General features: G+C 37.5%; 1 protein-coding gene across 17 annotated transcripts; it reads left to right on the plus strand.

The window, feature by feature from the left end:
• Window positions 1-8,462: 8,462 nt before the first annotated feature.
• Window positions 8,463-121,568, plus strand: BAZ2B (bromodomain adjacent to zinc finger domain 2B). 17 transcript variants are annotated; one of them, XM_050976940.1, is made up of 36 exons: window positions 8,463-8,557; window positions 61,716-61,871; window positions 67,457-67,618; window positions 67,977-68,170; window positions 70,912-71,124; window positions 71,807-72,205; window positions 74,484-75,090; window positions 76,256-76,552; window positions 78,905-78,965; window positions 79,500-79,608; window positions 79,874-79,975; window positions 84,768-84,978; window positions 85,846-85,938; window positions 86,054-86,115; window positions 91,371-91,436; window positions 92,144-92,209; window positions 92,830-92,874; window positions 93,125-93,157; window positions 94,353-94,418; window positions 96,822-96,962; window positions 97,712-97,966; window positions 98,728-98,942; window positions 100,357-100,431; window positions 105,259-105,502; window positions 107,100-107,162; window positions 108,376-108,520; window positions 111,129-111,793; window positions 112,301-112,577; window positions 112,733-112,888; window positions 113,353-113,513; window positions 114,415-114,725; window positions 115,111-115,246; window positions 117,040-117,186; window positions 117,896-118,158; window positions 118,801-118,944; window positions 120,107-121,568. In XM_050976940.1, exons 2-36 carry the CDS (start codon window positions 61,718-61,720, stop codon window positions 120,258-120,260), a joined length of 6,492 nt encoding a protein of 2,163 aa, XP_050832897.1. In that variant the 5' UTR covers window positions 8,463-8,557; window positions 61,716-61,717; the 3' UTR covers window positions 120,261-121,568. The 17 variants fall into 17 exon arrangements, with proteins under 17 accessions (XP_050832897.1, XP_018766744.2, XP_050832898.1 ...); XM_018911199.3 differs by lacking the exon at window positions 8,463-8,557 and adding an exon at window positions 46,949-47,259; XM_050976941.1 differs by lacking the exon at window positions 8,463-8,557 and adding an exon at window positions 46,949-47,259 and having other exon boundaries at window positions 112,304-112,577.
• The last annotated feature ends 1,552 nt before the right edge of the window (window positions 121,569-123,120 follow it).

Below are 123,120 nucleotides of genomic sequence, written 5' to 3' on the forward strand. Positions count from 1 at the left end.
TGAAACCGGGCTGTGAGGCCACGGCTGCCCTCGTAGCTGTGCCCCAGCGCAGGCCATTTCTGCTCACCTGCAGGCCGGGCCCCAGTGCAGGCCATCACTGCATGCCATCGTCACTTCCCTCACGGGCCCGCTGCGGGCTTCGGCGGCCCGAGGGCGTGCGGAACGGCGCCGGGGAGTCGAGGGGCCGGGCCGTCTGTGGGTCCCCTCAGGGTGGCGGGCGGTGACACTCCCGCCGCGCTGCCCCGGCCGGCAGAGGCCTGGCCCTCAGAGCCGTGAGGGCCAGCGGACAGTGCCAGGTGGGCAGCCCTGGGCCCGGCGGGCGTGGGGGCCCGGAGGCGCTCTCCGGCGGGCTGCTTCTCCTCTGAGGTGTAACACTGTCGGCGGACGGGTCGGCTCCAATGTGTGCACTGTCTTCAGCAGATGGAAATTACAGCCACAGCTGAGTGAGGGCCAAGGGCCATTAATATGCCGAAGCCAGAGAAAAGATGCAGGGTCTTGTCATGTAGGAATACCTCTAGAGGTATTCCACTATTTGCCCTTAAAAAAAAAAAAAAAATAGCTGTTTAAAGTTTTTCCTAAACTGTTAAAGTACTACAGAAAATGAGATCGAATTAAGTATATATCATCTGCTAAAAATACTGGGAAAAACATAGAGGTTATTTTTAACTCTTGCACTTCATGAACATACACAATCTTTTGTGAGATACATAAAATGCAGCTGTATTTATATTTGCTGAGTATGAGTTAATGTAGACATTAGACACTTGTCATGTTTTTGACTTTTTTTTTATTTCTCTGTTAATAAAGACACAAGAAGCATCAAAGTGATCTTTATTGATTTCTATGATCAAAATGTGATGAGAAACCTGAATTTTAGAAGCTAACATTTAGATGACATAATTTGAGAATGCTACCTGTTATAGTCATAAAAATTTCAACCACGATACACCTTTTCCACTTATGATAATTCTTATGAGCTTTCACAAAAGCACAAATCAGTCATTTTACCATGCCAGGAAGTGATTTAGGTAAGGCTTTGTCATAGAGGTCTTTGTAGTGGATAGTAATAAATTTATGCATTTTTAGCTTTCAACAAAGGAAGTTAATATAATCTGGAGGGAGAGAAGGGAAAAGGTACAGAAAAGGCCAAGACTGGGAGTTTTGTGTGATCAGCACACGAATGCCCAGTTTCAAGTATTCTAGTTAAATTAAGTAGCTTTTTGTTACTTTTTTTTTTTTTTGACCTAAGATATCCCCAAATATATAACAGTAAATGTAGGGTGTTTAGAATTCTCAGTAGTATGGAAAAGGTACGTTTCATGCTTGCTTCCCTGCAAGGAAATGTTAGTTACTTATGTAAAAAACAGTTTAAAATTTCCATACTACATGGAGCATATTATATGGTACATACTACATTTCCATACTACATTTTTAGTCTTTCTTTTCAGAAAGACTAAAAAATATTCAGGTTCATATTCAGACTGGTGCAATAATAATCTCTAGATCTATAGTTCAGCTTTCTGTAGTCCCGAAAGAAGCCTGATCTTTTTTTGGGTTATATTGTGGCATGCATGGTTATAATGTTCTGAGGGTTCTAAGACAGTGCAAATAGATGTGACATCAAATGGATCATGCAGAAAATGTGCTCAGATTAAAAAATAACAGATTAGCAAGAGATTCTGAAGACATGGCCATAAGATAATCACTTTTTATTTTTTAATGGCAGTAGTATTGCACTAAGGAATATGATTTCTGAGCTCTCTGGCAAATTGTATTATTATAAATTCCTAGAAAACTTGTTTAGGGAATGTATATTTCTTTATCAACATATGCAACTAATCATGGTACAAAACTTGTTTAGGGAATGTGTATTTCTTTATCAACATATGCAACTAATCATGGTACAAAACTATTTCTAAGAAGCTCTTTTCTAATATTTGGAAAGTGGAACTTCCCAGGATTTAGAATCACAAGCTTATGATTTCAGCTCTTAGTTCTGTCTACCTCAATTCTTGTCTATAAAAAGGACATAATCATTAGTATTTTTTAAATTTAAGAGTTACTGTTCATGAGACAATGTATGAATATAACTTTTAAGAGCATTTGTATATTTTACCTTTCAATATAGCTCTTATTTAGAATATAATTTATGATGTTGGTGGGGGAAAATTTAATTTACTAATGGGTTGATTCTCTTGTGCTAAGGACATTTGTGGACATTAGACCCATGTCCTCTGTATTTCCTTCAATTAGTGGCGTTGTTGAAAAAGTCATTAACTCACTGGTTGAAGAGAAGTGTCAGTGCATTTATTCTCCAGCTTAGGTTTTTTGCAGTTAATCCTTGCTCCATTTTACATATTTTCTGGTTATGGATGCATCACTAAGGTCTTAAAATATAGAAATGTGTTCATAATGTCTTTAGCAACATGGCAGAAAGAATAAGGATAAACTAAGAGAAGAGCTAGAAGCTGAAGAATCTGAACTGTGTAAACAAAGCCAGGTTCTGCCTTGAAACAATAGGTTTTGCAGGCATACTAGACCTTAATTAAATAAAACTTAAACAGCTTGTGTCTCTTAATAAAAAAGAAAAAGTCAGAAACCCAACCACCCAACCAACTAAAAAAATCTTTGTTCTGTCACAGTATTGATGTTCTGCATTATTCTGTTTTAATATACAAAAATCATTTAGACAATATGCATACATTTGATGTAGCCTTAAAGGTAGCCAACTGGATGGTGTTTTATGGATAAAATTGTTAAAAGTAAGCTAAAGACAACATCATTAGTAGCCTAAGTGCAACTTGAAAGTGTATATACTGACAAAACAATTTGCCACAGGTCTTTTTGGTGCATACAGCACTATATATGCAGTAGTAATATGCTGTATTTTACATTAAGTTCATGGGCAATTAACTAAGGCTGTGCTGAATTTTTTGCAAGAGTTTTTAATCCTTGTGACCTGGCTAGGTTCCAAGTTGGCTAATCACATAAAATTACTTCCTGCTTAAATATAGTTTGATAAGAGATGCCATCACTTCCTGCCCTAAACTATTGTGTCGTCTTGTCTGCTATGTAACAGCTGTTGTGTTCCACCCTGAAAGAGCTTCTTTTCACTTGTGGGTGCAATTACTACAGATCTACACTAAATTTTGAGGTAGGCCTTTCTGCATCCTTGTGGTTAAAGAGGCAACAGGAAAAAGAAAGCCCCACACTACATCCTTTGATCAAACTAACTGTAGTTTTGGTCCAGAAGAAGAGAGCTGTGTAGGCATAAGAAAATTAACCAAATTGTTATGTAAGGTATTTTGTAGACTTACATAGGGAAGGGAAAATGTCAAATATATCTAAATAGCAAAAAGCATAAATTTTTTGGAAGAAGATAAAAATTAACTGAATTTGTAAGTTAGTGTGTCCTTGCTTTAGTTTTTCTAAAGCACCTAGTAAAAAAATTATACAAAAGTAGTTCCTGATTCTTTTGTTTTTATTGTCTTTTAGACACTTTAGTTTGCAAAGATTTTGACAGAGCAATGTGAACTGTCATGGTAATCAAATATTTTCAATACCTTATTTGCTAACAGTGCTGTTGGTGAGGTTGGTGCTTTTCCAGTCAAACAGAAAAACCTAAGCATTTTCTCATATGGAGGTAATTTATTGCCTGACTGTAACATTTAAAATGACCTTGTTTTTCATTCATTCCAAGGGTAAATATAACATCCTGGATATATGTCCCAAACAACTTGCAGTTGAAAGCACCCTTGTACTTAAAATCCAACATTGGTTCTGAGTACAAGTCAGACCCAGATATTTTGAGTGTAAAATTTGACAGGAATATCAGTACAGAAGGCACCTAGTGAAGAACTTTTTTTTTATCTCTCTACTTCCAAAGGGTTAATTTTCCTAAGTGTTTTGATTGAACTGGCATTTCTCACTTTTAGAGATTTAATTGGTTAATAAAAATACTATTTTTGATCATGGACATGAAAGAGATGCTGGAGGAGCTATGGAAGGCAAGGTTGGGGTATGAGAGACTCCTGAAATGGGATTGGCAGAATAGATCATAGATTTCTCTATCTTCTAAGATGAGCAGAAGTATCTTTTAACAATTTATGAATGATGGGGAAATAACACATAGCTGCTTTCACCTTTCTCCCAGTGAGGTGTGTTGTAAGAAGAGTGCACTTCCTATGCAGTGTATTTGGTAAGTTGTCTGTAACCTAGGCTGATGCAGAAACTCCTTAAGGAAGATTTCTAGGCTTTTATAGAATGTGTGAAGTCTAGATTCTTGCAGTCTAGATTCTTTTCCATCCTTCACAAGTTCTTGTTTTGGTTCTTCAAATCTGTGTTTTCTGCACACCAGTTATGACTGCTCTGTGGATTAATTTGGTTCAGCACCTCTGCTAAACTTCAAAACAAAATTTCCCTACATACTGATTTTCAACAATTACACAGCATTTCTTAATGAAAGCATCTTAGTGGCTAACATATTGATCCAGCTGCAAAACTATTAAATTAGTTTTATACTTTTTACAAACTTATTTATGTTTTTAAAGATTCCTTGGACTTTTGTACTTCGACTCTCATTCATTGTAGTGAAGAAGACACTCATTTGACCATTCCAGGACAGCATAATAAAACCATGTGCATAAGAGCATAACGCCAGGGATACTTAGACATGCTAAATTGTTTAAATAGCTGTTAGAGAGGGATAGCATAATCTCTGCAAATGCTTACAAGTATCTGTGATGACAATAAACCTCCTAAACACAGAGCAAAATCAGCAAAAAGGCTTTGCAATATTTTTGAATATAATGTTATAAAAACAAATTGCACATCACAATTGAATGATATATTCAGTTTTTTTAAAAAATCAACCGTTTAATTTTTTTAATAATACTATTCATTAAATGCTAACTATTTCAACTCTTCACTGGGGATGGACTAGCCCAACTAGCCTTGTAAAAATCTTGTTATTTTTGATTGATGGTAACTTTCTGCTGGTCCTTACAGTGTGACCAATGGTTTTAATATATTTTATGATAATAAAATGCATGCTTCCCAAAGAGTGCACAGGACACCTGTTGGAAGAATTTCATAGTATAGTTTCTAGTCCTTAGTGAATACTGCATCTCTCTTTAAAGTACTTTCAAAGACATTTTGTTTGTTTAGGTGTGTAAGAAGGTCTTTCTAGAACAGATCCTGTTACAAGATCAGAGTTTGGAAATGTTGTGTGAGTTTTACCTTTAGTGTAGCCTCACAAACATCTGGATTGCTACAAATGAAGGGCTGTAAACCTGTGCTGCTGGCCTGTGCATAGAAGTGCAGAAGACAGAAACCTTTTGAACTGTCTGTGCCTCTGGAGGGATCATTACACTGAACTCTACCTCTGTGGTCCCACAGGAATTTTGGATTTGACCTTCCAGACATTTATGCATGGTATGTAAATGGCCCTTGTGACATCAGTGTAATTATTCAAATGTGAGGTTACATGTCTGTAAATACGGCGCTTATTTTATTCTTTTTTCTTCTGATTCAGCAGGTAAGATTAGGAATCCATTGATGCGTGCAGCTAGTTAAAAAAAATATAATCATAGAGTCAAAAAGCATAGCAGAAAATACTAAGGGAACTACAAAACTCTGGCATGGTGTATTTTTTTTAATGGCATTTACACTGGAAGCCTGAAAATGCAAAGGCTAACTGTATTTGTAATTAATTCATCATGAAAAGGAAGCAAAAGAAAAAAGAATTCCGTTTTTGTAGTATATGTGCTGCAGTTTGAATTTGCATTTTTTTTTAATTGAGAATTCCATCTTTCATACTGCCTGAGGGAGAACAGCCAAATATGAAAGCTAGGGACCTTTCTGATGTAATAGTTAATCACTTTAAATTCATCAGTAATGTCCACTAACAATGGCTTCCATTGAATAAGCATATTAAAAGGAATTATAATATGTTTTTTTAAAAACCTTAGTATGTTTTGCAGTTGTAAAACTGATTTGTTTGTGACTACTGGAAAAACTGTAACTTTTTAAACATATTTTGATGTAGACTGTAAAATATTATATAGCTACCTAAGACTACATTAAATAGTTAACCAAAAACCAAATTAATATTCAGCACAATGAGAAAGATATTTTTCATATTTTGATGACAAATATAACCCAGTGGTGTAAATTTGGATAGTTGACTGAACTTTGTGAAGAGAAATATGTGTTGGGACCTGTCATTCTGTGCTCACAGATTAAATTCTGTCCTGCTGAGCATTACAGAAAATAAAGATTACATAATATTGTCCAGACATGCACACATTTTTATTTGTCACAAGATACTATAATTCCTCTTAGCAACAACAACAAAAATATATTTAGAGAGGTTGTAATAATAGATTTTCTATTATTACTAGAATTTCTTTTAAATGTTACAAACAGCAATATTATATATGCACCAAACATCCAGTAAATTTGCTAGTGAATTATCTAAATCCATTGTTTGCTTTCCCTTACAAAACTCTGTAATCTCATGACTGACTGTGTTGTTGTATTGCAAAATGTGTGAGCTTTTGATGGGTAACGTTCTGAGCAAAGCAGCTGTTTATTGTATCTGTACTAGTTCTTACCCCACACTGGTTTTTAGACCATTATTAGTAAGTTTTGAGGTTAGAGAGGTACTGACCCAATCAAACATGTACAGAGCTCAGCCTCTGAGTTAATTAAATGTGGGTTAATAGTATATTATAAGGAAATCATTGTCCTTTTTACAGTTATTAGGTAGTTAGTCAAATTATAGCTTCAAAGCAATGCGGAGCATGGAGAATTTGGGACTAAATTATGCATTTGAACCTTAGGCCAGCTTTTACTGTTGAGACAGTTTGCTGCTAAAAGAAATTGTGTGTCATTGAAATTAAATGCCTTTCTGGGGATGGAAGCTTCCATTTTTTAATGAAATTACTGAGTGTGGTGTAGTGAAATGATTAAAATCTGTATTCCGGGAATGTGGTGGACAAAAAAAAAAAATCAATATATGCTAGGAAACCTTTGCAGCTGGATGTGAATCCTTGAAATGAAATAGCCTGGTACAAAAATAATAATTAAAAACATATCAGCACATGACTGTATTTAGCATGAGTCTCACAAGACATCATCTTCACTAATTTTTTAGCAGAAATTTTAGTCTGTAATGAGAAGCTTTTTTTTCCTCATATCCATGTTAGGCAGTGTTTTTGCCCTTCCCCCAATGCTCCTGCAATGCAATCATTGTGCTTGCACTTATTATGTTACAAATGACCGAGGTAAGGCTGACATTCTCGTTGCATGCAAAAAGAGCTAGTCTGCCAGGCTTTTTTTCCTTTTCCCTAATGAAGCAGCTTTGTGAAATCTCCCCATGTGTTAATACTAATGAAGATCCTCCAGCACAATTAAAATCGCAGCCAGTGGCTGAAGAGGAAAAAGAAGACAATGGCATCTTTCTACATGTGCATATTTCTTTATGCGTAGATTGACTTTATTTAGAAAAATTGTTGATTTTTAAAATAGTTATATGTAGTAATTAATAAGGTTAACAAGCTGTAGATACTATCGAATTCTGCAAGTATGTTTTTACCAACTCATACTGAAATTAGATTTTTTTCATTGCACTGTGGTTTAACTTGATGGTGTTACGGTTTGTAGGGAGCAGTCTTTGGGCTCTAGCTGTGTACTTTAACCCTACTCGAGTTTGAGACTATGCCAAAGAAGGGAAAAAAAAAAAAAAAAAAAAAAGGAGGATACCATGTGTGTAGTGTGAAGGGTTGGTGTAGGGAAGCGCAGCTTTTAATTTTCTACAAACAACCTCTATGCACCTCAGGCAAGACGAGAAGATTTGTATTTAAAATATGTACTTTTAATTTTAATTCTTGTGTCAATAGCTGGTGAGTGTTAATACTTCCCTTTGATTTTAATTTAATTCTGCCACCCTTATTGCTTTCTTTACTTGAATGAATCGAGTACTTCAAGAACTCAAAAGTTGAACGTTGCTTCGTTAAAATGTCTCCTTTTAGAAGTGGATCACCTCTGTTTTTGTTTCGTAGACGTCAGTTGTTTACACCACAGATTCTTTTGTTGATTTATTAATTTTTTTAACCTGAACTTAATCTGTAGGTGGGCAACTTTGTCTCTCCCCCGACCGATAAAGTCATCCTTAAAAAATGACCCAGGGCGGATTGGAACTTTCGGCCGCTGTGTGAAGAACGCTGTGTGGGCTGTTCAGAACTTTTCCCAGCCCGAGGGCGGCCGCGGGTGCCCCAGCGAGATCCGCGATCCCGCCACCCGCTCCCGGCCACGCCGCCAGCCCTGCGGGAGCGCCGGCGGTGACGTCACCGGGGGCGCGGGGTCCGCGACCCCCTCCAGGGTCCCGCCGGCTGGGGGCGGCCGCCGTGCGCGCCGCCGCCCGCGCGCGCCCCCGCCCGGCTCCGGGGAGCGCCGGGAAGGGCCGGCCCGGCGCGCGCCGCCCGCACAGCGCAGGGAGAGAGCGGGAGAGTGAGAGCCGCGCGCCCCGCGCACCGAGCGGCGGAGCTTCTCCTAGGTGAGTGGCTGGAGTAGGATGGTGTTCTACCGCGCCACGGCTCCCCAACCCGAGTAGCGCTCGCCTCGCTGGCCGCGTCCCCGCCGGTGCGTATCGCCCCTTTGTTGTGTGGGCCGAGCGCGAGTCCCGCTGCGGGGCCCTGCCCGGGCAGGGCTGCGGGCGGGAGGCAGAGTGGCTTCGTGGAGGTGAGCCCCGGGAAAGGGCCGGGACCGGGGTGTCTGCAGACGGGACGGCCGTGTTCCGAGCAATTTTAAACTTTGCTCGTGGCTGCACGCCTATGCCTTGGCCGGGCGGTGCCGGTCACGTCTCTGCCGACGGACGCCCGCAGCCTCCGGGGCGGCGCGGCGCGGCGGCTGCTAGCGGCCACCGGGCGGCTCTTTTGTGTGGCGCTGTGTGGTACGCACCGCTCCCGGCGGCCCTCCCGCCCCGTTCCCCTCTTGGCGGCGGGCGCTGTCCCGCTCCCCTCGGTCGGGTCCGTCAGGGCGGGCGCGAGGCGGGGCCGCGCGGAGCGGTCGCGGGGCAGCGGCCGGAGCAGGCGATTCCCCTCCGCGGGCGACCCTCGGCCCCGCGCAGCCCCCGCTCCCGCGCGCGGTGAGTGGGCGCTCCCTCCCTCCCTTCCGCGGGGCGCGGCGCGGGCTGGGAGCGGGCGCCGCTCCACACACCGGGCTCGCTCCGGGCCCCTCTGTCCGCGGCTTTGTGCGTGTCCCGTCCTTGTGAAGAGAAAGAAGCAGCTGCAGCGCTGGGCCGAGTTGTTGAAATTTATCCCTTTGTGTATATTACAATATCCTCCATTTTTCTGCCCTCTAAACAACAAGCCTTTCGCCATCTTGGGCAAATTTTTATTCCAAAGTCTGACCGTCTCTTTTAGGAGGGAATGAGTAGAAAACCTGAAAGCACTTCAGGTTAAGCTTTAAAGTTTAGGGAATGTTACAGGGACAGATAGTGACGTCATGTAAAGTTTAAGGGGATTTTTGTCCAAGACTCTGTGCTTTCCCCTGGAATCCCTGATCTAACGTGTTGTAAACTGCACTTTAAAGAGAAAGGTTCCTAGTTGTGCGCGCACGTACTGGGGACACCGAGAATACGCTTTTATCTGGTGTCTGGTTTCATATAAGGAAAAGAATCGTGCCCCCCCCCCTTTTTTTTCCCTGGCCTTAGTATTTAATGTGCAATGCTTAACTGTTGGGTTATTTAAAAAAACGTTCTGAAGTTACTATGTGAAATAACAAATTATCTGAAGATCTGCATTGGTTTGTTTATGGAAAGTATGAATCTGTTGTGAAGTTTACATGAAACACTTGGTACAGAATCTTCCCTGAGAAATAAACAGAGTCTTCTTGGCATGAGGAACATGGCTAAACAGACCTCCATTTTTAAATTACAGACTTGGAGGTATGTTTGGAAGCAACGAACTTATTAAGGTATATTATTAAAAGGTTCCATCTGGAAAGTACCTATAAATATTACATGTAGTTTGGGTTATGTTCCAGGTACTGTATAATGTGTGTGGCTAAATGTAGTAACTATACTGAACTCATTGAAAGAACCGACCCTACAAAAACTCCTTACCCGAAACCCAACAACAAATATCTTTTCCTCTGACTAAAAGTTTTGCATCAGCTGTTGTGAAAGGGAGAACAATAAAAGGTATTGTTCGGCATGTTAATTTGGTTCTCAATTGCCCCTTTTTTTAATCTCATGAACGTTTTTCTGGTCACATGACCTAGTGAAACATGTAATTGGTAAGGAGTAATAGTTGTAGGTAAAGTTTTGTTTTTCCATTCTTTTTTCTATGCTTTTTAGACTTGCTCCATATTTAAAGTCACACTATGGAGAACATGAAACTGCTTGTATTTAATTCACATTTTCTTAGTCTTCAGGATTAGGGAAAATATTGACAACAGTTAACAAACAAAGTAATAGGAATAGCTGTTTGTACGTCAAGACTTTCTGTCTAAGTCAGTATTGAATGTTGTACTTAAAGTAGCCCTAAGGTTATGTTAGAACAAATGTCAGATGCTTACTTGATTTTTCTTTCCTAAATGCATCAGAAAGTGTGGTGGGATTTGCTATTTCCTGTATGTGTGAATACGGAGTAAATGAAAATGTTTAAACAGCTGAAAGCATGTACAGCAGGTGGTTCTAGATTAGAAATGTAGTGAAGGTCTACAAGATTGGATTGGTTATTAATGGTGAGCAACAGAGGATAAGTAGTTTCCGAAAATGGCGATATAGCTTTGACATCTCATAATAAACCACATACAATTTTTGTCAAAATGCTGCAAAATCAGTAAACTGCATAATGTTAACAAAATGGTAGCCAAGGAAATTTTTGTAAAGTATATGTAGAGAAGGGAATAGGAATCGTTAGGGAATCTTCAGTATTCAAGAAATTCTATATTTCACTTCAGGCAGGTGATGCTGGTTTAATCATAGGTTGTACCAATTCCTGTAAGCGAGGGGAGTATTCATATCAGGTTGTGATGAAGTTATTCATAAACAGAACTCTCTGGAAAGTAAAAAAAAAAAATATTCTTTAGAGGATTAGGTATTGTGTCCTTTTCATTCCTGATCCAAAGTCTGTTCTGGATGGCACAGTATAAGGTTTTGTGACTATTCTGTATTGAAAATAAATTGGAATTGTGGTACCGTGTTCTAGTTCCAGCCAGGACAGAGTTCATTTTTGCAGCATCCAGGAGGGGCTGGCTAGGACCCAGTAGTTCTGACCACCTTTCCTCTGTTCATTGGGGATGGGAAGGGCACGCAAGGCACTCTGTTCCTCTTGGGGAGAGAAGGGCTTTCTTCCAAGTGAAACTAGGGTGTTGTTGTTTCCGTGTGAATCTTTGGACGCTTTTTTGTAGTCTCTGTCATTGGTATTGTTGCTATTACTATTCGTTTTCTTATCTCATTGCTGTTTCCGGTAAATTGTTCTTATCTCAATCTGAGACTTTTACCTTTTGTGCCTCCATACTGAAGAAGGGGAGGGAGCGAATGAGCAGCACATGGTTTCACTGGGAGCACTGAATTGGAGATGACATGACTAAAACATGACATACTGGTATTTCTCATACAAATTATTTTCTCGAACTAAATTCCACAGCGCTGGGTTCCTTACAGGTCTGTGTTCCCACAAAAAGGTAACTGTTTTTAAGATTTTTGTAGGTTGTCAATGCCATTGTAAAATTCTTTTAGTAGTGTGAGAGGAAAAAAACTAAATACATACTTCATACCTTTTGGTAAAAAATTCTTGATTTTCTTGAATATGTAATAAAGTGTTTTGCATTTTCAAAAGGTAAATTAACAATATCCTAATGTCATGGAGGGAAAGAGCATTGGTTGACCGCTGTAGTATATTTGTTTCATCTTTATGTTGACCTTATGTTAAGAAGAAAGTTTTACGAGACTTTTTTGGTCTTTTTTGGGAGACACTTAAAATGCAAATAGGAAGGTAATGAAAGCCTTTCCTTATAGGTCCTGTTGGTTGCCCTTTTTAATGTTTTCTTTGTTTGCGCGTTTATTGTAGAACTGCATTGTAACGGAGCAGATGTTTTGCAAAACATCCTGATGCGTTTCTTTTTTCTTCTGGGAGTGCATAACTGTTCCTTCTGATGCATCGATTTGACAGCTGGTTGATTTCATGAAACTGCTAAGAACCCATTAGTGGTGTCATTGAATTCAAGTAGAACAGTCCCTCCCAGCTTGAACTGCAATTGTTAAGGTCTTTGTTGCTACTTTTCTGTTCCTGTGCAAGACGTAGAATATCAGAGCTGCAAATAAAATGAAACTTGTGCAGCCGGTCTCATATCCCAGAGTCAGGGGAAGGAATACCTCACTGCTCTTAGTTCTATAATTTTCTTATAATGGCATATTTGGGAATAGAAGATCTTGACTGTTGGGAGATATAACCAACAATGCAGTTTCTTACACCCTTCCTCCCTCCTTTCCCTCTGGCACATGAAGGGTCTCACTGTGTGAACATTCTGTGTTCAAATCCCTTTACTGTGATCTGTCTCTGAGATGCTAATGTATAGGTATCTTTAAATAAAACTTAGAAGTGTAAATAATGGTGGAATGGGGTTTTTTTGTTTGTTTGATTTTTTTATTTTTATTTAATAAATAGACTACTCCAATAGAGTACTAAGAATGATGCTTAGTGTTTTCATCACATAGATAATTTGGCCCCAGGAAGATTCCAGTCTACCAGTTTTCTCCCAAGTGCGGATCAACTTCTGAGTTAATACTGTGGTTTTACTACAGTACATTCAGTGAATTATGTCATGCTACATTATAATCTAGATTGTGATTGTTAATTGCCACCACAAGGAACACTGAAGGAATTGTCAAGGTTAGAAGTGATTTTTGTGATTGTTTGATAGTTTACAACATTCTGAATGTAGACAAAATGTAGTAAGTATATGTTGGTCAACATATGTTATAGAAATGGGAAGTTTGTGTTGAAGAACATTATGCACTGTTGGGAATCTAGGTACAGATGATCTTTCCTGCTGCATCAAAGAAGGAAATGAAATATCCTTTTTTAAATGGACATCTATGCTTTTAAAGATTTTTTTTGTTATGCTACTTCATTTTTACTTTAAAACCAATTTTACTGTAAATAGCAACAAACAAACCAGCATGGAATCACCAGAAGATTTGTGTGAGGAAAACAGTAGGTTCTCATTAGTTTCTTAGTTTGCCTTTCTTAGGGCTTTATGAGAGCAAGACAGTATTAGTTTCAGTGTTACAGAGATAAACCCTCTTGAAAGGTTTAGTCTTTTACCAACATCACAAGTAGTTGGTGGTAGAGGATGAAGAAAGAGCTGTCTTCACTGACTTTAATCTGTAGTGTGCTGGGTAGCTGTTTCCTTGAAAACGGAAATGCGTGGTTTGTTAGCCCACAGAGTAATTGTTATAGGTAGGTAAGCAGAATGCAGCAGATAGTCACTAAACAAAACTGGGACCGTGTATTAATTCAGCCTCTGCAGAAGGGCCAGGCAAGATGCAGCATTCTGCCATTATTTTGTTTCTTAATCATACAATTTTAAGTGGAAAAGAGGTATGTAGAGCATATAATCCAGTTAGCAAAGAGTTTCAGCTATTAGCTGTGTTAAGTTCTTATCCAAGAACTTAACAATATCTAAGCTATTTACTGTCCTAAATTTGCCATTATATAGTGCCCATGACTCGAGCCATTCCTTAAAAAGAAAAAAACAAGTATACTTTGTTAAAGTCCAATACAACAATTCTGCTCAAATTTAAATGGAATTAAATAATAAAAGTAGTAATTTTTATGGTATAAAATAGATTATTGTTTCTTTTTGGGAAGCAGAAATTGTGTTTTATTTTGTGGTGTTAGCATTTCATGAGACCCCAGGTCTTGAGATGCCAGAAAGAAACTCTTGGAGTGTGAGGAGGTCTTAATGGTTGTTTCACTTTTTTTAATGTAGCAATAAGGAAGAAAGGATACAAGGGTTTTCCCAGCTTAGTTTAAGAGAATTGATTTATGTATTTGACACAATTCCTAATACCAGTTCCTTCTCTTTTTATAGCCTGTCTTTCAGATCATTGGAAAAAAGACCAATATTAAAACAAGTATGCATTTTAAAGCTTTACTTAGTGACAGATGATCTTTCAAACATAGTCTGTGAAACGCTGGGCTTGTCAGAGTCTGTCTGATGCCTGTTGTCTTTAATGTGAATTCTCTCCTTTTACCTTGCTACCCAAGCCCTTCAGGGCCTCCTGATGTCTTGTTTTCTGTGTGTAAAGGAAATAAGACTCCTTTCACTTGATGTAGGTCAGGCATTGTAAAGAGCTGAATGGGTTAAGCCTTGGTAGTTTGCAAAAAGAGATCGCAGAGATTTTTCTAGCTGCTGAGGGAGGACTCACCCAAAACCTTAAAATTCAAACTGCTAAAAACGTTAAGAAAAAACTACTTGAAAAATTGTTCTGCCTGATGGACTCTTCACATTAGCAAATAATGGCACTGCTGAATTTAAGTGTTGTCACTGGTAATGTACCGTGTAAAGCCTTTGGAAAGATGGTAGGCTTAAAAATTATACAGTGACTGTCTGATAATGCTGTTGTCTTTTTGGAGCCTCACAGAACTTAGTTCTGCTCTGGAATTGTTGGAAAGGATAATAAAAAATTTTCATTTTTTGAGTAATGATGAACCCTACCAGTATATTCTTATTCCTGTAAATTACAGGAAGTATAAGGTAGATTTTCTTTAGAATACTTAATACAGTAATTTAAAGGCACAAAATAATCTGCCTGGCTATTCTTGAACTTGAATCTCAGCCCTGAGTCTTTTGGATTAGAAGCTAAAACCTTGAAATCTTCCTGAGAGTAGTTTTTTCTTCACTGAGTACAAAGATGATGTGTGTTAATGAGTTAATGTTTTTCTAATGCTGAAAGATTCTTTCATACACAATGCAGTGCATTTTACCAGTTATCTATTTTAGAATAGTGGTATGTAGTATCCAAGTATAATCAGCAAAATAATTCCACAACCCTCTCCTCAGCCCTCAGTCTTTCTACAACAGGAAGCCAATTGGACAAAAATGATTGCAGTGGTCCATTGGTGCACAGGGACATAATTGTGTGGATTTTGCCCCATTTTTGTTCTTGCACTTTTCCACAAGCATGCGCTCATTAATCAAAGACACTGTACTGCTGAGGGCAGAGAGGTTCATCAAATTGGCAGCTAGTTTGGTGTAAAGAACAGTGTGCTAAAGCTCTTAACGTGCTAAGACATAAATAAATCTTACATCTTTGTATGCAAACCCTGGAGGTTAATACTGTATAATTCAGTGTCCTGTCTTTGTTTTTATGATGGATGTTTTTAAGTGTTTGAAGCTTGATGCAAGCCTTCAAACAGGTCAGGGTAGACAGGCTGATTGGCTGAAGCAAAAACTTGGCAAAGGGGCTTGTGTGTCGGCTGTGGAGGTGTTTTTTTGCTTGGAGATCATTGTTGTATTGCCTGTGCTGTTGTAAGGGTGTTCTAAAGATTGACAACCCTTGCTGTGCTAAAGGACTTAGTAATGAAATGCAAATAGTTTGGTCCTATTTGTTCCAAAGTTACTGCTGTTTGTATGTAGCCTTAACAGAACCTACGTGTGGTACAAGCAAAAATCTACTAGGATTTCCCTGTAAAAATGGTGCTGGGATTTGGCTTTAACATGAATTGGTTGCATATTTGTAGTTTAAGAACAGCTGGTTACAGCAAGTGCATAGTCGTTTGCAAGCTATTATAAACCATTCTACTCACACATGGTGACTGTGCTGGGGCATTCTTTTTTATTGATCTACCTGCATTTGAAATCTGGTCGCTGCAGTCACAGAGGCGCTTCATTTTAGCTGTGCTTGCATTGTAGAACAACCTCTGTATTAAATATTTATTTTTAACTAAATGCTGAATAAAATGTTAAACTCTGTGCTTTGAAGAAACAAGGTGTAAGGGTGAACAGTGACATACATCTTAAACATGAAATCTTGTTATGTAAAGACTAAAAAAGTGACATCAGCCAAGCTTTGTAGTCGTTTTGTAACATTTGTTGTTCTGAATAAGAAATCCTTGTTAGATTTACCTAGTGTTACCTTGCTAACACTGTAGTTGCTGATTTTTATTTTTTTTTTCATGCATTTGTATACCCAATGGTTTTGGGGGAAAGCCAAGAAGTATAACATGTGATTGTATTACACAAAATGAAGGTACAGTAAAATAGAAGCAGTCCTGTTGCGTATCCCGTGGAGGAAATAATGGATGTATAAGAAATGACTGTACTCTTATAAAGGTATGCTTATCTATTATTATGATGTGAAAAGTACATACTTAGAAATATTAGTTATTAATATATATATAAGCTGTGATGTAAAGTTCATCTCCCCGCATTAAGTTTTGCTTTTCAGTGAGAAATCAAGCTTATGCAGAATAGTTTGATGTTTTTTCTGTATTTTTGTTTGACCTAGTGACTGGAACTTTTATAAGGAGTAATATAATTTTGACAATAAAAGTCAGTATTTTTAACATCCTTAGTTCTTCTAGGAATAAAAGGGAGCCCAGAACTCCTGCTCTCCATACATCTTTTGATCCAATATGTTGTAAGTTGTTAATTTGTTACTAATTTATAAGCTGGCATGTAAAGAAAGTATTGCTGAGGAAAGTTGTAAATAAATTCTTACTTCATATGTATGGATCCAAGAAAATGGGAAGTCATTAAGGAAGGTTTCTTACTGTGTTAGTCAGCAAGACAAAAATATCAAACAAACATGCCTGAAAGAGTCTAGTTTTTCAAGCTGTATCAGTTGATTTAATGAAAGATGTTATCACTCCTTACAGCTCTGGTCTTGTCTGAGTAGTTGCAGCAATTGAAAAAAGGATAAACTGAGAAATGCAAACCAGTAGTTTTCCGTCGCATCTCTGATAATTTTTCTTTCTTGGAGTTACCCTTAGCACCTCACTGCTTCTTTTCAACGTTGAAGAAAGCTAGATCAGAGGTAACTGAGACTGCAACTGTGTGGTTTAGGAGAGAAGTGGGGTGGAGGGGTGCTCAGTAGGTTCCCAGGTGGATCCAACCTCTACAGCAGTTGTAATGCCAGAAACAGTTTCTTCATAGCACGATTGTAGGAGTTTTCAGAGCAGCAAGGAAAATTGCTGTTTGGGTTTTTGGATGGTTTTAGTTACCGAGTCTAATACTAGAAACAATAGATGCTCCCATTTTGGCTCTTTCATTGAAATTACCTTACACAGGAGTCTAAAGAAGTAAATTGTTAAGGGTTTGGAAGGAAAGCCATGTGAAAAATGGCTGAGGTCTCTTGGTTTGTTTTGTCTGGAGAAAAGGAGACTGAGGTCGGACCTCATTGGGGTCTACAGCTTCCTCATGAGGGGAAGTGAAGGGGCAGCTCTGACTTCTGCTTGCTGTGATCAGGGACAGGACCTGAGGGAACAGTTGTAGCTGTGTCAGGAATGGGTTCAGGTTGGATATCAGGAGAAGATTCTGTCCTCAGAGGGTTGTTGGGCACTGGACAGACTCCCCAGGGAATGGTCACAGCCCTAAGGCTGCCAGAGCTCCAGGAGAGTTTGGACAGTGCTCTCAAGGACAGGGTGGGATTGTTGGGGTATCCTGGGCAGGGTCGGGATTGAATTCAATGATCTTTGTGGGTGTCCAATGCAGAATATTCTGATATTAGGTGTTTACACACCCACCCTCCTCTTAGTAATCACTGACACTTAACCAGCTGATTTTTTTTTCACTGCATTGTCAACAGAGACCATGTTAAAAAGCTGCTGTCCCAAAGAAAGTGTGAGAAATGGGAAGAAAGTTAAGATCCCAAGTCTTGACTAAAAGGAGTGAAATACTGTGGATTATTGAAAAAAAAATCACAGAAATACATCCCAACAATTATCATCTTTCTGGCAGCTTGATGAGAGTGCAGTTGGATTTAGTCATACCTTAAATGTAACGGAGGATTTAGAGGTTAGGGTTTTAGAATGGGTGTATATTTGAACACAAAATGGGTATGCCCCATTTTGATGACATACTGAAGTGCTTCTGTTAGGTGTTTTTCATGTCTTTTTTTGTTTGTGTTAACTTGTCAACAACTTGCCAAATAAAAAATATCTAAAGGATTTTTATAGTTGTGTACTTGCCACTTGATGCATGTAAGAGTGTTTGGAGCAGTAAATTTCAGAAAAGAGAAAAGAACACACATGGTAAGAATATATTACTAAAATGACAAAAAACTTAGTAAGGGTCCTTTATTGTTCAGCCTTTAACTGTGCTATTAGCAGTATATTTTTCTGCAGTTCTCTTTTCTTCTTTTCTAGAAGTGCTTCTCAGGCCTGATTTTCCCCCTTTAAGGCTTAGAGGGTATAGCAAGTTGTTGTTTTCATGGTACCAAATGTATTTTTGAACAAGAATGGGAAGTACTGGTTCCATGGTAAAGCCTTATCCAGAAGGGTTGTTTTGAACTATTTTTTTATGATTTGCAAAAAATAGTGTGTTCATTATACAAAGAAACAGTCAAAGGGCATGCGGGGAAGGAAGGAACTCACTCTCACTTACTTTAGGTTAAACTAATGTTAAGTGCAGTCAGTTGTAAAATGCTGGTTTTTGCCAGGTATTAGGAACTGAAAGGAAAAGATTATGCTATGACATTTTCCTTTTATTTAAATGTGAGAAAGATACAGAGCAGCTTGAAATGCTTGCCTGTTTTTTGGGAGATGTTTTTCTATGTCAACCTGTTTCTGGTTATGATCAAGGTAAATCTATAATCTTTTGACTCCTGCAGATGCCAGTAAATTTTCAGTGTTAGCAGTTAAGATGTTATAGATATACAGCATATTGGAGAGTTTATTGTATTGATGTACGTAGTTTATACAGAGCAGTGTTCAAATGTAGCCTGCAGTCTTTTTGCGGTCATGGAAATGAATTACGTGTTCTGAGAGATCCGTGAATAGTGTAAGGACTTTATGTTAAAACAAGTGTGGGCAATCACTTTAAATCGATTTCTTGGCCTCTAAATGCTTAATTTTTATAATTGTGTTTTTTTTAATGCCTTACAAGGTGTTTAAAATAAATAGATAAGCAGTTGTCTTAAGGAATGATTTGTGTTACATGTTCTGGGAGACATTTGAAATGCATGTAAGTGGGATCTTTTTGTAAAGCCAAGTTACTTTTCTTGCTCCATGTGTTTCTTTCCCTTCAAGTACCTATTGTCAACATGTAAAGTTTTATGTCTGTGCTTCATGCTCACCTGTTTGTCCATGTTCCTGTCCATTCCATGCTGTAACTTTTATTTGTCATTTCTTTTCAGACATATTTGAAGTAGGCTAGATATTCAACAGTAAAGTTCTGCAATTTTCTGAAAATCAATCACTATGTTGAAGAAGATGGACTTCCTCACCTGCCAGCTGAGGAAGTGGTAGGGCCAGTATTAATGTTACTTCACCGATGCCCCAGGCAGTTCTCTGATTCCTCAGTGTGTGTCCACTGTCCAACAAGTATATGTGCTGTCAGCACTCTCCTTGCCAAGTGGGTTGTTGGAGTGGACTTGTATTTCCTTATGCGGTCTGGTTTGTGGCAGTAGAAAAGTGCAGAGGACCATCATAGGAACACTGCTCACAGGAGAATTTTTTCAGCCACCTCAAAACTAGCACATGAGGAGACCTGTACTAAAAAGCTTTTGCATGGTGCCTTGTACATGGGTTTTGTGCACAGTAGAATGCAGATAGTGGATACTGAATTTTACTTTCTTTGGATCAAAATTTTTTTCTCAGAATAAATTCAATATGTTTTCAATTAGAAAATGTTGGTCACTTTTAAGTAACATGACTAGAATGATGTTTACATCCGTAACTATGAGCAATAAGTACTCCAGTAATTTCTGTGGTACCTTAGAATCATTCCCATGTGCGCATTATTTCTTGGCGCACAGATAGTCTAGCACAAGTTGTACTGACTTGTTATCTCTCCAGTGCAGTATTACTTGAGAGAACAGGCATTTGCATTTATGAAATGCATGCACATAATAATACACAGTTTTCCAGAGCTTTCATTTTCGTTGAGGGTTTTTCAGAACCGCAGTCTGTGAACGTACCGGTGCCCTGTGAAATGGAATTTGTGCGTGTGTCATATGGATGGCTTACAGACAGCTGATTGCTGTTTCATTAATAAAAGCAGGACCTGCTTTTATTGCTTCCTTTTTTAACGACTGCTACTTATATAGTCAAATGTAAATGAAAAATACAAGGTTTTAAAAGATATAGTCATAGTTATTTTTTAAGGCAGGTGAAGTGTCTGCCCTCCTCCACCACTTGCCCCCCCACACACACCCTGACACATATTGTGGACTGAATTTCAGTGATGAAGAAGATCTGCTGCCATCCTGTAAATTGTAAACTAGGCTAACAAGAGTCAGACTTGTTTGTCAGATATTAAAAAGCCTGCATAGATAGCTACTCTTGTAGTATAAATTGTACTGGTTCATGCATGTGGCAGTAATTAATTTCTGTGGATGCTAGAAAATAAGTTATCATAGAATTGCTGAAAAACTGATTTCAGTATGTTTTCACTTGTGGAACAGAAGTCAGGTGCTGTTAGATCAGTATAAATTTAATTTGGAAAATCAGAAGTTTAAGACTACAATTTCTACAGGACTTGAAGAGAAGCTTAGTTTCCTAAACAAGACATTTAAGTTCCTTTTTTTAATATTCTTTCCTTGTAAATAGATTATTATATATATAAAAATCAATGAAATAATCAGAAGTTGCATTTTTAAAAGTGTATGGCCTCAGGATGATTAATTTTCAACTTGCCTGTTGCTTCTTTTCTGTTCTGGTTTTTTTTTTTTTTTTTTTTTTTTTTTTTTTTTTTTAAAGAGCCATAAAGAAAAAGGCAGAGGTCAAATGATCAGTGATCTGTAGATATCAAACAGAAAGTGAGTTTTAGAACAAGCTTATATCTTGACCATCCTTCCTTCTAAATAAATGTAGTTTGTTAAAAACAAAAAACTATTCCATGGTGGATTCTTACTAATGTGATTCAATGTTTCTTTACTGAGATACTCAGGCACTGGTTGATACTTAGGGCAATATTTTAAAAATGTGTAGCATTTCTCTTGATGTTTTTCTTAGATGTACTTTGAATTCCATTAGTAGCAGAGTTTAATTAGTGCTAAGCAGGGGTGGAAGTTTCATTTTTCAGCTCAAGCTCCAGCCTTTAGGAGCTGAAAAGTCAGGGATATTCTTCTAAGAAACAATTAATTCAGACTTGCTAGCTTGTGGCCTCTTATCATGTCATACACTGTAGTGGTCCTTTCCACACAGTTTTAAGGCTTTTTTTTTTCTTTTTTTTTTTTTTTTTTTCAATATTTTGTCTTTAATCAGCAGCCAATCAACTTCCTTTTGCAGATTCCTAAAAAACTGTGTTCTTATCCTGAACTTGAAATCTCACAGAGCAGAAGAAAATACTTGCAAGCTTATTTTTGCCCAGAAAGAGTAGGGAAGCAGAAGAAAAATAGTTTAAAACACAAGTTCTAGATTTTCAATTAGGTACCTATTATAGCATCTTCAGCCTGCTGTTAGCTTCCCAACTTGCAGAAACCTAGTAGAATGTCTACTACATTGCTTTTCTACTAGAATGATGCTAGTGTAATGAATGTAATACATGTGAATGGCTTGAAGTAAAAAATTATGACTACCAGTACTTCCTTATTTTTACACTCTATTTTCTGAGTACAATTCACAGGGTTATTTGGGTTTTCTTTCCCCCTTCTGTATGCTGCCAAGATTCATACGATTGCTTCAGCAAGACCGAAGGAATAGGGGGAGTGGAGAATCCTGATAGTAGAGCCCATTGCTCGCACCTAATTATCAATTTTATTTTAAACTAGGTGAGATTGCTAGCTTGCATTACACTTTCAACTTCCAGTGATATCTTGTAGTCTATTGTTTTGCTGGCACAACACTATCTCAATGTTTTTTGTTCATTAATACCATGGAACTGATATGCAAATTTTGTTTCTTTGAACTAGTTGTTACCATAAATCTTTTTGCCAGAAGAATTACTGTTCTAGGCATACAGTTTGTGGTATTTGGGAGTGGGGCTGTGGCCGAATGTCATCCCTAATGGGATACAGCTGTGCTGGACAGGTGATCAGTATTGAAGGCAGTGAGACATGGAACGCCGAGGTGTGCTGACCAATGACAAAAGGGTACAGAGAGCACGCAGATTGGAATGCATGTAAGATAAAGGGTGTGCAAGGTTGGACTGAAGAACAATAAAAGGCAGATGCTTGAAGCTGTTTTTGGTGTTGGTTGTGGCTCTGCCATTGTTCCAATAAATTACTACAATTCATAGGTTGTTACCAAAATTCTTTATGGAATTTCAGTGTTCAAAATACAGTTAAATACATGCTGAAGGACAGAGGTGAGGTTTGTAGAGTTGTGTGTGTAGCTCTGAGCTCGTCAGCATGGGACTACTGAAGTGCATCTGATAAATGGCCCTTAAGGAAGGGTCTTGAGCATTTTACCTGCAAGGGAAGAGAGCTTGAACTCCTCAGCTCAGAGAAAAGGTTCAGGGGAATCTCATCACTGTTTAGAAATCCCTGTCTGAAAGGTGCAAAGAGGACAGAACCAGGCTCTTTTCAGTGGGTCAGGACAAAGATGGGCACAGACTGAAACACAGGAGGTTCCATGCCATGTGCTCTGGGATTACCCTGCTTGAGCAGGGAGGCAGGACCACATGACCCTCTGCTGTCCCTTTCAAACTGACCCATTCTGTGAGGTTGCCCTCAAACATCAGGAAACACTTTTTGTTTGTGAGGATGGCTGCGCCCTGACATAGGTTGTCCTGAGAGGTTACAAAGTCTTCACCCTTGGGAATACTCCGAAGTCATCTGGACGCAGTCCCGGGCAGCTGATCCTAAGTGACTACTTGGGCAAAGGCTTTGACAAGATGGTCTCCCTTTCAGTCTCAACCACTCTGTGCTCCTGTGTGTCACTTGTTCTATATTTTAGGATGTTTTGGTGAACTGTTTAAACTTACTTTGTGTCAGAATGGTACTAGAAGAGCATGCAGAGTCATGAGTTTCGACCAGAAGTGTAGAGTATTGCTACCATCTTGAATTAAGACCCAAATTCTGGGGTCTTCAGGATTCATTGAAATAGAATGTGTGAGGATTAAATTACACTCTATCCAGTGTGATCTTTAAAAAGATAACCTTTTGTTGTTCTATAATTTCTTAGTTTATACTGCTTTGACATTTAATGCACAATGTCCTGAGACAGGAGGACTCCATAAAAGTGTGCCTGAAGAATATCAACAAATATGTCAAGTACAAAATGGGGTTTTTTGTGCTGCTTTTATATCATGTTAGGAGAGAATGTTGACGCAGATGTTTTTAGTAACTTCATGCTGAACTGTGTGAGCACAGGGAACCCAGAGTTTTATATAGGTTAAACTTCCATTCTCTTTGCTTCTTTTCCTCAGAATAATAAAAAGGGTTGTTTTTTAGAGATTGTTTATTATAAACTTAGTAGGAAGTTCTTCAGTTCTGTCTTTGATTGATTACCTCATATATTTACACTGTCAAATTCTCCCTTACCCAAAATCTCAGGGGAAAGGGAGAAGGGTTGATTTTTCCTTAAGTAAAATTTGCTCCTTTGTTTTTTCCCTGAAAACCAACAGTAATTTCCTTTCAAATTTATCCATGCCTGAACAGAATACTCAGTATTTGGTGTATGTCTCTATTTTGTCAACTATGTTTTGCATGCTAGCAGGGAGCAACATAATTTCTCTTCCAGAATTTTTAGTGGCTGTCTTTGTTGCAGGATTTGCTTTGCCTTTTTGTTTCAGAGAAACGAACCTTTTGTAGCAGGACTCTGTATTTAGAAAAGTCTGTGGAATAGACTTTATCACTGGTGTGGATTATTTTTTCAGGTAACATGTTGGTACTTACCATGTGATCTGATAAATCAACTATATATGCCTGGTAGGTGGCTCATGTCATGCCCTGATGACTTAGGGATAAGCAACAGAAGATGTCCATTAGTACTGTTGGGTTTTTGTTGTGATACAGGCTTTTTTTATAGCCTTTGATATACATGGATTAATTTAAAGCCTTTTGTTGTTCCAGAGGAGTGATATATTAGATTTACGGTATTAATTTGATTAAATCTGTTCACTGGGTTTTTTTAATTGTTGTGATTCCACCTTCTAATACATAAAGTATGTGTGTGTGTGTATGTATATAAATAAACATACTGTGATTTTTGAAATTAAGAAAACCTCTGTTTCCCTTTGGTCTTTGCAATGCTAAAGTTAGCTTATCAGCTGCACTGCCTTATTTTGGAAGGCAGTAAACTTAAATATAACAAATGTTAAAAAACAAACAGAAAATCCCCAGCAAACCTCTGTTTGTAATGAAACCCCCCATTTTTTCATTTTTAGCGGTTGTTTTGGAAAGCAATGCTGCCTAGTACTAGACGTGTAACTAGGAAACATACTCTATGATTCATTAGCTTGTAATTTTTATTGTGATTAATAAGAGAAGTGTTTCAATATAAATGTAGTGGTTATGTAAACTGATAAAGATGACAAGATTTTTAATGTAAATAAAGTATTTTACTGAACACTGTAAAATGAAGATATAATATTTGAATGAGATATGAGGTATTTTATTATCCCAGCTGCTCTGAATCCTGATCTATTTTCCTTATTGTGCTAGTTATATTACTAGATATTTGATGTTGGCATCTTTCAATACAAGGCTGTCCAAGTCAGATGTGAATATGTGCTTCTTCTGTCAAAGCATGAAGTCAGACTCTGGTTCTCAAGAGCAGAATAGAGGCGTATGCAATGGGAAATGCAGAAGAAGGAATGTGGTATTGCTAAGGACTGTGTGATATGTGAAGTAAGTGTTACTCTGGTTGTTTTGTATGACAACTGCCGGTGCAGGAGCCTGATTGTTTTCTTAGAAGAAGGAGTGATAGTCTAAAATTGTAAGGGTTTGCCCTACTGAAAGGGAGTGGTGCATTTGAATATTGTATTATGTTGACTTGGTTTGTGGATAGATGGAAACTGTAGATCCCTGTGAGAATATTCAAGTGGCTAAAAGTCTTATATATGTGCCTAAGGAAGGTACTACTATCTTGGGCAAGAGTGAATTAGAATTGCAAGAGATTATTGTTCTTCCTTAATGTGTATTTATAGGTAAAAGCCATCTCTATTGCTAAAATGCTCTTAATTGTTAAATATGTTCCTGTTTTATCTGATGCAACTATAAAATACAAGTAATGATATGTAGTAAATGGTTAGATCCTGGCATTATCCAAGTTATTTTTTCTGGAAATGGATTTGTTCTTGTCTTCCAGTACTTCTTTGCCAAATAAGCCTTCCAATACATTACTTAGGATTATTTTCCCCCAGATTTTAATTTGTGAATTCTTCTTTATGAAAATCCGTTATGTCCTACCTGCTTCGGGTTATATGGTTTCTTGTGTACTTACCTGGAAAAATTATTTTATGTGTGTATAGTCCATCAAGAGAATAATTACAAGAAACTGTAACCAGTACCTATGTTTCTGCCTCAAAAATGCTGCTTCTGCATTAGGTTTAAATTAACTCTTCAGTGTCACACAATATGGAGAATCTTTTTCCATCATGGTATCTTGGGCTCTAAACGCCAGGTGATTGGTAGGGCAGGTTTAGCCAAGATATTGGGAAGGAATTCTTCCTCATGAGTGTGCTGAGGCCTTGGCACAGGGTGCCCAGAGAAGCTGTAGCTGCCTCATCCCTGGAAGTATCTAAGGCCAGGTTGGACAGGGCTTGGAGCAACCTGGGATAGTGGAAGGTGTCCCTATATACATACATCTTTGAAAATTTATTTTTACAAGTTGGATTAGTGGTTTTGTAGACAGGCAGGGCAATGTTTCTGTGACTGATGCAGAAGTATAAAGACAGAAGATCTGATACAAAGGATGTTTAAATGTAGCTGTGCTTGATAACCAAATAATTTCCAATTTCATTTGGTTGAAATGCTTTAGCATGCAGCTGGTAATTCCTTTTATTGTAGAAGAGACAAAATGTTTACTGTTTGTCACATCACAGCATCTCAGTTTTGGAGATCAAACTTTGTTTTTTAAGAACCTGGAAATAATATCTTTGCATGGAAAGAGTTATCTTCTTCTTGTAGTTTTCAGAGTAAGACTCTTATATTAGCTCATGTACTCGACATAATCTAATTGTGAATCAAACCTATATTTCATACCTTTTCTAACCATTTCTTACTGGATTTCAGTGGTGGGAAACTTAATAAAAGTGGCTTACTGACATTTTAGATATGTCTCAACTATGTGCTGCCTGTGTGATAAACACGTGCCTAATAAAGGTACCTGTACCTTCATCATCATCCTCTTCATCCTAATAGTCTCACTTAATTCCTGTGAGACTTTACGGTTGCATTGCATTTTTGTTCTTAAGTAACTTAATCTATTAATTAAAAAAAAAAAAGGCTTTTGAAACTTTCTAATAGCTTTAGTTTTTTTCTTATTTTCTTCCTTTGTCTGTTTTTTTCATTCCTGCTTTCTCTGTCCTTTCCTCAGCTGTGTTTGTGTCTGTGTAATTATTGCCTTTATAATACTGTCTAGGAGTCTCTGAATCATGTGTGATGCAGTGAAGCTTTGTCTGTGACTGGGCCACTATGCAAAATAATAACTGTGTCTTTTTGGCAGACTGGAGCAGCTAGCTATGTGAATAATGAAGCCATGTCTTGCTGCTCCCCTCTTGTTTGCAAGAGCTTCTAGCATTGCAGAGCAAATATCCAGTCTCAAGGTAGCAGTCAGTCTTCAAAGAGAGGATCAAGTCCAGCCAGTGCAGGAATTCTTAGACTTTCTCTTGTTCTTTAGCTTAAAATGGATGTTAAAGGCTGAAATGGCACGTTGCTAGAAGAAAAAAATATTTTCAAGTTTTTTTATCTTCTACTGAAGGTGACGACAGAAAGAGGAACAGTTTTGAATTTTTACCAATGTTTTGTTCTTCACTTTCTGCTGGCGTTATAGAGTTGTTAACCAACATGTCCTCCCTTGTTAGAGAATAGCCTTGACATAATTTTTGTTTCTCAAATGTACAGAAGTGACACTTAGGGATGTTTTATAGAATGGCCATGCTTTTTAGTCCTAAGTGTGCTTGCTGATCCTTGGAAGTGCTGAGTCAGAGAAAAATTCTGTCATGTCTGTAGAATGTGAGAGTCGATGAAAACTAATTAAAATTATGCAAAAGCCTTTCAGCACTTTTGGGCAAGCTTTGCTAAAAGATCATTTTTTCACAAGTGTTGAATCTAGATGAAAATACCTAATTATGGTATAGGCCATGTCAGAGCTGACATTTTTGCTTTCAGCTACCATAACAGTGAGAAGTCCTGATCTGGAAAGGTTCATGGCATAAGTGTGTCCAATGTGCTGACAGAACTTTGACATTCCATGCAGCTTTTGTTTCTTCCACAACGCCTTCTTTTTATGAGTAGCCAAGTGTTGGAGTCTCACCTTGTGGAGCTGCACAAAATGGTCAACAATGTGAATAAACCCCCATAGCTCAGCTTTCTGAACTTTCTTGCTTTTTAGCTTGATCTAGAGAATAATTATGAAAAAAAGTGGCATGTTTTGCAGACATACTTTATCTGAAAAATGCAAAAAAAGACTTTAAAAGGTTGGATTTGTTTTTTAATACGACTGAACTAAATAAAGCCTCCAATTGATGGTTATGCATTTGTGGTCTGTTACACTGAAACAGAAATAAGTTCAAAGGAGGGGTGTCTTTGTTCTTCACATAGTGTATACAGAGATTTTTCAGCATTTGGAGGTCAAATAATGAACAATTGCTTTAGTATGAGAATTAGTAATATTTTTCAAGTGTTTGAAAATGGTCAAACAAACAAGTTTAAATTAATAGAGGCTTAAAGAAATATGACAGTTCAGAGGATAATAAGGATTCTGTGTAGAAGGTATTTGGTATGATTGTACAGTCTTGTGCCAGGGAAAGCTTAGATTGGATATTAGGTACAATTTCTGCTTTGGAAAGGGTTGTCAAACTCTGGCACAGGCTACTCAGGGCAGTAGTGAAGTCCCTATCCCTGAGGGCATTTAAAAGCCATGTGGGTGTGGCACTTGGAGACATGGATTAGCAGTGGCCTTGGCAGTGATGGGGGAACACTTGGACTCAATGGTCTTGGAGGGCTTTTCCAACCTAAGCAATTCTGTGTAAATGGATCTCTGTACACAGTGATTAAATATGAGAGATGTCTCCAGCTGCATTGATCAAATTACTTGGATAAAACATACACAGTGAAACTATGTGTGAGCCTCAGTCAGGCATTTTGGGGCCAGTTCATAGTTCCTGTGTGCACCATTCTAGCAGCTAACTAACTTCCATATTTCCTCTACAGCAGAGGGGTATAGTCTGCCCATTGCAGAATCAAGTACTAACCTAAGGCTAGGTTAGTACTTGAAGCTGTGTGGCTTCTGCTTTCAAAAAGCAGTGCTACCATACTCACTGTAAAAGTACGATTTCTTACACTTACAACTCCCATTTGCTGCTTAAAAGATGATTTCTTAGTACAGTGAAATTGATTTAATATTTCTAATCTTCATTCTGTTTGTACAAAGTTAAAATGTGGGTAAAGGCCTTAGTTTTCCTCCCACTTCTAGAATTTTGTCTAAGGTAGGTGAAGAATGGGTAGTTTTTTGAGGACTGATAAAATAATAGTATGAGAAAACATGGTATTTGGGGGGAGTGGAAGTTATGCTTGTGGTTCTACACATCATAATCTGAGTAACGTTCAATTGCAAATGACTGGAAGAAACAAGAAGATCTTGAAGAAATGAAGCTGAATCTTAACTAGATCATACTGAAGATGGCTTAGAGTGTGGGGGGTTTTTTTTGGTGGATCCCCACTTCCTGTCCCCTCAGTTGCATTGTTTCTGATTAGAAGGTGCAGCAAGAGCTGTAAAGAGCTTATCCACTGAAAGGTTCTGCCCAGTGGGGAAGCCTGTGACAACTGAGTCTTCATGGGCCAGTGCTTGAGAGAGTCACTGAGGTAAGTGTGTCTCTAGATGGGAGGCTTTTGTGCAGTGACTTTAGTGATTCTCTTAGGTGATTGTTGCATTGGGAACGTCTTGGTAAGGCCTCATCTGGAATGTAATTTATTTCTGTTCTGTTCCAGAAGGATTGTTCATATTCAAGAAGCATATTTTTAAAATAGGTGAAGAGAACATACACTGGGATTTTGAGGGTAATCTGGAGATTTGTACAAGGATTTGAAAGAATTTAAACTGTTTTAGTTTAGCAAAATTTAAACCTTGCATCCCCCGTGCATACTTGTGCCCCATGGTGCACAAGCTCCCAAAAAAAAAGTGTAAAGAACATAGAAATTGCTGGATTCAAGCAAATAGAGTCAAGCTGATGATGAACAATTTTAAGATGAACAATTTTAAGGTGAAAACCTGAAACATGTAAAGATTGGAGAAGGAAACCAAATTTGAAGCTGATATTTTATCTATTATGAGAAGAATTGTGTGATGTGGGATAGGAAGGAAATAAATTTGACCCAGAAGTTATTTTCAGTTCTGTGCTATTTCCATATTGATTTACTGGTTTGTTGAAGATGGCAGGGGGGGAATTGCAAGCAGTCAAAACCCAACTACATAAATCTTTTAAACGAAATTAAACCCAGAACCGAAAGTCTTAGAGAAAGCAATTGATTTCTGTTACTTAAATGTTCTTCATACCGACTGATGCATAAATATGATGCAATACTGAACTCCTTTTGTACTATCAGTTTTCGAAGTCATAAGGGATAATTCTGCTTTGGCAATTTCAACATTTTCTGAGATTTTTTTTCATTGATCTTTTGCTCTAAATTTTTTTTTGAATGATTGGTTCTCCAACATTAGTTCACTAGAGGAGATGATTCTTAAAAAAACCTGTAAAAATATGTGTGTAGGGTTTTTTAAATCAGGTACTTTTCTAAAACTGTATCTAGGCCCATGACTTCTCTCTTTCTTTTGACTAATCAGTAGAAGGGGTTTTCAAGAAATATATTGTTATGTACTAGTCTTTGGTAGGTATTGATGACTTTTCTGCTTTTGCAGCTACCAAAATGACCAAAAATGGCATGTCCTGTCTTACGTAGACAAATTTGCTTAATTTTTTTTAAATGTTCAGGTAAGTTCATGGGAATAAGGGCCCCCCATTTTATGTTCTTTCTATGGTGGTTTTGGGAACTACGGGTTACAAATATTAATAGAAGTATGAAACAGGTTGATAATGCTTCCTCATCTCACTTTCTCAGTCTTTTATAAATGCTACAATTTCGTTAGCTTTCCCGTCACAGTAAGCTTTCAGAGCAGTCAAGTCCTGAATTAATGAATGAAAACCAGGAAGAGTGTAACCTCAAAACAGTGGTCTTTCAGTCTTTGTTTGCAATGTAATTGAAAAAGGCACTAAGTTTTTACAAAACAGGCATATCTTTTGTAGTATGTTTGCGCTGGAGAAATAAGCAAATTGCCATCAAGATAGAAAAGTCTTCCCTCACAGCTTTATGAAAACGTCGTTTTATTTTGGTGCATTCTGCAGTGCTTTCAGATACAAGTTTCGATTTAAATGAGAGGATGCCATTCCCAGAATGTAAACCAGTTATTCTAATCTTGCTTAAAACCCCACCTTGCAAAGTGATAAGAGTAACAAAGGTGGGAATTCACCTCATCCTGACTTGCCGCTGAAGTCACACCTTAATTAGCTCCATTTATATGCTGAGATTAAGCTCAGGATGCTTCATTTGTCTTTACCTTTTACACAGTAAGGAAATAATGCAGGGAAGCCTGATTAGGTTACATTAATGTTGCATAGTCAATACTGAAATTTGAAAACAATAAAATCATTCTTGTCCATTATAAGTGTCCCATTCTCCATTTACCAGTCTCAGGTTTTGGTTGTTGATGTGGTTTTAGGTTTGTTTGTTTGTTTTAGTTTGTTTTTGTTTTAAATACTCAACTTCCACCTCTCTCCATTGTTATTGAATGTGGAATGTTGGCTGTTTCTGGCGTTTTATTCTTAATTTGCATCAGGATTTTGTTTGTCTGAGGATATTTTGTTTTACACTTCCTAATAATTGGTTCTAAAAACAAATCAAAAAAATAAACCACAAACAAATGCTTCTCTCTAGGGCCTTAGTAGAATAACTGGGAGTACTGAAAGGAAGAAGAAACTGGTTTCGAGGAGTGTGCAGTTATGTTTCAGAAAGAGAATATTTAATCTGAAACAATATTATTTGGTCCTTTGTAGTATTTTTTACTGTATGGAGAAGTTAGTGTTGTATAATTTCCTTCAGTTCATGCCAAATCCTATCTTTGCTGTTGAGTTTTACCTTGGTTTTCCATTTAGGGCATCTGTTTATTCTGTACATTGGACACTGGGGCCAAAACCAGTCTGTGTGCTTTTAATCAGAGAGCCATAGTAGACCCTGTTTTAAAAACTATTTCATGACTTGATTCAAGGCTGAAGAAGCTGTGACTGTGCAGTATCCCTGCCTGCCAGGTGCTTAAGTAGCTGGTTATCATTCTTGGCAAGTGGCAAGCAGGAGCTTTTTTTCACTGCCTTCTGCTGAACCTCTAACCTTTCTCCCAGAGTTCAGGTTTTGCGGGACTGTTCAGTGCCTTCAGGACTTATCCCAAACCCCAAATTCAGCAGTGCCACAGAAATGTATGTAGTCAGAAGTAAAATGTATGTGCAGAATATTAGCTGAGAGAAGTACTTGAGCTTTGTGCTTTAGTTATTGCAGGAAGTGCCACGTTTCCAACTTAAGAAAGGAAATACGCCTTTGTTTTCTGCTTTTGGGAAGACGATTCAGGGCCCTAGTCAGCCAGCAGGATGATTGAGAGTGTAGCAAAATGCATACTTTTTTAAGCTTTCCCTCTCTCAAGTGTCAAGTTGTACTCCAATTGTTTCAATGGTATAATTACTTTCTGGTATATTCTATCTTCTCCCTTGTTTTGGTTCCTGTAGGTTAGGGTTTTTTGGTGGTGTCAAAGTATGACAGTAGGCTAGAGAAGGAGAATATCAATGTGTAGATTTCCCCTTGGCAGAATAAACATGATACCTTTCCTTTATAGGTCTTGATGTTGCCACTGACTGTTGTGAGGAATGTTTTGTTCTTGGCTGTCCTTTGTCAAGGGAGAAAAGTACCTATTGCTTTCCTAGCAGGCCTGGGAGTCTCTGGCCACATTGGTGGTCAGAACAAACAAAAAAAGCAGTTGGAGTTAATGCCCACACATTTACAGGTTGTAATTTAAGATTATATTTTTAAAAAGTATGGCTGCTGTTGATGCAGCTACCTACCTAGATTTAAATTAGCTAGCTGGTCTAACTCTTAAAGAAGTTCTTGCTCATGTAGATGATTTGAAGTTTTGTTTGTGTTAGCTTATTAGTGTGCTTTCTTATCTCTTCCACTGTGAGATAGGTGAGCTTTATGCTCCCAGCAGTGTAATGCTGTAGAAAAGGATCTAGAGTAAAAATACCTGTTTTTCTATGCATTTGTTTTCTAAAAAGCATTCCATCTAAAATCCCCAATCATGGCAAACCCAGAGAAAAATCCTGAAATAGCATTTTACTCTAGCATTTTGATATGTAGGCAAGTTATTTCGGTTTGCTTAGTTAAAATTGTCTGTCAGTGTAGCTGAAGAGAGCACCTCTAAGCTCTGTAAAGCAAGACCACATTTAATTTTACAGAAGACATTTTTAAAGTACCAAGCTGTAAAATTTCACTAATCTTTACACGTCTTCAGTGAAAAAAAAAAAAATCTCAGAAAATCCCAACAGTATTGGATTTCTATTACTGTAGCAATAACATTTTTCTGAAATGGAAATGTTGCATCTGTTTTGCTGTGTTCGATGTCCTATACACTGTGTGTGAACTAGGTGTTTAGAAAAACTTAATCTGTCCAGGGAAAAAAAAATCTGGGAAGTAAACAATCCAAACAAGTGCTGAAAATTATTTTGAGTTTTAAATTTTCAGTGCAATATGTGTGGATTGTTTACTGACACACAGATGCTTCTGAATTCTCTTAGCATGAGGAGAATTTGGAATCTGCATGCTAGAGAGCATCACTAATGGAATGAAACTCTGGTTCCATTATAAAAAAATTAACATTTTCCATTATTTTTTGGGAATTACTTTCCATTTTGACAGATTCCTTTGGCTTACTGTGTTTATCAAAGGGGTGCCTGTTGTACTGTATCATTCACAATTTAGTTGTAGTAAAATGTATATGTGTATTTAAGCAGATGGCTGCAAAAAAATAAAGCGTTACTATATAACATCTATCTTCAACTGTTCCTCTTGTAATGGCTTCGTATCTGGCAGTGGGAGACACAGTGCTTTCAGTGTCCTGGGAATGCCTCACATACTTTTTAAAAATAAATTTTAGTGTTCTGTTTCATGTGTCTTTGTCCTTGCAAAAGTTGCTTGATGACTTAGTTGATCATCAGTTGTTTTCTGTTTTCAGGTGGCTGAACAGCAATGTCACAGAACTGGCCATGTTGGTCATAGTAAGTAAGCTGTAGCAGTAGTAAGCATTCTGTTAGTTCTCTGAGAAGCATAACTCATGCAGGGAAAAGGAAAATATTATTTACTGAATGACCTAGTGCTAAGTTCTTCATCCAGGTCATGATTTCATCCAGACATTAAGTACAGCCTCAGCTAAAACTTACTGATTAGTCTAAATAAAACTTAGTCTGTGGGTGCAATTATTTTTGTAACTTGAGGTTTAGCTGTTGAGAAGGTCTTTAACAATTAACATAATACTGTTATCATTCTTTCTGGATTACTTTGTATGTAAGCTTGAAATATAAATTTGATAGCATGTAATTTTAGTGTATACCTTTAGTAGTTTTGATGTCTGTTGTACAGTTTACAGAGTATTTAAAACTAATAAAGGGCTTGTGCTGCGAGGTTAATTCCAAAATCAGTTTTATCAACTTTGAAAGGCATTTTGCACAGTCAGAGAATACGTGATATTTTGCTAGATGATGAACATGAGTTTTCTTGTTTTACTAGACTGGGTGATAACAGTGAAGTTTTATGTCTCAATAGCGACCTTCTGGCCCTCATTCCAGATGTAACTTTGCAGTTAGTAGAGGTGAAATGTGCACTGACAGTAGGGAAGAAAAGCCTAAACCAATAATTTCTGCATTTTGGTTGGAATAATTTGTAAGATTGAATTTAAAAGGCTCAGGTTTCAGAAGTGCTTTCTGTTCAATGTGGAAGAAGCTGTGGCAGCCATTACATGTGTCTTAATATAATGTTTGTGGGAATAGCAAGGGCACCACCTGCAGCTGCTAAATTCAAAGAAGGAATAGGTTAATATGAAGAGAGCAGATCTGCTAAACAGGAGGGATCAAGTGAAATAAAGTTCAAAAGAGCAGTTTTCTAGTGAACATATTGCTTAGCAGGCAGTGATAGGCGAGACGGTAAGGGTGGGAGGTATGATAGCCTGCTATTTCAAAATCATGAGCAGAATTCTGAACCATTAAAAAAAATCAAAAAGCATAACTAGGAAAGTCATTAAATAATTTGCAATAACAGAAATAGGAAGGCTTTATCTGTATTTAATGTTAGTGCAGAATCAGCTATTGTGAAACTTCCTGTAATGCAGTAGTGTACTGCCAGCTTCTGTAATCTGAGCTGATTTTAGTGAAAAAACCTTCATTTAATAAAAGCTTAACCCCGTTGTTTTCTTGTTAATGAGGTAATGTTTTTTTGCTGGGATGTACTGAGAGTGCTACTTTCCCAGCCTCCAGTGACTGGAAGGATGTAGAAACTTTAGAGAAGAAGCTTCCATTTTTGCAGAGGATAAGGGGATGAAATACATAATTGGTATTAAACATTACCTGTATGTTTGGCTTTGAAAAGCTAAACCTGCTAACTTTCTGACTTGTGAAATCTTGTTTTAAAAAAAGTCCTTTACCTTGGGAAGGAGCTGGAATTCTACTAAGAACACAGGTGCATTGCTTGAGTTAAAAGTTTGTCCTGACTTTTGAACATTCAAGTGTTACAAAGGCTCCTCTCTCCTTAATGTTCTGGGAGTTATTACCTATGAGTCCTACTCGTAGGGGCAGCCAGTCCTACTCTGTGGGGCAGTTTTTCCTGTAATGGAAAATTCTCCAAACATGGAATGAGAACTGCTGCTGGCAGCAGCTGACCACAGTTATTCTGTGGAGCCACCAGGATGAATGCTGAAGAAAAGAGTGCCTTACTCAAGAAAATGAGAAAAATGCTTCATAAATGGTCAAGTTGACATGCGTGAATTTCCTCCCTTTATGTATGCAGTTGGAGAAGAACAGGAGGAATTTATAGAAAGATTTATACTTTTGGATGAGTTTTCTTGTAGGCATTAAACAATAAAAGAGTAACAATAGCCAGGTGTAGATATCTTTCTTTCAACAAACTTCATTTTGATGCTGGCTGTTAGTACTAACTCAGTGTGGCAGTTTATTTTCTTTGTGTGTTTGTCCAACCATGCTTAATTATTTTCTGAGACATGAAAAATATCAAATCTCTGCATAATAATAAAAAATGTATCCTTAATAATATCTAACATTTTTGTGAGTACAGTCAATTCTTTAGCTTACAGAACATACTCTCTTTGCTATGAAGCAATAATAACCCTTGCATCCAAAGAAAGAAATGGCTCTTCAGTGTGCCTTGGGTTGTAACAAATAAGTTGGTGAAGGGACAGCTTGAAAAGATTGGGAAAAATGGCAAGTAATAATTCCTTCTGTGTTGTCAGTTGTGGTGTTGGTGGTTGGTCTGTTTGTTTGGTGGGATTTTTTTATTTTTATTTTTATGTTACAGTGATGCCATTTTAGATAGGAAGTTCTTGTGGATACTAATTTCTACTCCCCAAATACAAAATTCTTTTAATTCCTAATTGTGGCTCTTTTTATTTGTTACAAAAGGCAGCAGTGGTGAATTCTAACAGTCCCAATTAATTTGAATGTTTTAGCTAATTTAAAATATTGACACAATACTTGAAAGTTATGCAGATAATACTTTCAAAAATTTTTCTATATGGTTATAACTAAACGAGTTATTAATGGCTGTAATTAAAAAAAAAGAGTTCACAGTAAAAGATCAGCTCAGCAGAGGGCTGAGCAAAATTTTCTGGAGTAAAGTTAGGAAATTATGAAGAGAGGCCTCTGACAAAAATTGTCATGACAAGGTTAATGTCATGTTTTTGAGAGATGTTGCCATTACTGGAGTACTGGTATTAGGGTGAGTATGGTCATGAGCAGAAGCATCTTCATAGGTGAGATCTACACTTAAGGATTTTTTCCCCATTTTTTTGGAGGGGAGGGCAGAGGGGGAAAAAAAGAGCAAAGAAGAGCAACATGTTTTGAAGATTCAGAAATCAAGTGTCCTACAGAAAGTTTACGTAGGGATTTAACAGGTTTTGAAAACTACCCATTTTCTTTTCACAGTAACAAAGTATTCAGTGGCCTACTTGGAATTGACAGCTATGAGTGTGAAAGCAAACATCAACAAAAAATGAGTGTGAGTCAGACCCATGAAAGATTTCATATATTCCAGTTTAAAATATGAAAGCAAATTGCCAAGAAAAACCCTTACTTGAAATCTAAATGTAGATAAATCATAGCCTGTTTGCAGCTAAATAAAAGAAGACTTGCAGAAACAAGCAAGTTAGGCAAACAGTTTTCATTTTATTTTTATAAAACCATCTGCTTTATCACTTGCAGCTTCTATGTTTCAGAATAAAAGAAAATTAACAAAAACCAGGATTATTGAACAGGAAGTGAAATTTGATAAGTCTGGGCAGCTAATGAGAAACTGTTGTTATCAAGTTGGAACACACTTAACAGAGAAGGAGAAAAAAAAGAAGAAAAATTTGGTGATTTTGGGTTAATAGAAGTAGTTCTATGGTTTTATGGCAGTTTGAATTGTATTGGTAGCTCCCTCTCCACAACTGTTCCCCTTCTCATCAAAAGTTAACATAAGCATCTACATACATGGCTGTATTTGCCTTTTTACATCATGTAATTACTCAAAAAGATGCAGAGAATTCCTGGAAATGTCCATTTGGTTATGGAAAAGGTATCTCTGTTTTTATATTCCCCCCAAAACAATTCTGGTGCCTACAGAAGGTGTGGAACTGCTAAAGTAGGTCTAGAGGAGGCCAAGGGTCTAAGGGCTGGAGCCCTTCTGTTCTGGAGCCAGGCTGGGAGAGCTGGGTGTGTTCACAGAAGGATCCAGGGAGAGGAGAAGGATCCAGGGAGAGCTCAGAGCCCCTTCCAGGACCTCAAGGGACTCCAGGAGAGCGACTGGGGACAAAGGATGGAGGGACAGGACACAGGGAATGGCTTCCACTGCCAGAGGGCAGGGATGGGTGGGAGATTGGGAAGGAATTCATGGCAGGGAGGGTGGGCAGGCCCTGGCACAGGATGCCCAGAGCAGCTGTGGCTGCCCCTGGACCCCTGGCAGTGCCCAAGGCCAGGCTGGACATGGGGCTTTGGAGCAGCCTGGGATAGTGGGAGGTGTCCCTGCCATGGCGGTGGGTGGGATGGGATGGGCTTTATGGTCCCTTCTAAATAGAATCATTCTGAAACTAGAAAAGGAGGCTGTTCATGGTTTGTGGTAATAATGTTTGAAAAGTAGCACTTTGGTGTTTTTTTAATGGTGTAGGTGGATATACACTTAGCAAGCTCAGAAAAAATTCAAAAGCTTCTAAAACATGCCATCCCCCACAGAACATGAGAATTTGCTTTCTTCATACATGTGTAACACCTGGAGATTTAATTACATCTTCACTTTAGTATACTAACAATTAACATTGACAAAGAAACTATAGATAATATGATTGAACAGTTTTATATGCTTGCAGTAATTATATTGACCGTAAATGAAACTCAGGGCAACTGTGCCTTTTTTCTACTTGTTTCTGTGTAATTATTTTTAGAAAATCATCTTACTAAAAAATTGGAAGTAGTTTATTGCTGTATGTTGTCTGCAAATATGGTTGGTATGTATGTACTTGTATATCCTTGTATGTATTTAGATGCCTTTATTGGGTAAAACAACACGCTATATTGAACAACTAAAATTACAAAAGTAAAATTACAAAAGGACTGATCAAGGAAAGAATTAATGAACTGCATATTTCTCTGTGGAACATCTATTTTTTATTTTAGTTTTCTTTTAAACTAATAGTCTACATTTTATGTGTTGTAAGTTATAATAGGAAGGCAGTTAAAAAAACAAAACAAAGCACAAGGGCCCTTTACTGAGAGTTTCTGTAAGACTTACTCCCAACTTTGTTAATGGTTCTGCTGCAAACCAGATTTAATAATGGTTATCTGCTGAGGGACAGATTCTAAATTAGTGTTGTAAATCCACTGTTAGGAGGAATAAGGGGTTTGTTAAACTTTGCTGAACAGATGACAACTGGAGGAGCTCAGATGTAAATTCAGTTTTTGGTAGTATCACCGTGTTGTTTAGACCAGCTGATTTATCTTTGCAATAGCAACATGCCTTTTGCACAAGACAGTGTTTTTGTTGTTTACAGTTCCTTCAAAAGTTTAAAAGTTCAGAAATCTTTCCTAGTACATATGATTAGATTAGAGTTTTCACTTTGTTTGCTTTGGCTTTCTTACAGAAGGAAATGTTCTTAGCATTTAAAAATAAAGCTCTGCCCACTTATGGGAAATGAGAAATATTTTTTCTTACTAAATTTCAGGGTCTTATTATACAGTAGCTCTGAAATTTAGATGTTCAAGTTATGAAGACATTTCTAGTTGACTATTGAAAAGCTATTTTTCCATCTATAAATTGTTGCCACCTTATTCTTTCAATCTAAGTCTTCAGGAATTTTCTTGCCAGTGACTCATCTTGAGTATTGTGTCCCTGTTTCAACTAGAAAGCTTGTTTTAATAGAACTTGACTAATTCACACAAGGAAAGCTCCAAAAAGTCTGGTCTTTGTAAGGTTGTAAGGGCTGTTAGTTCAAGGAGGAAGGCATATTGTATGTGGGTTTCTTTTTTTTTTTTTTTTTTTTTTGCTATTTACTCAGACTACCATTGATAATTTTACGTTTGATTATTCAAAAGTTGAGATTGTAAAATAGGTACTTTACAAGTGTTATGAAGTAATTTTTTCATAAAGATGCTCGCAAGCTTCATCTAGTGTTCAAATATTTTGCTCCTGTATACTTTGCATCTTGAGGGTTTCTGTGGCAGTAGCTGAAGTTCTGGCTATCATATGCGATTACATACATATTTGTAATACAAAATTATTTCTTCTGTGGTCCATTTTCACTATGAAATCAAGCTGCAACTTTGCTTGTTTTAAAATTAGTCTAGAGTACCGACATTCATCTGCATTTCGAGACTCCAGAAGTTGCTGTCTATGAATGCCTTCATTAAAGTCATGTTATAATGAGCTTGATGGAGTGCGTATTCTTATACTTGACAGAGAGCATGTGTGTGCATGTACGTGTGTATATATATATATATGATAATGTTTATCAATATATATATATATATATATGTGTGTGTGTGTATATGTGTACCTGATTAGTTTTATTGATCCAGGTATAATCTGTTTTGTCTGAGGACCTAATTCATTAGGTATTCTTCCAGTAAGTCAAGATTTCCTTTCTTCTTCTGATCTATCTCCAATCTGGATTTTTTTAAAAAAAATCAGATTGTGTATACATCAAGAGCTGAAAGTAGTTTTGCTGGTTTCGGCAGGGCTGTGGTAGTTTATTCTGTGTAGTATCTTACCAGGCGTGTTTTGTTTATAAGGGAAAGAATAAAGTAAATTGTGATGGTGTGCATGTACATTATGTAAATACAGATGTTTTCTAACTTATTTTTACATGTTTTGTCAATAGTCAAAGGTTTTCTTTTTAGGTTTTTCAAAGGTAATTTCTTTAAGGCAAACACAACAGGGAAAAGGGCGTACAAATTAGAGTTTTCATATACTTGCACAATTCAGAGGAAGTAAAGAAATGGTGTATTAGAGTACAGCTTAAATGCATATCAGTTGAATAAAGCATGTGCTTAGAGATAGTTGAGGGTTATATGTATTATCTGCTTTAGATATTTTACAAAGGTGATGTCAAGGTGAAAGCAGACTTGCGGAATGGCTGGAAATCATTGATATTCTGACTCTGAGGCTGTAAATGGCTCTGTGGCAGATGGAGGCTTTGTCAAGGAAGAAAAATGGCAGCTCTGCAGCATCATAGACACTTCTGCTTAGCAGCTCAGCACATAGCCTGTGACCTTCAGGACTTCCTTTTGTGTTTTAATAAATTGTCCTCTAGTTTTACTCCCTAAAAGTAGATATATGGTAGTCATTGTAATTCAGTACAATTTGTAGTATTTCATTGTGAAAAAAGTATAAGCCTGCTTTATTGCTAGGTATTTAAAAGTAAGCTTTGAAGGATGCTTACAATTTCTGCATTAAAGTGCCAGTAATAGTGTTTATCTAAGTACTGTGTAATGCTGAAAGTGTAGGTGTTAGTGTGCATGCGTATGACTACGAGTAAAGCACAACACAAAACCTGTATATGCAGACTGGATATGTATATGTGTGTGTTCTGTATGTCAATGTGTATATGTTTATGAATATTCTCTGGAATATTTGAAACAGTGGACAGTGTTAAAGTGGACAGTGATAAAGTTTGGAATATAGATGCTCATACTCTGAGCATCTATATCTGTGGTTTATTGCAGCAAAATACAGAATTTTAGACTACAGAAGTAGCTTCCACTTTGGAGTTCAGAGGGAATAAATATGAATAAATTAATTTCTGGATTAATGCTTTTTCTTATTGATTGAAATTCAAGTATGTTTTAGCACGCACCTGGCATTATCTTATTCTGTGTGGTGTTGATACAGTTTCATCTCTATTCTTGTCTATACTTTTAAAATAAGTGTTCACTTTCATTAGTAGAATAACTGGTTTCTGTGTTCTCATGCTTATGAAATTTATGCCAAGTTGTGGGAGTTGTGAAGTTTTATGTTGTGTGCTTAAGGTACAGGCATGATTGCCTAGTGTCAACAGCGATGTACCAGAATCGCATATTTCATATGTACAGTAAATTTGTACATCTTGTCATTCTCATTTGAATTAAGACTGTATCACTTAACAGTTTTTTATATTCTTAGATTCTATATCCACTAGACTGATCACTAATAAAACCAGTGATGTCAGTTGCTGTAATATGTGGCTTCAAGAGCCTTTAAGATCTTGTAGAAGATGCTCAGTTGGACTGTTGATCTATACGACATGACAGTAAGTCATTAAAAGTGGAAGCTTTCCTTAGCTATCATCTGCCAGCCGTACTCTTTAGCCTACTTGACAATTGTTAGAGTTTCAGAAAGCAATCACAGAAGAAAACAACCTGTCACTTTCAAGGGTCAGGGTTGTTGCATTAAAGCTTCTTTATTTCAGAGCCTAGAGGTCATAGAGTCCTTGTGTTTAAATTAAACATGCCTCCTGTATCTCTTCAGCTTCAGTCATTGTGAGATCTAATGTGGATGGCTTTATTGCAGAAGGACAAATGCTTCATAATTGAAAGAAGCATTTTTGATAGTGTGTGATAGCCTTCGTACATCTTTTTATTAGGATGTGGTAATGCATTAATCAGAGTATGACCTCTTCATATGGCATATGACTGGATGTTTGTATCCTGTAGCCACATATCTTTAAAACTGAGGAAAATGGAAGAAAAAAATAAGCCCATGTGTTTTATGCCTTCAGCTTTCAAAGGCTCATAATGATATAGGTGCTTGTTAACTTATCAGTGGAGCACATATGAAGACAGTTTATGGAAATTTTTGTGCTTTCAGTTACTTACCTAGTTCATTATGTCCAGTATCTTGATGGTATTCCTGGGCTGTATAGAGACCATTTGATACAACTGGCTTCAGGGATGCTTAAGTCCATATTTTGACATGTAATTATTTTTCTCCTCTATTTCTTCAGTGGTCTTTTATGCCTTTTGGACTTTTTTGATGTTGGGATGGCTGTTGTAACTATAGAATAACTGAATGGCTTTATTACATCTCCCAGATAAAATGTATTTTAAAAATTGCTTCCATTTATTCCATGAGAGTTGTGAGCATTTTTATACACTAGAGTAAGTAATTATTTGCCCTTTCTTTTTCACAGCGTTAGGGTTTTGTAGTGTTAATTAAAAAAAAAAAAACAGAGAAAAACACTCATGCCCACCCAAGCAAGCACGATATAACGTGTGACCCCCCTCTCTCACCTGCTTCTGCAAAAAAAGCGCCAACCCTACCAAACAGGTCCACAACCATTTGTTCCCTATTGTTTTGTATTAGGTTTTGGTATGACTTTGGAGCTATCAACAATAATACTCACTTGATAGTACCATATGGTCACAATGTGTTATTTGTATTAATTCAGTTGAAAAAAAAATCTGTAAAATGGGAACAGTAGAAAAAATTAGTGTGGTGTATTCTAGTTTCAATAGTTTTGGGGTGATTTCAAAACATAGGTTTAATACTTTTGGAGCTAGAGGTGCAAACAGGTTGCTTTTTATCTATGAGCATATATATAAGACAGCATATAACCTACAAAACCAAAATATGATACTGGTATAATGAGAGAAAAATGTCATTTAAAATACCTTTGTAATTTTTTATGGTCACCTCTGAGTAGTAGAATAAATAATTGCATTCTGTATTCATCTCTTTTCTAGTAAAGTGTTTTATGTAGCTGTTATGTATGGTGCATACTTTAACATACTGTCACTGATCTTGCTGGATTGTTTTACTTTTTTTCATTATGGTCTTGCATGTTCAGGCAAAGAAAATACACCTGTATTCATGTAATGATGCTAAATTCTGTCCTGTTTAATCATTAGATAAATGAGGGTATTTTTCTAAAATGTGGTGTTCTGTTAAATTCTTGTATTAAGAGGCATGCAGCTTGAGCTATGAAAGTATAGTTTGTTCCAAGTGACAGCCAGTTTTTGTTAGAGGTTCCTGCAGTTTTACAGAGGAAATAAAACTCCTTTGTTTCTATAGTACCCGTTGATTTTTCTTTCAAGACTCCATTCACAATGCTCATAGAAGCTATGCAATTAGAATCTACATTTAGTAGTAAGCAGAGAAAGAAATTTTGTAAAATAAAATTTTGTGAAATAAAAAGTATTGTACATGCAGTGTTAAAATATTTTGCAGTATTGCTGTACTTGAAGCACTGAAACCAGGAGGATAGAATACTTGAAAGGTCAAAAAATGAGAGAACAAATGATGCAAAAAGAAAATGACACTGAGGTCTTGGTTTAATACAAATGTATTCCAGGTTGATGGCTGATTTCATTAGCAAATCTCATTGTTATGCAATGTCTGTTCTTCTGCAGCAAAATGAATATTGTATTCTCAGAGTGTCTGTGTGTGTATGTGTACTTTGATGATAGATAAAGAATATTTTTATTGTTGTTCCAAGCTTTAAAAACTTTTGAAATATTGTTACAGTTTCAAAATAATTTATTTTTACATTTCCAATAATGTGATAAATGAACGGTTATTTTTATGGAAAATAGCAGTTTAACTCTCCTTCTATGTGCATTTCTCTACTTATGTGATCTTTTCTCCAAAATATTGTTTGACCAAATAGCAGTTAATACTGAATTTATCCCCCCAACTACATATATGTAAAGAAAATTAAGAATATTGGTTTCTGTGATGCTTTCTAAAATGGATGATAGTAATGTATGCAGTACATGGAAATAAACCTCATCTTGGTGTCAAATCTCATAAAACTCAAATGACTTAATTTTTATAGATTATACTGAAAAATATTAACAAAACTTTATGGTAAGATATATCAACTTTATTATGAAATTACATTATTTGGTACATAGGACAGTGTGTTCCTTGGCATCCTGATATGGTTTACTTTGGGGTTTTTTAAATTTATTTTTTCCAAGTTGCTAGTTAAAACCATTTAGTAATGTTAAGACATTTTGATAACCAAAATGCTAAGAATGAAAAGGAGCATATGAGAAGGCTTTGATACAGGAAAATAAAAATTTACTGAAATTCAGGTTTTTTTCTGTTCTCTTTGAATATTTATTCCATGTATATGTATTTTGTGGGGTTGAAATCTAGTGACAAATGTTTGGAATTTTACTAAGTGAATGATAGTTTGGGATTTTTTGTAGTTCTGTGATGAGCTTTAGGTAACGAGCTTGCATGAAGAATGACTTTGGGCACTGAAGTAATGCAAAGAATAAGCTAGTTTTCTGAGTTTTTGTGTGACTTCTTATGTGCGCTGAAACAATTCTGTACTTACTAGGGTTTTGGTAGAGATACATATAATAAAAGTAGAATATGGCTCTTTCTGAGTGATGGTTCACTGGTAGCTACTGTGTTCATTTCAAATCCAAGATACTGTTTCAGCATCAAATTGACATGTGCAGTGTTTATGCATTTTATAAACAATTCAATGAGGACCAAAGGACCTTTAAAATAAAGCCAAATCATGAGCAATATGACCCGTAAATGTGACTGGGATATGTAGGAAGTAGAACAAAGGGAGGATTGTTGCCTCTCTTCTCCTTGGGAAAGGACACCTCTTTCCCTTGGCTTTGGTAAGGGATATAACCAGTGTAAGGATGCAGATTCCCTACTGTCACCTGATGGGTTTTAACAAGCTGATGGGTTGATGTAGTTGTTTTTGGTGATGAGAAGCTATTTAAAGTAAGGTAATCTGTCTCTAGTGATGTATCTTTGTTTTCAGTTTGGGGACCAAACTTAAGACCAATCCAATGAGTACTGATGGTACTCAGTGTAAGAGCGGAACTCAAGAGTGGGCTCCATACAGTAGCATATGTAATGGAAAAAATGGTACCGAGTCTTGTAAATGTTGTCAGAGTCTGAATTTACTGGATGCAAGTAGGACTTGGTTTGGTATGCCATTGCATGAAGGTCTCTGAGGAGTAAATGGTAGTTGAGACTTTTGTTTCAGGCTGAATGAGGGGAAGAAAGATGGTTGTTGGGCCTATCCTTTGTGGACACCTCTGTCCTCCTGCCAATCTTTTGTGGTTTAGTTGGAGGTCACTTCTATTAGCTTGTTAGATTTTTCTTGAATAAAAAGATTACTTAGAATCACTGTTATTCCTTAAGTAATGAATTACACCTTTTGTGTCCTCCTTATTGGTCCATGCAGTTAGTGTCAGAGTATTCCAGCTAAAATAGCTAGAAGCAAAAGGCAGACCTAATACTGACTCTGAAACTTTTATAAATAAGAATATTGATTTAATAAACTGCAGGAAGCTTATGCTCTCCAACACCATTGATGCAGGTTGTGTTCACAGATGATGCTGGATTCAGGTATTGGGCCTGTATTCATAAATGTTTGCTGTTTTGAGCAAGTATTTCTGCTATGAAATAATGTGGTTTTTGCAACAATTTTGAAGTTGGATCAAGTTATGATGCGAAATGTAGATCTCTGACTTTGTTAGCATTCACTGCAGGTTCCATAGGGATTACCTGCTCTTCTGAAGTGTGTGTAAGCAACATTCATGGTTTAACTGCTTTTATATTTCTTTATCACAGGGTAAACTGGGAAGTTCTAAATCAAAATGTGTGGAATTGAGCTACCTCAATGATTATAGGTAATTCTAGATAGACTGAAATCTAGTAGGTGAAGTTTTCAGGATTTTGTAGTTTCTTTATGACCATAGATTTGATAGCCATGAGCAGTGTTTGAAATCTCAGTGGAGGAGCCCTCAATATTTCACTTAATGTTATCATATGTATTGTTTTGTAAAGAATTTTTTTTCACTTACGTAGTTTACCTAATCATACCCATAGCTAGAGTTGTATTCAGTGCCCGTATTTATACTTAGAATTTGCTATATAGAAAGTGATACTGTTAAGAAAAGGAAATCTCACAGTAACTCCACATTTTGAGGCTATGCCATTTTGTGAGGGCAGGGGCTGATGAGTATTTGAGATACAGCTGGAGTAGTTGATTTATTATATCATATTAGATCAGTTTTATAAACCTAATTTTTTTCATGAAGCTGAGGTGTTTGACCACCAGTGTTTTGGTAGCCTGTAAAACTTCTGTCTGAGAACACTTGCTGAATCTTTGTTACTCTCTTGCTGACTAACATGGAGGCAGTGGGTTGTAGTTCAGTATATTTAGCTTCTCTGAGGGCTACAGTGATAGAAACCAGATCTGTGCTTTTAATGTTTCACTGATTGTTAATGTTTCACTGGACTAAGGTCTGATTGAGCCTTAGGTTTTTAAAATAAGTATGGACCTTCTGTTTTGCTGCTTCCAGTGGCATGTTTGTGTTTTCTCTCCTTCATTGCTATTTCAGGGTAGTTTCATAGTAAACTTTTACATACCAAAACAACTTGGGGAGCAGTTAGTAATGGAGAGAGTGTGTCTCTGTGTGTGTGTGTGTGTGTGTGTGTGTGTGTGTGTACAGATGCATAATTTACATTAAAATAGAGATATTTTCCTTGGGCTTGGCATAAACGAGAAAACAGTGCTGCCTGGCACTGATGCTTACGTAACACTGTGGGAAAATTTTTCTTTATAGTGCAGTTGGTTTTATGTTCCTCTGCTACCTTTTCCCCTCATGTAATTAAAGTACAGATAAAGCTGCATACTTCACCTGAGCTGGGTTTGGTCTGTGAGCAGCTGTGTTACTGGTGATCCAAGTGCTCCACCTGCCTTTCAGTTTGTTTACCAGGAAATCAAGATGTGTAAACTGCAGGAAGCGCTGTTTGACCCTCACCGACAGTATCTCATTACAATAATTGCTAATCTCTGAATAAGACAGCCATGTTTTGTGTGTAACACAGAGGGAGCTTGTGGTAGATTTTAGATGCTTTGTTAAATACAGCTTTGTCAATGCTTGCTTGGATTTCATTTTCAGGATAGCTTTTGACAATAAGCATCTGGCAATCTTTGGGCTCAGCAAACTCGGACATGATAGCATGTGTGCTTTCTTCCTTCTTCACTGAAAAAGAAAGCAAACAACAACAACCTCCAAGATCAAACCCTCGGCTTGTTTTGGAGTGCTGTCACTGCTCTGTAGCGACAGGATAATGGCTACTTCCTGATTAAACCCCTCTCCACAGTAAGCTGTTCATGTTCTTTATCTATTCTCCTGTAATGCCAAGTGTTCAGTGCTTTTCTTCTGTACTTCCTTCCCCCTCCTTCCCCCCCACCCCCACCTGCCCCTCCTGGCCTTCCCTGCATTAAGTTTGAAATGTTTATAGAATGAAGAATACAAAAAGAACATATAGAGTAGCAATTTTTTTTTTTTAATTCCAAGACAACTACTGCTTCTTATAATGCTTATCTGGCAGCAGTGATTAGCAAAAAACCTGATTTTCATGAGATTAAAAAACCCCAAACCGCTGAAGTCTATTTAGGTTTCAGCAAACTAGTATTAACTTTATGAAAAATTCTGATGAATAGTCACTGGACAAATGCAGTAACACAGAATGTATGTTTCACACAAATTCTGAAGTATTGGTGTTTTCATAATATTTTTATCACTTCCAGAACTGTTCTCCTGTCTAACAAAACAGCCTTTTTGTTAACGTTTCTTATATGATCGTGTAAGTGCTGTTTCTATCTTTATTAGAGTTGCTGTGTTATTTTTTCTTCAAGTAATTTCTTGGCTCTTGCTGCTGGGACCAGGTGAGTGTGAGTTATCACTCAGTACACAGGTGTGGTCTTATTTTTCTCAAGACAATCAGTCTTAACAGATTTCATGTTGTCAAACAATGGTTACAGAGTGTTTGTGATCTTACCTGGCTTGCTACATGGGCCTACAATGATTTTGCTCTTCTTAAGGTTGGTCTTGTGTTGCGCTAGTATAAATGGCATAGCATTTGCAGTCGTGCTGTACATACCACCATGAATGTTACTGACATTCTATAGTATAGATATTACCAGTTTGTGTTCTTGCTCATTTTGTGGAAGTTTAGAAAAGTGCTAAATTAAATTTTGCAGTTCTGATTTAAATTAATAATAAAATAATACTGTGTTCTTGGTATCAAAGACTTTCTTTCTCCTTTTATAAACTAGATTATGAAAAAACTTGTTGTGAATTCCTAACCAAAATAATTGTTGCTCTTCATAAGTCTACTTTTTCTATTATTGTATTTTACGTGGAAGTAAAAGGATGTACAATTTCATTTAGTGACAGAACATATCCACTATGAAACTGGAACCAAAATGAAACATGAAGAAAAAGTATGATTCAGTTAAAAGAGATGTTTTTATAATAGATGAGTAAAAAAGACATTAAATTAAACAGCTGTTATTTAAAAACTTGTGAAGTAGACAGCATATATGCGAAATCTGTTTTGTTCACTTTGTGAGAAAAAGAAGTAGGTAAAGAACAGTGTTCCTCCAGCTCGAGGTAGATAGGATTTTGGACGTGCTTGACCTATTAGTTCATATGAGTTGTTAGCTTTAGAGAAAAGGGTGTGGACAACGGAGTGGCTTGAGCATGTAGATACAGGTCTGTTTTAAGGAGAACAAGGCAGTAAAAATGCCATGGGGAAGAAAGGAAGAGGGATTCATCGTATATTGCTTTTTCAAAGGGTTCTCTTCTTGTGGGGTGGTAAAGACCTGGTATTTGGAAGCCATTGATTTGAACTGTTTTTTCCCCAAAATACTTGTGCTGTATTCTGAGGATTGCTGAGGAATGAGTGCTGTTCTCTCTGAAACTATGACCTTTTCATCTTGAGAACACTGACTGAAAAATAAAGGATTCACAGGATAGCCATAGGTTTTGTACAAACGCTGCCTCCCTTACAAGCCCTTTAATACTGGTATTTAATTTGGAAGCCCAGTGACCTAGAGTACAATTCTATCCTGATGTCCCTTACAAAACAAGATTCTATTGATTTTTTTTAACAAAATACTGAATTGCTGCTGTTAATAGATAAAATTTATATAATATGATATTTCAGATAATTTCAGTAGTGCTTAATATTGACTATGTCTATGAAATGTCCTAGTCTGGGGACCAGCAAAGCATATATATTGTCTTCCAGCAGACTTCTTCCTTGCTGTCCAGCCATCTTCTTGGACCCCTGCTCTGTTCTTTTCAATGTCCTACAGTCTGGGTGTTTTAAAAAAGTTTCCCTTGCTATTTGTAATCTTTTTGCATATTCTACCTCTGAAGAGACTCTTAAAGCTTGGTGCCTCACAGCTGACCTTGTTGGCTCAAGCTTCATTTACAGAACTTACTCCTGCAGAGCAGGTAGAACAGCCCTGATGGGAGCTGCAGGAGCTTCATTGCCTGGGCTGCCTGGGCGAAGGGAAGTGTGGGAGGCAGCAGTGGCCAAAGGATATAGCTGTTTTTGCTGTGCAGGGAAGGGCAGATGTTAACCCTGGGCCCAGCCATAGGTCCCCATGGAACTCTTGAATTGAGTGCTGGGTAGAAGGAGTTGGGACTGCGTAGGCTTCTTGCTCCCACACCCCATAAAAGAGCCCCAGCTTTATCTGTCAGATATGACCATCACTGACTGCTTGCCTTTGCAGAGTGCCTTCAAATTTTTAAAGAATGGCTTATTTGCAATGGGTATCACTGTTAATCTTTAAAGGGTTTTCAAGCTTTGCAAGAAAACAACACATGGTGTACAGCAGAAGTGGACTCGTGTACTTTAACCAGTGTTCTTTAATCATGTAGGAAAATGTAATGTTAAGCATGTGGCTCTGTTAGAGCTTAGTATCTAGATACAGTACTTTTGTTTTGAAGATGGAAGTATAGATGGCTTATTATCTTCTTTCTTTCCAGTTTATGGAAATAAAAATGCGATCTGGCAGGTTTTTTTGTGTCTAGGCACTTATTTCAGGTTTGTAAATAACATCAAGATGTCAGATTTGCATCTGCTTGGTTTGTAAAAATAATGTTGTGGATGGAGTCTGCCAGAATAGTCTTCTGACACCATAATACCTGCTGTGGGTTCTGTTAAGGCTTAATTTTATGTCTTAAGACCCCATTATTTCTCCTTCTGTTTAACTAAACTTGAGTGGACTCTGTTGTTGTTTTCTGGGGGTTTTGTTTTGCTTAAACATCTCAGGTTTTAAAAAAATAATATCTTTCCAACTAGAAAAGAAGAAACAATGAGCAAATAACCTAAGAAAGATATTTTGGAAAAGGCAATGGATGCCAGTGATGAAGCTGACTCAAAACAGTGGCTGTTATGGCACGTAACTCTTCCTTCAAGAACTGGTTCTGGGATTCCAAAGAACCATGAGAGTGTGACTGCCTGAAAATGTGGAAACCATTTATCTGCGTCTCAGCCTATTAGTGGGAACTTTTACATTCCTGCTAGATGACACTGCAGGATGCTTTTAGGAGTTCAAAACTGAGGAATTAGCATTCCTCAGTGATAAGTTTTTCAGTCAAGGTGCCAGAACTCAGTCATTGATGTGAGAGGCTGATAGACTTCTTCGCTCTCCCATGGGCTAAAACTAGTTTTTGCTGGCTTTGGAGAACCTAATTTAGGTGTTTGGGATTTTCTCTTTTGCTTAAACATAAAATGATATTAGTGTTAGAATAATGAGACTGAAGAGTGATGCTATTCTAAAACAAAATCAGGAGCCATTGCAAAGCCTGAGGCTGGTACAGGAACACATTAAAAAGATTTGTTTCTAGTGAATGCTTTTCTGTAACTCTGACTTGCTACCCATAATTCATTTCTCATCAGAGTATGCTGGTGGTCATAGTTTTTAGCAATATTTGAAGGACTAGAATAATAACTTAAATTGTCAGGATGAAAAACTCCCAACAAACAAAAAAAACCCCAAAAAATCTCTAAACCATGGTCCATTTGCCTACCATCCTTGCCCCTGCTTACTTGTTAGAGTTTTTGTGGTGTGTAAGTTCAGGACTTCAGGGTAAAACAACCCTTTTTTTAGCATCTTGTTTTTTACTGGGCAGTGCCTATGGACTTGTTCTGAACTCGTTATTTTGACACACATGGCTTTCATACACCCAAACAGATATTAGATTTGTAGTTATTTCTTCACCAGATTAATTTTCCTTTAGATCTTGTTTTTAAAGATTAACTAAAGTTTTCTCTATGCAGTAATTTCTTTGTTATTTTTCCTAGCATAAAGCAAAATAATACCAAGTAGGAAAAACACATTGTTTGTGGTGATTCCTTTGGAGAGTTCTTGTACATATATATATTAGAGCAGATACTTTAGGCTTCACAAAGTTAGCTGTTGGTTTAATGCCTTGGTTTAATGCTTTCTGTTGTTATTTGGCAAATTTAGGCAAGATTCAAATATAGAAGTACTAAAAAGCGTGTTTGGCACAAGTACTGTTGAATTTTAATGATGCCTAGACAAGCCTGTGGCAGCTTTTGCTGTCAGAGGTTCAGCAGGGCACTCCCCCTTGGTAGGTGTTTTCTCCAGCTCTGGTAGTGCCTGTAACTGGAGCTAAGCCTCAATCTTGAGCTTGAGATCAAGTCTGGCTTTTGAAATATGGGAAGAGGTGTACTATACAATGGCTAAACAGGAGCTAAGTTTCTGAGTGGCAGAATACCACATGAAAAGCAGAAAATTTGCCGCTGACAGATTGAAATTCAGGTTTCGAAAAAGCACAGGAAAAAAAGGCATTGACTTCAGCTATCCCAGTTGTTTTACTGGTTTTTGAACTACTGTTGCATAGGATTTATATTGTTAGGGTTTCTGTTCTTAGGGTGATTCAGAACCACCCTAAGTAAGAATTTTCGCTATGTATTTAAAAAAATGTTGTATTGATTATCAGTATGCAAGGATTGAATAATACTTCATAATTTTAAAGTTATAGAGGTAGTTGTTCATAGTTTGCTCAGTGCCCTCACAAATTGAAGTAATATTGCTTCAATTTGTGCCCTCACAAATTGAAGTCTTGCTTCTTTAGAAGATGTAGTAGTACTAGAATCTGGTGCAAATGAACCCCAAGTTTTTGAAGTCACATAACCAGAATATTAAAAAAAAAAAAAAAAGATATCCGGGGAGTGGAAGAGTGGGCTTTTACATTGAAACTGGAAACATGTCTTTAAGCTGAACTGTTAGGTATGAAAATAAAAATATTCATCCAAAGACAGTATAAAATATTGCAGTGATCCATTTGTTTCTTGTTTTGGGGTTTTTTTTTTAGGAACAGAAGGATTTTTTAAACCTCAGTTCTGAAAGGATAAATCCTTTGTTTTGGTTTGATGACAAAATCTGGTGATTTTGGTGAATCTGGTCTCTCTTTGGAGCGTTTACCAAACTGATGCCAGAGAATCTTTGCGTTTGAGTGTTCTTCAGATGCTATTATTTTAGACTCTGCAGCTATGACAAGAGTCCAGACTTTGCATCAATTTTATGTGGTACCACATTTATTTGCTGTTTGGAATCTGCTTAGAAGCATTGGAATACTACAGATGTGTAGAGCAGTCATCACCACTCCATGAGCAGAGTGTCCATAAGCCTTAATGTCTGCACAGAGTGGCACTGTACAATTGCCACCCTGATATCTGCATCCTGACTGCTCCTCTTCTTGAGCTGGATGAATTGCTCAGCTTTTCTGTTGGTAAAAGTAACTTACGGGATGGTTCCTTACTTGTCATCTGAAATTTGCTGTGCTGTAAGAGGTGGCTTAGTGGTGAGCATTCCTGACTGAAAGTGTGTTCATCTGTGTAAGAAGCTCATATCGCGCATCTACTTCTGTGTTTTGAGGGTGATGGTGTCAATGTCTCCTTTCCAAACCCAGCATAGAAGTGAAAATAAGTGAAGGGATGTGTGTTCGTTATAAAAGAAGTAACTGCTAAACATGGACTTATGAAGTTGATAACCTCATACAGAATGACAGATAAAGCAGATAGATTTTTTTTTTTAGGAGGGTAGATTTAGTTTAGGTGTTAGGAAGAAATTGAGGGTGGTAAGGCACTGGTACAGATTGGCCAGAGCAATTGTGATCTCCCCATCCCTGGCACTGTTAAATGCCAGGTTGGATGGGTCTCTGCGCAGCCTCATCCAGTGGAAGGTGTCCCTGCCTGTGGTGGTGTGTTTCTGTGTAACAAAATGAGCTTTTAAAGTCCCTTCCAACACAAACCATTCCATGATTCTGTTTATATATTTGTTTAAACCAGACTCTTAGTTTGCTACTCTGGGTTTGAAACATTTGAGGAGGCTTGGGTCACTTCAACATTAAGTACCTCTCTGTGGTGCTGTGTTGCCCCATGGATATTTAGTATGGCCATACACTTTTTGTGGTACAGATTGGATAGGTTAGATTTTTTTCACAGCATTATGCAGCTTTCAGAAATATATTCTGAGGTTTGTCCCGAAGTGAGGTTTATGAAGGATTGTAGTTTAACCTGACCTGTGTGCCTCTCCTCCCTCCATGGAATGTAAAGTAAGTGAATTATAGTGCACTCTGTCTTTTGTAACTATTCTTTCTTTACCGTGATCATGAAAATCACAAAATGTGTGAGTGCAGAAATATTCGAAGTTATGTTTATTTCTAATGGAAAGCAATGCAGTTACTTGTAAAATAGGAGAAAATAAGTTTTTGAGTTGCAGTTTATTTTGCATGTATTGTTTAATGATGAGTTTATCCTGTTGGATAGAGTCAAAACAGATGCATTGTTTAAGATGTCATTTTATCTTGAGACTATCTAAAATGGCCACTATGTATTGTTAAAGAGTAAAATGGCAACTGATTCCCTTCTCTCTTTCTGTTTTTACCAGGCCAGTCATGACTGAGTTATATTGAGCTTAAGAATTGGGTCTGCTTTGAAGTGGCTTTTAGTAAGTCACCTTATGTGGGTAAAGACTGTTAAAACAAATATATATGGAATTGTGATCTCTGTGTGATTTTATGAATATTTTCAATGTTGTGGATTCTGATGTGATAAACAATGAGTTGTCATATCACCATTTGAATATGGGTGGTGTGAGTCAGGGCACGGCTATAAAGCCCATTTAGAACATAACACAGGAATGTACGGTCTGCCTCACACGCTATAATTGGCAGTGAGGTATTAAGTGTATTGGTGCATAGAAGTGTCTTTGTATGATATCTTTGAAACACAAGCCAATCATGCTTTTGTTTCACAAAAAAAAAAAAGGTTTTATTGCAGTTGTTGATTTAGTAAAAGAAGTTTTGTTATGGTGGCATTTTTTCCCCAGAGACTTTTACACAAAGTTCTTAGTGCAAATTATTGAAAGTGACATAATTGCGGTGACATTCTGCAAAATTTTCAGTATGTAGCAGTTAACTTGGCTTTTCTGGTTTGTACAATATTTGAGACAGTGGATCTCACTAAGTATATAGGCACTTTTATTTGAGTTTAAAAATCTCAGTGTGTAAAACATCATAGCAGTAGTAGACTGTGTGTTGGAAGGTTTGTGACCAGGCCTTGTTGGCAGAGCATCAGTGGGAGCCTCTGGTGACCATAGTCTGTCTGTAAGGAGCTGCACCCATTCCTGTGGGTACTTCACTTCCTTCTCACCTAAGGTTTGGTCAGTGTGCTTGCTTGTTTTGTGGGTTTTTTTGTCAAACCACTTATTTTGAACCTGCTCCTCCCTGGTTCTGTGGCCCTTGTGGAAGGTGTGGAATGCACAGGTGCTGCTTGGCCTGCTGAGTCACCTCAGAGCTAGCACCCATGCTCTGCGTTTACCTCCTGAGCATGACCTTTTTGGACACTGCACTTTGAATTTGTGATGTGCTGGACTGTGTGTTCTGGGCCTCTGATGTGCTTCCCTTCATCACCTGCAATATTTCTGGCATTGGCGCACTCACTGACACGAGAACTAGTGTCAGACTGACAATATTATTATGATGCAATGAAATACCTTGCTGTAAGGCAAGAGAACACAGTGTTGTGGGACTCTTCCATAGTTTGGGGTCATAAAGTTGTTACAAATTTCACTTGGTTGTTGAGAAAAACTGCAGCATATTTTTACCCAACTTTTTTTTTCCACTGTGTTAGAGGTAATAATTGAAATAAGGAAGCAGTACATGGGAATGTAGAAGTTAAACTGGAATTTTGGAGATGAGTTTAGTGTTTAGATGTCTTCAAAACATAGTTCATAGTATTCATACATCCCAGCTAACGTTGATAGGATAAGAGTAAGAAAAGGGTTTTTCTTCTGCATTAAGGTACATTTCTGTGAAGGTTTTGAACATGGATTAGGTAGGTGATTGACTGTAAAGAAATTTCAACTTGATATATTTGAAAATTATTTGATTGTTGTTTCCTTCAGTAAGTATTCTTTTTTTTTTTTTTTTTAGTGTTTCTATATGTACTAAACATTAGTAATTTTTTTCCCCAAAAAGACAACATTTTTTCTGTGTAAAGCTTCGCATAATTCCCTTCTTTTTTCCTTTTTACTGAGAGATTACTTTCTGTTTTCATTGGGTTAAGTTGCATTAATGGTGATTATTCACCATTGGAAATTCTGGGAAAATAGCTGGAGTTTCAGGCAAAGCATAGAGAGGAACTGACATAAATCACTACACAAGGAAAATTTTGAAAAGTAATTTTCTTCCTAGTTTTATTTAATGATTTTTCTCTTTTACAAATATGAGAGGTTAAAAACCAGTCATGGCAGTTCATAATTATTGACTGACAAAATAATTCCAATTTAACAAATGTCTCACTTATACTTGAGGTTAAAAAGGATATGGATCTGCTGTAACTGGTATGGGCTTTTTAGTCACAGAATGCATTAGGTCTACAGTGTAATTATTGCTGATCCTGTCTAATGACTGTTTTGGGGATTATCTCTTTTGGAGTTAGCCATCTGCTGTGGTTAGAGTGATTAAACATAATTAAGGGTTAACTTAGTTTGAAATCAAAACTATGTATGTCTCTAGGAGAAGAATGTAAATTTCTTCCATTCAAAATAATTCAGAAATACCAATATTGCAGTTCTCTATTAAAGACATTAAAAAAGCAGCTAAAATAAAGTTTGAAAAAGCACCCTCTCAAAAAGACTTCCCAGACACTGAAATAAAAGGAGCAGGGTGGGGGTGAGACAGAGAGAGGGGAGCCTTAAAAGGGCAGCTTATTACTGTTCTCCCAGTTCTTATTTGATCAAACAGATGGCTTATGTTAGTTAAAAGCTTGCAAGTATAGCTATATTTACTTTTCTGTATTTAAAAAGTATTGATTTGCCAAGGATGTCTTTCTTTTTATGACTCAAGCATGTATTGCTTGTAGGTGGTTCTTAACTGTGCTTATTTATAAAATACTTTAGATGCTCACATCTGAGCAACTCCAGGCGTGTCAGCCTGACCTCAGTGCCCAGGAAGGTTATGGAACGGATCATCTTGGGTGCGGTCACGCGACGGCACATGCCGGAAACCAGGGGAGCAGGCCCAGCCAGCAGGGCTTTAGGAGAGACAGGTTCTGTCTGACCAACCTGATCTCCTTTTATGACCAGGTGACCTGCCTAGTGAATTAGGGGAAGGCTGTGGATGTGTCTGCCTGGACTTCAGCAAAGCCTTTCATACTGTCTCCCACAACATTCTCCTGGAGAAACAGGCACCCATGGCTTGGACAGGTGTACACTTTTCTGGGTTAAGGTCTGGCTGTATGGCCAGGCCCAGAGGGTGGTGGTGGTGAATGGAATTACTTGCAGCTGGGGTCAGTCACCAGTGGTGTCCCCAGGGCTCAGCACTGGGGCCAGTCCCGTTCAATATCTTTATCAGTGATCAGGAAGAGAGGATCGTGGGCACCCTCAGTAAATTTGCGGATGACGCCAAGTTGGGCAGGATTGTTGAAGGTTAGGAAGGCTGTGCAGAGGGATCTGGACAGGGTGGATTGATGGGCCAAGGGCAGCTAACTGAGGTTCAGTAAGGTGAAGTGCTGGGTCCTGCATTTGGATCGCAGCAATCACCTGCAGTGCTCTAGGCTGGGGGTGGAGTGGTTGGTAAGCTGGAAAAGGCCCTGGGGGTGCTGGTGGAAGTGGCTATACATGAGCCCAGGTGGGCAAGATGGCCAAAGGCACCTGGCTTGTATCAGTCCCATCAGGACCAGGGCAATGGCACCTAGTTGGCACTGCTGAGGCAACTCAGGTGCTGTGCCCCGTTCTGAGTCTGTCACGAAAAGGAAGACACTGAGGGACTGGAGCTGGTCCAGAGACTGAAACAGAGCTGAAGAAGGGGCTGAAGCACCAGGAGCAGCTGAGGGAGAGCTCAGCCTGGAGAAGAGGAGGCTCCTGGGAACTTTCTCCCTCTCTACTCCCTGACAGGAAGGTGTAAGCAGGTGGGGGTCAGGCTCTGCTCCTAGGGGACAGGGACAGGACAAGAGGGAATGGCCTCAGGCTGTGCCAGGGGAGGCCCTGGCTGGACATCAGAGGAATTTCTTAATGGAAAGGACAGTCAGGCACTGGAAGGGGCATCCCAGGGAGGTGATGGAGTCCCCATCCCTGGATCTGTTCCAGGCACGGCTGAATGTGGCACTAGCACTAGTGCTCTGGTCTGAGTGATGAGGTGGGGGTCAGGCACAGGTTACACTTGATGATCTGGAAGGTCTTTTCCACCCATTTAGGTTGGATTCTGTGATTTTATGGTAAAGACTTATTTTAGTGTTTTATTATTACACACAGCATTACAGTTTCTTTTTTTTAGAAATTTGAGCGGTCTGGATGTTTTTGTGATGGAACATAAAATATGAAGTTTCAATCCTGAGTTTCAAATGGAGTGTGTTAAAGTTTTACGTACCTTTCCTTTTACAAGGAAATACTGTAACAATACCATTTTGATTTGTTTCTAATTCCCCTTATGCTCTCTGTAAATATAGTGACTTCGCTGTAGCCATAATTAGAACAGTACCAATATACAACAAATTTTAATTTGTAAAAGGCTTACTTGTTAGCCTCAAGTAACACTTTGTCATAATAATTTATGTCTATTGATGTCTATATACCAAACATAGTAAATCTTTTTACTGTGTCTTTGCAAATGCTGTGAACTTAAGTCCGTAGATGCAAACTAAAACCACAGTCCCTTATGAATCAGATTTTTGTTAATTATTATCCTTCAGAATAGTTGTAAAAGTTAATGGACATATATATGTAATAAACACTATATGCAGTATTTTCCAGTGACCTACCTCCACTGATGAGCACATTAGATTGATTATAGTTGCCGATTGTTAAAAATTAATTAGGTATTCTTTAATTGGATGAAAAAGGTTTAACTGGAGAAAAGTATATATTTAGGAGTCCTGAGTGAAAAAATTAAAATGTTTAATAACATTTTCCCTTCATAAATTTTCTGAAGGAGGTAGTTATGTTACTTCTACTACTGGTCTGGAGGAGAAGGTCATACCCCTAATATTCAGTACAGTAGTAGATACCTTTTCTGGCGCCCTGTCAGTGTAAGTAGCTGATTTTTCTGTGTTTGTAGAAAAAAAAATAGTTCTTTTCTGCATGTGTGAAATTGCAGCCCTCATTCTAGAGAAGCTGCAGACTGTATAGAGGAAGCTTAGATTAAATAACAGAAAAGTGGTCTCTTTAACATTCAAGAGAAACTGAACCTTCTCCAATAGTGATGTAACAGATTCAGAGGAGAAGAAGAAAAGCAAAGGCTGAAAAGCCTCATCCCCTGCTCCTCCTCTAACAAGCTGGGTGCATACCCATAACCATGAACTATTCATACCTGGAACAGACCCCAGCCCCTTTATAAGCTTCCTACAAGTCATTACCATCAAGCTAGCTAGTCTAGTCAGTGCCCCCTACTGCAAAAACTGCATATTAGGGACAATACCAGAGCTATTTCTGGATAAGAAAATAAACTTAGGGACCATAGAGTATTAAGACCTCAAAAAAACCTAGGGACCAGAAACACATGCAAGCCTCCACCCCAAGAGACATTATGAATTCAGAAAACATGGCTACTAACTGCTCTATACCAACACAGAGTAATTGCAACCAAAATGCCAACAGAACAGGTTTTTTCCACTCTCTTGAGCTGCATTTTGGTGCCAATTATTTGTCTTGGTTTAGGGTAAATCTGGGAGAAAACTTTCAAAAGGGAGCCCCCCCAGAAAGCCAACCCAGAGCCCTACCCCCCAACTGGTTCAGGAAAGAATTTTCTCAGACAGAAGTGGGAAAAAACTGTTTATTTAGCAGGCAAAGCGCTCCCTAGCACTCAAAATGAACAGTACCAGATGACAAAACTCCTTCACTGCTCTGAAGAGATGACAAATTCAGAAAGTCTCTCTGATGGGTGGTGGCTCTGTTATTAATCCCTCCGGTGCTGGGAAAGGCTGCAGAGTAGGCCCTGGCAGGCTGCAAACTGCAAGCTCTCCGTTGTTTCCTTGGGTCCTGGTCTGGAGCAGGTCTGAATGATTCCAAAAAAAGGGAAAGAAAAACAGTCCAGGGAAAACTTGGACTGCCTCAGCTAGCTAAACTAACTAACTAAAAAGCAAAAGGAGGGTGATGTTCTGCCCCGTCCGTACCCAGACATCAACAGTGCTCCAGCAGACTGTGGAAGAGGAATCCAGTCTCTGTTAACAAAACTGTGCTTCTTCTTCCCACCTTCACTCTCATCCAGTCTTGAGGGCACAGAGTATAATATCCAGCATAAACAGAACACACGGTTGGGGATACAATCATCATAACATGACCCTAGGACATTGATTCATGATAAATTGGGCTGTAAAGAGTAAAAGCAGTGAAGTCTTTAGGTGCTGTTGAGGGTGGAGTGGCTGTTTGCAGTTGGCACAGAGGATAGGCAATTCTGTATGATGGACTGTATCTCCCGTGTTAGCAGTTTTCACTTTCCCAAAGTAGTATGCTTTGTTCTGCTAGCCTGCAAAGCCTGGAGACTTCCCTCATGCATAGAAATTGCAGTGTATAAAAACTATTAGTGACAAGGAATGAACAATTTAGTTGAAATGGGCACAGTGTTTCTTCACAGTATTTTGTGCTTCTCCACTGATTTTGCTTTTTAAAGTAAAACTTTTTTTAAAAGTGTTTGCTGTGGCTTTTCAAATTTCATTTTTACTGTCTGAAACAAACCAAGGATCTTTCTGGAGAGGCAGGTAACAGGTTTTATGCTGTCTTTCCAAGCGTGCATTTGTGAAGTCACTGTTTAATACAGCTTTGGATCAGAAGTGCTGTTTAACATACCAGTTTTCTAAGTTGTTTAAAATAGAATTTAGAAAAGTGTGTCTTTCTTGTGTACTTGGCATTCTGCTTTACAAGTACTGGGAATGAGATTTTATAAGTTGTTTGATTTAGGTTCACTTTCACCTGAGGTTTACCCCTCAGGTGTCAGGTGTAAATCTGAGGAAGGGTGTTGCCTATGTCCATGCAGGAGACTCCATGACAGGAACAGGTTTCTTGGAAGTTTCCCAGTTAAGAGTTCAGTGTGCTTAGTCTCATGGCATTTTTAATAGTGCAGGGACTTTGGAATTTTTTCCCCACCTTATTTATACTGTGATCTTGACTCACCATCATCTGCTGCTGTGGCAGATTGAGTCAGACAGTCTGTTGATGCTGCCGCCACTGTGAAAAGACATCATTGGCTTGGCTGCACTTCTTAAGTATTTGAGAAACTACTTCACAGAATATGTTGAGTTGGAAGGGACCCACAAAAATCATTGAGTCTGACTCCTGGCCCTGCACAAGTCCATCCCCAAGAGCCACACGATGCACATGATGTGCCTGAGAGTGTTGTCCAAACACTTTTTCTAGTGTTTTCAATAATAACGTTACTGTCCATTTCTCTTAAAATACACATGCTTGTTCTGTGAAATAAGTCTGGTGACTTTTGGTTTAGACAGTTCATGGCACAGATAAATGTCTTATTTTGTATGAAACGCTCACCAGGAAACAGCACCACAATGAAAAACTCCTAGCAACTTTCAGGAGTTCTTGTGTTTATACTATCTCACTGTAATTGCTGGGTTTTTCCTTAAACTGAGAGTCTAAATATGGACATTTCGGCATGCAATACCAGTTCTTTAAAGTTGGCTGTCTGAAAAGTTGTTTGCTGAAAGCAGCAAAGAGCAGGGTTGCTCTGCAAGGAGGGGTAAGCTGGCAGTTGAGGATTACACAGGTGGGGCTTTTGCCTACTCCAGCACAATGCTGGTCACAGGGTTAGACAGGATAGTGGAATATGTCAGGCCCAGCATCCATCCAGCTGCCTGATCAGAAGTAGCAGAAAATGGGAGCTGATGTCATCCTAGAGGGCAGCTAGAACATGTGATGTAGCCAAGATGCAGGGGCACAGGCAGGCTGCAAGAGCGATGGGCTGGCTCTGGCAAGGGCTGAGGGCTCCCGCCGGAGCTGAAGTGGAGCTCCTGAGCACAGGGTTTGGTAGAGGCATTCAAGTTGAAATGTGGTGTAACTCTGAATGGCAGTACCAAACTCCCACAGAGCTGCAGCTCTGCTGAGTTCCCTGACAGATAGGGAACTGTTAATGGGATGTACCTCTCATGTGAAGGTCTCTTGGGAACCTCTTGAGAATTTAGTGCAGATCCTGAGACACAGTCAGCACAGACAGTCCCATAGTCCCTTGTGGCTTCCTTTGCTGCCATAGAAGACAGATATTTATCTTCTCTCTTCCAGATATGGAGTCTGGAGAGCGGTTAACGTCATCATCAGTCTCCTCTACTGCAGCTGCTTCCACTCCAGCATCTTCTACACCGTCGGTAACTTCAGAAGTATCGAAAGGTGGCCTTTCCTCTGGAGCCGCGACACTGAGCTCCACAATCAACACATGTGGTAAAAATTACTCAAGTCTACATTGCAATATAATTTTAGTGTTTGTCAGCACTTGTAATTATTATTACAAGTCAAATGTAATAAGGTTGCACAGATGCATCCAAGAAAAATATCTGAGCTTTTTGGTTTTGCCAAGCAGCATTCATTTGCTGTGAATACATTTTACATAGTACTTATTGAAGGAATTTAATTAATTAAAAATTACCTCCTTAAAATGTGGAAAAAAAAATTCAGTTTGCAAAGCTGCCTTGAGAGCGAGGATCAAGTAAAGGTTTCATCTAGCAAACTCTGCGCCACTTTCAGATTAAGTTGTAATAGTCAGCTTCTTGAACATACATCTTGTTCTCAGCTTTAAAGCCCAGCCGATACTGTAGTTTTACATTTGGATGAGCAGTTTCTTCTAAAGGAGCTTGAAATAGAAAAGATAAATTTCACAGTGTCACAGTCTTTGGTAGTCTTGATTAGAGTGAAATAACTTACCTTGAATCAGAAATATATATGGAAGATTTCTGCATGCAAGAATCTAATTTTTGTGATTGAAACTCCTATTTCAGCTGAACGATGCAAACGTCATCCACAGAACAAGGAATTGGTTAACTCTTTCCTGCTGTTTCTCACTTAACTGTTCATAAACAGATTTTTTTTTGCAGAACATTGCTTCTGTTAGCCTGATTCTTAAGTGATATATGCTAAATAGGAAGTTTTTTCAGCTTAAATTAATGGTAATCCTCTGTTTTCAGAAAAAACTCTGTTCTTGCAGCAAAATGAGCAAAAGTAATTCTCCAAACTGATACAGCTTGATAATAAGTGATGAGTAGATTCCAAGTTCCCAATTTCATCCTGCATTTGTTCATTTGCAGCTGCCCCAAGAAACTGAAACCAGAGTGTCTCCAGACCTAGAGTTATGTCTCAACTACTTATTTTAATTTCTCTAAAATCAGCCAGAAAATTCTTCACTAAAACTCTTCTGGAATAAATAACGAAGTGTTTCATTTTTCAGTGCCCTACTAAAGATTCATCTCCGAAAGAATTTTTTGTCTATATTCATTAGCCCATGCTACTTGAAATGGGTTTCTTTGGTGGTTCCTAGAATGTATCAGGAGTTAATTTCCATATGGCTATGAATGTCTAGTCCTAACCTGAGGATTTCTGTGGCTCATTTAGCTCTCCTTGCTGCTTTTGCTGTGTGCGTATTACATCATGTAATTCTATATCTACCGTTAAGGTTTATAGGATGCATATTGGTCTGCCAGTGGCATATTAGGGATGTATCTGGTCTGCCAAAATACAGTAAGACTGAAGCAGATGAATAATGTAATAAAGATACTAAACTCTCAGTTTTGTTCTTCATTAGGAAGCACAGGTGGTACTTTACTAAAGGCCTTTTAAAAATTCTGTTATCATCTTTTATTTTTAAAAAAGTGTAATTTCTGTCTGATAGCTAATAGTTGAAAAGACTGATAGTAATTACCAGCATTCTTTTTATTTTGATGGTCAGATTGTTTGCCTGGCTGCATCTGATGTTTAAGAACATATATAATTTTTCAAGGACACTTTATCTTCCCAAAACTAAGCTGGAATGTAGTTTACTATCAATACCATCAGATTTATTTATGTCTGTTTCTCTGCTGTCACAATGCACTGTGGTTACTGTTATATCCACTGTGAAAAGGTTCCACGGAAGTGTTTATGCTTCCAGCCAGCTGCTCTGTGGCCAAGATAGACTATATACTAGCCAGTTCTAAACTGTGGCGTTCTTCACTCCTGTAATATTTAAAAAACCCAACTATGTCTGACAAACAGATAATTGAATTATCTTCAAATTTAAAAATGCATTTTTTTGTATCTAATAAAATATTTTTTTAAGAATGAGCAATTATTCTTACTAAGAGAAGGTAATGTATCTTAATGCATGAGATTAGAGAGGTTCTTTTTAGCCCAAAAAGATCTCTTTATTTTCTTTGCAGCAATCAGTAGTCTTTTAAGTAATCTCTGCAATAAACTTGATTGCATACTCTGTCAGGTGCCCATGATAGATGATGAGTTAGAACTGGGAGTCTTTATGCTTTGCCAGGGAAATAAAATACAAGTAAATTATTTTGGCATATTCCCAGGTCAGAAAGACAAAGCACCTGTGTGAAACCATTGTGGAATATATCACATACTGTTAGTTTAATTGGTTAATTTGCACTAGTTCCTGAATAATTAAAGCATTCTAATCAAGTAAACAGATATTTTATATGATTTCTTCTTACTCACCCATTGCTGAAAATAAGGTGCATTGGAAAAGTAAATTGCCTCTGGAAAAAGGTTTACATTCACCCTCGTGAGAATCAACTTTGGAAGAATAGAAATCAATAGCTTTTTCTCTAAATAAAACCACAATTCAGTGTTTTGTCTTTATGAAAAACAATAATACTAGTGTGTGAAACCATTCTAAGCTGAATGTTTTAAGCTGTATTATTTTGATGTTATCAGAGCTGGAAGGTCTTTAATTTTTATTTTTCAAAAAAGGGAAGTTCATTAACTTTTTATTAAATAACAAAACTTTTTTTTTCTCAGACCAGAAGCTGTTGTTGTTAAAACAAAATTCTTCAGTCTTATTTGGAGTTCCCTATTTCTCTTTAATGAGATCCATAACAATTTTAAAATTGTGTACATAAATGCAGAAAGTCATTCTTTGTTAGGAAGAGACCAGCATTGTTGAAATGTATTTTGCCCTTTGGAATAATGCTTTCAGTCATTTATCTGTGCAGTGGCTAGTAGAATTTCAAAAACTGTGCTCAAAAATATTTTACCTATTTAAAAGTAAGCCAAGAATGTTAAGGAGTGAGATTTAATATGAAATTTAGCTATGTGGAGCATGTTTAAAGTAAGTTAGTAACTTGGACAGTGAACACTAAAATAGGAAAATTAGGAAATACTATAATTAATTGGTAAGCAGACTGTTAGTATTTTTGTGAGATAAGAAAGAGGGGAAGTGTCATTACAGTTCAGTGTGGTGTTATGAGACTTTTACCATTTTTTGTCGGTGTTTCATTTCTTCCATGTGTTTAAATGTGTATTTTAAAATGGATGGCTTCTCTTTCCTATATACATGAGATAATGGCTTAGATAGCACATTTAGTGTGTCTTCTTTCAAGGTTGTAATAGTGTGTAGTATAGAGTACAGTTAGCTGCACTTTCTGTATGATGAAGAAAGTTGATGAACAATCTCAAAGATTTTTTTAACTTGAAAAGTCTTCGAAGTAATATGAAACTTTGCAATGCAAAGTTGCTCATCAGCATGATTGAGAATCACCAGTGTGTTCTGTGAGGGAGAGGCATTGTGGAAGAAGACACACAACTGAGGTTTGGGTTGGTTATGGTTGTTTTTTGGGTCGTTTTTGTGATTATTTACAAAGTGATGTAAAAGCCATTGGAACTAAATTCAGCGAATGTTGACCTGAAACATGATGCTTTTAAACTCGTGTCAGAAGCTTAGAGAAACACTCTACACATCACCTGCAATAGTTAGCATCAATTAAGTGAAAATCCCTTCTTGTCTTGGAGGAAGGAAAAAAAAGGGCACCCGAACCAGAAATGGGAAATGAGTAAGAGGAATTTCCCTGCACTGTCTGTGTAGTATTCCCATTATGTGGCCTTGTAGTTGCTAATAAATGAAAAATCCTAGTGAATGCCCTTGTGTTCCTAACACCTAATAGGATGAGTTACTACGGTCAGGAACTCATTACAGAATTATTCCTTATATACACAAACACAGTAATAATGTTTAAAACGTGTGGAGGGAGAAGTAGGATTAGTAAGATAATGGTTTGTGTGTGGAACTCCACCAGAAGCATGGTCAGTGTGCAGAGGCCTTTGTTGCTAACGGGAGTCTTCTGGAAAACAGGGAATGCTTGGTCTTTCTTATGCTGTCCTTTTTGATGTGAATGCTCTTTATATTAAAGGATGACACCCATGAATTTAATGTTCTTTGATGTCAGTCTTTTCCTGCTTTTTATCTCCATTAGGGATTTCATTGTTCTTCTTGTTACGTGCACTTTTGCAGTCTGAGAATTCCATTATTTGTTTTCCGTACTTATGTTCAGGCTATCTCAAAAGCTGAAGTTTAGTTCTGAAACTCCTATGAGATTTCCTCTACCAGGATTACAGAAATTCTAGGCCTTTGATTTTTGTCTGTCATCTTAGCTATTATGTATTCTTACCTTGTCTTACCTTATGAATACATGCTGACTTGCCTGCTCTCTTCTGTGCTGCCCTTCCCCAACTTTCCAGTGTGTAGCAGCTCAAATAACTTCTCTATTTACTTTTTAATGGTCAGTTCCCCTGTTAGTTTTCCTTTTCACATATTTTCCTTTCTGTATTAGCTTCACTCTCCTAACTATTTAAGGTAAGCAAAGGTCTAACTACGCTTATATTTTGCATGGAATTTTTAGTCTGATTCATCTAGCTTTAGTGCTCCCACTAAGACCACATTGCCACTCACTTCTCCCCCACCCCTCACCACCACCCTTGCCCTTGAAGAGGACTGGAGAGGAAAATTGGGGGCACAAAAAGCTGAGGTCACAGGTTGACATAAGTACAATTTAATGGAAACAGAGATGAGATAAGAAAACAAATATTAACAGTAGCAGTACTGAGAGAGGGTATAAGAAATAAACTATTGAAATGGAACCCCACCCATCCCAACAATAGACAATTACTGACTTCTGCCACTGGTGCGCCAACTCGGAAGAGAGCTCTTCTCCCTGGAAGAGTGTCCCTTTCCCCTGCCAATGACGTGAGATTTATTTGAATAACCTTTGGGTCCTGGCCATGCCCCGTCCCAACTATTGCAAAAACTAACCCTGTCCTGGCTGAACCAGGACACCTCTTCATCGTGTCTGATCTTCATCTTGTCTTCCAACCTCCCAGTCTGAGAGATGAGATAACACATAGTGAAGTTAGAAGCAGGATCACCAGTTGATACTAGGATATTTGAATAGGGTTGTTACAGGAAGAAAAATAGAGGCAGCTTTTTTTGCAATGCAGTGTCAAACCCAAGGATGGAAACCTCTTGCAGTGGCTGCAGAGTTACTATTGGGTAGCTAGCAGTTCCTCTGTTTAATAGATCTCCTCATGGGGAACAGCTTCAGATGTGGTTTTGTGGTGGAGGCCTTGGAGTATTGCAAGACTCAGATTGCAGAGGTGACTGAAAGCTTCGCGTTACTTTGTAGTTCTGATGTAGGAAGAGAGCTGAGGTAATAATAAATGTTAAAGGGTGATCTGTGAATACTGATTCAGTTTGTAAGACTAGCAGTTTCACTTTGGGGTGATCAGTGTCATACAGCTTTCCATTAAGTACTAATTTTCAGAATGCATTTAAATAAAACTGCATTGCAATCTTTATCAGCATGGCTTTAATGACTTAAGACCAGAGTTGCTTCAGGAAATATATGTCATTGAGATGTTCCTTAATGTTTTGTTCTTACTTCTAGATTTAGTAAATCTGCTCTGGATTATGCACAGCAATATGCTTACCAAAATACTTAAATATAGTATTAGGACAACTGAAGTTTGTTTTTATTTCCTTTGTGGTTCAGAATGGTGGCGAACAGCAGACACGCACTCTCGTCCTGGGGCAGCTTTTTTCCCACCACTCCTGGGAATTCCCACATTGTTTGCTCCTCCTGCACAGAATCATGATTCTGCTTCATTCCACTCAAGAGCTACAGGAAAAAGTAGTCGGAGTAATACAGACAAAGGTAATGGCTGGAAATAATCATATTGAACTTCTGCACATGCAGAAAGATGTGGAATTCGACCTTTACTTTCCTCATTCTTCCCATTCCTAAACAGTTCTATAAAAATTGATTCTGTTAGGTAAGGATGATACATACCAAGTATGTTTTGGCCTTTAAATCATATATGATGAAATTAAAATATCTCCAAATAAGAGTGAGACTTTGATGACAAATTTTAATGTATGCGGCAAGTAACTTGTAAGTAGTCTAGGATCTTGTTACATGTCTGTGGAACATTAGGTGACTGGGGCATCTCAAAGAAATTACCTGTTACTTCAGATTTATTTTAAATGTCACTTTGTAAATCTCTCATCTTTAGGTATGAATGGATCACTGAATGGCAACAGTACCACTGCAGTCTCAGCACTCAGCACATCTGTGCTCTCCCCTAACATTGCAACATCTTCAGGACCAGTGAAAAATGTGACCTCAGGAGCTGGAGGACGCAAATACAACCAGGAGCAAAGCAAAGTTCAGCTTTTGGATACCAGGGCTGATAAAATCAAAGACAAGGTAAATACACTGAAAGAAACTGAAGATTCAGACAAAAAATTTGACATAATAAGTGTTCTGCACATAGGAGCATTTTTAAGTGTTCTTTCCGAGTACAGAATTGTCCTCGGTTGTCCTAGGACAAGAACGTTTTGGGTTCTTCTGATCTATTAGAGCAAGATCTGTCTCCTTGTCTCTGTTGGGATTTTTTGTGTGTATTGGTGTTTGAAATGTTTTTTAATTGCTTCGGGGTTTTTTTGACATATTTATGAACAAAAAGTTACTACTAGTGCTAATTTCACTAGTTAATAAGTTAATAGCGGTGTCCAACACCTTGTTTCATTTAATTTATCTAATTTTTTAAAAATTGTATTTTTAACACCAATATTTGATATTATTTATTACAGTATATATATACATATATATTGGTATTACAATTATAACATTATTGATTATTTCTATGAATTTAATTAGGTTTTCATGTATCTTATAAAAACAGAAAGAAAATATTTAGATGTTAAAAATGCTTTTCCATAAGCCATTTTCTATTTATCAGAAGAAAGAATTATTATTCACTGCTGTGTTTCAGCAATAATCTTAGCCATCTAATATGAAAGACATGAGTAGTCTCTGAGTTAGTAAACTGTATATACTGACCTAAGCACTCTAAGAGCTTTGCTACTCTTGGAGTCAAAACTATTGAAGCAAAACACAGACAATGGTATACTGGGAAGGTGATTACTGTCAGAATAGAAGCTAAGGGAGTAATTCTCTACTGATAGCCATCTAGGCTAAACTCTTTTTCTTTCTTTATATCTATTTATTTTTGTTTTGTGAGTGAATTGGTCCTCTTGCTTTCTGTTACTGAGCTACATTCAGCTACCAAGTCCAAATGTTTGAAGGTGAGAGGTTGGCATTTTCAAAGGACACCTGGTGTTTGATGTATCTGCATAAAAATAGGGCTTGGCACTGAAATGGCTGCTTAAAATTGTGTCATGATATACAATGTTTAGTATATGGACAATAGGGGAATTATTAAGAATATTTTCCTTCAAAATGCTCTTCATGTTCAACAGTTGACACTTTTTGAAAGTATTAAGCTAGTTAAAGGTATTTGGGAAATCTATGACTTTTTTCAGGCTTAAATCCTAAAAAATAGCTCTTTCTAAAATTCTGCTTTTATCCTGGGTATCTACATGCAAAATTTAGCTTTCTTTCTGTGGTGCAGATGTAAAGCTTTTTCTAGATAGTGTTTCTGTATTTCTGACTATTACTACAATTGGGCAGAGTACCAAACATATTTCTATTTTAATACTCTAAATATCTTCCCAAAAGGTACTTTTTGACTCTTTGCTGTATTCAGAAAATTTTACCTCTTTTTGGCCATTGTTTGTTTGTTTGTGGTTTTGGTTGGTTAGTTGGTTTGTTGTTTTGGTGCCTTCCTCCCCCCTCCCCCCCATTTTCTGTCAGGATGTCTGTTAGCATTGTCATCTTCTCCTTTGTGTTACCTTTTGTCTTTAAGTATAAATTTAAGTATAAACTGTTGATAGATTTCTTGATGCAAGCACTTATTTCGAACTCCAGTTTTATTGACTAAATACTGAGGTGCTGTAAAAGGATGGATTCGATCTGCAAGTACCTTTCTTAAGAATGTTGTGTTCCATATCTTGACTTTTAAGTCCTTTGTCTCATGAAAATAAATGTCAGGTTGTCTTTTTCTTAAGTTCCTGTGGTAAATTTTGAAATACTGAAATTGAGTTTTTTGTTCCTAATCTTACTTGATATGCTGATGTTCATAGCATCTTTTCTTATGAAACCTTTTATGATGTAAATGGTATTTGTCAGTGTAATGATTTGAACAACCTTTTGTATCAAAACACAGAAATTATTCCTAATGAAAACTCTAACATGACGATGATTATGATTATTAAGGCTGAGCTTTGCACAAGTGATGTTATGCTTTTAAATTTCTAAGTGTAAAACTTGCCTCTTTTTAAAAGCGTGTCTTACTTTAAAACCTTTTAATATACTTTGCTAAAAGTTCTTTTATTTAGGGTTTTAGTTTTTTAGTATTCATCTTCTGATTTCATCAGTCATCTCCTTCGTTGTAATTTCTTTTTGGGGATGGTATCTAAAAAATTGTTAAAATATTTATTTAGTTTTAGGAAAAAAAGAAAAAGGCAAAGCTGAAATCAGTGTTTTTACAGTTGATGAAAATCTGGAGTTACTTTCAATATAATGTAGTTGTCAGAGTATTTCAGCAGACTGTGGTCAGTTTTTCAGAAACAAATCCCAGAAGCAATTTGATGAACATATTCTTTTCAGTCCTCAAAACTCTACATTGCTGTACAGCCCATACTGTGAAAGTAGCTAAATGAATGTATCACTGAAACTTTCGATAAACCTAATATTTGTTGTTCTTTCTGTGCTAACTTGCACCACGAGTTTTGGATATGAATTTTTTTTGAATCAGCACATTCTGTGGAGGTTTACTAGACCCAAATTCTTGGTCAATGTTCTAGACCTAAATTTGGCATTTTACTTTGTGATGTAGTGATGTCAGTAGTGGTCAGAAAAAGACTTCAGTGGAACTTTGTGACCAGTTTTTAGTTTTCATCACCTTGTGGAACACTTTTTCTTTAAGCATTGCGTATCACTTTACTCCAAAGTCTCACTCTTCTTTGTTTCAAAGATTATGTGTAATAATAAGGTTACATAACAGATTAAAATGGAAGCATTAACAGAGTTCATCTTCCCGGTAGAAGCCCAGAAAAAAAGCAGTGGAAAGCTCTAGTAACAGCGACAGTGATTCGGGCTCCTCTTCAGACACCTCAAGTGAAGGTGTAAGTAGTAGTGACTCTGATGACCTAGAGGAGGATGAAGAGGAGGAGGAGGAGGAAGACCAGAGTGCTGAAGAGAGTGAAGATGATGAATCTGATTCCGAAAATGAAGCACATCACAAAAGCAAGAACAAGGTATAACACCTCACTCTGCTGTGCACAGTTTTGTTGGTACAAGCTGTTCGTGACAAGTTGACCTACTCACATCTATGAACAAATAGTCAACAATTATTTAACTGCACATTAATAAATGCTAAGAATACTCTTTTTAGGTTTGCTTCAGGGTTTTCTGCTTGTGGGGTTTTTGGGAGGGGTTTTTTGGTTCTTTGTGTGCATGCATGACTTTGTATTGCTGTTCTTTACAGGCTAGGAGTTTACAGTTGATAGACTGTTATTTTTATTATCAAGTAGGAAATACAGAGAAATTAAGTACTATGTGCAGGTAGTGAATTGAAAATACGTCGTTGTGGATATTGCTTTGGCAGTTACTTTTTCCTAGTAGAATGCCTATCTTTCCCTAGTAGTAGAACAACAAGATTGGATTCTTTGGTATCCTGTTAGGTTTACAGTCAGAAATACGTTTAAGAATAACCATGGTTTAATACTCCTTCTCTAGTAAATGTTATTGTAACGTGCTGAAACTATCTGGGGGGAAAAAATGAAAATGAACAGTAAATATATTACAAGACTGATTTAAAAGGTATTCATTCTCTGCCAAAACTAGTGTAATTGTTTCAGGGAGACTGATCATATGTTTAGCCTTTTTAAAAGGATCTTTAACTTATGTAATGAACACTCAAAAATAAATATTTTGCAGGTGCTAATGCATAGTGGTGTAACAGATGTGAAAACTGATGGACAGAAGTCACAGGACAAGTCTCAAGAAAAAAGAACACACCAGCAGATACCTCTTGTGTCTGATTCCCAGACTCACTCATCATTCCAGTCCCAGCAGAAGCAGCCTCAGGTTTTGTCACAGCAGCTTCCGTTTATTTTTCAAAGCTCTCAGGCAAAGGAGGAATCTGTGAACAAACACACAAGCGTAATACAGTCTACGGGATTGGTTCCTAATGTGAAACCTTTGTCTTTGGTACATGAAGCCAAAAAGGAGACCTATTTAAAACTCATAGTTCCTTCCCCTGATCTACTCAAAGCAGGGAATAAAAATACCTCTGAAGAATCTATCACTTTGACCAGCGATGTTAGATCCAAACGGGTGAGTGAAGTTTTTGATTATTTGTAACCTGTGTCATCTTGTCATCTACCTAAAAAGACATAACATTATGCCATAAAACTCTTTTAAATATAGTGTATTAAAATTATAAGTACATATATTTTTGTAATCATGGGAGTTTGTGTTTTTAGCGTTGATCTAGATTTCTGAATGGTGTAAATGAACTAGATTGTGTGGGTCATGCATCTCTTAAGAGCAATGTGCACCTGAAATCAATTTCAAAATAAGAAAATTGTAAATATCAAAATAAGTAAATTGTGTGGCCTGGATATTTTTCCTATGCTTCTAGGTTCAGTGAAAATGCTTATTTAATACTTCACATATCTAGGATGTAAGTATGACTTCACTTTCTTTCAAGTTAGATAGTTTTGAGTCAAAGTAATTGAAATAATTTATTTTAACCATGATTTTAAACAAAGAAGCTGAAAGCCATTAAAAAAAAAAACCAGAACAACCATGCTCATTGTAATGCTGAGTTTTGTTTGCTTTTTAAAGACAGGTATTTATGTAGTGATAGCTGTAAAAACTCAGTATGGCCATTTCAATAGTTTTTTTAGAATCAAAGAATGGCCTAGGTTGGAAGGAACCTTAAAGCTCTGCTCTGTCCCACCCCTGCCATGGCAGGGACACCTTCCCCTGTCCCAGGCTGCTCCCAGCCCCAATGTCCAGCCTGGCCTTGGGCACTGCCAGGGATCCAGGGGCAGCCCCAGCTGCTCTGGGCACCCTGTGCCAGGGCCTCACACCCTGCCTCAATTTATCTTCCTTTTTACTGGTCAGGGCTGTACAATAACTTTGTATGTCTGTCTTAACAGTTCTGCAGCTTCTAGTAACAGGGACAGTGTTAGATCCTCAGAATTTTTAGATCCTCAGTTTATTTATTTTTTTAATAGTAATTATTGTGACTGCTGTTGAATATTCTATTCAGTGAGATTTGAATTGGAATTGGAAGAGAATAAAAATAAAAATCTGTCATTTTACAAACACCGAGGCTCAGGATATATACAAAAATAAATATATTTTAAAATATATTTACAGAGGCAACTGTCATTATTATTGTTATTATTTTATTTTTTTCAATTTGTGTTTTAAACTAGTAGTATTCAGTAGTAGTAAACTCAGTTTTGATTCACAGCTAACTCACAGGCCCTCAGTAGGGACTGAAAAAATTCTTAATTTTTGTTGCTAGACCAGAAGATAAAAACTGTTTTTCCTTTCCAATTTCTTGTTACTAGATAAAATTCAAATAAGCTTGTCACTTACCAGGAGTAGCTAAATAAATTATAATTATGATAACATACATCTTTGCTATTGAAAGAGGCTTCTGCTTTCAAATTTGAGTCTTTAGCTGGTGGTAGATCACACATTTAGTAGTTTGATTTCTCTAAAACTTTTACTGGAGGTATACACTGTGAATATTTATTTTAGAGACCTTCATAATTCCTTATTCAGTTTTAAATGTTAGTAGCTTTCAAGCATGTATTGTGTTTGACTTAATTTTTAAAAATTGATTTTAAACTGTACCATCTTTATTCATTTTACTGTATTTTCTTTTGAAGATGATGTGCGGTTTTTTTCTTTGGAAGAGTCTTTAGACTAATGACACTGTAAGCTTTACATGCATTTCTGAGCTATTAGTAAGTTTTACATGAAGAATTTCAAGTGCTACTCTTCCACTTAAACAGTTAACATACCACAGCATTTCTGAGTAATACCTTTTCCCTCATTCTTTTAAAGATTTTTTTTCTACACCAACAGTCCTGTGTTGGTTTTCTAGTATTGTGGGCATTAGTGTGTTTTATTTACCTTGTGCTTTAAGGTGAACAAATTGTTAAAGGTAGCTGTTCATTCACTAATGGGATTTTTATACACTGAATTAAGTTATAAGAAGAGGTTTTCCTGTGCTGGTACACAAGGGTAGAAAGTATCTTTCTACAAATGGCCTTTTTCAGAATGATTAGTACCGTTATGAAAGTCTCTGTCCTAGAGCATTGTAGCAGGTGAGAAAGCTTCCCTGCATAATTTGAATCAACTTCATCTTGTGTTCAATTCCTTTTCCTACTTGATTTACAGTGTAAAAATCATGCAAGACTTGTGTAACCAGTACTTACTCATCTCTTCTGTTGTACCTAGTATCTGCTTTTGGCTTCCTAAAATTGGCTTAGCAGATGTTTAAAATTTCCTAGAGCTTACCTGCCTGAATACCAAAGAAAGCCAAACAAACACTTCCCCATTTAATTCCTCTGTCTTCTTATTTCTCTAGGAACAATATAAGCAGACATTCCCAGCACAGCTAAAGAAACAGGAATCATCTAAGAGCTTGAAGAAGGTTATCGCAGCTTTGTCAAGCCCCAAACCAACATCTAGTTCACCAGCTCATCAAAAACTCACATCCTTGGAAAACAACCATTCTAACCCATTCCTGACAAATGCACTTTTAGGTAATCACCAACCCAATGGAGTTATTCAGAGCGTCATCCAGGAGGCTCCTCTTGCACTCACTACGAAACCGAAACCCCAGACCAAGATCAATGAAAGTGTAGCCATTTCTAGTAGTGCCCCCTTTTCCTTGCCAATAAACTTGAGTGCATGTGGGAAAAAGCCAACTGGTAATCGGACAGCTGTTATGCTCTCTACCTCTCCTGTGTTACCTGGTTCAGGAAAGGATAAAGCAGTCAGCAATAATGCAGTAAATGCAGTAAAACCACAACACCGCCTTCATTCTGCAAATCTGGTGGTGGAGCAGTTCAGAGGGGTAGACTCAGATGCCCCCAGCAGTAAAGACTCTGACGACTCAAATGATGATGACGACGATGATGAAGATGAAGATGAGGACGATGAAGAAGATGATTCTGATGATAGCCAATCAGGTGGTTTAACCTTTTTAATAGGAAAAGCAGAAACGTAATTGTTTTGCATTTTTGAAACATGCATTTCACACCATATTTTAAAATAGGGGCAGGAAATACTGGGCCAGCATGGCCCCCACAGTGCCCGACACATATTGTTGAAATTAGCACATGTCCCCATTCTCCATTTTGTCATGTCCAAAAATCATGTTTGGGGTGTTCAGATGCTTGGTCAGCTGTCCTGGCGAGGTGGCTCCTTAGTGTTATGGAAAGGCTGTCAGAGACCTGCCTTCCACATTAGTCACCTAGCCTGCAGCTTGATGTGACAAAGTGCTCAGGAAGGGATTGACATTAAGATTGATTGATGGTTGATGATCCTGGTAGACAGAGACCAGCTGCAAAACAGGTTTCCTAGCCAGACAGGGACTAAACAAGGGCCTTCAAATTGTCAAGAGTGGCAAGAAAAATGTGTTTCTGTGCCTCATTCAGGAGCACAGCAGTCCATGAGCAAGTAATTGGACAGTTTTAAGGGCTGCAGACCAGGCTTTGCAATTTGGAATGACAAGCTCTGTTTTAAAGAGTTGACTGTATTCACAGTCACTGCTTTGTCTTGTGTGCTGATATCCCTTGTGTCCAGCCTCCACTTTCATCATTCTCTTCCCCCTCTCATCCACACACCCTGTACTAATCTCTTTATCTCAGGATTGTATTTCACCTTTAGTTCCTTACCCTGGCTGTACTCAATTCTTACTCTTCCTTTGCCCAGATTGCCATACTTATGATTCTGACACCTTTCAGCCCGCATCCAGTTCTATTGTTTTCTTGCTCTTCATGATGGATTTCACATGAAATGCCCTTCTTGGAGTAATGTCCAGCTGCTGCCAGTCTAACGGGATGATTTAGCTGTAGCTCATTCTGGGGTAAACAGTCTTGAAATACTGCAGCTTTTGTCACTCATCTGTTTCCATTCAAAAGAACAGTGTATTATTGTGCAGAATTAGTACTGTCATATTTGTAGTAACTTTAAAGCTTAGGTAGTTAATTAGAACCTGCTATTTATGCTCAAGGGATGTTATTAAAAAAGCATTATAATAACAGAGAAGACTTCACAAGTGTTAGGACTTTAATGTATTTGCTAGTAGTTTCCAAGTCATAATGTTCCTTTTGCCACACTTCCTTTAAACAGAGTCTGACAGTAATTCTGAGTCAGATACAGAAGGGTCTGAGGAGGAAGATGATGAGGATGATAAAGACCAAGATGAATCGGATACTGACACTGAGGGAGAAAAAGCCCCGCTGAAACTGAATAAAGCTTCATCCTGTGTGAAGAGCTCTTCCATCAGTCTTACAGCTCATTCCGCCCCACTTAATCTCCAAGTAGCAAAGACGTCGAGCTCGGCACCAGCTGCCTTGTGTCCTGAGTCCCAGTCTGCAGTGTTCCTTGGGACAGGAGCCTCCACCCTCGCACCAAGTACACACTGTGGTATCTCACTGTCTTCTCTTATACTACTGCTGTGTGATAGCTAACATCCATGTGTTGTGAAAGTAGCTGCAAAAATAGTCCAGGTGCTGGTTTTTACCCTTAGAACAGTGATTCACTGAACAGCCACCCTAGGGATGTGGCAGAGTCACCCTCACTTGAGGTTTTCAGATGCCATTTGATGAGGGTGCAGGTTAATTTTGGCCAAGCTTCCTTTCCCAAGGAAGGCTGGATCAGGTGTCTTTTGATGTCCCTTCTGACTTTGGCTGTTGGGTGACTCTGTCATATTTTCATGGGTGTTTGCAGCAGTCATTAAGATCTGTCAGCCAAATTGCAAATTCTCCAGACTAGAACATCACACTTAGACCAGGACATTTTAACTCGTGTAATTACTTAGAGAAGATACCATTAAATATCCAGATTTGATATTTATTACATTAAAACTCCTGGAATTCTCCATTTTATTTTAAACTAGTTATTCTTATGATTTCTGATTTGTAACCATATTTTGTTAGAACATAATTTTCTAATAAGTCTTTCAAAATTCTCAGTAGAATTTATGGATTATATGCAAGGATTTTTTTTTCTTAATTCATGGAAAGTACATTTAACATTTGCCTGCTATTATATAGTTCTTATAATCTATCATTTGGTAACTTAATTTGTAAGGTTTAGAAATTACTACGGCTACAGTAAAGAATGCATTTTTGAAAGTTACATTTCTTATTTGCCTGTTAACAATGAAATTAAATCACATATTTCCTCCTTTGAATTAGAGATGTGCTGTTTATTAAAATGGGTGTAAGCAGATTTTTTTAAATGGGGGCATCTGCTTATAAATAGTTTTTTATATTTGGATTCAGTGGAATAGGAGCTTCACTCCATGTCATACAAGGGCATTAGCTTTGAAAAAGTATAATGTGATCTACCTAATATTTATCCCAGAAACAGGCTTGTTTACTGTACAGTTTATAAAAGATTTCATATGGATTAGGAGTAATCCAAATGAGTAAATTAAAAAGATGATGTTTTCCTCAAGAATCTGTGTTGATTTGGGATGTTTTGAAAAGTCTGATAGCAGATTTTACTGTTTACAGGAATAGGAGGTAGAATAAATTTTATGTCCTTGCTTTATGTATAATAGTACTACACCTAAGAATCACCTAATAAGAATCAACATGGTACAACAAAAAATTTTTTGTGAAACTTTTGCCTAGGGTTGGTCAGTCTCTGAAGGAATCTTGTGGTCTCTCTCTGTATGTTTTGGACTTTCCACTTCACTTATATTTGTAAAAGCAGCCTCCCTCCCTCCCTGCACTGTGACCATTCAAAATAATGCAGTGGTCATTCATGTTAGGCTGAGAGTGCAGACCTGCATCTAAATTTTGGGTTCTGAGCACAGACCTTTCCTTGGTGCTTTTTCAAGGGGTCTCTTCACATCCTCTGGGCGGAGCTGCTGGCAGCTCCCTTCGCAGCCGGCACTGTGCTGCCGTGCGGCGCTCCCGGCTGGGAGAGGCTGGAGCCGGCGCCGGGGTCAGTCGGGAGCCGGGGTCAGTCGGGAGCCGGGGTCAGTCTGGAGCCGGGGTCAGTCTGGAGCCGGGGTCAGTCTGGAGCCGGGGTCAGTCTGGAGCCGGGGTCGGGGTCAGTCTGGTACCGGCCCTCACTGAGGCTGTTCCCAGGGAAAAGATGCGTCACATTCTTGACAGAAGGTCTAAACTACCTTTTTGAGAAGTGCTTCTTCCACACGTTGGTCTGTGTGCATAGTTCACGTCCTGTGGCTGTCTGAGAGCCCTGAGGAAAGCCTTTCACACTAAGAAAACCCACATTTGGCAGTCCTCTCTGGGATACTATTGATTCAGTTGCTTGACATCTGTTTGAACTGGGAAAAGCTGGGAAGTAGTTCTGAAAATTTTCTTCATTTGGCATTTAACTGCAGTCTACAGGCAGTGCTCTAGGAAGACTAAACCTATTAGACTATGGATCTTTAAAGTAATGTGTGTTTTTATTTGCATCTTCTTCACTGGAAAAAGTTTTACATGGTCTTGTCTGGAAAAACAGGCTTGTAAGGAATTGAACTAACTAATATTTGAGAGCACTAAACAGGATAAGCATATAGTTATGGAATAGTTAGGTTTTCTGTTTACAATTTCAGAGGATGAGGTTACAAGAACTTTGAGGAATATGTATTTCAGAAGAAGAATACTTCCATTACTTTTCTTGGTAATTGACGTACATAATGGCGAGAATGGAAAAACAGTTCTCTTTTGTTTGGGGATAGAAACATAAAAAGTACATTTTAGTAACATGTTTTCTTTTGTGAGCTCAGTTAGGTATTAATCAATGATTCTGTTTTAGGTATTTCAAAAAGACGAAGAGTAGCAGATGAACGGGAGCTGCGTCTTCCTCTTGATTATGGGTACGTTATGTATGTACCTGACTTTCCTTAGAGGGACATAGTGCCTTCAAAAATCCATTGGTAAAGAAATGAGTTTAAAAAATTTTGAGGCTGAATACTAAGGAGAGGGCTTCAACAAATTAGATTTCTGACTCCCTGTGACTGTGAATCTCTTTAAAAAGTGTCAGTGTATTTCATGTGTTAATTTTTGTGCATTAAATTTGCTCTTTTGCAAACATGACCCGTCTCTTAGCTGTTTTACTTTGGAAATTAATCCTAACGATCTGAGCTGATACAGATTCCAGATAACTCCTAAAGTACAGTTCTGAGCTGTTAAAAATCTGGTAATATGTAAGTCGCTTAATATAAATAAATTCATATATTTAGTCAGTTTGGACAATCTACATGATAAAATTTTGTGGTTCAGTCTGTTTGATTTATGATACTCTAGTCACATTTTCCTCTTCCTTTTTCTTGTAGAATTCTTAAATTGACACAAATTACTTGTTTTTTAAAAAGCGTATTGTTGTATGCAACTATTTCATATTACTCTAGCTGGCAAAGAGAAACCCGAATAAGAAACTTTGGTGGTCGTCTTCAAGGAGAAGTAGCATATTTTGCACCTTGTGGAAAGAAGCTGAGGCAGTATCCTGAAGTAGTAAAGGTACATTAATTTTTTAATGTCTGTGTTCTAATACTAGTAAGCATGCTTGTAATTAAAATATGTAATTTTTTTCTCTCCAATAGAGGTACTTCTTTTCTGAGATGTGAGGTATAATGTAACTCAGTCTGTTACTGATTTGATGTCTTATAAGTGCGTATCCCTTTGACAGAACATGCAAAACATTACAGTGACAAAGTTAGCTGTGCATCAAAGCTGGGTTGTAATTATTTACAAGCTGAAGTGGAAAAATATGTGATTTTTTCAGTATCTCAGCAGAAATGGAATAATGGATATCTCAAGGGACAATTTCAGCTTCAGTGCAAAAATAGGAGTGGGTGACTTCTATGAAGCCAGAGATGGACCGCAGGTATCCACTTTTTAAAAAGTAAAGCTTTTGATCCAAGGAGCATTAACTTAAGTTTAGGTAAAGTAATTTTTGATACAATCTGAAGCATTACCTGTTTTTAGCTAATTATTTCTAAAAGCTGCACGTATTCTTATCAGCAGTTAGATTGAGACGCGGAGAGCTTGATCCTGAGCTGTGTTGAGAACCACATTCAGTGGCTTTGCCCAGAGGGTGCTTTAATGATCAGCTCTGAGCCTGGCTTGCTCTAGTTTGAAAACTCAGAGCTATTTATTTTACCTTAGCATTCAGGTATTTCTGATTTAAGACTTTGTTTCTTCTTTTATTATATTCAGCCTCATATTAATAGTAATTTATGTGTAGATGCTAAATCCCACTCTGTTCGTGTGTTCACAATATATGTATGTGTGTATGTATATATAACATATATATGTATGTATATATGTGTGTGTGTATATATATATATGTATGTATGTATGTATGTATGTAAATTGCATGTTTGTATACAAGTGTCTCCTGTATCAAGAAAACTCTCTGCGCATCCTGAAGCCTGACACTTTATGGAGGGGGATGCAGAGCTGTGCCAGTTATGCCATACAGTGGTATAATTGTTAGAGGGTGTGTAGACAAACCACACCGGGATAAGTAAAACTAAAATTTTAAAGAAATTGTTACTGTGTTTGTGCCGTGCTGTGTTGCTGTATTTTGGCCATGTTGCCATTTCTTCGGGATGTGCATGAAAATTTTTGTTTTTTTCTTAGTGAAGGTATTTGCTTGTTTAAGGGATAAGTGTTCTGAACATGTTACTAGCTCTCAATAGTCTTGAGTTCAGGTTTGAGTTAAGCCTCATGTTCTTGTAATACCTTGTAGAAATATGTAATGTTAGTGTGAAATGAAATCGAATATCTTTAATGAAAACATTAAAGACTGAATTCATGGTAAGCAGCTACTTCTAGGTGTTGCTTCCTGGCTTACAGGCTAAAACATTGCTAAACTTGCTTCTTGTTTGGCCTTCAACAGTTACAAGTTCCTGTAGTTATGAACTTCATTATGTATCTGCATGTCTTGACTGAAATAATTAATTTTACTGTGATGTACTGTAATGGCAGGGTATCTGCTCTCTTTTTGCCCTGTTCTATTTTCTGTGTCTGTTACCTGTATTACTTCATTAGTCTTGTCCCCTTCTTTAGTTATATCTGTCTTCTCCCTTTAGTTGATTTGCAGTTTGCCTTGTGATTTATAAAACTTGAGAATGAAGGCAGTGTGAGGGGAAGATTTCTACAGGCAAGACTGGCAGTGTGAACATAAGTTTGCTGTACATATCATCACTGAACTTTGTACTGATGTGGTTTTTGATAGGTTCCACTGAGACTTGGGTAGACAAAGGACACGTTTTCTTATTAGAAAAAGAGACTGAGGGCAGATGTGGAAGACGTGTTTACATTTTATGCGTGAATGAGGAGTTACAAAACAGTGGAGCTACACTCAGGCTGATAATATTGCTAGTGAAACAGTATGTGGTACTGATACTTTATAAAAAGAGCTTGCACCCTCTTTACCAAAGATTTTTGAATCATCCAGATTCAAAATAATATATGATAATCAAATCTTCGTGGATGACTGGAGGTAATTCCAGAAGTTTTTAGTTCTGTTTTTGTGGTAATTTCAATTATTCTGTATAGCCTTTAGTGATTATTCTTCTCTTCCTTTGTTATACATTTCTGTCATCTTTTGAGACATTCAACATGTGCTGGGCTAATTTTCACACAGTTTGAAGATGAAACAAGATGTGAAAAAAATTACCTTAAGGCTAAATCAGTATTATTAAAGATTTACCTATAGCAAGACAAAAGTATGAGGATTTCCTGCTGCTGTTAGTGCCTGTGTTTCTCTCTTGTGGTATGCAAACCACCAAATATTATGGGTTATTCAAAGCAGTGTTTGAATGCTGTAGCAGAAGCCTATCTGGCAGAAGTGGGCCACAAAGGAGTAGAATTAGAAGAAAGATTGAAGTTTGGCAAATGTGAAAATTCAGTGACTGCACCTGGAAGCTTTAAACTGCTGTGATTTAGCAAGATTGGTATGAATGTGATTTGGGCTGATGGAATAAACATGGCTCTTCATGAGTTTAAGTAATACGTATAGGAGTCTTTGTCATATTTTGAGTTCTGCAATTCAGTTTGGAAAGTAATGTTGTTAACTTTTCCCCACAAATCTAATCTGAAATTTAAGTAGGATTTTGCTTCTTGCAAAGGGCCTGTGGTTTTGTTCATTAGCTTGATTAACAGGATTTGAACTTGATTCTGCTTTCATGCATAGTTGTTTGGTCTTTTTGCAAATGTCCTGATGGCAGCACAGTATTGTGGTACATAGATGCTTGAAGGTGAGAAATTGAATAAAGGTATTATTTTGATTACTTTGAATTATGCACCACAACATTTCACAGTGCTATTCCCATTTTTTCTCTAATGTTTGAGTAGCAAAGCTTCAATTTTATGGAAGCCTGTGATTCTCCTATGTTAGGGCACAATCCCTGTATTTTATCTTTGAAATGTCAAAACCCCCAGAGTTTTTGTACATTTTTTTAATAGAACAATCTGACTGTACATTCTTTTAATAGAAATGTATTTTGGGTTAGATTTTAAAAGTCGTTTGAGCACAAAATATAGATGGTCAATCAACTCTTGCTTAACCCTTAATGGCTTTGTTCTGGTCTATTTTTGTCTTGTCCTCTCTTAAACTTGTGAAAACTTGTGCATCCACAATTCCCTTTGACAGGGCATTAAACTGTCTTCTCCCATCCCTTGAAGCACCTGCTCCTTTTGCTTACTGAACCATTGCTCACTTCATTTGATGGCCTCTAGTTTCTCTTTCAGGTGGCATTAGGAAAATGTAATAACCAACATGGTCTCTGGTACTAATGGTCTGGTAGACCTCTTACTTTTTTGTGATGCATATTTCCTATCGTTAGTGTCATTAACTGCAGAAAATACAAATACAGGGCAAGAGCAATCTTCATTGCTATTCTAAGGTACTTTTTGAAATATGGCTGCTTTTTCTCCTCTTCTTTGATTTCTGTTTTGCCTCCCTTGACATGTACATCTTATGAGATTAGGTTTTCTAGGTTGGAAGTTGGTGTAGCTATTAAGTACAAGTATTAAATCTACCTCAGTAAACTGAATCTGTGATAAACTGCAATTCAAGTATTAGGAAGAGAAATAAAAGTTACAATTAAGTAGTACTCTTCAAGGTAGTAAGAGAATTAACTTCTAGTCAAGTGGTAGAGGTGAATATTTTGGGTTAAAGTCCTTAGGGGTGGTGCATGATGATGTGGTACCCATTAATGATGTGGTCTTGGTTCTGAACAGTGCATTTTCAGAACATAATTAATAACAAAGCACTTTGGAATGTATGCAAACCAAGTGTGACTTGTACTTTGGGGATGGTCTTAACTGGGAATGATTCAGACTTTAGATAATTATCTTTGCAGATACTGATAACGCCTTTTTAATCTGAATGTCTCATTAACTAACTGCCATTTCTTTTGCTGAAGTTATGCAAAACCTTTGTAATTGTGAAGAATGAGCAGAAGTAATTAAAAGACAAATTAAATGAAAAAGCAAAAATCATTTATGTTGTGGTACAGTAAATTGAATTGTAGGGTTTATGTACATATAAGTATGAAAACTAAAGCACTCTAAATATATTTCTTCTGAACTAGTCTTTAATGAGTTTTTTAAGTTATCAACTTTTCTTCTTGCTCTAAGCAGACATTTTCAAAATTTTTTACGAACTTTTTTAAGGCAAGTCATAAAGAAGTCCTAAAGGATGCTTAGCTTGTAGATTTTCCCCACATTTTTCAAAAACTTGGGGAAATGGTAAAAGATGTTAAAATTTTGAAATACTGTTGTTCAATTAAACAGGCTTACCTAGATGGTGCATATTTTCTCCTCAGTAGACACAATAAACTCTAGTTTTAGTGGCCAGTTAAATGAAGCTATTCCTTCGTGGGGATTAACTTGGATATTTTTATTAACAAAGTATTTTAGAATCTGCTTTCCTGATGCCTCAAAATACTGCAGTGCATGATTTGCTTGGTTAGAGAATGTAGTTCATGTAGCTTTAGATATAGGGATGCTTAGAAGTTACTTTTCATTGATTCAAGCTGGTGCAGAAACTGTTTTGCAGTGAATGAGGGGAGAACTCAGTTGTACTAACTAAAACTTGATTATTAAAATGCATCTGTGTTTTTTCAGCTCAATTGTTGAGCTCTACAACACTCAAAAGCAATATTTGAAAATACATTACTGCCTTTGCTTGATACGTATACCAGAATTTCTGTAAACACGCTCTGCTGGAAAACAGCTTGACACATTTTTTCATTCATGTTGTACAGTGGATTACATGAAAGCAGAATATTATTCTTAATATTATATGAAAGCAGAAGTTGTTGTTGAGTTTACATAGTTAGGAAAAATCTGTTTTGCTCTTTAGAAAGGGTTGAACAATTTGATTTGATGAGAAATAATTAAAAATAACACAGTAATGGCATATCTACTAGGTAAAAACTCTTTATATGCTTGAATAGTCTTCAAAATCTTTCTTAGTGGTGGAATTTACAGAAGTTCTTAGTGATAGTCTCTCAATAGATAGCTTCTGTGCATTATCAAGAAATTGTCCTGCCCAAATAATACATCACAGCACTTGCATATTTAATATCTACAACTCACCTTAGATTTTGGGTTATTTTAGTCTGTGTTGGTAATACCTCTCTGTGAAATGTGTCAATTAAAAGGGTGTGCAGTGGTGTCTTCTGAAAGAAGAGGAGGTCATGCCCCGTATCAGAGCCATGGAAGGGCGTAGAGGCCGGCCCCCAAACCCAGACAGACAGCACTCCAGAGAGGAGTCGCGGTCCAGGCGCCGCAAGGGCCGACCTCCCAATGTTGGAAGCGGCGAATTTCTGGACAACACTGACACAAAGCTTTTGAGAAAGCTCCAAGCTCAAGGTAAGAACTGTGTTAATATTTTCACAAAGAGAGGGTGTCAGTGTATAAAGTATATAATGAGTTAAAGAGTATATAAATTGATAAACCAGTAAATGGTTCATCAGTATAGGTTTTAAAGAAGGAAGTGCATATGTAAAGACATGTCTAAAAGCTTACTCTGTAGTTACTGCACAAGAAGCTGGCAGTGTTTTTGGAGTTCAAGCATGCAGGTCCTGGACCTCAGTCCTTTGAAAAGGAAGCTGAATTCAACCTCCAGAAAATTCCTTCCTATAGTTGTCTTCTATGAATGTGTCCATAAACAGTTAATTCAAATTTCAGAAATGCCATCACAGGGTAGTAGAATGCTTCAGGAGGTTACTTACAGCATTAAGAATGGCTGACTTCAGGTAGATGCAGGAAAGAGGCATGTGACCCTCGTGAGTGTGTTCTTGCTTCATTGTTAAAAAAGTATTACACAATTACATGAGGTGACTTGTAAAGAAAACTAATTCCATGCTTCCTGAATAAAATGTTGATTTAGTAGTTTTGAAACAAATGTTTTCTGCTTTAGAAGAAAGAGGAAAATAGTTTAAAACAAACCAGCATTATTGGTATGATTCTGTCACTTAATAAATATTTTTTTCCTCCAAAACCAGTATTTGTTTTGTATAGAAAGTATCCATGTTCGTTTGCACTGTTGACATGGTTACTGATATATGATGTGCCATTAATGGCAGTTCATAGAAAAATTTTGTAGACGCCAGTGTGTGCAACACAAATCCTCTGTTTACTCTGTCTTTACAACATACAAATGTCTGGAACATGAACTGTATCTTTATTGTTGGAAAGCACTGTTTTTATGAACTTCATATTTTCTTTTTGTAACAGAAATAGCTAGGCAAGCAGCACAAATAAAGCTACTGAGAAAGCTTCAGAAGCAGGAGCAAGCACGAGCTGCCAAAGAAGCAAAAAAACAGCAAGGTAAGTATTACTTGTTCAAGATTGTGCATGCTAGGGGATTATTTTGAAAAATGTTCATGAAAAGTTACCTGTCTCTTGCTGTGTTCTGCTGATATTGTTTGTTTTTGTTTGTTAGCTATTATGGCAGCTGAAGAAAAGCGAAAGCAAAAGGAGCAGATAAAGATAATGAAGCAACAGGTAAACTATGCAATTGCTAAATAAGCTCTTTAAATGATGTTTTCATTATCATTCAACAAGGTGTATTTCAAATATTTAGTCAATTACTAAGTATGCTGATTACAAAGTGTATGTTTTAAATCTAGTTTTAAAGCGCACACAGTGTATTAAAATTACTGTTTTAAAATTGTAAATATATTAACATTTTAAACTCCATTAAATCCACCATTAACCCATGTCCCCAGGTGCCACATCAACACATCTTTCAAATTCCTCTAGGGACAGTGACTCCCCCGCTGCCCTGGGCAGCCTGTGCCAGAGCTAGGCAATCCTTTCCATGAAGAAATGTTACCTAATATCCAAGTTAAAATTCCCTTGGTACAACATGAGGCCATTTCCTCTTGTCCTGTGCCTTGTTCCAGGGAGCAGAGCCTGACTCTCACTTGGCTGCACCTGCCTGTCAGGGAGTTAGAGGAAGCGAGAAGGTCCCTCCTGAGCATCCTTTTTTCTGAGCTGAGCCCCTTTCCCAGCTCCCTCAGCTGTTCTTGGTGCTCCAGCCCCTTCCACAGCTCTCTTGCCCTTCTGCTCTGGACATGCTACATCCCCTCAATGTCTGTATATGATATCAGCATCCCAACTCTTGGAAAAAGTACTAATATTGGTTTTCCTGTAAGTGACATGGGTGACATGGGAAGAAGACAGAGATGCTGCTTGCCAGTGTAGAGAGAAAATTCATGTGGCCAAAGCTCAGTTGAAGTTGAAGGTGTCAGAAATGTGGGGGACAGCAGAAAAAAGTTTTTTCAAATACATTAATGGCAATCCCGCTGGTGTTTATAAATTGGGAAATGAGGGGCTGAAGAGCAGCTGCGGGAAGGGATCTGGGAGTCCTGGTTGATGGCAAGTTGGGTGTCAGTCAGCAGTGCCCTGGCACCCAGGAGGGACATTTTTGCCCTGGAGGGCATCAGGCCCAGCTTTGCTGGCCAGAGAGGGAGGGGCATGCTCTGCTCTGCACTGGGGTGGCCTCACCCTGAGTCCTGGGGAGTGCTTTGCGCACCCCAATATAAAAAGGACAGTAAACCGTTAGAGGCTATCCAAGGAAGGCCATGAGGATGGGGATGGGACTGGAAGGGAAGCCTTAAGAGGAGTGGCTGAGGGACTTGGTTTGTTCAGCCTGGAAAGGAAGAGACTGAAGGGAAACTCATTGTGGTCTTCAACATACCTCTGGAGGGGCAGCTCCGATCTCTGCTCTCTGTAACCAGTGACAGGACTTGAGGGAACTGCTGGAGCCATGTCAGGAGGTTTCAGCTAGGTATCAGAATAAAGGCTGACCAACCCAGAGGGTGGTCAGGCACTAGACAGGCTCCCCAGAGCTGTGGTCACAACTCCAAGGCTGCCAGAGCTCCAGGAGCATTTGGACAATGCTCCCAGGCAGAGGGTGGGATTGGAGGGGTGTCTGTGCAGGGCCAGGAGTTGAACTCGATGATCATGATGAATCCCTCCCAGCTCAGCATTCTCTATGATTTTATGACATCTTGAAGTGTTAAAAAAAAAGAAAATATTAAACCCTTTCACATCTTTGAAATACAGGTATTAAATCCTGACATGCTTTTTTTATTTTTTGAGTAGTAAACCAGAACTGGTGTTACTGTAGACCACCTTAAATATTCCCTTAATAGATAACAATTAATTCTTGTTGGTAACAGTTTAAATGTTTCCTTTTTTTCTTTTTTTTTAAAGAAATTGCTCATTGTAGTTGATACAGAGCTCGAAGTTGTCACTCTATCATATATGAGTTAAAGTAGAAAAGGTTGAGAGAGCTGGGACTATTCAGTCTGGAGAAGAGGAGGCTTAGGAGGATCTTACTAATATTGCCAAGTAACTGAGGGGAGGTTGCAAAGAGGTGCCTTCTCTCAGAAGTACCCAGTGACAGGAGGTTCATTCTGAGCATTGGGAAATGGTTTGTCACCAAGATGGCAACTGAGAACTGGAGCAGGTGGCCCAGGGAGGCTGTGGAGCCTCCCACGTGGATTTTCAACAGCAGCCTGGATGTGGTCCTGGGTAAATGGTTCTAGATGACCCTTCTGGAGCAGGGGGATGTGGACAAGGTGACTTCCAGATGTCCCTCCCAGCCTCAGCCAGTCTGCTCTTTTGTAGATTGTGATAGTTTCAACCTGTCCCCTTCTCAAGGCAACCCATACTTGTTAAAGAAAAGGAGCACACTATGATTTTCAAGTGGTCCTTACATTCTGAGGGGTCCAGGGAGCCAGAATTTTTAAATTGTCACATGCATCAAATCCAGACCTTGTTCGTCATCATTATATTCCTTTCTGATCTGTTACCTGATAAAACTCATTATTTCAATGTGCAGAGTACTTTCTTCTCTGATATAGTTCTTTGTTCTGATCTCTGCTGAAAAGTTTGTACTGTATTAACTCTAACCTTTATGGAGTTGAGAGTCTTGCATTTTGGCTACAATAACCCCCTGCAGCATTATAGTCTGGGGATGGTGAGGCTGGACAGTGCCCAGGCAGAAAGGAACCTGGGGATGCTGGTCGACAGCAAACTGAACATGAGCCAGCAGTGTGCCCTGGTGGCCAAGAAGGCCAATGGCTCCTGGCCTGGATCAGGAATGGTGTGGCCAGCAGGAGCAGGGGCATCACTGGTGACGCCTCACCTCGAGTGCTGTGTCCAGTTCTGGGCCCTCAGTTTGGGAAGGATGTTGAGATGCTAGAGTGTGTCCAGAGGAGACAACGAGGCTGGAGAGGGGCTGGGAACACAAACCCTGTGAGGAACCACTGAGGGAGCGGAGGGTGCTCAGCCTGGAGAAAAGGAGACTCAGAGGTGACCTTATCACTCTCTACAACTTCCTGAAGGGTGGGTGTGCTCAGGTGGGGTTGTTCTCTTTCTCCAGGCAGCACTGACAGAACCAGGACACAGTCTCAAGCTGTACTAAGGGAAATATAGGTTGGATATTAGGAATAAGTTTTTTACAGAAATGATGATAAAGTTCTGGAATGGTCTGCCTGGGGAGCTGGTGTGGTCACCATCCCTGGATGTGTTTAAAAGAAGACTGGATGTGGCACTCAGTGGCATGGTTCATGGTTTAGTTGCGGTGTTAGGGAACGGTTGGACTCGATGATCTTGAAGGTCTCTTCCAGCCCAGTCATTCTGTGAGAGGGTGTAGCGCATGCTTTCAACTTTTGCACTGTTTTGATTTAAAGTATAATGGGGGATCATAGAGATTTAAGGTCCATGCTGTGAGCTTCACGTGGAAGCTTCACGTAGAAAAAGTTGAGCACTGTCTGAGCAAGGCCTCTGAGTGAATTTTATTGATAAAGTTGTATTATGTTGGACTTCTCAACGGTTTACAGAGCTCGTAAGATTTGCCTGGAGTTTATTAGACTTCGTGGATCAGAGCTCTATTTGTCAGAAAACTTAGTATGTCTTTGTTATCCGTGATTGCTCTTTTACTGTTAAATATTTTAGATTATCTTTCCTTAGGAGATTGGTTTCATTTACTTTTCAATAAAATATGTGCATCGCTATGTGTATCCTTTATTGTATGTATCACTATGTGTCACAGTGAGGGAGACTCGGACTCTCAATATGAGAATCAGCAAGCTTCGTTTATTGATTAGAGCATCAGACATTCATGCACAACAAGTAATAAGCTCATGCATATTCTGTAAGCTAAGCAATCTATTGGCTATACTATAAATATCAGTTCCCCTCTTGCTCCCTCATTCTTTACGACTTACATCTCTTTTTTCTCACATCTCTCTCTCAGCTACAGCATCTTGTTATCATACTACAGCTATGCTCAAGGCCACAGCGGCCTTGCAGGTGCAGGGACTTAGATTAGCTGAGTCCAGTACTTTTCTAATTCCTGGTCAGCTAACCAGAGCATGTCTACGTGACCTTTGTCATGTAACCAGCCCTCCACAACTATGTTCTTTAGAGAGTAAAATTTTAGAGTGATCCTTGTTCTCAGAGTCTCAGGCCAGCTCACAAGAAAACAATGTATTCTGTACCGATGGACTTTACCCTCACTGTTGGGAAAGTGTCTGCTGTTCCAGAGAAGCTCATTGAGCTCCTTTTCAAGCTTCTGGTCTAGGCTTCCCCCAGCTTGCAGGGCTATTCCATGGTCTGGGTTTTGCTATTAAAACTTTACAGGAAGTCCAGCTGGGTGTATGCACTTTTCTTCAAAATGGTCCTTCCTAGTCACTGTGGCTCAGTCGGCTCTTTTGAGATAATCTCAAATAATGTGCTATTGAATTTTTAATAGCTAATTTAACAGACAAACAAATGCAGCACAGGTAGTGTGAAATGATTCCAGTGTTTGCAATGATTACATTTCTCAATAAATGTAATAAGACTTGGTTCAGATTTTAGGAATTAATTTATGAAGAAGAATATATTAGAATATGCTTGCCCAGCATCCATCTGTGGAGTGCATAACTTGATAATTTTCTTTCACCATAATGAAACATGTTTAAATGTGTTGTAGTACCCATGGTTCCTGTTCCAATTACTTCTTTTGTTACAGCATGTATCCAATTCCATCACTAAACTGCATACTAAAGCTTCCAAAATTAGCATTAATTGCCTGAGTGCTTTAAATATATGGAGCAACTGAGGTGTACCTAGCTGAGCATGTTATCCAGGTTGCATGTTGGGTGAGTGTTCCTGGCTGACAGAGCATGGGCTTTGGGTTTTGCTAAGCTCAACTCACTGTGCTGCCCGTGGGACCATGATGGCCTGAGAGAGGCTGTAAGAACTGAGGCACAAACAGGCTCAGTACTTGGAAAGACATTGCTATTTCTTGGTCAGAGAGATCACTTCAAAACATCATGTATTTCATGGCATAGCTCACCCTTTTGTTCATTCTTGACTAGCTTTACCATTGTCAGCTGGAGTTGGAATACTCTAGTTTCCTTACTTGGTCATTAATCTGGTCCTCTTTAAGGTGTTTAAAAAAAAACCAAAAACCAACAACTTTGACAACTTAAACATGCATAACTCAGTGTGGCTTCCTTCAGGGTTATACCAGACACCTAATACTAGTAAAATTTCTAAACATAAGGGAACAGTTGACTAAAATGGGTGAAACTCAATAACAAAAAAACTGTGTATAAACTTTGTCATTTTTAAAATGTAAATGTATGCGTATAAAAAAGTACAGTATGTAAAGATGTTAAGTATATGTATTTTTTAAAAAAGTATAATTTCCTTTATATATATTTTTTTTTAAAGAAGTAACTTTCTTACCCTTGTAGGAAAAAATTAAGCGAATTCAGCAAATTAGAATGGAGAAAGAACTTCGAGCTCAGCAAATTTTGGAGGTAAAAATAATGGCTAAAACGTAATTTTTCCATTGCCCTTTAAAAATGTATTTTAGTGGTCAGAAATGTAGTTAGAAGCGTAACTAAATATAGCAGCTCTAACAACCTTGTTTCCAAAGGCCAGCTCAATGTGTCTTAAATTATTTTGCTTAAAAGATCAACATAAACTGTGATCCATAATCTTACAAGTATTCACACTTGGGCTCACGATTTTCTTTTAGAATTGTCTTGTGTGTACATAAGTTAACAGCAGAACAATTCCTTAGTTAGAGAAAAAGTTTGCAGTAGTAGGATATTAAAACAATACAGTGCTCTGTTCTGTATGAAATGCAGTGGGTTTAAAAATACTATGGCTGTACTAGAGTATACTCTACAGGTTTACAAGTGTACTAGCAAAGATAGATTGCTAGTTTTCAAGTCTCCATTGACATAAAAATTAACAGAAATCTCTTTGCCATTTCTGTGTGTACCTGCTTTCTTAAAATAGCCAGGTGAAACAGTTTTGAGTGGGATTTGAAATTCTGGTTGAATTTCTTTACAGTAACTGAAATGTGAATTGATTGATCATGAAAGCTGCATCAGAGATTCTTGCAATGTACGCAATAAGTGATGATGTTTTTAACTTCTAAAGATACATAACTTTGCTCCCAGTCAGATTATTTTCAAGTTGTGATTGTGCTGTTGTGTGACCTGTTTTGCATGCACAGGCAAAAAAGAAAAAGAAGGAAGAAGCAGCAAATGCCAAATTATTGGAAGCGGAAAAGCGAATAAAGGTTAGTTTAGAGGAGCTCCAAAAACAAGAATGGTGTTATTGTACATAACATATGTTGATGTATAAAGTCAATAGATTTGGGAGGCTGTTCATTGATAATGAAGCTGTACATAGAGACAGAAAATAATGACATGCATGTATTGTTATAAAAAGACATGAAGCATATGCAGAGGAGTTTGTGTATGTGTGACATACACACACAGATATACAGAGACAGTACTTTATATGCCATTACTGTGGTTTGCATAACAAAGTGTTCATGCAGTAACATTGTTCACAGTATTCTTTTAAGCACGCTGTATCGAAAAATGATGTTGTTTCTCTAGTGAGCAGTCTTTTCTAGGCTGTAATGCATGCAAGACTACAGAACTCTTTTACAAATACTGGAAAATAGTCTCTGTGTGTGTATATAAGTACTTCTATTGCTGCTTCAGCATTCTAGGTGTGTTCTAACATGGAACTCCCAACTCACCAGACTTATTGTCATGTATGCTGTGTATACTTCTCTGTAAGTTAGAATTTAAGTCAGATGTGCTGTTTTAGTGTGGCAGAACTGTGCAGTTTGGTAAGTAAATTTTGATTGATGTTTTAAAAAAACACACTTCTGTTCTTCTGTTGAAGGAGAAAGAGATGAGAAGGCAGCAGGCTGTTCTTCTGAAGCACCAGGTTGGTACAAGTTTGTTTGACCAAACAGACAGAATGCCAATTGTCAGCTGCTACTTTCAGTTTTATGGGGGGGGTACAATCCTCAAAATATGCCTTTTTTAAACTTCTGGGTTTGATTCCTGCACAGATTTTCTTTTGCCTTACGATTTTTTTGCTTTGCTTTGGTATTGGGGTCTTTTGGGGGATTATAAAGTGGTTTTATGACTTTGTGATTTCTGTTTCATAATGTTGTGCCAACTCTTTCTACCAGGAGTTGGAGAGGCATAGACTAGATATGGTATGGGTATGTTTATTTTTGTACATCTAACACCGCATTGTGATTTGGTTGTGATATGGTTGTCATAGCAATGCATAAAATGTAGCACTGGCTGCTGTCATATTACATACTGCTGCATGGCTTTACAGCACAGTGCATTGCATACATCTGCTTGTCTTGTCTGTTAAGGAAAAAAAAAGACATGTCTTGAACATGTGTATAAATTGAATGTGGCAATAACTAAATGTGGTTTTTAACCAGGGATCTATGTTACTGATGTCCCAGTAAAAATTTGACTAGTATATAAAATAAGGGATTGATGCAAAATCACTAGGATGGTCACTTGGATGATTTTTGCAAGCCTTGTCCCGACAATTCACTGGGAATGAATCCAGACATTTTAAATACAATTTGAATTAACCTGTTTTAGAAATCAGGGTGATGTCTTCCCCTTGTAAGATACAGAGGAAATTAGCTTTCCGTTGGTGGTAAATACATAATGTTTTAAATGTACAATGAAATATTAGAATGTAATCCTTGCTTCACCAAATTAGATGGTAAAATTCCTATAGCCTTTATTGGGGCAAGATTTGCTCTTCAGCTGTTAAACTGAAGGAAAATCCCCTGTACTTAGTGTCTTAGAATACTGCTCCTTAATGCATTTGAAGCTACTTGACATAATTTACTGAGGGACAGACATCCGTAAATGCAGGTGTTGTTGCATATGTATATGCACCACCACTGGCTTGAATAAAAGTGATCTAGAGCTGATAAAATTAATCATGTTAATTTGTTGCTTGGTTAGAAAAATGTTAATACTTGCAATGTTTGAAAAAGACCAGTTTAAAATTTCTACTGAATTGGATATTGAAGAAGTAAATTGCAAGTTCCATCATAGCAGATGTAAGGTAACTGACCTGTTCCAGCCAACCATTATGCTTTTTGTTCTGCCAGCTTATGAAGGAGCATCACAACTGACCATAAGTAAATCTGTATGCTTCTTATTTACACTGTCTCCATGTTCATTGCTTTACCTTTTTGCTTTTGATTGTTCTTGTATTTGCTTTCTAAACCTGAACTAAAACATGCACAGACTTGGCCATTCTTGTCCTATATTTAGTATTTACTGTGACTTGTCTATTAATGCTAAATTTGTTACTCTGCTTTTTTACTGATTTGAAAATGTGGTTTAGTTTTGTTCTAATATTACCCGCTTCAATAGGAACGAGAACGGAGAAGACAACATATGATGCTTATGAAAGCCATGGAAGCACGTAAAAAAGCAGAAGTGAGTATTAACTCTGAAAGTTTGAAGTTTTCATAGTCTTGTTCTGCAGTCATCTGGAGAAGAGCAATGTCTTTTTACATTATGTATAATTTGATTTGTGTACATTGCAGCAGTAGGATAAGAAACATTAGACACAAATTGAAATACAGGAAATTCTGTTCAAACTTAAAAAAACTTTTTTACTTGGAGAGAGATGGTTGAACATTGGCACAGACTGCCCAGTTTTGAGAGTTCTGGATGTTTTTGAGAAGAAACATAAGTAAAATACAAAAACCCCACAATTACTAATTTGCGTTTCATTTTACCTTTATGTATTTCTATATCCTGGGACTTTTTTTATGTCGATATCCTGAAACTTTTGTAAATACAGTGCAGATAATGAAGATATTGAAATAAGATAACCATCATTATAGCAAGTAGTTGTTAAGGAAATTGTTAAAACTTCCCTCTAGGACGTATTTGCAAATTTCAATAAAAGCGACTGACCAAACCCAAAAAAACCTGAATAATACTGCATTACAAGGAAATTAAGATGATACCCCAAGCACCCATTCCACTGTTGAAAATCAGGACACCACGCTAAATGGTCATTTAGTCTGATCCAGTGCTCTAATTATATTCTTACTCTAATAGACATAGAACAGTGTTTATTTCAACCAGTAGAAGTAATGTTTAAATAGATTTATGAAACATAGTGCAGCTAAAGTTTTCGGTTTTAATCATAACTGTTAAATAACTGTGTGGTCACATAAATACCATAAATACATCTCTTGTTTTCTTCTGTAGCAGAGCATTTCGAATTGGCAAAAACAAATTGTAAGCAATGCCAGTTGACCTTGGGACATTGACATAGGCTAAGATAAAAGGCAATAAACCATTTTCCAAAAGCAAATCAGAGGGCATCAAGTTAAGGATTTTGTGTGCTGCTTTAGTGTATTGTGATTTTTCCATACAAAATGTCTCTTATGAACTCAGGGCAGATAAAGAGGGCCTGCATTGGCAGTACAGAGGATGCTTACACAGCTGTAGAGCAGCAAGCAGGTGGGCAGATTGGTAGTTCTGAATGTCAATGCATTTTTTTCTGCCAGTGTAAAATTACTGGTCCAAATATGTTCTTTGTGTATAATATGAAATTTGATCTTGCTATCCATTGAAGACTCTAGTAGTAGAAGTCATGATCTCTGTGCACTCACAGTGGTTATCCACAGCTGTCACTAGTGATCTGATAATACTCTGTGGAGAATCAAAAGGAAGAATAAAAAGTCATGGGGCCTGCCAGAACTCTACAGAGAAGTCAGTGGTTAATACTGACCTTCAAATGCAGCTGAGCCCTGACTTAGTATTGCCCATGCTCTCATTGTTGCAAAATATGGTGATAGTAAATGGAAAAGACTAGAGTGACCTCTTAAACTAACAGAATAGTAGGGAGTGGTTCTGAGTAATGGGAGGCATCTTAACTTGGTTCTTTAGCACTTCTGTGTCCACAGGTGAAAAGCACGTGCAGCATCTTCAATTTTGTATCAGGTTCTTGAGTGGAGGCACACACACGTACGTGTGTTTGTTTATACACACAGTTCTGTGCTCTGGAGCAGTGGTGCTGATGTGGGGCAGATTCCATACATTTTACACTCGATATTGGTTGCACAGAGGTGTGTGGGAAGTTGTGTCATCAGGACAGTGGATTGGCAGCAGAAACCCTGGTACCAGGGATGGGAAAGGCCACGGGAGCTCTAGGTTCATAGTCTTGGCGTGTTACAGAGTTAGTGTAGTATTGGTGTGACTCCACTGTGGAGGGTGTTGAAGAGACAGTAGATGCTTGACTTCTCACTTGATGATGCGTGTGTTCTTGTTGTGCATATAAGACATAAAGGACAAAATGTTCAGTTTTAGGTTGCATGCAAAGTGTATGGTAATTCAAGGCCAGAAGCTACCTGTGTTTGAGAAGATTGATTGTGTTTTATAAGGCATTCATATCTAGTTTATGTATTATGGGACTTTTTAAGCCATGTATTGTTCAGAGAGGTTTCTTGAGTGGTCTCTGCTGTAGCAGGTGCAGATTAATGATACTGGGGTGTAAGCAGAGCCTTTAAAATCAGGTGCCTTGCATGGCAATTCTTTGCCATATTTTCACTCAGTCATCTTTCTTAAATGGTACTTCAAAGAGTTTTTCTTTGCAAACATACTTGAAACCTGTGTTTGTGTGGACAGGAGAGAAGAAAGTGAATCTTAGATTGCTTTACAAATTGATTGATTTTGTTCTAGTTTTCCCCTTCCTGTTAATGCAGGTTCCTTAATTGATGTGATTATTAAGGTTGCAGAACTAGTACTTTTCAAATTCTTAGATTGTTCCTTTGTAAGTTTAATATGTGGGGTTTATTTTTTTTCCCTTTTAATTCTCCTAAGGAAAAAGAGCGGCTAAAGCAAGAGAAACGTGATGAAAAAAGATTAAATAAGGAACGTAAACTGGAACAGCGAAGATTGGAATTAGAAATGGCAAAGGAGCTAAAGAAGCCTAATGAAGATATGTGCTTAGCAGACCAGAAGGTAATCACAACAACACAGACCTACTTTCTTGCTTCTTGTTTGTGTATTTTATAATTCTGTCAGTAACTTTCTTCTTGCAGCCACACTCAAAGCATTCAAGTTTTAATTGAGGTAATTAGAGAGCTATTTGAAATATATACAAATACAAGATACTAGAATACTACACAGTAGCATATGTTTAGTAAATTAAAAGCTTTTTGTTTAAAAGAGGCCTGCTTCCCAAAAGCATGATTGCTTTTTAAAAATTCTTTACTCAAGTTATTTTTACACCAGGAATGTGCATCATGTCTCAGTACTCAGGCACTACATAGTCATCTAGAGAACTCTTACAAGCTGTTGCTCAAAAAGAATTACTCTCCCAGTCTTCCAGCTTCTTAGTTTTTGTCCGTAAGGACTTGACAGAGGTTGGGTTCAAAGTCCGTTCCAGAGAAATCCCTTCCCTTTTTCCTTTAAATAATTGTACACTACCTTTTACAGTAATTTGGCTCAGAATAGATCCTTACAGTGTCTCCTGGCCAAAAAGGAAGTATTTCTTAATCTCTTGCCTCTTGTAATTTGTGAAAATTTAAATGTGTTTCAGCATTGAATGGACAAGGGGTTCAGGGTACCCCAAGGAAGGTTGCCTGTACTTTCCAACATTGTCATGCTGTCGGTCTGAAGGAAGTGTCAGTCAGTCTTCCCAGCAGTTACAAAATAAAATTTCTTTTGAAATTGTCACTGAATCTTTCACTTTTTTCTTTGCTTTCCAGCCTTTCCCAGAGCTGCCTCGCATCCCAGGCCTTGTTCTTGATGGAAGCACCTTTTCAGATTGTCTCATGGTAGTGCAGTTCCTGCGGAACTTCGGTAAAGTTCTTGGCTTTGATGTGGCCATAGATGTTCCCTCCCTGAGTGTTCTTCAAGAGGGTTTGCTCAACATAGGGGACAGCATGGGAGAAGTACAGGACTTGCTTGTGAAACTTGTCTCTGCAGCTGTGTGTGATCCTGGACTTGGTACAGGATACAAGGTAAAAAGAAAAAATCCATAGTAAACCTCCTGTATATTACAAATGCACTCTTCATAATGTGTCTCTGACACCTCTCTCCTATGGATTTCCTTTGTCTTTCCTAATTGTTTTCTTCAGTGTCATGGTTTTAATGTTACTCCAAAGCTTTGTGTCCCATCAGCCTTCCCATTTTCCAGACATGATAAATTTCTGTGCATTTTCTCTTCACACAAACACGTCCCATTTTTATTTGGACATTTTGTAGGGCACTGTCACGTCTATCGCCCTGTCTTTTAACTCCTTTCCGTCCATTCCTTTGCATTCTTATCCTCATGTTAAATTCTCAGTGAATCTTGCTATTTCTTTCCCTAAGGTCTGCTTTCTAGGTCACTGCATCAAAACCCCAATTAATTCATGACTCCCTTTCTTACTGGCCTTCTTTTTCAAGTCAATACAGCTTTCTTCCACTCTAGAGCTCTTCATAGTATCGTTGTACACCGCAGTATTCATCAATTTTCAATTGGACCATGCCTTTTTACATGTAATCCATTTAATTATTGCTAATAATATCTCTGTTTTTAAAAACTTAGAGGTGAAGACATTCTAATTTGTTACTGTATTTAAGATTTCCATTTGAATAGTCTCAAAGAATAATCGTGTTTGATATCCTTATGTAAAAATTCATACAAACCCATACCGTCTTCGTTGAACAATAATATAGCCTATGAAGGAAAACGGTGTTTTTAAAACATGACTGTTTGAAATGTCTTTGTTCTTTTTAGGCTAAAACTATTCTTGGGGAACACTTACTGAATGTTGGTATCAATCGAGATAATGTGTCTGAGATTCTGCAGATTTTCATGGAGGCTCATTGTGGGCAAACAGAGCTGACAGAGAGCTTGAAGACAAAAGCTTTTCAGGCACATTCTCCAGCTCAGAAAGCATCAATACTTGCTTTTCTGGTCAATGAGTTAGCATGCAGCAAAAGTGTAGTAAGGTAAGATTTTTCCCAAACAGGTGCGTGAAAATAAAATAATAAAAAATGTTGTAGTTCAGAAATACTGTGCATTCACGCAGAAATACTGTGCATTCTGTTACGGGGGACTACTTATGTTCTTCTTACAATGAAAGCTGAAATTGGTTGAGTTACTGCTTCTTACCTTTATGTACTGTTGATATGATGGAAGATTATAACTTTTCCATGTTTGGACTGTAATTTTGTTTTCAAAGCTTGAACCAAAATTTCTCTAGCAATTTTAGGAATAAAAGATGAGGTTGATGGCCAAGAAATTTACTAGGTATTCTAGGGAATAATTTAGAAGAGTTGTTCAAGGCTTCTGCAGTACACTATTTTCCCTTTTTTCCTTTTCTTTTTGAAGATGTTTTGAAGAGGTTTCTTTAAGTGGGATCATAAGGTGAAGTGGCAAGCTTGATGTATCATCCTAGTAATTCAGGAAGGTGTATTTGTTGCATTGGTGTATAGTGTCTCATAATTTTAAATCCCCCTATGTTCAACAACTTGTCAAAACCCACCAATGTGCAGCAAAGTTAGGAAATGCCATTTTCTGGATGCCTGTTCTTCCACAGACTGGCTGGCTATGCTAAAATGTTTCATCACCAAATTGAGTACTGCTTCATTTCTTGGGGTATTTTGCTGGGTTTGGTACACTGTACTGCAAAAGTTAATCAGGGTTGTGTAAGGCAGGAATGGAAGTGATGCTTCAGGTTTTCTGAAGTTGGAAAATAGCAGAAGTGGGCAGTGCAAGTGCTGTGCATCAACTGTTCCAGAAAGTTCATGTGCATCAGTCAAATTCATCACAGAAGGAAACTTCCTCTTGTTGCAGATGACTGTTAGGTCCTCTTTGTAGAAATGATCACTTAGAACTTGAGTTTCTATATTTTGATCATAGAAACAAGGTTAATGTGCTGAATTGCTGAGGCCAGGATGTCTCGGACATGGGCACGCAGACGCTTACTGCACCAAAGCCCACTTTTTGGTTCTTCAGGTTCTGCAGCAAAAAGTGAATGTTGGATAGATCCCAGAGATCCTAGGTAGAATACTTCAGATGTACCAGTGGTAACTGGTTTTTCATCACAGGGCTACATGCTTTGTGGCAAAGACATTTGGAGGCTTGACTCTGAACTAGAGCTATGAAAAGAAATGTTGAGTGCCATGCTTCTTTGTGGAAAAAAAGCTGAGATGACACTGGGGATAAAGACTGACATAAGTACAGCAGTGTGCTACATTGGCATTCCTAGTATTGTGATTTCCTATCTTTAAAATTATTTATTTTGAATTTTAAGGATTTCTCAAAGATAGTTATTTGAGGGAAAAGTATCTATACGTAAATGTCTATCAGAAAAAAAGATATGTAAGTTCACAGTTAATGGATTATTTTCATCTTTGACAGTGAAATTGATAAAAACATTGATTATATGTCAAACTTAAGGAGAGATAAATGGATGGTTGAAGGCAAACTTCGGAAGTAAGTTTCAATTCCTTAAATATTACAATATTTTGCTTTTTTGCCTTTGTTCATGTATGCTGCTATACAGGGAATTGATTCTAAGCATAAAATCAGCTGATGAAGTTACAGGTTTACCAAGACATTAGTGATCAAACTGATTAATTAAGACAGATGGGTTTAGGATGTTGGGACACCAGTCTTTCACAGTCTATTAAAGATGCATGAGATTCAGAGGGTTAGTGTCACTCAGATTTGGAGCCACGTCAAGTCTAATTTTGTAGTCTTTGGAGGAAATAAAAAGCTTTTTAATTGGAATATTAAAGGAGCCATAAAATTACTATTGAAATAATCAATAGCAATAATTATTTGGACCTACCATTATTTCCAGTGTTCATTCTGAAAGGCATTTTAAGACAATGTGATTTTCATACAACAATTGCCAATTGAATTTTGTTAATTTATGTTATCTTAGTGTTTCTCATCTGTCAATGTCACGTTGTTCCCTATAGCTAGGGATCATATGTAGAATGCAAGCTTTGAGATATCTTTTGTATTTCTTATATTTCTGTTTAAGGTAAAATTTGAACTTAAGGGTTGTCAGTTTCATATTCACTGTTCTCCCATCCTACAAGACAAAATTCCATACAGCAACCATACTGGCTCCAACTATCAGGAAGCTGGACGGCATAAAGTTAATGAATCACAGGGGGTAAAAACGCATAGCCAGACTCTGCTTGGTTTTTTTCTTTGACATCTTTACCTCTTGCTAGGAACGGTAAATCCTTTCTTAGTCCTTGCTTTAGGTACTCTCCTTTCTAATCTTGTGTCTCCATTTTTTCCCTTTAATGTATATCAGAAGGAAGAAGGAAAGAAGTAAAGAAGAAGGACAAGAAGGAGGGAGAGAAAAAATTAGACCAATAAAAAGACATTCTCTACTAATACTACAAATCCCAGTCTGCACAGAGTTAATGTATTTTAACCTTTAGGATAACCCAGTTACTTTTTTTCTGTCTTCATCTGTGTCCCCTCTATGGGATGTGGTTTAAGAAGTGTTTATGAAGTTCTGATGTAGCCAACTTACCATCAGCAAAATGGGACCCTTCCCTCTCCTTGTCTTTTTAGGGCCTGCCTAGTCTTTCTCTCCCTCCATCAAACTGTAAGTACTTGTAGATGTAGGATCTTCCCTTTTCCTTATTATCTCTCATTTCTTCCTGTCAAGTAGTGAGCATCATTCTCTGAAGTCCCAGGCTCGTCCTCCTTGCTAATAACTTTTCCATTTCTTGGGTTTTTCTCCCTCATGTCTGGATTTTGGGGTCCAGTAGTGCTCTCCTTATTTTTGAGTGCAAGTATTGCAGCAGAGCTCAGAAATGTTGCTCTTCTGCTTCTTTGAATTCAGTGAACTTGATTGACCTCTCTCAATCTTTGATTCAAAATTTTTGAGTTTTCCACTTTTTCTGATGAATTCCAAGAAGGTTCTAGAAAACCCTTCTTCAATAAATTTTAAACAATATTTTCTTCTTTATTATGTTGATTGTGTTTTCCATAAACCCGTACATCTGTTCTGGGGCTTCTCTGAAATGAAATCTGTACACGTCAGTTTTCTTTTTGCTATTTTTTTCTGCTTCCAGACTTCATTCTCACATGTTATCTTCCCCATCCATTCACATCTTGGTCTGATTTGTAAGCATCCCAGTCCCAAAGAGTTTTGCATAGCAAAAACTGGTAGTTGAGTACTCACTGTGTGATCAAGAGCTGTGACCTCTTTTCACATGCCTACAGACCTTTATGGGCCCCTCAGCTCGACAGATGCAAATAAGCAACAGTAAAATCCCAGGCTGGAAAACAAAATCATTGTATTTTGTTTTAAGGGATGCTTTCCCTTTCACCCCTTTCCCCGCTCTTCCCTCCTTTTTCTCCTCCTTCCCTCAAAGATCTTCATAAGTGTAATATAGATGGTTGGAAATTTGAGTTCTAAACTGCCTGGACTGTTTCAGCTTAGCTGATTGTCAATGAGAGGTTGCATCTAATTCCTTCTCTATCACATTGCTGTGAATCTTGGTACTAATCCCTTTTTTTGTAAAGGCACCTATCTCATATGATCAAGTCATCTTTCTTTGTGCTTTCTGTGTGACAGCTGTGGTCAGACTCTCAGCTGAGATGATTCTGTGATTGTTTTTAACTAGATAATCAAAGTCTCAGCATCTCCTTTTCTATTACATGTCTTCTCTTTGGCATCTCCTTTGTAGCCAGATCAATATAAAACAGAATAAAAATGAAATACTGCCTCTTAAAGAATTAGGTAATAATAATTCAGTTTACTAATTTGGCTATTATAATAATTGGTTTTTATAAAGGATTTAAGTTTTTCACTGCAACAGTGTTCTTTTCACATGCCAGTGTTGTGATATGCTCTGTGTAAGTTAATTTCTGTTGAATGAAACCATTTCAACTTTAAAGCAGCGTGACTAAGGGGAGAAATTACACCCTGAGTTTAGGTAGGGGATGCTAATGCTTTTTTACCAAACTTTAATTTTTTGAGATGCAAGGTGAAGTATGTGAAAAGTGCAATGTTCAGAATTTCTTTGCATGGTACTACCTACTACTTAATGCAAAAATTATGGGGAAGGCATGAACACTAAGTCACAAGGTGAATTTTCCTTCTGTCATCTAGTAAGCATTATAGATCCCATTAGAGTAGGCTTAAGTAAATCATCTGGTTCTCTGATGGGCCACCCACTCTTTTTATAGGTCAGTAGACTTCATGATTCTCTCAGTAGTTACAGGTTTGGTCCATACCTGAAAGTGAGAAAGACAGAACAGCTTCCTTAAGTGAGGGTTTTCTTCTCTCAGTGAGCCAAATATCTTGGTAGCAGCAGAAAAATCATGTTGCTTCTTGAAATAACTGTACATTTTTAAAGTTATGCTGGCATTGGTTTCTGCCTCTGCACTGCTTTGAGTAGGGACTGCTGCCTTCTTCTGCTTGTGGTGCTATCAAAGAAGAGCGTCTTTGGTTCATTTGCGTGCTTGAGAATTTGCAGTATCGTGCAAGCTTCCTTTAGTGCTTGACAACATTACATCTTTGTTTTTGCTTTCAGCAAAAGTAGCCTTTTTTGTTTCTTCTGATTTCCTTTAGGTATATGAAAGAGGTGTTGGCAGGTCATGGAACCTTCACTTGCCAGCTTTATTACTCAGTTGTCTTCAAGATTATCTTAGTGTATGTAAATTGTCTCTAAAATCATCTAGCACTGCAGTTGATAATCCGGTCATTAACTAGTGATGTTGGTAGTTAATTCCTGTTTATTGGCAGGAATTTCCAGTCTACATGAAGAGGCTCGAAGTTATCCTCTTGAAAAGGAAATTAAGTTTATAAAAAACTTAGTAGCCTGAGTGGTATTGATGTGCAGGGAGACTGAGGGTTTTTGCACAATACCTGAAAATGTTATTTGCTTCCAAATTCACTGAAAGGCCTGAGATTTTTTTAACATATTTTAAATCACTAAAACAGGTAAACATCCACTTGAGATGGAAAAAATAAATGTATAAAACTTTATAAATTCTCCAGTGGATTAACCAGTGCATAAAAGCCCAATCCAAAACAACAGCAATAGCAAAACCATACCAAGAAACTGAAGCCCAGCAGTTTTGAAGCCCCCTTGATGATTTCTTGGCTAACAGTCTTTTTCTAAAAAAAGTGCTGCTCCCAGTTGAACAGTGACACCTTCATTTCAGTCTGTGCTGTTGAGAACTGGCTCTGGTTATCAGTGTTTTAGAAGGCTGGTCCATTTGTCAGTATTCCCTGGAACCAGTACTTGGACAGCACTCATTGTACTTGTAGTCACTTGCTGTATGGAATATTGTTCTGTAGGATGGGAAGAGAGAGGACTACGACAAGGAAAAATTACGTCCTGGTAATTGTGTTTGTCGTTACCGTTCTGCTTTTCCCATCCTACCTTCTTCAGTCATCTCTTTAAAAATCTTTGTCTTTTCTACTCGTTTATGAATCTCTTCTAAGTCAGTTGCGTTTTTGGTCTGCGTGATAAGTGACTGGTTCAGCCTGGCTATATACACCTCCTGTGGTTCAGCATGTTTGCCTGCAAGCTCCCTGATAGGTGGAACTGTAATTTTTGCTGTGTGGAATCTTGTCTTATAGGGGTTTTATAGAAGAAGGAGGTCTACTACAACCATAATAACTGGTATGTAAGTTTCCCTTTTCTTTCATAAAAGGAAAAATGACAGTTAGAGTAATCTTTAGTAGTTGAGGTAACTAAAATTCTCCAGGGGAAAAAAAAAGTATATCTTAGAATAAAATGCTCAGCTAAAGGACTGAAGTCAAATGATAATTAAAGCTCATAAAAATCTCAAAATAAAAAAATGAAAAAAAAAATTAAATCAACCTGCTGTTACCAAGCAATGTATATAATTCCATACTCCAAGTGAGGATTTTTGCCTTTTCCTTCCTGGCTCAGACACAGGTATTTTTTCATCATGTTCTTAACACATTAAATAAAAGGTAAATAAGTTGAAATGGTTCTTTCTTCTATATCGTCTTTCCTGACTTCTCAGAATCCCTCCTGTGTTTCATTTCTTCTGAACAGTTACACAGTAAGATTGACCTGGGAGAAACAAAGTCTTTTCAGAACGGAACCACAAGTAGTAAGGGTTTTATAACATCAGTTTTTCTTGTTGACTAGTGACAATAAAAATTGAGAAAATACATTTGAGTGTCATGATAGAAGCTCTAATTCAAATCTGAAATGTATGATTCTCTTTCAGTCTCATAGGAAGAGAGGTATATTTATGCTACAGCCATAATCCATAATTTCACCCTTTCTTATGTGTTCCAAGGCTTAGAATCATTCATGCCAAGAAAACTGGTAAAAGAGATGCTGCGGGGAGTGGGGATGGAGGCGAGGAACCCCATTCCTTGGAGACACCTGCACCCGGCCGCAAGCGCCGGCGGAAGGGAGGGGACAGTGACTACGACGACGATGATGATGATGACAGTGATGATCAGGCAGATGAAGATGATGAGGATGAAGAAGACAAAGATGATAAAAAAGGAAAAAAGGCAGAAGTTTGTGAGGATGAGGTGGGGAGTTGTCAGTATAGTGAAACTTAATTTGCAAATAAGCTAAAATTTGTTTTCCTTCTGTTTTTCTGTAATATGGCACTGTTTCCCAAAAATGTTGCCATAAAAAGGAGGGAATAATAACTTACTTCCAATGTTTTAAATTTTTATTAGTTTTTATTATTTTGTTAACTAAAAACTGAACAATGCAGTTACCTTTAACATTCTCTGTTTTGAAGCTTGAGTTATCTTCTCGTGCATTTTTTTTACAACTTCCCCCACATGGTCACTGCCTGACGTTATTTGATCACAAGATGATAAATTTTGTTTGTCACTGTCTGATACAATACAGGAAGTATCAGTGAAAGATTTTTACCTTGTTGAGATGGTTTTTAATGGAAATGCACAGGCTTCCACTGGATGGAACCTGATACAAGGCACAAGCAAGAGAAAATACTACGTTTTAAAGCACTTGATGCAGCACTGGGTATTTTCTGTTTGCCAGAAAATGATCCATTCATGCAAGGTTTGAAGTCTTCTTGAACAATGCATGTATCCAACATATGTGAACTCAGATGTTTGCATACGCCCTTAATTAGAAACCCAGCTAATTTCTAGTGTAGGAATAGCCCTTTGTGTTGTTATTGTGAATTTATTTCAAGTACTAGAATTTGTATGAATTGAAGACACTATCTTAGAGGAACAGCCCAAAGTTCTTAAAAATAATTCAGAATTTTTAAAAGAGTAATATTTAGATTTCTAATCTCAGGTTGATCCCTCAATCCTTCTCTGTTTTGTACAATCTCCTGTGTTGGCGCACTGGGCGTTTCATAGACAAAATTCCAGTAACAGAAATTAATTTTCTGATCTACCAGAAATTCCATTGCATTTGTGTTCTATGTAGTATTTCAGGTGGCTCTGGTACACTTTTACAAAGCCAAGAAATACAAGACTTGTATCTTATGGTGGAGATAATTTTGACTATATTCTTTTGGAAACTTACTACTATCTCCAAAGGTTTTTTTCAACTAAATTAAAACTCTCGTCACGGAAAAGACTCTAAACAGGCAAGAAGAAGGCAACCACAGACTTAATGATTAACTCATTCCTCTTAAAAAATCAGCAGGACTGATGCTGTAACTTTTATAGCACAGTTATAATTTAAAGTAGCTCTACAATTTCATGTAGACATTGAAGTAAAATGCAGATGTGTACTGACCAAAGACTTACTGATAGAATTTTAAGAGATGCCATTATTTCATGCATGAGAAACACTTAAAATTATTTTGACTATCTAAAAAGCTTCCTAGAAACTAAAATTAAATTCTGTAGTGTTGCATTCATGCACAAACTGAGTTACTTCCAGTTTTCAGCAAACATGACCTTTCTTCTTTTTCCATGTCTGGGTGATTTAAAAAGATTCAAGGTGTATCCTCTTTTCAGTTGTGTTGTTGCTAGTGAAATATATTGCACAAGCACACAATTTGAACTTTTTTTTTCTCTTTAGTATTTTCCTCTCATTTTCTGTTGCATCTTTTTCCTGTAATAAAGATAAGACATAGTAGTATGATTTTATCCTGAAATAAACATGGTGTGACAGTATATTTGGTGATTATAGGATGATGGGGATCAGACAGCAAGTGTTGAAGAATTAGAGAAGCAGATTGAAAAACTGACAAAGGTGAGAGATCATTACTCTTTTTTCTACTACAAATGTGATCACTGGGTGTTATGAGTTAGTATATTAAACATAAATTTCCATGCTCCAAGGTAATATAAATTAAAATAAGTATCTACTCTTATTTTGTGAAAGTGTGAATAATGCTCTGATTCATGACACCTGAACTGTGAGTTTCGTCAGGTGGCACTAAGTAGAGGTCACTCAAAAGGCAGTTAATAGTCATAGTTGATAATGTATTTGCACTTCAGAGAATAATGTAATTTTTATCCAGATCTACTTCACATATTCCTGTTTATTGATCGTAGAAAGTCATGACAAATTTAGTGTATGAGAAGCAATGGTTTCAGTTATACAATGGATTGTTGTTCTCATGCCCTCCTTTTCATGTTGATTTCTGCCATTGTGCTCCAAGCCAATACAGAACTGTCGGGGCTTCACATTTTGAAAGAAGCAGCAATAGAATTGGAAGAGAAGAGTAAATGAGAAAGATGCAATGCTGTAGTTAGTGGTATTCATGGCCCATGTTTTTATCATTCCTATTAGAAAATTTGTCATTTAAGACTTCATGTGTTGGTTTCTCTAATGCTCCAAATTCCAGTAAATTGGAAGTCCAGGATTCCACCTGACTCCCATCAGTTTCTATTTATCAGAGCAAAAACTGAATAAACTAACTGAAGTTCTTGTTGACCTCCCCCCCAAAAGAGCTGTGTTATTTTCAAAGACAGTTTATTTTTGTGTATTGTTGTTGTCATTCTTTTATGAACAGTTAAAATATCTCACTAGTCTCCCATCAACAGTTGCATTATCATCTGTCTTCAGAGCTCTGTTTACCACTTGCTGATGCTGTAAAATTATTAGGATCTCAGCTGTTCTCCTGCAATGATGTCTTTCTTTAATCCACCGCTTTTTGTGAGTCAGCGATAAAAAGACAAGGTGCACCATTGCAGTGTGTTTTTAGAGGTTAAACCTAGCCAGGAAGTGCTTTGATGGATTTTTTTTTTTAAAGGAAGTTTTGTAAGTAAAATCATCAAGGCAGCGATTGTGAGTAGAATATCACACAGATACACACAGACATACCACTATCCCGAGTCTCTGAGAGGCCCTCCTTGTCCGACCCTTGAACTTCTCTTCAGTCTAGCAGCCAGATGTTTTCTCTAAGAATGAGGTTTTTTTCCCTCCCACTGATTTATAATGCTCTCCCTTTTTTAAATAGCAACAAAGCCAGTACAGAAAGAAGTTATTTGAAGCTTCCCACTGTCTGCGTTCAATGATGTTTGGTCAGGACCGTTACAGGCGCCGGTACTGGATCCTGCCCCAGTGTGGTGGTATTTTTGTAGAAGGCATGGAAAGTGGTGAAGGTAAGAGCCATAAATGAATGGTGGCACGCAGAGGCATACAAGGCCAAGACATGCTGCCCATCTCTGGAGGCGCTGGCTTTGTGCAGCAAGGTCTTCACCCTCAGCCAGATGCCCTCAGGCTGCTGCCAATAGAACTCTCCCCTTAAGTGGTTCTCTGGTATCTCTTTCTGGTTATGAAAAATCAGGTAATACAAAACAAGGATTGATATTTTGGAAGTTTTCAATTGTTATACTTCTACATGTTATGCTTTTACCTACCTGCAGAGCTTCTTGTTTTGGAGCTATTTTACCTTTCCCTATAGCAGTGATCTCTGTGTATGAAAATCAGGAGGACCATAGAATGCAGAAAAAAATTTCCTCATCAGATTTGTTGCAAATGCACAGACTATTCTGTGCATGAAGATATGATAGATGTCTGCAAAAATATGCCAATTACTGTCATGCAGTGAAGAACCTTGTTTTTTAATAAACCACATGATTTAGTGTCTATATTTTACCAATTGATTTTTCTTAAACCAGCAATTGCTGAAATCACTTTGCTAAAACTCAAATGTAATTTTGGGCTTGTGACAGTTGTATGTTAACTGTGGTTGAATTTTTTACACACTTTTAATTGGATAGATGCAGAAATTATGTATTAATCTGACTTTTTTGTTGGTATTAGAATTTTTAAACATAAACCTTCATTTTGGCCACAGAGAAATCCTTTCTAATTTTCATATATATGAACCATAACCTCATTTGTCTCACATTTTTTCCTTCAAAAAATAACAAGGAAAAGATCTGATGCACATCAGAATTGCATGATCTCATGAGAATTATATCATTCTAGAGAGCTGTTTAATTAACTGTAACAGTACAGCATAGTAGGAAATTTGAGCCTGGTTTGTGGTCCAAAAATAAGCCCTAGAACTTCTCCTAAATGTAATCTTGATTATCAAGTTCTCTTTCTAAAATGGGTAGCAGAAAAAGTACTTTCCTCTCTGTCTCTTGCTCCACATTGTTATGCTCTGTGTTAGGAGCGGTTTTGCACAAGTAGCTGCATACAGAATGTGCTGCTTGCATTTCTTTGGTTTGCTGTATTTCATTATATTTTACCCAGATGAATTCCCGAACGCTTTGGAAATGCTACACAAAGAAAATAGTTTACATATACTTACCTGTCTTAAAATAGTAAAAAAATGCAAACAAATACAAACCAACCCACACAGTTTTAGCCAAGAGCTGTAGGGCAAAACCTCTGTTTTTTAATGTTGTCTTAATGAAAGTTTAATCTCCCTGAAAAGGAAAACAGATGTATTCTTATATTCTCACCTACCTCCTCTTCCCCTCAGCTCTTAGTTTGCCCTCTTTATGTAAATTCTACAGTTTATCTGTTTCTAATTCCATAACCCTAACCCTAAACCTTGGAAATAGGAGACATAAAGTCTTGAGTGGTCTGACCATTTAAACAAAACTTCTCTATCCCTTTTGTGTAGTCATTTTCATGATTTTCATGTTTATGCTGATTCCTAATTTGATACAGACCATAACTGTGAACACATTTTGGAGTTTTAATAGGAGGGGATGTAACTTCTTAGTAGAAATTACAGTTTTTCAAGAGCAAGTAAATATATGTAGATGTGCTTGCCATGAACTGTAAGCCATGTGTTTCTTTGTGACTACCATATCTGATGAACATAAAATAAGGAGTTGGATTTTCTACCTCCTTCCCCTTACGCTAACAGTTCTCTATTTAAAAGCATTTTATACTATTAAAGACCTTTTGTCTGAATTAGCACTCAGTATAAGGATAGAAGAGAAATGGTTAAGAAAGACCAGTAGTGCAAAGAAGAGAAAAAAAAAGTCTTTTCCTTTCATAAAAGCTAGATCTTCAGATTTGCATCTCCTATGTTTAAAGAAATTTGGGTTTTTTTCATCAGCTTCTGCTTGCTGTACTTTAAATTGTTTGGATGTTAGCTGTCTGCTTAGTTATGTGGAGTTCCAGTCGTTCTGGGTGGCTCTTGAAAGAGTATTAAACTTCATAGACTGTTGATATTGTTGCACAGTTAAAGTTGTTAATGATCTGTATTGACAGAAGTAAAATGTTTAATGTTATTTTGGTGTTTGGGAAATATTTGATTTTGTAAAAGGAATTTTGGTTCTCCATTTCATAGTTGGCTGTGTGTTTAATGAAACGATCAGTTGCAAAAGTAAACTTAGGGCTGTAAACATTGCACTCGATATCACCAGAGAAGCTTCTCGATGAGGCATGCAGAGTCCTGCAAAAAGAAAGCTGGCCAAAATTTGTCCCTTTCAGAGACTTTGCACTGGCAAACTGCTTCCGATGTAGTACTGGATGAATCCAGTAGTGTGTTAGCCAGGTTGAGGGGATTTTTCCTAGAGGTGTTTAGTAGTGTTTAAATCTGTATGCCTAGAAACTTGTTTCCTTCTGTAAAGTGTGCTGTAAAGTGAGAATGTATTTCATTAACAGCAACAACAGCAAAGACATGGGAATCTTACGTGTTGAGCCAAAAACGAAGTTATTTTTAATTCAAACTAGGACTTTAAAAATTTGGTAAAATAATTGATGTGTTACAGGTAATTGGTGTTTCTTGCACCTTTTTAGGTCTAGAAGAAATCGCAAAAGAAAAAGAGAAGTTAAAAAAGGAAGAAAGTATGCATATCAAAGAAGAAGAATTTGAATCAGAAGAAAAATTGCATTGCATAGCTACAACTCACTGTGACCAAAAGGAAAATCTGAAAGAAAAGGACAGCACTAACCTGTTTTTACAAAAGCCCGGGTCATTTTCAAAATTAAGCAAACTGTTAGAGGTAGCAAAAATGCCACCTGAGTCTGATACTATGTCCCCGAAACCTAATGGCAGTGCAGCAAATGGCTGCACATTATCTTACCCAAGTAACTCAAAAAACTCTCTCTGCAGTCTTCAACCGCCTGCATCACAAAGCTCCATTGAGAAGCCTGAGTCTAATAATCTTTTCAGTCCTAATGCCAGTGGGACAGGAAAATTTTACAGTTCTCCACTAATTCCAAATGATCAGTTGTTAAAGACTCTTACTGAGAAAAGCAGGCAGTGGTTCAGCCTGTTACCACGGGTGCCCTGTGATGACACTTCAGTCACCCACTTGGACACACCAGCTACTACAGCTCCACTCACTCCTCAGTCACATCCACCATCAAACTCACCGTCACCTGTTCCATCTCCTCTTCTGGGCTCAACCTCTGCACAGAGTCCCATGGGATTAAGTCCTTTTGCATTGTCGCCGCTGCAGGTAAATAAATTAATTTTTGAATACCTTGAATTTGCAGACTTTATTTGGGCAGGATGTCTGTTTATACAAATTATTTCAAAGACCTGCAATCATTATATCTGCATTTCTTTATTTTTTTCCTATTTCTAAATGTTAGTAACTAAATACAGAAATTTTATAATACTAGATTGTGATGCATCAATTAAGCCAATGTATGATATTTTGTACATGCATTTCAGTAATTAATTTGGCTTTTAGAGTGTTGGCTACTGGTATTAAATGAAAAGCAAGTAAATACAAACTGGTTTTTAGAAGTGTAAAACACCAAACCCTCCCTTTAGAAGCTATTGTTTTTTAGCATTAACAGGGCCCTAATAAGTATTACATGTCAGTGTTATATTAGTTTTTCTGAAACGAAACGAAGTATTGAGTAAAGGCTTTCTTTGTGTTTTGAGTATTGTTTGACAAATAGCATCCTAATAGTAATTCAGGTTTCTTGGTCATAGTAATGGTAGTTGTTCTTTGTAGCAGATGAAGACAGGACTACCTATAATGGGACTTCAGTTTTGTGGATGGCCTGCAGGAGTTCTTACTTCAAATGTTCCATTTCCATCTCCTTTACCTGCTCTTGGATCAGGGCTGGGATTATCTGAAGTGAATGGTAACTCATTCTTGGCATCTAGTGTTCCTGCAAGTAAAAGTGAATCACCAGCACTACAAGCTGAAAAAATAGCTCCTGTCCCTTCTACAGCAGCTGAAGTAGCCAAGCCTGTAGATTATCCTAACCCAAAGCCTATACCAGAAGGTAAGTGTAATGCAACAGTAAGGTGATAATTTCTGCAGTGTCTCTCTCATGTTACAATTGTGTTAACAATTTGCCTATTGATTTTCTAATCTGATCATGTGTGATCACATAAAAAAAAGCACCTGTAAAATGTTTATATGCTTGTCTTGATTTAGAAATGCAGTATGGATGGTGGAGGATTACTGATCCGGAGGACCTAAAATCTTTGCTTAAAGTGCTGCATCTCAGGGGAATAAGAGAAAAGGCCTTACAAAAGCAGATACAGAAACACATGGATTATATCACTCTGGCCTGCATCAAAAACAAGGATGGTATGTAGCTGATATTTATGTTACACATGGTGTTGGGTCATCAGACAACAGACATAGAGCTCTCCTGGGGTATGTTTAGCAGGAGAGTTAAAGTAATGGTTGGAGAAAAAAGGTAAAGGTCTCCTCATCTGTAGCTGCATTTTCACCATCCCTGTTCTGGAAACTTACTGGATTAGAGAAATGCCATGTAATGTAAATAGTTCTAGTGATATGAATAACCTTCTTAAGCTCTGGTAACCTTCTGAAGCTCTTTCCATCTCTGTAACACTTGGCCTCTCCTTCCCCTTCTTGCCCTTAAATTGAAAGTTTGAAAGCATACAGAATTTGTTGTTCATATTGGGTATTTTAAGAATAGTATACTTTCACAACAATTCTTCACCTGGCGTGACAGGTAAATAAGCTCGAATTTACCAGTGCAGTTGTAATGTTAATTAAAATAATAAAAATGTGATTCTCAAATACAGTTGCAATTATTGATATCAATGAAAATGAAGATAACCAGGTAACTCGGGATGTTGTGGAAAACTGGTCAGTAGAAGAACAAGCTATGGAGATGGATCTTGCTGTTCTTCAGCAGGTGGAAGATCTAGAGAGGAGAGTTGCATCAGCTAGTTTACAAGTTAAGGTAAAACCAACTTTCAGTAAAATGTCTTTTTAAAATAAGTGGTATGAATTTAAAGTAGATAGCAGTCTTTGTGTATTGGTAAGTGCCTTCTTATTCCATCCTAATTGCCTACAAATGAAACAAATGCACTGTGTAGTATCATGGAGATTTGTGTTTGAAACATTTTATTACAGTTCAGTCTTCAGCTGAAGATGCTCAGAATGGCAGATCCTGGAGAGTGTTCTCCTACAGTGCAGTTCCATATACATTTTGTTGACCTTCTCTGAATGCAAAGACTGTATTTCACAGAGACTGCTTGACTCTTGGGTGGGTTGCAACAGTTCTGCCTGGTTTGTGTGATTTTTGCTGTTAATGCTTTCAGAAATGGCTACAAGTGCATCAGAATAATTTGCTTGAGTATTGTAGAGTCATGGAGAGCATATAATGGTTATGAGTGTGATACAGTTAAGAATTCTCTGGATTTTGGAATTTTTCCAAGGTGGGTGTAAGGTTATCAAATTGTGTATGTTTGGCTATAGTACAGGTGCAGTGTTTGGGACCTAGTTTTTGACATGAGATGGATGTTAATTTCCTGTGTCCTGATCCTGCCTCCTGAGCTTACTGAACAGGTAGACCTGTTGTGATGTTTCAGCTAAGAGAACGGGATGCTTCACAAGGGGATAAGAATGCTGACTGTTGCAGAAAGGTCCCTTCAGAAAGTCCAGTAATGCTTGTGTTTCTTGATTAATTATTTTAGTTCTCTGGATATTTTGGAAAATGTCTCTACAGATGGATTACAAGTAACCAAGATCTACTGGAAACAGCACTTCAATTACTTAGTTTGATTCCATAAAACAGTTCCTCTGATTACACACTGAATTAACAGCAACCAGTAAATGCCCAAACCTTTCTATTGACATAGGGTTGGCTGTGTCCTGAACCTGCATCAGAGAGAGACGACTTGGTATATCGTGAACATAAGTCAATTACTAGATTGCACAAGAAGCACGATGGAGATTGTGCTGGAGGCGGAGAAGGCAATGCCAGCTCTCTAGAGCGGAGGAGTGACAACCCTCTAGATATAGCTGTAACCAGGCTCGCTGACTTGGAGCGGAACATAGAGCGAAGGTATCTGAAGAGCCCCTTAAGTACCACCATTCAGATCAAACTGGATAATGTGGGCACAGTTACTGTCCCTGCTCCTGCACCATCTATTAGTGGTGATGGTGACGGGTAGGTTATTGAGATTAACTTGAAAAATTATTGTGCTTCTTTGCTAATTGGAGCCTATTTTCTTATTGCCTGTTATCTATGTACTTTCTTGTATGTCTGTGATCCATATGGATCATCTTATTCTGCATGGTGCTTTGTAAAGAATTTTTTGTTATGTTTGTTAATAATCTTGCAAAGTTATCTTACATTTAACTGGTTGTGACTAAGCTTTGAGGCACGTAGCCACAGTCTGTGCACTACATGAAATTTAGTTGCTTAAACCTTATACTTATTGGCTGTGTATGTTTTGTCATTGCTTGGCTTTCAGTGTGATAATGATTGTCTCACATTTAAACATGAACAAACACAGGTGTGACCTACTTAATTTGCTTGTATTTTAATGCAGAACTGAAGAGGATATTGCTCCAGGGCTAAGGGTGTGGAGAAGGGCACTGTCAGAAGCACGCAGCGCTGCCCAGGTAGCTCTGTGCATTCAGCAGTTACAGAAATCAATAGCATGGGAAAAATCCATTATGAAAGTTGTAAGTATCTGAACTGTTTTGCTATATCCTGTGTTCCAACTTCAGACATTTTAAGTCAATATATTTCTTACTACTTCACATAGAACCTCACAAAGTTAAACTGTGCATTGTGCACAGATGAATAAGCCTGATGGAAAAGATTGTCCCTTGATTGCCAAATTGAGCATCCTGAACTTGCTAAGATAGAAAGCTCTTGTAAATGGTTACATTATTTAAGATGGGAATTATTCTTTGATGATGACATCGAGGTGAAAGTCATCTTGCTCCATCTGATGAAATATACTCTTTCTAATGGAGTGTTTCTAACCTCACCTGTGACACAAGTTTTATGGAGGTTCAACATCATATATCCTTCATTAAAGATTTCATTTTTTAGAAAGTTGAGATGCTGCAAATATGCAGCTTCTTTGCATGCAGAGTTCTCACAACTGAACATACAAATTAGGCAAGTGTGTGAAGAGACAAGCTGAAATATCTGTTTCCTTTTACACTCAGCAGGTCAATCTGTGTCAACTACATATACAAAAAAAGCACATGAAGGGGATGTGTCAAAATTTGCAAGGACCTCTGAACCTCAAATTCCTGAACACAAAACTTATTACTACAGCAATAGTGACTATGATGTGATAAAGTATGATCAGTGTTGTGTAGAGGGTGGCAAAAGTGATTCTTCCATTTGTGGTCCTTTTCCTAATTTTTTAATTTCTGTCACTCCTATACAAATTCTAATTACATCGGGACAATTAAAGCATGATTTAAATAAAAGCTGTAATGTCACACTCTACTTTTGAGTTTATATAGCTGTTACTTTAAGCAGTAGCTTTAGTGCAAAATGCTTATGAATTTGATAGGAGCACCCGAAAAGGCATTGGAATTTTTCAAGATGAAGTAATATATTATGCAGAAAAAAATGTATCCCTCTCAATGGTTTAAATATTCTTTGCATTTAATTACAACACGGTTAGAGCAGGGTGCTCATAACGCCAAGGTCACCGATTCAATCCCTGTATGGCCCATTCACGTAAGAGGTGGACTCGATGATCCTCATGCGTTTCTTCCAACTCAGAGTATTCTGTGATACCAGTAAACATTCTGGTGTATGTTTAATACTGTATGTTTAAACATACTGGTGTATGTTTAATCACGTACTTGGTGAAAATATTTGAAGATTTTTTAAGTTCCTGAAAAAGATGTCTAAAAAGAAGGTAATTAGCAAAATCACACAATGTATTTAAGAAAATTAGCAGTCCTTTAGATATTTTTAAGCTAGTGTGAATTTTAGGAAGTGCTGGGATCATTTGTTTTGCTTTGCTGCATTTGTTCATGGTGGCCCTTGGATAAGATCCTTACCAATTATTATGTGGGAATGCCCTTGTAAAATATAAATTTTCTTTATTAAATAACAGTGTTCATATACAGCATGGGCATAAATGAAGAGAAGATTTCTGAGATAGTATGTTTGGGCCAAGAGGTTTTGACAGGTATACCTTTACTTCTCACTGACATTAATGAATTATAAAAAGTGCTCATCTTTTTTTGTGCTCTAGGGATACTTGTCTTATAATAAATGAATTGCTTTTCCAACATGTTCCCCAAATGTATCCTTTTATGTAGTTCCTTAAATACTTCATATATTCTTCTATGGATATCATCATAAGCAGATTCTGACCAAAGTAAAATGAATGTATTTTTGAGAGTGAATTTACGTGTTTGAAGGAGAACAGTAATTTAGGTACTGTTTATGTGTTTCAAATTTTAAAAATTGAATTAAACCCATTTTTCATCAATTACAGTACTGCCAAATTTGTCGAAAGGGAGATAATGAGGAACTACTGCTCCTTTGTGATGGTTGTGATAAAGGCTGTCACACCTACTGCCACAGACCCAAGATCAGCACCATCCCAGATGGGGACTGGTTCTGTCCTGCCTGCATAGCAAAGGTAACACTCCTGTCAGGATGAAGGGGCTGGAGCAAGTGACTGGTTTATTATATGTGGTAGAGTTACTGGTAGGTCTACCAGTGCTTTTTTCAGTGAAAATAATTGTCTGTATATTTTATGGGGAGCTCTCATTAAATTATGAAATTAGTAGTTTTATTTAACTTGTATTTTAGTAGCAGTAAAGGCTACAGTTTTATTTGTTCTAAACTATGGGCTTTTTAATGTGAGTAGGTCCAGAATTTTCATGCTTATTCAATACCATAATTTTTAATTTCTTTTAAAAAATTTATTCAGTATTTGTTTTTGAAGTTTCATCATTAAGTGCTAACAGACCAATGTGTCAGGCTCTGTTTCAAAAGAAAAATCAGAGAAAAAACTTAGTGAATTTTTTTTTTTTGTATGTTTGTATCAGCCATTTAGTAATGGACGAATGTTTGTCTAAAAGTATGCCAACTTGGTTGTTAACTTGTACTAATTTGAATGTCAAGTGCTTTTGTATTGTCACAAGTTGAGAGCCTAGGTCATGAGTACCAGGAATTTCTGCAGCCTTATTTGCCTTCAGAGAAGAGCAAAAAGCGAATAATCTCTAATATTAAATATTTAATTTGTTTTGGTACTTCTGTTTCTGATCTTAATTATTGTCTGTCAGTGATAACAGAGGTTTCTGTAATTTCTAGGTTATTACTTATTTCAGTTGTCTCTATTGTAGGCAAGTGGTCAAACTCTAAAGATAAAAAAACTTCAAATTAAAGGTAAAAAAAGTAATGAACAAAAGAGAAGCAGAAAATTAGTAGGCGAAACAGAGGATGAAGACTCTGCAACTACAAGTCTTGCCTTAAAAAGAGGAAAAACAGACCCTAAAAAAAGAAAAATTGATGAAAATGTTTGTGTAAGCCAGTTAAAGCAAGAAACTTGCACTGCTGTTAAGAAACCTAAGAGAGATGGAGACTCCAAGGACCTGGCTATATGCAGGTAAAGTGTCAGATGCTAAATTTAGGGCTAGTCTTGTTGAAACAAGTATTACTTGATCCTTTTTCTCTCTGTTTTGGGAAACAGGAATGCTGTTGTATGACAAATGTACATATCTATACACATTGTGTGTGTGTGTATGTATATATGTATACCTATACACACGTGTGTCTTCTGGGAGAAGAGTGAAGCCCAGCAGCAGTGGCACTGACACTTTGATACAAGGGTGTCAAAGACAATGTCCGCTGTGTCCAAATGGGCGCACGTGAACCATCTGCTGTGGTAGCATAGCTGCTCAGTCAAAGGGACATCCTTTAGCCTTGCCACACTCTTGGAAAGTCAGTCTTAGCAGCTGGTTTGCAAATGGTTTACACTGAGGATCAAAGTTGCAGGACCATGTTTTCGTTTGGAATGTTGATCATTAGAATTTCATCTCACACAGGTCGCCTGGAGAGAGTTTAATGCTATATTGGTTACTTAGTTGTCTCTATGTACATTGTTCTCAGCCTTCAACAGGGCGCAGAAGATTTCCTTTTGTAAAGTGAATAGGTTGGCAGCTCATAGGGAATTCATGTAATAGGGAAAAACACTGTGAATGTATGAATAAAATTTAAAAATACTGATTCAAAACCTTATTTTATTTAGTATGATTCTCTCAGAATTGGAAACTCATGAAGATGCCTGGCCTTTCTTACTTCCTGTAAACTTGAAACTTGTTCCTGGTTATAAGAAAGTTATTAAAAAACCTATGGACTTTTCTACCATTAGAGACAAGCTCAGTAGTGGACAGTAAGTAAACCTATTGTAAATTGTACTTTACATTTTAAAACTATTTAACCACTGAAATACAATACATGATTAAAATTAGCCAAACTATATTGTTCTGGTCTGACACATCTGTCATTACTTTTACAGTCAAAATAAAAATTCTTTATTGTATGTTTTTATCTTTGCCATATCCAAGTGAAATAGCATGTTGGATGGGACAATGTGTGGAACTGGCTGAAAAATAATAAAACTGCCAGGTCAAATGCACCAAAACAATCAAAAGGAACCTTTTTTCATGGAGACACCTTAGTGTTATTGCATGTCAGAGAGAACCAGCTGTGAAGGCTTTAAGCTTCTGGAGTCCCTGTAAATGATGTGGCTGTGGAGTGAAATGACAGCTCTTTTGTAGGTAACACTCCCGTAATGGTGGTTAATCATTTTATAGTCCTGCAATTAAACTGCATGGATTCTTTAAAGAGAACACCACACTAAATGCCTCTGTGTACCTTCCCTCCTTGTTAATATCCCTATGCTCTAATGAATCTGTGAAGATGGACCCTCTGCAGTGTCTGTCGGCTCCACACAGCAACTTCCCTAGGATAGCACAAGAAGCATTTTAACTTCTTCAGACTTTTTCTCCCATGAATATGAGATTTAAATGCTTCCCGTGTGCTCATATCACTAGACTTGTAACTTCTATTATTTTTAATAATTCCTGTGAATATTGGAACAGTCTTTGGGCCATTCAGGGGTATGTTCAGGATAATAAAAAGAATTAGTAAAGAGAGTGTCACAAGATTATTTGGGCAGCCTTTTTTTTTTACCCATTTGTTCCTCATTTAGATAAATTCAACTGTATTCAATATTTTGAAAGGACCCTGAACGCAAGAATAAATGCATAAATAGAAAACAGCCGTAGATTTTAGCTAGAAAGCTGTTAAAGAGAGGGAGGAATTAGTTATCTAAAAGTTTGTTTTCGAGTACAGGCATGAAATTCTGCCTCAGAAAACTTGTGAGGAAAATAGCAAAACAGGGACAAGAGCGTATTTCCTTTCACTGATGTTCATTTTCTTGTTAGAAATTCTAACTTAAATTCTTACTTAAATATTTTCTCATGTAGTTGAAATATTTTTCCTCTGATTCTCTGTGTTCCAAAAATCATTCCCTTTTTTCCTTCTTTTAGGTACCCTAATCTTGAAGCATTTTCGCTGGATGTCAGGCTTGTTTTTGACAACTGTGAAACTTTCAATGAAGATGATTCTGACATAGGCAGGGCTGGCCACAATATGAGGAAGTATTTTGAAAAGAAATGGACAGAGATTTTCAAAGTGAGCTGAAGCTACTAGGACTTTTTTTTTTATTTTATTTTTTTCCCTTCTTTTAAATGAGGACTGATAAGACCAGCAATGTGAACTGTATTTACATGGAAGTGCAAGGCACATACGTAACTAATTTTCTCCTTCAAAATATCACAGAGTTGTGATACTAGTTTTAAAGGCTTCACTCCTACAGCAACCATGGCCCCTTGGTTATTGGTTTGTGTGTTTTAACAAACTAATTTAGGTAGAACAGGGAAGCACACCCAAAGAATTTCAAAGAAAGGGGTGTTATAGTGCAATAGCAATTTATCAAAACGCACTGAATATTCAACCACCAGAGCTCTACTTGGGGAAATGGTTCTCTTTTCCCTTTCAATAAATATCTATTTTTCTTTTTTTTTACTTTGTAGTTTATTTTTTAGTGAATGTATTTAATTTTATGAATTATTTATGATTATACAGCATTCAGAATCTTCGTTTTCTGTGAAAAGGAAGAACTAGAAAATTGCTTTAAATATTGAAAATACAACAAGGAATGTTTTAAAATATAAAACAAAGCCAAGTAAAACTGTTTACACTGATGTGCTATGAAGGCACTAAAATTAAACTTTACTGTAGAGTTACGAGTACATTTATATATATGTTGCTGCATCACTTGTGTAGTTAAATTGTATTTCAAGACAGTGAAGAAAAATTGAGACATGTATATACTGTTCATTATTGTTTATATTAAGTCTTGTTTTAAATATGTATGATGTGTACATATTGTTTGCAGACATTATTGTTTATGCCTTAGGAAGATGGTAGCATTTTATTTTAGTCTTTAAGTAATTATAGCTCTATGGCTTGTACAGTAATTATCCTCTACCAACACTGTGGAGTCTCCTTAATCTTGGTAGTGCCTGCCTTTAAAACAGGGTGTAGGGGATATTAGTTTTTCATTTTTCTATTTTGTTATATAATTTCAAGCCCCCACGGCCTCAAATCCAAGTATAATCATTATTTGTATCCATGTGGAAGAAAATTGTGACAATTTCCTACGCACACAGTATTTTTTCATAGAAACATTTCCTCCATTTGCCTTGCCACAGAATAACAAAAGAAGACATTTGTAACCACTGTGTTTTATCTACTGTGTGTTGTGGTGGCCTGTTGGGGCAGATAGATCGGAATTTTTTTTTTGTACTAATGTAAGAGTACTTGAAGTTTTATTTAAAAGAAATGTTGTGGAAAGGTAGCATTCTTTTTCTTTTCCCTTTTTAGGAGTGTTATTTTTCACTAGTATGTGTGGCACGGATACAATAAAAGACTGTTTTGCAAACCAGATTTTCTTGACAATTTTAATCTTCAGGTTGTATACATACAAGTTTCTTGGTTTGGGGTATTTTTTAGATAATATCTTGGGAAACCTGCATTTAACATTGAGCTCTTAGGATGCATCAAATTCTCTTGGGGTTTTAATGGTAGTTCATAAGAAGCAGTTGCCAAGCAGTCAGAGAGAAGTTCCCTGCCTGTAAATAAGAGAGGTGTGGCAAGGTTGAGATCACTGTCCTTATGGACATGGAAATGCACACGTTTGGTCGTGTTTCTGAAAATTGCTGTCCATGTAAGGTTCTACAGGCCCTTTTTTGGCCTGTAGATGGGCATTAATCATAATCCTTGCTCTGACTGAAGAAAATACAGAAATTACAAATAGATACTGTGGAACCACAATATCTGTAGTTCTCTCAAAATAATGTTGGGGTGTTGGTTTTTGCTTTTAAACTAGGTCTGCCGTGTTTGAGTCTTAGTGCCTTTTTTTAAATTAATGTTTCCATTGCTCTCCCCAGAATATCTTGTTCAGTAATATTTTCCTTTATTACAAAGTTCTGTTAGAATAGTCTTTATTACTTTGAATAAAAATAAATCACTTTTGGGTGTCAGTCAGTCTTGCATGCTAAAGTGAACTTCCACACTGACTGCTCTGTGTCTTTCCTTTTCATGAACTTTCTGAAGACTTAAGTAAAGAGGTTTGCTGACATGTACCAGAGATGTGAAGATTAATCAATGTTTTGAATTTATGATGGTAAGCCTGTAAGAAGATGTTATAAATATGCTTAGGTAATTGAGAAATCTAGTTCTTCAAAGATTTTTTTTTTCCAGATTCTTGGCTGGTTTATGCTTTGTCTGCAATACTAGACCTGTCAGTTTTCTGAAATATCAGACAGGTCACTAGCTGCACTACATACACTATATGTCTTCATTACTCTTGCAGTAAAATTAAATTTACAGGAAATATTACATTTGAATGGCAAGCTTGAGTCATGCATATGCCCTTATGTATCCATAGAAAAGAGCAGGGATTTAACCGCTAGAAAAATGTTCGTAACATTTCTTCTTTGCTAATTTCTCTCCTGTTGATGTTTGTATGTTTTCTTAAGAGGAAAAATTTTCCAGTGTGCTCTCATCCTTTCTGAACAGTGTGCCAGTCTTAGTTTACAGAATTTATCCTGAAACTTTCAAACTTACTATTTTATAAATACTGTAATGGCACTCAATGAAGAGTGTTATGGTAGAGTGTGAGTTCTCTTTTGTCTCTTTTTATCTCTTTGGGAAAAATGGGATGATGAAAAAGCATCTGAAAATCAAAATATGTATCTTTAAAAGGAGGTCTAAAGCCTTCTTTTAAAGTGGCTGCCACCTGGGATTCAGAACAATGAAAGGCTAGAATTCAGCCGTGGATCACAGAGTGTGCAATCAAATAAAATGCCATAAAACAGAGCATGAGATGGTACGGACTAAACACGGAAGGCTTCCTGGACACAGTGACTCCGAAAAAGTGACTTTGTCTTCCTCAAAATGTGTAGGTGCCGGCTAAACCATTTATTATGTATGAGTT

The sequence above is a fragment of the Serinus canaria genome, chromosome 7, assembly GCF_022539315.1.
Source record: "Serinus canaria isolate serCan28SL12 chromosome 7, serCan2020, whole genome shotgun sequence".
Classification (NCBI taxonomy): Eukaryota; Metazoa; Chordata; class Aves; order Passeriformes; family Fringillidae; genus Serinus; species Serinus canaria.

Bases quoted from the DNA above. Each gene is read 5' to 3' on its own strand.
- BAZ2B (XM_050976940.1), top strand. From the start codon at position 61,718: ATGGAGTCTGGAGAGCGGTTAACGTCATCATCAGTCTCCTCTACTGCA. The intron at 78,966-79,499 runs GTACGTTATGTA...ATATTACTCTAG, and splicing joins CGTCTTCCTCTTGATTATGG to CTGGCAAAGAGAAACCCGAA. The intron at 100,432-105,258 runs GTAAGTTTCAAT...ATGTGTTCCAAG, and splicing joins GTTGAAGGCAAACTTCGGAA to GCTTAGAATCATTCATGCCA.